This window comes from Macaca thibetana, chromosome 7, assembly GCF_024542745.1.
Source record: "Macaca thibetana thibetana isolate TM-01 chromosome 7, ASM2454274v1, whole genome shotgun sequence".
NCBI classification, from domain to species: Eukaryota; Metazoa; Chordata; class Mammalia; order Primates; family Cercopithecidae; genus Macaca; species Macaca thibetana.
The window spans coordinates 130,010,895-130,155,073 of record NC_065584.1 but is presented as its reverse complement, the minus strand read 5'-3'; the positions used below and the strand labels follow the sequence as shown (position 1 = coordinate 130,155,073).

The 144,179-nt window shown below is 43.7% G+C and overlaps 1 protein-coding gene and 1 long non-coding RNA gene across 6 annotated transcripts; one reads left to right on the top strand and one right to left on the bottom strand.

Moving 5' to 3' along the window:
* Nucleotides 1-80,984: 80,984 nt before the first annotated feature.
* SQOR (sulfide quinone oxidoreductase) lies at nucleotides 80,985-140,284 on the bottom strand. 4 transcript variants are annotated; one of them, XM_050797869.1, is made up of 10 exons: nucleotides 139,859-140,284; nucleotides 114,338-114,588; nucleotides 111,381-111,551; nucleotides 103,798-103,851; nucleotides 99,639-99,833; nucleotides 97,165-97,374; nucleotides 89,161-89,344; nucleotides 83,468-83,535; nucleotides 82,993-83,171; nucleotides 80,985-81,290 (listed from the first exon to the last, which is right to left on the bottom strand). In XM_050797869.1, exons 2-10 carry the CDS (start codon nucleotides 114,569-114,571, stop codon nucleotides 81,233-81,235), a joined length of 1,353 nt encoding a protein of 450 aa, XP_050653826.1. In that variant the 5' UTR covers nucleotides 114,572-114,588; nucleotides 139,859-140,284; the 3' UTR covers nucleotides 80,985-81,232. The 4 variants fall into 4 exon arrangements, with proteins under 4 accessions (XP_050653826.1, XP_050653827.1, XP_050653825.1 ...); XM_050797870.1 differs by having other exon boundaries at nucleotides 139,863-140,014; XM_050797868.1 differs by lacking the exon at nucleotides 139,859-140,284 and adding an exon at nucleotides 136,725-137,080.
* LOC126959019 (uncharacterized) lies at nucleotides 114,548-117,921 on the top strand. 2 transcript variants are annotated; one of them, XR_007727433.1, is made up of 3 exons: nucleotides 114,548-114,622; nucleotides 115,924-115,971; nucleotides 117,778-117,921. It is a non-coding gene; the product is annotated as an uncharacterized LOC126959019 (long non-coding RNA). The 2 variants fall into 2 exon arrangements; XR_007727434.1 differs by lacking the exon at nucleotides 114,548-114,622 and adding an exon at nucleotides 114,672-114,767.
* Nucleotides 140,285-144,179: the final 3,895 nt, after the last annotated feature.

The following is a 144,179-nucleotide window of genomic DNA, read 5'->3' as shown; positions in this document are numbered from 1 at the left end:
TTCTAAGCCTTGACTTGAATTCCCTGTAATTATTCTGCAGTCAGCTAAGACTCCAGCAAAGAGATGAATGAGGCCCCTTGAGATTACTGCACCTTGAATAATCAGAGGCAGTCCACGAGGTCAATTACTGTTTCAGTTTGTTCCATAGCTGCTGCATGTAAATCCGTTTACCAGGAGCTTAGAGAAAGACTTGATGGCATTTGTTTCATTGGCTTTATCTCCACAACTGCAGCCATTCTGCCATGCAAGACCCTGAGGGCTCAAATGGACCATCTCCATGGGAAGTGAGGAAGCTGCAAAAGGGCTGTGTTTTTGAAAAGGAGACAAAAGAAAACTTTCTGTTATTCACAGGATGGAAGAGAGGCAGAATTGTCAGTTAGTAAAAAGGGCTTAGGACTGAGAGTCCAGAGATGTGAGTTTTCTAATCCCCTTTGGCTGAGATAACCACCCAGCCAATCACACCAAGACAAGTTTCTTTTGGGATAGTGTGGCAAAATGCAAGTCTATACAGCAAGAAATACAATGTAGGGTACCAAACAAGAAGTGCTAAGGGCAAAAAGCAAGAGAAGGAAATCCTATCATGAAAGTAAAAACAAACAGATGAACAGGTAACCCATGAAACTCTAGTCAGTGTAGAAACTAACACACCAATATCTTCATATGAGCTGACTAAACGTGCACAATATTTATGGTTTAACTTTGTGATAGCCTTTTAATACTTACTGGATGTTATTGAGGATATAAAGATAAATAAGAATAGTAACACCTCTCAATCTTACAGGCTCAAAGAAGAAAAAGATACACACACACAAAAATTGTTAGTTAGCAAATGATGTGGATAAAATATTATTCATTCAAATAGGTTTCAATAATCTTGCAGAATTCAGGAAGTAAACTTGAGAACTCAAAGATTTCCAAGCCTAGCTGTGCAATGGAATTATAGTGTTTATATAGCATTTTTGAAAATACAGATGCTTAGTTCTCAATACAAACTTCAGAGGTTTGACCCCTGGAATCTATATTTTTAACCAGTCTCCTCATTTTTATTTAGTCACCTGGTATCATAGCTTTCCCATTTCTGGAGAAAAAATTAGTCACGCCTGCATTAATCTTCCAAGACAGGGAAATGAGAAAACTTCCTTAGTCAATGCAGAATGTAGACTAACTTAATCCCAATTCACTTTATCCCATTCCTCTGCTTTTTGTAGTTTTTCTTTAAACTGAAGCACCTTTTCTTTGATATAGCCAGGGAAATAAAGGAAGGAGAGGAGGTGTCAGATTCTAAATTTTAATGCATATTTCTGTGAGTGTGAGGAATGCTCAGCTGGCAGCACTGTAGAAATGCATTTAGAGTGTACCTAAAGACAGTTGAAACATTTGGAAAGTAAAAGCAGCTAATATGACTTTTAAAGGCTGCCAAAATTGTTTTACTATAAATTAGGGGATAAATGAGGACATCAACACAATGATCATACTGCCTACTTGAACATAATGACAGAACTAGAATCCTGATCCCTGAATTCCTAGTAAGCTGTTTCCATAAGATCTTCCCCCCTCCCTTATTGGCTGTTGGCTGGAAGTAATGGAAATGAGGTACACACAGTCTAGGTATAGGTCCTACTTTATGCCAGGGCACTTATTTATACAGGAAATTGATGACTATGCAAATACAGCATTGCCACTGTATAGTTAAGATTTATTGTCTTTAGGCTGTTCAGTTACTTATTCAGCAACCAGAAAGGTAAAAGTTCACATTTTGTGATTCCATTTTCCCCTGAAAATTGTTTTTATGGCCAATTAATAGATGCTGAAATAGTCAGTTGCCACCTCTGGCCTCTGAATTTATTTAAGGTTGGAGGAGACCAAGCCTAACATTCTGGGCTGCTGGTGGCCATGAGGCAGGATTGTTCAGTACCCTACAGTGGGGCCAGTATGGAAGGTATAAACCAAAAGAAGTTCTTGGCCCTGGAAAGATAAGTGGGGGCAAATAAATATTAATACATACTACATACCCCAGGTCTGTGCAGCTGAGAGAGTGATAGCCAAGATGAAGGGGATCTCCAGTGCTAACAGAGTAAGTCAGTTATGGGGTATTAAGTTGCTGTGCCTTTATTCCCATGTGGGAAATTTGGGGTGACTGTGAAGCCAGGATTCTATATAAAAGCCCAGTTCTCCCAGCTGGAAAAAGATCTGTTCACATCTCAGGAAAGTCACAGCAAAGAGTGAAAGTTATCTCACAACATCTCCCAAATAAAACTGCATATGGCCTGCTGGGACAATTGAATATCCATATGCAAATGAATGAAACTGGGTTCCTACCTCACACCATACACAAAAACTAACTCAAAATAGATCAACAATCTAAATACAAGAGTTAAAACTATAAAATTCTTAGAAAAAAAAAGGAGTAACTGTTCATGGCATTGGATTTGGCAGTAAGTTATTAGATATAGCACCAAAAGCACAATAAATAAAAGGAAAAATAGACAAATGGGACTTAATCAAAATTTACAAATTTGTGCATCCAAGAAGATTATTTTAAAAGTGAAAAGCCAACCTACAGAGAGATAATATTTGTAAATCGTATATCCAGAATATACAAAGAACTCTTACCACTCAACAAGCAAAATGCAAATAACCCAATTTTAAAATGGGCAAAAGACAAAAGACATTTCTCCAAAAAGATATACAGCTGGCCAACAAGTACATGAAAACATGTTCAACATCATTAGTTATTACAGATATGCAAATGAAAACCACAATGAGATACCACTTTATACCCATTAGAATTGCTATGATTATTTTAAGTTTAATAAAAAAAAATGTGGCCCCTTCTGCTACATGAAGATGCAGCAAGAAGACGCCATCTATGAAGCAGAGAGTGGGCCCTTGTTAGACACTAAATGGTCCTTGATCTTGACTTCCCAGCCTGCAAAACTGGGCAGAGGTCAGCCCAGTGTATCTGTCCTTGGAATCTACAATTACCTTTGAAAGAAATCTATTTCTGGGACCTCCAGCAAACTCCAAGAGACCTGCAGCTGAGGGGCCTGATTGTTAGAAGGAAAACTAACAAACAGAAAGGAATAGCATGAACATCAACAAAAAGGACATTCACACCAAAGCCCCATCTGTAGGTCACCAACATCAAAGACCTAAGGTAGATAAAACCACAAAGATGGGGAGCAGAAAATCTGAAAATTCTAAAAACCAGAGCGCCTCTTCTACTGCAAAGTACTGCAGCTCCTCGCCAGCAAGGGAACAAAGCTGGATGGAGAATGAGTTTGACAAGTTGACAGAAGCAGGATTCAGAAGATCGGTAATAATGAACTTCTCTGAGCTAAAGGAGCATGTTCTAACCCATCGCAAGGAAGCTAAAAACCTTGAAAAAGGGTTAGACGAATGGCTAACTAGAATAAACAGTGTAGAGAAGAACTTAAATGACCTGATGGAGCTGAAAACCCAGCACAAGAACTTTGTGAGCATGCACAAGCTTCAATAGCCGATTTGGTCAAGTGGAAGGAAGGGTATCAGTGATTGAAGATCAATTAATGAAATAAAGCAAGAAGACAAGGTTAGAGAAAAAAGAGTGAAAAGAAATGAACAAAGCCTCCAAGAAATATGGGACTATGTGAAAAGACCAAATCTACATCTGATTGGTGTACCTGAAAGTGACAGGGAGAATGGAACCAAGTTAGAAAACACTCTTCAGGATATTATCCAGGAGAATTTCCCCAACCTAGCAAGGCAGGCCAACATTCAAATTCAGGAAATACAGAGAACGCCACAAAGATACTCCTTGAGAAGAGCAACCCCAAAACACATAACTGTCAGATTCACCAAGGTTGAAATGAAGGAAAATATGTTAAGAGGAGCCAGAGAGAAAGGTCGGGTTACCCACAAAGGGAAGCCCATCAGACTAACAGCAGAACTCTCTGGAGAAACTCTACAAGCCAGGAGAGAGTGGGGGCCAATATTCAACATTCTTAAAGAATTTTCAACCCAGAATTTCATATCCAGTCAAACCCAGAATTTCATATCCAGTGAAGGAGAAATAAAATCCTTTACAGACAAGCAAATGCCAAGAGATTTTATCACCACCAGGGATGCCTTACAAGAGCTCCCAAAGGAAGCACTAAACATGGAAATGAACAACCAGTACCAGTCACTGCGAAAACATGACAAATTGTAAAGACCATTGGCTCTACGAAAAAACTGCATCAATTAATGGGCAAAATAACCAGCTAACATCATAATGACAGGATCAAATTCAAATGTAACAATGTTAACCTTAAATGTAAATGAGCTAAATGCCCCAATTAAAAGACACAGACTGGCAAATTGGAGAAAGAATTAAGATCCATCGGTGTGCTGTATTCAGGAGACCCACCTCATGTGCAGAGACACACATAGACTCAAAATAAAGGGATGGAGGAAGATCTACCAAGCAAATGGAAAGCAAAAAAAAAGGTAGGGGTTGCAATCCTAGTCTCTGATAAAACAGACTTTAAACCAACAAAGATCAAAAGAGACAAAGAAGGCCATTACATAATGGTAAAGGGATCAATTCAACAAGAAGAGCTAACTATCCTAAAAATATATACACCCAATACAGGAGTACCCAGATTCATAAAGCAAGTTCTTAGAGACCTACAAAGAGACTTAGACTCCCACACAATAAAGGTGGGAGACTTTAACACTCCGCCATCATGATTAGACAGATCAATGAGATAGAAGGTTAACAAGGATATCGAGGACTTGAACTCAACTCTGCACCAAGCAGAACTAATAGACATCTGCAGAACTCTCCACCCCAAATCAACAGAATATACATTCTTCTCAGCACCACATCACACTTATTCCAAAATAGTTAGAAGTAAAACACTCTTCAGCAAATGTGAAAGAACAGAAATCACAACAAACTGTCTCTCAGACCACAGTGCAATCAAATTAGAACTCAGGATTAAGAAACTCACTCAAAGCCGCAGAACTACATGGAAACTGAACAGTCTGCTCCTGAATGACTACTGGGTAAATAACGAAATGAAGGCAGAAATAAAGATGCTCTTTGAAAACAATGGGAACAAAGATACAATGCACCAGAATCTCAGGAAGATATTGAAAGCAGTTTGTAGAGGGAAATTTATAGCACTAAGTGTCCACAAGAGAAAGCAGGACAGATCTAAAATCAACACCCTAACATCACAATTAAAAGAATTAGAGAACCAAGAGGAAAAAATTCAAAAGTTAGCAGAAGGCAAGAAATAACTAAGAGCAGAACTGAAGGAGATAGAGACACAAAAAACCCTTCAAAAAATCAATGAATCCAGAAACTGGTTTTTTGAAAAGATCAACAAAACTGATAGACCAGTAGCAAGATTGATAAAGAAGAAAAGAGAGAAGAATCAAAGAGATGCAATAAAAAATGATAAAGGGGATATCACCACCACTCCCGCAGAAATACAAACTACCATCAGAGAATACTATAAACACCTCTACGCAAATAAACTAGAAAATCTAGAAGAAATGGATAAATTCCTGGACACATACACCCTCCCAAGACTAAACCAGGAAGAAGTTGAATCTCTGCATATACCAATAACAGGTTCTGAAATGAGGCAATAATTAATAGCTTACCAACCACAAAAAAAGTCCAGTACCGGAAGGATTAACAGCCGAATTCTACCAGAGGTACAAAGAGAAGCTAGTACCATTCCTTCTGAAACTATTCCAATCAATAGAAAAAGAAGGAATCTTCCCTAACTCATTTTATGAGGCTAGCATCATCCTGATACCAAAGCCTGGCAGAGACACAACAAAAAAAGAGAATTTTAGATCAATATCCCTGTTGAACATCGATGCAAAAATCCTCAATAAAATACTGGCAAACCAAATCCAGTAGTACATCAAAAAGCTTATCCACCATGATCAAGTTGGCTTCATCCCTGGGATGCAAGACTGGTTCAACATATGCAAATCAATAAACATAATCCATCATATAAACAGAACCAATGACAAAAATCACATGATTATCTCAATAGATGCAGAAAAGGCCTTCAACAAAAGTCAACAGCCCGTCATGCTAACAACTCTCAATAAACTAGGTATTGATGGAATGTATCTCAAAATAATAAGAGGTATTTATGACAAACCCACAGCCAATATCATACTGAATGGGCAAAAACTGGAAGCATTCCCTTTGAAAACCAGCACAAGACAAGGATGCCCTCTCTCACCACTCCTATTCAACATGGTGTTGGAATTCTGGCCAGGGCAATCAGACAAGAGAAAGAAATAAAGGGTATTCAAATAGGAAAAGAGGAAGTCAAATTGTCCCTGTTTGCAAATAACATAATTGTATATTTAGAAAAACCCATCGTCTCAACCCAAAATCACCTTAAGCTGATAAGCAACTTCAGCAAAGTCTGAGGATACAAAATCAATGTGCAAAAATCACAAACATTCCTATATACCAATAACAGACTAACAGAGAGCCAAATCATGAGTAAACTCCCATTCACAATTACTACAAAGAGAATCAAATACCTATGAATCCAACTTACAAGGGATGTGAAGGACCTTTTCAAGGAGAACTACACACCAGTGCTCAACAAAATAAAAGAGGACACAAACAAATGGAAGAACATTCCATGCTCATGGATAGGAAGAATCAATATCGTGAAAATGGACATACTGCCCAAGGTAATCTATAGATTCAATGCCATGCCCATCAAGCTACCAATGACTTTCTTCACAGAATTGGAAAAAACTACTTTAAAGTTTATATGGAACCAACAAAGAGCCCACAGAGCCAAGACAATCCTAAGCAAAAAGAGCAAAGTTAGAGGCATCACTCTACCTGACTTCAAACTATACTATAAGACTACAGTAACAAAAACAGTATGGTACTGGTACCAAAACAGAGATATAAACCAAAGAAACAGAACAGAGGCCTCGGAAATAACACCACACATCTACAACCATCTGATCTTTGACAAACCTGACAAAAACAAGCAATGGGGAAAGGATTCCCTATTTAATAAATGGTGCTGGGAAAACTGGCTATCCATATGTAGAAAGCTGAAACTGGATCCCTTCCTTACACCTTATACAAAAGTTACTCAAGATGGATTAAAGACTTAAATGTAAGACCTAAAATCATAAAAACCCTAGAAGAAAACCTAGGCAATACCATTCAGAACATAGGCATAGACAAAGACTTCATGTCTAAAACACCAAAAGCAATGGCAACAAAAGCCAAAATAGACAAATGGGATCCAATTAAACTAAACAGCTTCTGCATAGCAAAAGAAACTATCATCAGAGTGAACAGGCAACCTACAGAATAGGAGGAAATTTTTGCAATCTACTCATCTGACAAAGGGCTAATATCCAGAATCTACAAAGAACTTAAACAAATTTACAAGAAAAAAACAAACAACCCCATCAAAAAGTGGGCAAAGGATATGAACAGACACTTCTCGAAAGAAGACATTTATGCAGCCAATAGACATATGGAAAAAATGTTCATCATCACTGGTCATCAGAGAAATGCACATCAAAACCACAGTGAGATACCATCTCATGCCAGTTAGAATGGTGATCATTAAAAAGTCAGGAAACAACAGGTGCTGTAAAGGATTTGGAGAAAGAGGAATGCTTTTACACTGTTGGTGGGAGTGTAAATTAGTTCAACCATTGTGAAAGACAGTGTGGTGATTCCTCAAGGATCTAGAGCTAGAAATACCATTTGACCCAGTGATCCCATTACTGAGTATATACCCAAAGGATTATAAATCATGCTACTATAAAGACACATGCACACGTATGTTTACTGCAGCACTCTTCACAATAGCAAAGTCTTGGAACCAACCCAAATGTCCATCAATGATAGACTGGATTAAGAAATTGTGGCACATATACACCATGAAATACTATGCAGTCATAAAAAAGGATGAATTCATGTCCTTTGCAGGGACATGGATGAAGCTGGAAACTGTCATTGTCAGCAAACTATCACAAGGGCAGAAAACCAAACACCGCATGTTCTCACTCATAGATGGGAACTGAACAATGAGAATACATGGACACAGGGTGGAGAACACCACACACCGGGGCCTGTTGTGGGGTGGGGGTCTGGGGGAGGGATAGCATCAGGAGAAATACCTAAATGATGAGTTGATGGGTACAGCAAACCAGCATGGCACATGACATGTATACCTATGTAACAAACCTGCACGTTCTGCACATGAACTCTAGAACTTAAAGTATAATAATTTTAAAAAATAATGTGTTGGTGGGGATGTGGAAAAAATAGTACACTCTTGCCTTGCAGGTGGGAATGGGACTGCCACTATAAAAAGAAAGTTGGCAATTCCTCAAAAAGTTAAACATAGACTTACCATACAGTCCAGCAACTTCTCTCCTAAGCATATACCCAAAAGAATTGAAAAGATACTCAAACAAATACTTAGCCACAGATGTTCATATCAGGACTATTCACTGTAGCCAAAAGGTGGAAGCAGCCCAGTTGTCCCTCAACAGATAAATGGATAAACAAAATGTGATATATACATACAATGGAATATGATTCAACCATAAAAAATGAAGTATTCATACATGCTATGATGTAACATGCTACAGCCTTGAAAACATGCCAGGTGAAAGAAGCTAGACACAAAAGATCACTTTTGTATGATTCCATTTATATGAAATATTCAGAATAGATATATCCATAGAGACAGAAAGCACATTGATGATTGCCAGGGGCTGGAAGGAGTGGGGATAGGGAGTGGCTGCTTAATGGGAATGGGGTTTTCTGTTGAGGTGATAAAAATGTTTTGGAATTGGATAGAGGTGGTGGTTGCTCCACAATGTGAATGTACTAAACGTCATTATATTTTACGTGTTAAAATGACTAATTTTAAGTTATGTAAATTTCGCTTCAGTAAAAACAAAAGTCCAAGAAAATAAAATCCGCATGACCTCAGAGGAGCCCAAGTCTGCAAGTATGCCAAGTATTTCAAGTTCCTGAGTATCAGGTGTGCTGAGAAGGTGCTGTGACCTGGAAATGAGAATCCAAGGGCCAGGGCCTCTGGATGAGGGTTGGGGTTGGGAAGCAGAGGTCAGAGGTAAGGACGTGGGGCCTCTCAAGGAGCTGTGTCTCTGAAACTGCAGGGAGGAGCTGAGACAGAACTAAAGGACCTCCCCTGGGTCCTTGCTCTGACCCGGAAATGGAAGGACAGTGTAGTTTGATGAAGCTGCAGATACGAGATTGAGATGGAATTGGGAAAGAGGAAACCTGGGGTCCCAAAAGATCTCAGAGGATGTTCCAGTGTGGGCTGGAGATGGATATGAATCAAGACTGGCCCCTTCTCAGCAGCTCTTCTCCTTCTCTCAAAGCCCCTCCTTCCTCAGAGCAAGCAGGAGCCCTGCATCTTTGACTTCTTCTCTTTCTGCTCTCTCCAGAAGCAAATCCGTCAGTAGTTCCTCGTCGTGCTTAACATTTGTAATCCCTCCCTCTCCACCTCCTCTGCTTCTTTTCCCTAAACATGGTCATCTCCCTCGTCTCCACGCAAGCCTTTCCTTTCGTGATGCTACTCACTCAAGCTACTCTCCTCACTCTATTTCCTTCACCAATAAATTTTTAAACAACCTGAACTTGCTGCCTCTGATTCCTCAGCACTACTCACTCTTCAGTTCCTTGTCACCTGCAACCTCCGCCATCACTACAGAACGTGTCTGCCCGAGGTCTCCTGGGTTGTGCTGTTTGACCTCAGTGCAACGTTGAATACTTTGCCCAGATCTAACTTTCTTGAAACTCTCTTTCCGTGGCTTCTACACTAACAGCGTCTCTGACTGCTCTACTCTGCCTAACTCTCTCTGCTGCAGGTGGTTCTCCCTCCCTTCCACTTGTCAAGCATAATATTGCCTCAAGTTTCTGCCTTCACAGCCTTCTTCCTCCCTAGATTTCCATGGCCATCCCATGTCATCTAATGAGGCTGTGCCACCTCGTCATCACTCAGCTCAGTGGTGGCCACCCGCTTATTCCACAGATGAGGTACCAGGATCCTTCACTGGCCTGGTGTTCTCTAGAGCTTTAAGAGGGACCACGCAGCCACAGCCTGTCTCCCAGTCTGCATCTCTCATTTCCACCTGTGTGTCAAAAGCATAGATGAACATCCTGCCAGCCCTTCCTATCCAAAACCAAATTCATTCTTTTCTCCAAATTCAATCTTCCTCAAAATGTCCCTGTTTCTGCTCATTGCAGTATATCCATCAGCATTCATGGTTTGAAATAACAGAAGCTATCTCTGGCTAACTTTAGCAGAAAGGGTTTATTGAAGGAATATTAGGTAATTCAGAGAATTAACAGGAAGCCTGAAGAAGTGGCCTGGAAATAGGCAGAGACAAAGAGGGTCCAGGAAAATTGAAGTGAAGAGGCATGTCCCCTTAAGAGGCAGCTGAGTGGTGGTCAGTCCCCTCACCTGACCACCAGACCCTCACTCTACCCCCCTGCTGTCCCTGTGCCCCCATGTCGCCCCTCCGGATTCAGTGTTCCAGCGGGAGGATGAATTGGTCAAAGCTGGGTCGTGTGCCTGCACCGGGGGGACAGGACAAATAAGAGGCCTGGCCCTTTTCAGCCTCCTCATTGGAAGAAACTGCTCCCAGTCAATTCCACACATTACAGGGAAAGCAAAGAGAAGAAAAAGCAAAATGGAAACTGCTCAGTATAGACACCCTCTTTTTCCAGTTACCAAGACTCAAAATCTCAGAGTCATCTTGGAACATGAGGAGGAAGAGTCACCCTGTATCTAAATCCTGTAGCCTCTTTGTTCACAATGCCCACCCCCAGGCCCCTTCTTGACATTCACAGGCCCTTGTGTAAAGGCCGTTTCAATCCTCATCTCCACTCTCTCCCCTTTCAGTCAGCCCTGTATTCCGCCATGGCCGGAAAAATGGGTCAAAGACACAGAACTCTGATCATATGAGCTCGATAACCTCTCTCCATTATCATAACCTCCGCCCTCAATAATCTTTGCCAATGAAATTACATATGTGCTCCCTTTTCGACATGAAGTTCCCGCATTATGGTCCACCCACCTACCTTCCCAGCTGCTTCTTTTCCACCGCTCCGCTGCAACGGCAGCCGCTGTGCCAGCTGAGCCACTAACTGTTCTCCAAAACCCAGAATGTCCCACTTCTGCAACTTTTCTCACACCAGACCTTCCACCCAGAAGCCTTTTCCATAATTTTTGGTTAAAACTCTACCCATCCCGTAAAGATCACCACAAACTGGCTGGGCGCAGTGGCTTACACCTGTAATCCTAGCACTTTAGGAGGCCAAGGTGGGCAGATCACCTGAGGTCAAAAGTTCTAGACCAGTGTGGCCAACATAGCGAAACTCCGTCTCTACCAAAAACACAAAAATTAGCTGGGTGTGGTAGTGCGTATCTGTAGTCCCAGCCACTCGAGAGACTGAGGCAGGAGAATTGTTTGAACCTGGGAGGCGGAGGTTACAGTGAGCTGAGATCACACCACTGTACTCCAGCCTGGGAAAAAGAGCAAGACTCTGACACACACACACACACACACACACACACACACAGAGAGAGAGATCACAAACATCTCTTCTCTTGTTGAGCCTTTCACGGTGGCCCCACAGAGTTTTCTGTCCTTTCTCAAAGTCATTCATTTGTCACAGTCCCCTTTCTTCAACGACATTTTGCATTCTGCTTTTATCATTATATCCTATGACCTGTTCCCAGCCCCAGGTCCTATGCCCTTTGGGATCAGGAATCATATTTTACTCATCTTTGGATCCTTTTCCTCATCTCCCTTGAGCCCTGTTCCCCTAGCATACAACACAATGCATCCCATCAATTAGTTGCTCAGTAGATGTTGGTTAAATGTAATTAAATTGTGTAGATTAGGCGGAGGAAAAAGGGCCTACCTATGATAAAGTGGACCAAAATGAAGTAGCAATCTTGGACTGGTATTTGCCTTCCCTCCTGCATATGGTTTGTACAAGGGTAGCTTTGATGTCACCCAAAGCTCTGCTCATAATTGTAGTTACTTGTTTAGTGTCCAGCCTCCTCACCAGGTTACAAGCACTAGGAGGGTAGGAATCCTGCTTTCTCTGATCCGTCTCCATATTTGCATATAGGAGGTGCTACAAAATCATTTGAAGAGGAATGAATTGCATTGAACTGAATCATATCTAATCTCACCTAACTGAATGGAATCTAGAGGGAGGAGGCTGGTAATGGGGTACAAACTTTTCACTATCTTTCACAGTCAGCTGACCTCTTTTGGAGGAGTGTCCAAAATAAAGTAAGGAGATATGGTCTTCACAGGAAAGATTTATTTCTAGAAAACGACCCAAGCAGCTGAAGCACTACCTTGGGGCCATAATGGAGTGGGAGAGGGAGGTGTAGAGAAGATATTTAAAAAATATTTTATTAAAGGAACCAGATGGGGACAAGTAGTATTTTATTGAAGGAGAGTCTACCTTAAGGTCTGTCTTTTCACTTGTGCTGCAAAAAGTTTTAAACAAAGGACTGTAGCCTAATCTTGCAATTCTGTAATAATTAATTAATGTTAAAAAGAGCTAATCTTTGGAGGAAACTTATTCGGCAAAATTTTAAGGTCAGTAAGAAGACTCCCTTTAAAAGGCTCAAAAACATGTATTCATATACTGATTATTATTCTTGTTTCCTACATATTAATTAGGTGACTTTGAGCAACTCATGCCACTTCTCTGGGCTGAACAACCAGGAGTCAGCCATTCCTACTTCACCATATTACAGATTAAGAATTCAGCCATCCAGGCAAAGTGCAGTGGCTCACGCCTATAATCCTAGCAGTTTGGGAGGTTCAAGCGGGAGGATCACTTGAGGTTAGGAGTTCGAGAACAGCCTGGCCGACACGATGAAACCCCATCTCTACTAAAAATACAAAAACTTAGCTGAGTGTGGTGGCAGGCACCTGTAATCCCAGCTACTTGGAAGGCTAAAGCAGGAGAATTGCTTGCACCCGGAAGGCAGAGGTTGCAGTGAGCCAAGATTGTGCCATAGCACTCCAGCCTGGGCGACAGAGCAAGACTCTGTCTCAAATTTTAAAAAAAAAAAAAAAAAAAAGATTTCAGCCACCCAGAACCCCTTTATAATTCTAACATTCTACCATTAGAGAGCCATTCCTTTGGCTTTGGAGGCATTTTGTCCTAAGGAAACCATATCAAAATGCAAATGTCCCTGAGAAGGACTGTGTTGTAATTATGTTTTTGTTTGTCTCTGCACAGTTTTCTGACATTCAGTTGAGAGAGCAGAATGTAGAAATAGCGTAGTTGGTAGATTACCAGAGACAAGAGAGCTGTCTGAAAAGATAAGAAATGGAGAAAGAAATATCAATAAAAAAGAGAATACAAATTGTCAATGACCAGCTTTGTTTCTGTAAGTTCATTTATAGTTGAGACAACAAGGAAACTCCTCGTAATCAGCCTGACTTTCTGTCAGGAAACAGCTTCAAGGAACCTATTACATTTTTTTTAAGTAGCAAATAAATAGCCCCCCTCCAGCATGTGACAAAAGGCTTTTTGAAAAATTAATATCCTTCAGAGACTAAAGCTTAGGCAAATAGATCAATGGAATTGAATAGAGAGCTCAAAAACAGATAGACTGATTTGTGGACTTTGATTTAAAATAAAGGTGGAACTGCAAAGCAATGGGCAAAAAACAAAATTGTTACTACAGGGTGCCCAGAAAATGAGATGAAAATATTAGGAAACAATGAAATTTGACTCCTACCTCATTCTATGCAAAACTCAATTCTAGGCCAACTGTAAACCCAAAAGTGAAAGGCAAAACAGAGAACAAGTTTCCAGAAGATGATATAAGAGATTGTTGTCCTCTGTTACGGACTAAATGCCTATAGCTCTCCCCCACCCCCGACCCCAAAATTGACATGTTAACATCCTAACCCTCAGTGTGCTGGTATTAGGAGGTGAAGCCTTTGGGAGGTAATTAGATAATTTGATGGGATTAGTGCTCTTATACAGTGCTTTCGAGCCCTATTTCCTCCATGTGAAGATAGAAGAAGCACCAGAGCCCAGCCAATCTGGCACCCTAATTTTGGACTTTCAGCCTCCAGAACTGTAAGAAATAAATTCTGCTATTTATAAGCCACCAGGTCTATGGCACTCTGTTATAGCAGCCAAAACTGACTAAGACATCCAAGTCAGGAAAAGTTGTCTTAAAACAGGACGCAAAAAACAAAAATAGTAATGGAGAGAGTAGGAAGAAAAGATACGTTTGACTCCTTAGGCATTTAAGAAGTTACGTTTATCTAAAGACACTATGAAGAGAGCATAAAAGCAAACTGAAGTGTAGGAAAATATATTTGCAACACATTTTTCAACAAAAGCCTTTATCCATAATATAAAAGAACTCTTACAAATAAATTGCTTAAAAAGTCAGATAACCAGTAGAAAAATAGGCAGAGATTTAAGCAAGCACATCTCAAGAAAGAATATCCAAGTGGCTCAAATACATGAAATGGTGTTCAACGTCATTGTTATTGGAGAAATACAAAGTAAAACTACAATGCACCCACTGGAATAGCTTCCTGTTTTTTTTTTTGTTTTGTTTTGTTTTGTTTTGTTTTGTTTTTTGAGGCGGAGTCTCGCTCTGTCGCCCAGGCTGGAGTGCAGTGGCGCGATCTTGGCTCACTGCAAGCTCCGCCTCTGCGGGTTCACGCCATTCTCCTGCCTCAGTCTCCCAAGTAGCTGGGACTACAGGCGCCCGCCACCAAGCCAGGCTAATTTTTTGTATTTTTAGTAGAGACGGGGTTTCACCGTGTTAGCCAGGATGGTCTCAATCTCCTGACCTCGTGATCCGCCTGCCTCAGCCTCCCAAAGTGCTGGGATTACAGGGGTGAGCCACGGCACCTGGCCTTGTTTTGTTTTTTTAATATCAAGTGTTAAAGAGAATGTGAAACTAACAGGAACTTAAATATACTGCTTGTGGAAGTGTTAATTAGAACAATCACCTTGGAGGAGTTTGGCACTATTTACTAAAAATGGACATACTCAGAATTTATGATCCTGCAATTGCACTCCTAGGAATATGCCCAACAGAAATGCACACACCTACACACCAAAAAAGCACATACACTCTTAAGAAAATAGCAACATTACACTTGAGTCCAAATGGTAATAACCCAAATTGTTCAACAACAGTAAATTATTTATTTATAGAATGAAATAATATACAACAACGAAAATGAACAATGTCCATGTGAAGCAATACAGTTGAATCTCACAAACACAAATAGAATGTTGATTGAAATAAACCGGAAACAAAAGAATACATATAACATGAACCCATTCATATGAAATTCAAAAACAAGCAAACCTAAACTATGGGATTAAAAGCCTGGATCATGGTTACCTTTGGGAAGTAGGCAAAGTTGGTCATGACAGGGGACACAGAGAGAGTTTCTAGGGGCTGGCACTGTTTTGTTTCTTGAGCTGTATGGTGATTACATGAGTGTTTCTTTACAACGATTGGCTGAGCTTTACACTTACATTTTGTGTACTTTGTGTACTTCTACTTATTTTTTAATAGTACAAACAGCTTTTATTGGTTACAACAGGAAGTAGAAGAAAGAAGAAGATACAACAGCTTCCATTCCTGGGACAGCATCCATAGACTCAGTAGCCACCCTTCAAAAGCTATTTTTTGTACTTTTCTAAATGTACAAAACATATCTATTTGACAATAAAAAGTTCTTTTGCAAAGTAACTGATCTTTAACCCAGCAATTTTACTTCCAGAAATTTAACCTAAAGACACAAGTTGACAAATGCATAAAGATATAAAAGATATTTATTGCAGTGCCATTAATATGGTAAAAAAAAAAATTAGAAATAACCTAAAGATACAATAATAGGATGTTGGTTTCAAAAATTAGAATATATCCACACAATAGATAGGATACATTTATTAAAATTATTGCTGTAGATCTATATTTGTTCATGTAGAAGAATGTCATTTTTTAATTTTTTTCCAGCTTTATTGAGGTATAATTGACAAACAAAATTGTGTAAATTTAAGGAGTACAACATGCTGATTTTATATACACATATATTGTGAAATGATTATCATAATCAAGTTAGCAATTTTATCACCTCACCTACTTAACATTTTTGTTTTGTGGTGAGAACATTTAAGATCAACTCTCTTAGCAAATTTCAAGTATACAGCACAGTATTATTACCTGTCATCACCATGCTGCTCATTTGACTTCTGGAATTTATGCATCTTATAATTGAAAGTTTGTACCCTTTAACCAAAATCTCCCCATTTTCCTCGCTCTCTAACCCCTGGCAACCATGATTCTACTCTTTTTCTGTGAGTTCAACTTATTTAGATTCCATATATGTGTGCATTATTTGTCTCTCTTTGTCTGACTTATTTCACTTAGCATAATGCCCTGAAGGTTCATCCATGTTGTCACAAATGGCCGAATTTCTTTCTTTTTATGGATGAATAATATTGCATTGTATATGTGTACACCACAGTCCAGAAAAGCTAAGGGAAAGCACCTTGACATTAGTCTTGGCAGTGATTTTTTTGGAAATGATACCAAAAGCACAAGTAACAAAAGCAAAAATAGACAAGTGGACTACATCAAACTTAAAAGCTTCTGCACAATAAAGGAAACAATCAACAAAATGAAAAGGCAATCTGCAGAACGGAAGAAAATATTTTTAAAACATTTACCAGATAAGGGGTTAATATTCAAAATATATGAGGAACTCATACAACTCAATCGGGAAAAAAAAAAGAAGTCGATTAAGAAAAGAGCAAAAGACCCAAATAGACATTTTCTAAAGAAGACATTAAAATGGTCAACAGACAGGTACATAAGAAGGTGCTCAACATCATTAATCATAAAGGACATGTAAATTAAAACCACAATGAGATAGGATGATGGGATGGCTATTATCAAAAAGACAAGTTTGGTAAGCATGTGAAGAAAAGGATACCTTTGTGTACTGTTGGTGGGAATGTAAACTGATTCCGCCATTACAGAGGTTCCTCAAAAAGCTAAAATCAGAACTACCACATGATCCAGCAATCCCATTTCTGGCTATATACCAGTGGCTAGAGGAGGTATCTGCATTCTCATGTTCATTGCAGCATTATTCACAACAGTGACTACATGGAAACAATTTCAGCGTCCATCAACAGATGAATGGATTTAAAAATTGTAATTATATTAAGTGAAGAAAACAATTTTTGAATAAGTAATCTAATCCTAATTTTGGAAATATATGCATATACAATTATAATCAATAATTAGTAATAATTGTCACTGTTTCTATATAGCATAATTCTGATAAGGGTTTTTCTCATTTTTCTACAAACATAGATTACTAAAGTTATAAACACTAACTGTGTAACAATCATTGAGAAAGATATAAAGCATATTTTTCTTTTTTTTTTTTTGAGACAGAGTCTCACTCTGTCACCTGGGCTGGAGTGCAGTGGTGCGATCTCGGCTCACTGCAACCTCCGCCTTCGAAGTTCAAGCAATTCTCCTGCCTCGGTCTCCTGAGTAGCTGGGTTTACAGGCGCGTGCCACCATGCCCGGCTAATTTTTGTATTTTTAGTAGAGATGGGGTTTCACCATGTTGGTCAGGCAGGTCTCAAACTCTTAATGTTGTGATCCGCCCACCTCGGCCTCCCAAAGTGCTGGGATTACAGGGGTGAGCCACCGTGCCCAGCCCATATTTTTCTTAATCTTCACAAAAAACCTAGCATGATAGAGCAAATTATCAGCATTTTGCAGCTAAAGAGACTGAGAAGAAGTAGATATACAAGGTCAAAGAAAAGAAAGTTTTCAAAGTCAATACTTAACCAGAGTCTGTCTGGATCCCTAGCAAACTCCTTTTTACCATATAACATAGTGAGGGTATATTAAGAGGAGATTTCACACCCAGGCTTTGAGCCCAAATCTCTTCATTCTGTTTTAAAGTAAGAATTTCTATAAGCTTATAAAGTAACACACAAAGAACAGTTAAAAAAGTTAAAACCATGATAGATGCTAGTTGTGATGTAAATAGGGAATAATAATGACAACCACTACAATTTATTAAATGACTTCTATGTGCTGAGTACTGACTATTATCTCATTTAAGTCTCATTATCCTACAGTAGATTGATTGTATAATGGCCCCAATTCTTCATCTCTCCTTTTATCCGCATTCTTTGCATGTAACTGTATTGCCTCCCTTTCTGACTTAAGGCTCAGCCATGTGATAGCTTTTGTCAATAGAGTATTAGCAACCATAAAGCAATCAGCAGCTTAAAAAGTGCTTCTGTGCTTCTGCTTGTTGCTCTTGCTCACTTCCACCACCACAAGACATCACCACAAGACTATGCCCAAGCTAGCCTGCTGGAGGATGAAAGACACATGGAGCACAGCCAGTCACGTGAGTCATCCCAGATGAAGCCATCCTAGATTAACCAATAACCAGTCAACACCCAGAAAAGTGGTCAAGCTGTGTCAAGATCAGCAGAGCTGCCTAGCCAAACCCGTGTGATTCCAGACACATGAGTAATAAATGCTTGTTCTATGCCACTGAGGTTTTGTGGTTATCCATTACACAGCTTTATTACACCAAAAGCTAACTAATAGAAACCCTATGAGGTAAATAGTACTATTATTACTCCTATTTTACACAGGAGGGAAACTGAGGCTCAGAAAAGTCACACAGCAAGTAAGTGGTGGAGTCAGGATTTGAACCCAGCCTTGTCTTAATCCAGGGGAATTGCTTTTAATTACCATACTATCTATCTACCTACCTACCCACCTATCTATATTGCCTCCACAAATGCGCTCCCAGCTGTAATTTTTAGTGGAGCTCCAGCAATGTATATATCCATATGTGCGTGTACATACATGTATGTGCATCTTTATCCACAGCTACTCACTGACTGAAGATTTAAAATCTGGAAGCAGTATTTTTGACTAACCCAAATATCTGAAGCTGCACTTGGCACTTTTAAAAAGCTGACTGGTCGGCCGGGCGCAGTGGCTCACGTCTGTAATCCCAGCACTTTGGGAGGCCGAGGTGGGCGGATCACAAGGTCAGGAGATCGAGACCAGCCTGGTTAACATGGTGAAACCCCATCTCTACTAAAAAAATACAAAAAAATTAGCCAGGCATGGTGGCGGGCACCTGTAGTCCCAGCTACTCGGGAGGCTGAGGCAGGAGAATGGTGTGAACCCGGGAGGCGGAGCTTGCAGTGAGCCAAGATCGCACCACTACACTCCAGTCTGGGCGACAGTGAGAGACTCTGTCTCAGAAAAAAAAAAAAAAAAAAAAAGCTGACTGGTCATAGTCCTTGTAGTTTAAACCAATAAACCAACAATTCTGTGCATACAGACTCTGGTATTTTTTTCTCTCTCCCTCACACTCTCTTATGTTGTCCAGAGGCATTTAAATTCTCACACATGCCTTCACTGCTGACATGGTATCCCAATATTAATTTGTGTGCTTCAAAGATTTATCCTAAAAATGCTGATGACACCAACAGAAAATGTAAAATTTGACCTTCACTTACACAATGATTGGGGTTGACTATAATTCCTTATGAGGTTTCAGATAATCAGCAAGCTGATGTGTGCAGCTAGAGTACATAATCAGTTGTCCTGTATCAAAACTCACCTTGCAGTTGGAGCAAGGAAACAAATTCTCATATTTAATGGTCAGGAGAATCAGTTATTAGATACACGGTAGTCAACTTTCAACAGTCCATGTTAAAGATGAGAAGGGATGGTAAGTAGATAAATGATCCATCTACTCAAAGTTTTGCTCTCTTACCATCTCCTTCTTGGAGTCCACTTTTGCTTTGGTACTTGATACTGAAAAATCTGGATGGAGAATGAAAACTTCACTCAGCTCATGGACGCTTTGCTCCACTTTTCCTCCGAGCAAACTCGCCTGACCTAGGGGCCGGTCCATATCCCTAAATTTGTGTTCAGCTGGCTTGCTTCACAGTGATGTTAACTGACAGGTAAGTTGTTAATTTTTAATAACATTTACTTATTCATTCAGCCTCATTTATTAGACACTCACTATGCGCCTGGAACTCTCCTAGGCAAAAGCGAACAAGGACAAGGTTTCTTTTCTCTTACAGCTTATTTTCTAGTGCCATATCTCATGAGATATACAAAATTTTAAAAGAAAATCTTATGGGGGGAAGCACTCATGTTGAATTGCAATACCCTTTACATACATGCATACACATAAAAGACTATTTAGTGTTCAAAAATAGAATTTCAGAACGCTAAACCAACCCCAAAGCCCTCATGCCCCACGCTACGCCGCACACACGGAAATTACAAATGAGGTAACAGATGACGTGACCTTGAACAAATCTCACAACCTCTCTGTTCCTTAACACATGGCAAAACCAACACTAGAATCCAGGCCTCATGAATCCCACCGTATTTCACCCCTGAAAGCCAATTTCTCTTGGAGTTTCCTGCTGTTGTTACCCTTGTGGCAGCTGAGAGGTCATCTTGGAAAAGCATTTCTCCTGAGGCTCTCACACCCGCTGTGTCCTCTGCCAGGACGACTCCCAATCCTCCTTCAAGGCCACCAGGGAGCTTCTTTCTGAACTTCCAGACCAGGCTGGGACCCTGTCTCGTGGGCCAGCAGCAATGTACCCTCCCTGCAGGCATTGCACATCACTCATAACTACTAGTTCCCGATGTATCTTTCCCCACTAGACTGTAAGGTGTGCAAGGCCCAGAACCTCTCTCTCCCCTGTGCCCAGCATGTGGCAGGCATTCTGGAAAGATCTGTGAATAAATGAAACTCTGATTTAATTTACAAAGGCAATCAGTGAGAAAACTGGGATGTGTTCACAGAATTTGACATGATAAAACACTCTAAGAATACAACAATCCTACATCTTCATTTTAAAAGTAATAACAGTAAATTTGATTATGTTTTTTGAATAAAAGAAAATAGAAGGCTACCCTCTTTGGTCTAAGTGAGGAAATATGTTCTCCTTCCAACCCTTTTCTTCTCATTTTCATATAGTGGCCCCACCTAACATCACTACCTTCTTTTTTGCTAATGGTAATAGACACAAAACAGTCCTTTTCCTTCCCTTCACCCACAACCATGCAGAAAAGGATGTCTTTATCTGTTTTTGTGTTGCTATAGCAGAATACCACAGACTGGGTCATTTATGATGAAAAGAAATGTCTTCCTTACAGTTCTGGAGGCTGGGCAGTCCAAGGTGCAGAGGTCCACATCTGGCATGGTGGAAAGCAGAAAGGCAGGAGATACAGCAAGAGGAGGGCCAACTCGCTTTTATAACAAATCTACTGGCAGGCGCAATGAATCACGCCTTTAATCCAAGCACTTTGGGAGGCCGAGGCAGGCGGATCACAAGGTCAGGAGATCGAGACCATCCTGGCTAATGCAGTGAAACCCCATCTCTACTAAAAAAATACAAAAAAGTTAGCCAGGCACGGTGGCGGGAGACTGTAGTCCCAGCTACGAGGGAGGCTGAGGCAGGAGAATGGCATGAACCCAGGAGGCGGAGCTTGCAGTGAGCCAAGATGGCACCACTGCACTCCAGCCTGGGTAACAGAGCAAGACTCCATCTCAAAAAAAAAAAAAAAAAAGTCTACTCTTGCAACAACGAATCCACTCCCCAGATAACGACACTAGTCCATTCATGATGGCAGAGCCCTCACATCCCAGTCACCTCTTATTAGGCCTCACCCCCCAACACTGTTACATTGGGGATTAATTTTCTAACACATAAACTTTGGGGGACACTTTCAAACCATAGCAAAGTATCTCCCAGCTTAGGAAAAAGCAATTTCCTCTTAGGTTCTAAATGAGAGGAGAATAGATGATACAAAACCGGAAAGTGTTTTCCCTCCAAGCCCGAGGATTGCACAGTCCTTGGGGTGGAAGAAAGACAACAGAGAAACACAGATGGCATGCTGGCAGTTGGGTGAATTAATGTGATTGCATCCCCAGTAATGTTTCACGTGAGATATTCATGTAATTTATGCAAATTCAGAAATAATTGAGGTTCATGTTTCCAGGATAAAGTCATGGCATTTTGCTTTTACCTGAACTACCCCAAAAAAGGGTCATTTTTATTATTCCGTATTCAATTATTCATAACCACATGCTCATGGATTTTAGAACCATAAAAGGTCAAGCCTCTTTGATTCTGCAATTGTTTTCTTCTGAAGTCAGGGAGCAGTCCATGAATATGCACACGCACACAATACTGACACTTCCCTCACTGTTCATTAACAGTGTGTTCACTGTATATTTCAAAGTCAAACAAATAATACCTGTCATGAACATGAATTTTTAATATCTCCTATATTTCATTTTAAATGAAATGTCAAAATGATGGAAAATATTTCCATGGAAGTTTGGAAAGGGCAGCGTCTCACCAACGCGGCACTGTGAAACCCCGCACTGGTACAAAAACACTGCGAAAGCAGTACCACCGCTGCTGAGATCAGATTGTTTTTTGGTATTTTACTGCCTTTGTCATCCTGTGGTAGCTGGGAAATGTCAATGTGAAATTTGTTTGCCAAGTCAACATGCTTTTTCAGGGCTGATGGGAGCCGCTGTCCTCTTTTCATCTGCAAATGGATGCCGTTTATTTACAGCCTGTTTCAATTCCCTGCTTTTTGGCTCGAACTGCATTTTATTTGCGTGCAATGATCCTCTTAGCATATGTGCCCTTTGTTCCTCTTCATTCTTTAAATGCCACTTCCCAATTTTAACGGCAAGGAAATGAAACAGCTCTGACCTCCCTTTTCTCTTCGACCCGCAATCAGAATTCCTTAATTTCAAGCTCCCATCTACTCTCCCAGAAATAGGCTATTTCCTTCCTCAGAAGTTGATCCCCAGAGACTGGGATAGATTTAGGTCAGAACAATGCAGAGACTGGGAAAGGAGGCAGGGAATGAGAGCTTGTGGTGGCCAGAGACGACCAGGAGGGTCCACAGCAGGATTTCTCAACCTCACCACTGTTGGTACTGGGGACCAGACCATTCTCTGTTGTGGGGCTGTCCTGTGCACTGCAGGATGTTTAGCAGCACCCTCACCTCTACCCACAAGATGCCAGCAGCACTCCCCACCAACTAAGTTGTGACAACCAAAAATATCCCTGGGAGTGGGATTAGGGGTAGGGAGGCAACCTCCCCACACTCCTTGTAAACCACTGATCTACCAGTACAACTGGAAAGGATTGTTTGCCTGAAGTGTTTTCTCCTCTCAGCACTAAAGAAGTCAGGAGCCCCAGGAGCACCTGCAAACTGCAATGTGAAGCCTCCCTAGCACCCTAAGAAGCAGAGGTTTCCCATTCTTCACCACCTGGAGAGTCTATGATTCGGCCGGGTAGACGTGGCCTGAGACTATGGCCACGACCATCTACCATTCCCATCCTTTGAGCCAAAAGCAGTTTTCTGGTCTCCAACCTAATAACATCTACCTCATCATGTTTAATGTCTTTGTGCATCCCTATCCTTCCATTGTCCCACCCCTCTAAAGAAGATTCTAACTTGTCCATCATCAGGCTCCTCTGCCTGAGTGCTGGGAAATGACAGGGGCAAGGGGTGCAAGAGCAAGGAAATTGTGGATGATGATTTATGTCTTCTCCATGGTGCTCAAGACATACAGTGAAAAGTCCTGAGCTGTTCTCTCTTAGATATGCAGCCACGTTTTTTCACCCTGATGCTGTTTTGGGACTGAACAACATGGATGATGGATTTTATAATTATTATATTTTATTTGGATAGAATTTAATTTATACAAAAAAATTGTAAATGTTATCTCAAGTGGGGCAGAAGAAAGAGATATTACAATCTTCATTTTACTAATGAGGAAATTGAGGCCCAAAGAAGTCAAGAAATACCCTAAAAGCAAGCATTGGTACCTGCTGTATTCGTTTGTTAGGGCTGTCATAACAAAATACCACAGACTGGATGACTTAATGAAGAGAAATTTATTTTCTCACAGTGCTGGAGGCTGGAAGTCCAAGATCGGGGTGTCGGCAGTGTTCGTTTCTTCTGAGACCTCTCTCCTTGACCTCCCCCTTGCTGCCTCTTCATGTGGTCTCTGGGCACAGGCTTCCCTCGTGTCTCGTGTGTGTCCAAATTTCCTCTTCTTATAAGGACATCAGTCAGATTGGATTAGAACCTAGCTAATGACCTCATTTTAACTTCATTACTCTTTAAAAGTCCTGGTTTTTTTTTTCTTTTTTCCTCAACTTTTAAGTTCAGGGGTACATGTGCAGGATGTGCAGCTTTGTTACACAGGTAAACATGTGCCATGGTGGTTTGCTACACAGATCATCCCATCACCTCGGTATTAAGTCCAGCATCCATTAGCGATTCTTCCTGATGCTCTCCCTTCCCACACTGCCCACGGGCCCCAGTGTGTATTGTTTCCCTGCCTATGTGTTTCCCTGTCTATGTGTTCTTATCATTCAGCTCCCACTTGTAAGAAAATATAGTATTTCGTTTTCTGTTCCTGAGTTAGTTTGCTGGGGATAATGGCTTCCAACTCCATCTATGTTCCTGCAAAGGACATGACCTCGTTCCTTTTTATGGCTGCATAGTATTCCATGGCATATATGTACCACATTTTCTTTATCCAGTCTATCATTGATGGGCATTTAGGTTGATTCCATGTCTTTGCTATTGTGAATAGTGCTGCAATGAACATACACGTGCATGTCTCTTTATAACAGAATGATTTATATGTCTTTGGGTATATATCCAGTAATGGAATTGCCGGATCAAATGGTATTTCTGCATCTAGGTCTTTGAGGAACCACCACACCGTCTTCCACAGTGGTTGAATATTTTATGCTCCCACCAACAGTGTAAAAGCATTCTAAATGTCCTTTGTTCAAATACAGTCACACTCTTAGGCACTGAGGGTCAGGGTTTCAACATTTGAATTTGGTCACAGGGACACAATTGGGCCCATAACACTTGCATTTCCCATTTCCAAGTCTACTCTTTCTACTTCAAAACATTGCTTTGGAGCCTAAAGTTTCTCAGGCACACAGTTAAGCATGTGATGTGTGTGTGTGTGTGTGTGTGTGTGCGCACATGCCCGCGTGTTTTAAATTGCCTGTTTATATTTTAGATTAGTATGTCTGATGTGTTGCAAAGTTTTCATTTTCATAAGAAGGCTCAACCTCAGCAGCCTTAATTTACCCACTGATATATTTCTCCACAAGGGACCGTATGTTAGCAAGCCTGCAGCCATTCCAATGGATACTCTGCAGAGCCTAGACTCTTGAGTTGAGGAAGGGGTTTGAAGGGTATGGTGGTGATGGTGCTAGAACTGCGTGTTAAGCCCAAGTCTTCTATGCAGTAGCACAGCTCCTGCATAGGAGTAGGCCTGGGGGGCAATGGGATGGTGGGAATGAATGTAGCCTCTTTGCAGTGAGGTGAGAGTCAGGGAGAGAAGAGAAGTTTCTACAGTTGCTTTTTGTCAAAGCTTCAGTGAGTTCACCCCACAATAACTGAATGTGATTGTTGGACACAAAATTACAAGAAATGCAAAGCCTCCCTTCCCCCAACACACATCCCAAAAGGGAAGAGAGACAAGCAAGAATATCATTTCTAAATTTTCCATTTATTCCACCGCAGTGCATTGCTTTCTGAAAAGCACAAATCCAGACTCTGCAACTTACCTTGATCGGATCACTTATACAGATTCTATAGATGAAACTTAGAAAAGGTAATGCCTGCCCAGTTGTCTCACAGGGAGGGGCTCAAATTAGATATTAGATGCAAAAGCACTTGCAGATGGTAAGGTATTTTATAAGCCATGATGATATTGCCAAGTGGATGAGGGACTGACTTTCAGAGGAGAGTCATGCTAGATTGACCACTGTAGTGGGTTGAATAGTGTCTCCCAAAAATTCATGTCCATCCAGAGCCTCAAAATGTGATCTTACTTGAAAATAGGTCTTTTGCAGATATAACTAAGGATCAAGATGAGATTATACTGGAGCAGGGCGGGGCCTAAATCCAGTGAGAGTGTCCCAATAAGAAACAAGAAAGGACACACAAAAACACAGAGATGAAGGGGATAAGGCTGGAGTTGTGCATCTGTAAGTCAAAGAATGCCAAGGGTTGCTACCAACCACCAGAAGCCAGGGGACAGTCATGGGACGGTTTCTCCCTCAGAGCCTCCAGGAGGAACCAACCCTGCCAACAACTCGATTTCTAACTTCCAGCCTCCTCAACTGTGAACGAATAAATTTATGTTTTAAGTCACCCAGTTTGTGGTAATTTGTATGGCAGCCCTAAGGAACTAATACAACCAATTCATATCTAAGGGACTGCAACTTATGTTTTCCCTCCAATTTGGAGCAACTGAAGCATCTTGTGCCAGACTGTCCTTAGTCTCATAGTGCAGGTTGTGGATTGCCACTAGGAAACCCCAAGTCCTCTACAAAGAATCAGGCACAAATCGAAGAAAGCTTGATCTTTCATGCAAGGGAGAATCACAAACAACCATCACAGTAGTCTGAATATGCTAAAGGTTTCAGTGTATGCCCAGGTTTGGAGGAAGGTGTTCTCCCTTTCCACTTTCTAATTTCTGGATCTCCAGACTAGAGTAGGAGTGCTTCCCTAAATGCTTCAGACCAAGGTGTCCAGAGGGAAATTGCAAAGCCCCAATGTGACGTTTAAACTGCTAGCAGAATCCCAACTGTCCTTTGTACCCTGCCACTCCCCTGTGGCCAGACACCTTTAGAGATGCTTAGGGCAGGGCTGCAAGGGCTTATGTGCATAGTCTCCCTCACCCAACACCTACCACAGTGGAAGACTGGGAAGTTATGAGATTTTCTGTGTCCTAATAACACAATCTCACATGGAAAGGGTAAAATCAGATTTATTCTGCATAATAAGCCACTGTGGAAGGTAGAAAAAGATAAACATTTATTTGGCAACTAGTCTTTTCAAGAACTTTGTACATGAGCCAGCCCAGCATCTGGCACAGAGTAGAAGCTCCATAGTAACAGAACCAGGGTAAAGGAGAGATATTGATGGACCAGGGATGAAGGAGAAGATTGGGAAGCAGTGTGTCAGAAGCAGGAGCCATGAAAATGTGTGTGGAGCTGGAGAAGCAAAGCACCCACAATTAGATGGCAGAAGGAAGAAGCAGGTGGCAAATGAAAATGACAGAGAAAAAAGGTAAGAGACCCAAAGAGTCCTGTGTCAACAAAGCTACAGGAGGACTAGTCCAAGTTCATTTAATGAGAACTTGAAGTATTAAATGTTCCTCAACAAGGAAAACTTAAATCTTCCCCTCTTCTGAAATCAAAGGTCTCCTTCTTCTTTTAATGATTTAAAGAAGAGCTCCATAGGGAGATAGGTGGCTGCCACCCATCTGCACAGCCCACAAGGACAGATATCATTTAGCCAAGAGAGGAGACACAAAAAATGGCCAGCTATCTGGTTTCAAGCAATGTGGAAGGCAGAGTTGTGTACACAGGGGTTCCCAGCCTTTTCCTGAAAATTTCTTTTATAAATCTCCTCTACCCAAATGAGCACCATACTTTGCCATATTTTTCACCACCAAACAATCTACATTTGTTGGGCCATTGATTATTTGTTTACTCCATTTTTCTATTAATCACTGATACACCTTGGAACCACACACAGCATCTGATCGGTGCTGATAATCACAGTTTCCACACACTCAAGCAATAGAATCCCTGGCAAAAAGTAAAGAAATGTGTGTGTTTTTCTTTACATACACAGCCATTGCAAAAAGAAATGTATGATTTCCATCTGAGTTTTAGAGATTCATAAAATTGCTCATGGAGTCCCAGCACGATATACATTGACCTCTAGGGTCAAAGAATTCAAGGCTAGAAACCACAGATCCACTGTGATTTTCTCTGGAAGGTAGATGACCGGGAGGTAAACCTGTAGAGTAGCTTTCCCTCCATTGCCAGTCTCTATGGCTTTTTCTCTTCCTGTCATCTGCCCCCTTCAACCCTCCTTTAGATGTCTAATATCTTCCCACCATGTAAAAACATTGATCAATTTTGTTCTTTTCCCTTTTTGATAACATTGTTACATAGATCAGATAATACTGCAGAATAATACAAAAGACACTCAAATTCTTTTTTTTTTTTTTTTTTTTTTTTTTTTTTGAGACGGAGTCTCGCTCTGTCACCCAGGCTGAAGTGCAGTGGCCGGACCTCAGCTCACTGCAAGCTCCGCCTCCCGGGTTTACGCCATTCTCCTGCCTCAGCCTCCCGAGTAGCTGGGACTACAAGCGCCCGCCACCTCGCCCGGCTAGTTTTTTGTATTTTTTAGTAGAGACGGGGTTTCACCGTGTTAGCCAGGATGGTCTCAATCTCCTGACCTCGTGATCTGCCCGTCTCGGCCTCCCAAAGTGCTGGGATTACAGGCTTGAGCCACCGCGCCCGGCCTCAAATTCTTAAAAGTTAGATTTTATCGTTTTTGACGTCATCGTTCTTTTTTTTTTTTTCAGTTGTAATAATTATAGTAGTGCCTCAGTCTTAAGATACAAAGAAAGTCGCATTTGTTTTTCTCAAGATTGATCCAACTACAGCATCACCTCCTAAGAGGTCCCAATTTTCCTGTGGATGATTCAAAGTCTCCAGGAACACAGTCCAGAAAGAAAGGCCCTTAGACTTCTCTCTCAGCAGGATGAAGTCTGGTGTCTTTTTCAACTACCTTCCCAGCCGGCCCTTGCTTTCTCCACCTCAGAGAAGTGCTATCAAGCCTTCTTCAGACCCTGATGGTCTGCGAAGCTTTGATTAAGCAGATCCCAGCTCCACTCCCTCCATAATAAGTTCTCTGGGCTCTAAATGCCACCACAATTAATTACCAACCAGTTCAGAGCCCCATGTGGTCAATCTCTAAGATCCTGCTGCCTCAGAGGCATTTTGCCAGCATAAATCCAAGCATCCACCCACCCATCTATCCATCCGTCCACTCACCTATCTGCCCACACATCCAACTATCTACCCACCCATCCAACTATCCACCCACCCATCCAACTACCCACCAATCTATCCACCCACCCATCTATCCATCCATCCACTCACCTATCTGCCCACCCATCCAACTATCCACCCACCCATCCAACTATCCACCCACCATCCAACTACCCACCAATCTATCTACCCACCAATCTATCCATCCATCCACTCACCTATCTGCCCACCCATCCAACTATCCACCCACCCATCCAACTATCCACTCACCATCCAACTACCCACCAATCTATCTACCCACCCATCTATCCATCCATCCACTCACCTATCTGCCCACCCATCCAACTATCCACCCACCCATCCAACTATCCACCCACCCATCCAACTACCCACCAATCTATCCACCCACCAATCTATCCACTCACCCATCTATCCATCTATCCACTCACCTATCTGCCCACCCATCCAACTATCCACCCACCCATCCAACTATCCACCCACCCATCCAACTATCCATCAATCTATCCACCCACCCATCCTTGTGGAACTTGCAACTGCACCTCCTCTCCCAGCGGTGCCTTTTATGTCCCTGAAATCAAAATATTCCACCATGCCCTTAATAAGATTGTAGACACACAGAAGCCTGTTTACTCCTGTGAGGCTCAAGGGGTGAAGAGAAAAAGAGGAGGTTGGTGGGCAAGGAGGGAATTCCTCCACCTCTTCCTAAGGAGGTACCCACAGACGGGAGAACTTATTGCTACAGCAGGAAAAAGCAAAATCAAAATTAAGTTTTCAGCAGGTCACCCATACGCACACCAGATATGGACATCCTACTGTCCTGACTTTATAAAACTTCATATGAAATTATTAATACATTTTCCAATATATGTTAAAATATATATTCACTGTAGACATTTAAAAAGTAGAGACAATTAAAATTGCCTTACGTAACTCTACATAAGGTAAGGAGGCATGGATTAGTATAAAGAAGCTCAGAATGGGATTTGCCACTGAAGCCACGCTGAAGAGATCACCACTGGACAGCAGCTGAACTGTGATTCGTGTGTAGGATTATAATCTCTCATTCATAATCCTGATATCCAAAAATCTCTGAAAACCAGAATCTTTCCTGTAATTTTCTGTAATTCATTTGACATCAAAACCTGACCTGAACTGACATGTGACTATTCATAAATATCTTTATTTAACCTACTTAGTATGAATATTCATATTTTGCTACAGAAATAGGGGTGTATTTGATCATAAGGTGTTTCCCTAAGCTCTACTGCATGGAAATATATGTGTTACATTTCCAAAATTCAAATGATTTGGAATTCCAAAACCTACCTGCCCGAAGTTTTAAAATAAGAGATTATGAGCCGTTAATATCCCTGTCTTTAAGGGACAACCTCTGCCAGGAGGAAGGAGGGCTAAAAACACTCATTACTTCAAGATCATAAGCAGGTTATTTTGTTTTAACACTGGGACATTTCTCACGGCCTAAAACTTAAATCATTAAAATGCAAGGCTTTTCATCACTGAGATTTGTGCTCTTACCTCATCTTTGAACTCTTCTTACCTCGGAGCCTTGGGGAGAGGGTGAGATTCAACAATAGTAGGACGATGAGGGTTGAAAGTCAGGGATAGAGTGAGGGTTAAGGATACCACTTGACTTTTTTTTTAAGTTCAGTAATTATTTCTTATGGTCACCAAATAGATATGAATATCACTACAGCAGCTAAATGGCCATATCAAAATGTCATAAGCCCCATGAGAGATGGAAGAAAAACCTTCATAGCTACTAAAGGAAAAATTATAACTGCTCCCAGGAGGTCTAAGACCCCTAAGAGATAAACGGCACCCAGGAGTTCTGGCCAATGAAACACCTTCAGCTCACAAGTCAGAACTGAAAACCCACAGGCCTGCTTTGTTTGGATAGCACAGCACTGATAATCACAGGTTTGGTTTTGTTTCGTGTGAATGAAGAGCTTGCCACTTAAAACTTAGAAGTTTTCACATAAGTATCTTGGTATCTGGGCCAGGCATGGTGGCTCACGCCTGTAATCCTAGCACTTCGGGAGGCCGAGGCAGGTGGATCACCCAAGATCAGGTGTTCAAGACCATCCTGGCCAACATGGTGAAACCCCGTCTCCAATAAAAATACAAAAATTAGCCAGGCATGGTGGTGCACACCTATAATCCCAGCTACTCAGGCTGAGGCAGGAGAATCATTTGAACCCGGGAGGCGGAGGTTGCAGTGAGCTGAGATTACGCCACTGCATTCTAGCCTGGGTGACAGAGTAAGGTTCCATCTCAAAAAAAAAAAACAAAAAAAACAAAAACGGTGGGCACAGTGGCTCATGCCTGTAATCCCAGCACTTTCGGAGGCTGAGGTGGGCAGATCACCTGAAGTCAGGAGTTTGAGACCACCCTGGCAAACATGGTGAAACCCCACCTCTACTAAAAATACAAAAATTAGCCAGGTTTGGTGGCACGCACCTGTAATTCCAGCTACTTGGGAGCCTGAGGCAGGACAGTCGCTTGAAACTGGGAGACAGAGGTTGCAGTAAGCCAAGACTGTGCCATTGCACTCCAGCCTGGGTGACAGGGCGAGACTCCGTCAAAAGAAAAAAAAAAAAAAAGTATCTTGGTTTTTGGATTCTCTTGAGAAAGCTAAAGACCTGGTGACACTGGGCCTGTGCTCATGCATGGTAACGATCTAGAGCTGGGAATGAGTGGCTGCACCGTCAGCAACAGCCATGGTCTCTCCTCTTCACTGCAATCTCCACAAGCCCCTAGATTCTCCCGGGACCTTCACACAGTCCCTGCTGCCATTTGACCACCCTGGGGCCTCTGGGGTATATGCTGCTGGTTCTGGGATGTGCCAGTGACCCACGGGAGTTACATACGACGGTGTAACTCCATGACACTTGACAACCTGGGAACAGTGGCTTTCTCAACAGAGGGGACTGACAGCCTTATGTCAAAGCACATGTCTGAGCAGTCATGACTAGTGAAATGGCCCAGAGAAATCACGAAGGGAAGCACTGAGCAGTACTGGGAAGTCAATGAAGATTTCTGCAGGAGCCAAATAACAGGGTTGGCGAGCAGTGGAGGCAAGGACTTAGGGAACAATTAATATAATTATTTCCATTAATGAACAATATCGCTTTTTTCCCAGTCAGATATGGACACCCTTAATATTCATAATATACCTGTTAACTACAGGCATTTTACCTATGTTGCCTCATTTACTCTTTAGAACATCCTTGGGAGGCAGGTATGATTATGCCCATTTTAGAAATAAAGAAACTGAGCCCTAGAGATTTTAAGTAACTTACTCAAGGACACTAGCTTATAACTGTTTTAACCAGGATTCTAACCTAGGTGTTTATGACCCTCAAAATTAATTCGCTTTTCATTACACCACTAGACCCAAAAGCAAATGTTTATCTTTGCCCACCAAGAAAGTCATTACTCAAAAGCATCTTAACTGTATCCTCTCTCCTCTTAAAATAACTACTCTTAGAATCTGACACTGGCCAATTATACCTTAGTGTAAATTTAAGTCATTTTGGAGGCTTAACAAGAGACCTGAAAGAGGTAACTATTCTGGGGAAGGAGGGCATTTTCTGGCATCACTAAAATCACAATGGCATCTTTAACCATACTTAGCCAAACTTGCCAATATGATCTGGGAGCCACGCTCAGGTGCCATGTGTCGGTTTTCTCTATTAAACCCTGATCAGTGTAGTCACAGCCTCCTGGGGATGATCTGGAGAAGGACAAGGCATGGACTTTTCAGGCAATGCAAAAATCTCTGGCATCCAAGAACCCACCTCATGATCTGCAAAAACTCAATTATTAATGTGAGTATATGAACATCATTTTGTTGTGATTAGATTTCACTTTAATTTAAATTTTGTTAAAGCCATGAGGGAGCAAAGAAGCAGTCTCGTGAAATAAACGAGTCAGTCTCGGTTTTATTTTTCATGTTTGCAAGCAGGATTATCGGCAAATCTTATCAGTCAGGCGGCAAATTACCAAGAACTACATTAAAAATGTGTGTAGTCATTTTCATTTTTGAAAGATTCAAGACTATAAATAATTAAATGCATTAGACATCTGTTATTTATGAGCTGAAGTGACAGTTTTAATTTAGTTCTTCATTTAGCTGAGCCTGACGTATTGTGACTCTAAAGGAAAACACAGGAAATATCTAAAAATGACATCTTTCGGAGCCTGCAGTGACCATAGGTGCAAATCAAAGCCTGGTTATTTTCACTTCCCTTCAAAGCCTGTCAAGAAACAATCTTCATTCCAATCTTCATTCGTGACCTTGTGTTGTCTGTCCTCGAGAATTCTCATTGGCTGACAGACCAGCCCCGCATCTGCTAGCTTCACTATGTAAATCAGGCAGCTTAGTAGGAGCTGTGAACATGCTGCCAATTAATTATACATGCAGAACTAAGTCACTAGATCAGATCTACGGACCACTTTAGGGAAATGCCAAAGAATTCAAACTGCCTGCCCTTTCCTTTTGCCATATCAGAGAAGGGCTGTTGTTTGGGTTTCCCAAAGATGTATAAAACCTCATGGATTGTGGAAAAGAAGAAGCAAGAAATGGATACAGAAGTTGTGACTGGCAGGCCAAGGCACGATATGTTAATAATTAAGATGCACAGCACTCACTAACTAAAGTCATCCTTGGAAATGCAGGCTCCCCAGTCACACAGTCCCACGAACCCACACACATCAGCCGTGTGCCTGGTAATGAGATGCCTTTGGGTTCCTGGCTCTGAAGAACTGCAATTTTCTGCAGGTTGGAGCATTCTGGAACTGCGGTGAATCCTGAAGTGACCCGAGCCTCAGGTGACGGGAAATCACATCACCTTGGCCTCCGTCAGAGTGGCTGGAAGGGTGACAGGTCCCATGACCTGTGCTCAGCCTGCTGAGAGTCATGCCATTTGATTGAGCAAGGGCTATAGTTTGGAAACAGCTGCAATATTTAATGTTTGCCAACTGATTTTAATATGTAGGTTTGTTTATTTATTTGTCGCTGATTGATTTTAAACAATTTGCCTTATGAATTTTTGTTTGCACCTCCTAGGAAAAAGGAACAGTGCAGAATTAGGTGAATTCTGAGCCCCTAGAATTGGTTAACAGGCTATTAACATATGTCCAACATATATGTCCATAACATATATGGACATATATTATATGACATGACATAACATATAATATATGTCCAAATATAACAGATTTATATTTGGACATCATTTGCAACCACATTCTACTTGGGGAAAGGAAGGCCAATATTTTGGGGTTTTCCCATATACGAAATATAAATCAGGGAGCAAATCAATGCATTCCAGCAGAAGTGGTGTGCATAAAGTAAAATCTCCTCTGGCTCCCTGCTCCTGTGTCTTTCCAAATCACCATCTCGGGCCCCTTTGCCCACCCTCAGGCCCTTGGGCTGATCCTGCAGTCAGAGAAAAAAAAAGGACCACTGGTGCCCAGGAACTCACATCCGTTGAATCAGGGGGCGCTCTTACCCGGTCCTTGGATCCCAGATCCAGTGCTGGGACTCCTACTTGCCTTATTTCTTACAGCAAAGAAAAACTTGCCTGGTCTACCAGCGTCCATGTTGTTCCTACAGCTCTCTAATTCTTTCCTTCAACTCCTTCAGTTCCTCTGGAAGCTGGAATCAGGCTTGCCTGACTTTCTATGCTTAGTTTCCCAGAAGCTGATGTCCTATCCTTTAAACCTACTGCCAATAATAAAGTCACACTCTGTGATTCTGCCAGCCTGGATGTCTGCCAGGATCGTCCTGAGGCTCCCCAGGCAACACCCTCAGTCCACCAGCCAGGACAGCTACCAAGTGCCTTTGCTGACGCTCCCAGGGTCTTTCCTCTGCTCTGCCCCTGTCTGTCTATCCCCTTTCCTCCCAGCCTCTGGGGCTGGCCCATTCTCAAAATGGCATACCAGATCTGATTTCTAAGCACTTGGCTCTTCCCTCAGCTCCATCCAGCCTGATTGGCAGCTCTTCAGGGATTCCTGACTTCCCCAGCTGTTAATCCTGCTCCTCACCCAGCTCTGTATTCCCCTGCTCAAATTAATCTAGGCAGGAGCTGATTCGGCTTGTAATGCGAGGTTAATTACAGAAGTGATAACATTTCTAAATAAAATAAGCTCCTCAATTTTAAAAATCTAAATTAAAATAAAACCAGAAGGAAATCATTCTTGGATATAAAGCACAACCCTAGCTCCCGACTCTTCTCTTTTCATCAGGACTAGCTTCATGGATGTACAGCCTGCAGAGTCACCTAGGGCCCTGCACTTGATTTAATGCTCTGCTCTTCCTACCTGGAAATTCTTAATTTTATCTTTGAACTTGCGTTTTGTGAGTGAAATCCAAGGGGACAATGGAGCCTGCACCAGGGCAGAGACAATGTTCTCCACATGCATGCTCCCCCAAGTTCCTTGCTGCCCCATTAGCACACAGCCGTCTCAATGCCCAATGGGTACAGATTTGCAGTGGACACACAAAGCATCAGCAAGACTCAAAGTGGGAAGCAGAGGAGCGTGCTAGGTCTACCACTCAGTATGCAGTGTGCTGACAGCTCCAAGAGGCCACACTTCCCTTCAAACCAGAGTTCGCTTTGAACACAGAAGAGAGGCAACGATGTTATAGGAAACATAAATGACCAAGGAACTCTCTCGTATTCTTGTGTCACTTACTTGTGTTACTGTCCGAGACCAGCCTGGCCAACATGGTGAAACCCCGTCTCTACTAAAAATACAAAAATTAGCCAGGCATGATGGCGCACACCTGTAATCCCAGCTACTCGGAGGCTGAGGCAGGAGAATTCCTTGAACCCGGGAGGCAGAGGTTGCAGTGAACGGAGATTGCGCCACTGCACTCCAGCCTGGGTGACAGAGCGAGACTCCATCTCAAGAAAAAAAAAAAAAGATGACATAAAAGAAAAGGAAGAGAGCAGGCAATCCATATTTCCTTTCCTTTCCATCCTTTTTTACTCCTCAGGAAAGCAAAGGTAGAGAGAGTCAGTGAAATGTGCACATATCACAAAGTGAAATAAAAAGTTGAGTTAGTTGTGTGCAGCATGTCTACTGTTCTGGTAAGAACAAAACATACATGTATTCATGAGCTACGAAATACAAATTGTGTAATTTCAGTGATTCTGCATATGACTTGAGTGCTTCTTATATTTGCATTTAAAACTAGCATTGCACAATACTAAGTTGCACAGTATAATTCAAGCTAATAATTTAAAATCTCAATTTTTCTTTACTTAGAAACACATTAAATAGCAAATAAAAATGACCATGACAAGTTGTGGGAGAGACCATGGAAGAAAGGAAAAAGCTTTACAGTTTAGTACTTTGCACATCACTTTTTTGGGTTTGGTTTTGTTTTGTTTTTTGTTTTTGTTTTGTTTTGTTTTTGAGCAACAGGCCCAGAATTTTCATTTCACACTAGGACCCACAAATTACGTGCTTGGGATCCGGCTAGTTGGGCAAGCTGAGAATAACCTCCTCAGGCAGCCCAGACTTCAGGAGGGCCGTCTGCGGCAGCCTGCTTCTCCAAGCCTGTGTGCTCATCTCCACATCTGCATCTTCCTTCTGGGCCCCCAATGCTGTGGTTCCTCTGCCTCTGGGTTCCCAACTCTGGTCTGATAGGCTGACCTTGAGTCCTTACATGGCTGACTGGTTTGGCACAATTTTAACCTGAATCCTAACCTCCAGGCCACTAATGCCTGAGACCAAGCCCACACCCCTTCTCCACCACTGCTCACCCACTCATCACCCTGTTCTTCTACATCCTCCACCCTGCCGACTTTACTCTGTAGCTTTGCCTCCCCCAAACAACCCTGCCCTCTCAGAGGGCCCTCATCCAAGCATTAGAACAAGTTCCTGGCCACATGACACTCTCTATTGGTTCAATTCCTCTCTTGGGTCTCCTGTCACCAGGGATATGCCACTTGGCACTACCTGGCCCTCTGTCAAACTGCTGACCTCTGCGGATGATCAGATGTTGGAGGACACGGGGCCAATGCCAGCTGGGGCCAGCTACCACAGCAAAGGGATGGCGGCTCAGCCCCATGGGAGCAGCGTTATTGTCCCTCAGACATTACCAGGTTGTCTTTGATAGGAACAAAGTCCAATTGCTCAAGGCAGGTTACATCAGCGGCTCTCCTCATTAGAAACACCTGAGGAGCTTTTATAATAATAAAAAACTGGCCGGGTTTGGTGGCTCATGCCTGTATTCCCAGCAATTTGGGAGGCCGAGGCGGGTGGATCATGAGGTCAGGAGATCGAGACCATCCTGGCTAACATGATGAAACCCTGTCTCTACTAAAAATACAAAAAATTAGCCGGGTGAGGTGGCGGGCGCCTGTAGTCCCAGCTAATTGGGAGGCTGAGGCAGGAGAACGGCGTGAACCTGGGAGGCAGAGCTTGCAGTGAGCCGAGATCGCGCCACTGCACTCCAGCCTGGGCGATAGAGTGAGACCTCATCTCAAAAAAGAAAGAAAGAAAGAAAAAGAAAAAGAAAAAAAATAAAATAAAAAACCGATGCTGGGGTCCCATCCCCAGAGTTCTGGTTGAATTGATCTGGGGTGGGGCCTGACACTGGTATTTTTGTACATCCCGCTCAAAGAACTCCAGTGCACACCGAAGGCTGAGAACTAATCATAACATAAAGAGCTGAGCCGGGGCTGAGGAGCAGGGCTCAGCATGGAAGATGGGACCGATATGGCTCCCTCAGATCACTGCCTGCTTCTACCTCTTGTGTGGCAATGAACCTGTAACACAGAAATAATGTTTGATCCTGCCATCCACACCGTAAAACAGGATTACAGCAAGACATGCCTCACATTTGCCTAGTAACTGTAGTGTGCCCCAGGATTGCCCACTCTTTTCCTGTCCTGACCAAGAAATACAGCGTACCATCAATGCTCTGTTACCTGGGCAGCTGCATTTTTTCCCTGTAGGCTTGAACCCAGGCTAGAGCCCTGAACATTCCCAGGCACTCAAAAAGGCATTTAGTTGCTGCCCAAAATGTGAAAGAAACTAGCCTCAGCCCTGAGCCAAATTCCTTAAACCCTCATGTGAGCTCCATACCCCACTCCCCGGCTGGAACATACCTCAGTGGAGCAGCCCTTTCTCACTGTCTGTGGCGAGGGCTGCTGCAGTACTCCACTAGTCCCCCTGATAAATGCTTTCGACTGATCACCCTGCCACTGAGGGCCTCTTTGTTTGGAATCCTAACCGACTCCACTTGGGCACAGATTGGGGCACTCCCTTGTGGGAACTCCCCTGACGCCACTTTTGGGGTGACTGCAGCCATGGGTTCGGTGGAATGAAATAGTAACAAATATTTTTATAAATGAGTATGTTACTAAGACACAAACCCAAATTTGTCTGCAATTATTTGTTTCCTATTTTATTTATATATTCACTTATTTGTTCATAGAGAGTTGCTTCTATCAAAGTATAATCATCCCTTAACTGAGCAAACTGCCCGATCCTGTTCTTTAATTTGAAACATTCTTGTCCAAAACTTTAAGGAGACTGATTGGGAAAGTGTACATCTTCTATCTTGTCACCAGGTTCTCGCTTTTTCTCTTTTTTCTTTCCTCCTCCTCCCTCCCCTCCCTTTCTCCTGCTTCGGCTTCCTTTCATTTTCTCTGAGTGACTCACATTACAGGAGGCTTGTCTCAAGGTATCTATCCAATTCCTGGGCTGATTCCGCTATTAAGTGACTCTGCTGAAAGTGATGAGTTGGCCATCTCCTGGGGCAATCCTATCGCTCAGCCTGCTCACGAGTCCTGGGGAGCCTCAGACTATCCAACACAACATTTTCCCTGCAGCACCTATTATTTTGGCTTCTCTTTCTTCCTTGAAAATAATTAGGTTCCAGCCTACTTATAATATCCCATTTGATATCTACAGAAAGTTTTCCAATTTCCTCTCATCCCATTCTTACTGACTAAACCTTACTTCTTTGCAAAGTAGGCAGTTTTCTTCAAGACCCTTACATGCTGTTTGTGTGTAGCATGTAGAGGCAGGTGGTTAGCCTAAGGATTGAAGTCAAGGGCAGAGAGCCTCAGGGCAGGCTTGGGCCTGCACAGGCAGTTAATGGGGTCAGAAGAACCCTTTTCTCTCAGAGGCAGCGCATCCCCAGTCAGCCCAGATTGCCCTTAGGGCAAGGAGCAAAGAGCGACTCCTTCCCTTTCAAGACTGCAGTTGAAAATGCAAAAGGTTGTTAGCAGAAAAGGCCACAAGAAGGGTATTTGTTTTTCTTACTATAGCTTTTTCCTAATTCACAAGCAGACAGGCACATGCATATGTTCCAGATTCACACACTCTATATTTATCTCTTTAAAATTGTACTCTCTCAATTTGCTCTATGGCTTTTCCTTCCCATCTCCCACCTTCCTTTAGAAACAATCACTGATTTTAGCAGAAATGGAGTGTATACACTCTTTATTTTTAAAGTAATAGTTGAAACATTTTGAGATCATTAATTTGTGATCACTGAGGAAAATAAAAACACCCCTGTCAGGATCCACCCTCGTTTTGTTGTGGTGGTTGTTTTTTAGACAGAGTCCTGCTCTGCGGCATGGCCTGGAGTGCAGTGGCGCAATCCTGGCTCACTGCAACCTCCACCTCCCAGGGTCAAGCGATTCTCGTGCCTCAGCCTCCTGAGTACCTGGGATTACAGGCATGTGCCACTACACCCCGCTAATTTTTGTATTCTTATTAGAGATGGGGTTCAAATGATCTGCCCGCCTCGGCCTCCCAAAGTGCTGGGAATTATGGCATGAGCCACTGCACCTGGCCCCACTCTCTTTTTTTTAAACAGACTTTATTTATTAGGAGCAGTTTTAGGTTCACAGCAAAATTGAGCAACAGGTCCAGAGATTTTTCCAGCACTCCCTGCCCCTACATATGCACAGCAACATCTCTCCACCAAAGCAGTACATTAGCACTTATAGGAACTAGTTGGGTATGTGGATGGGGCACATACCCTTTGCAACATCTCTCTACCAAAGCAGTACATTTCTTATGACTGATGAGCCTTCACGGACACATCACAACCACCCAGAGTTCACAGTTGACATTAGGGTTCACTCTCGGTGCTATACACTCCAGGGGTGTGGACAAATATACAATGACACGTATCCACCATTACAGTATCACACAGTAGCTTCACTGGTCTAAATTCTCCATGCTCCATCTATTCATTCCTCCCTCTCCCCTATCCCTGGCAAGCACTGACCTTTTCACTGTCTCCATAGTTTTGCCTTTTCCAGAGTATCATATATTTGGAATCACACAATGTGCAGCCTTTTCAGATTGGCTTCTTTCACTTACTAATAGGCATTTGAGGGTCCTCTGTGTCTTTCATGGCCACAGGTTTACCTGTGATGGGAGGTGTGTACTGCCTGGGCACTGAGAGCTCTAAACGTTTGACTGGTCCTGGGAGACACTGTATGAGTGAAGAATATAGACTCTGGATCACAGACAACCATGTTGTGTGACCTTAGACAAGCCTCAGTTTTCTCATCTGTAAAACAGGGGAGGAAGAGTAGAGGGTAACACAAAAATAAACTTCTTCAATTCATGGACAGGGTACTGACACTGGAAAACTTTGATGTTTGCTGTATGCTTGAAAACAAAATACATACTGTTTTTAATGTGAAAAAATAAAACAAAATAAACTTCTTCACAGTTTGTTAAATGAAGTGAAGTATATAAAGTATCAAATATCTCCTGGGACTTAATAAGTTCTCAGCAAATGTCTGGGAAGCAGCTCCCTAAAATAACTCTTTAATCACAAAGGAGAAAATAGTAACTTGTAGAAAAACCTGATAGATGCCACCGTAACCAAGTTAATACCACAACCAATAATGAGACAATCTGACATCAAGTGACTCCTGATGTGATGTACTTCTATTATATTCCTGCCAAAAATGCATGAAAATCTAATTGTGAAGAAACATCAAACAAACCCAGATTGAGGGACACTCTACAAAATAACTGCCTTGTACTCTTCAAAAATGTCAGTGTCATAAAAGACAAAGAAAGACTGAGGGGCTGTCCCAAGCTAAAGGATTAAGAAGACACGATAACTAAGTGTGATGCATGATCCTGGGTTAAATCCTGGACCGCAGAAAATAATAACTATAAATGACATCATTGGAACAATTGGTGAAATTTGAATATGGAAAGTGTATTAGATAATAGCATTATTGCAATGTCAAATTTTCTGCATTTGGTCTTTGTACTGTGGTTATGTAAAGAACATCCTTAGGAAGGATGTTCTTAGGAAGTCCATGTTGAAGCATTTGTAGGTAAAGGAGCAGCAGGTCTGCAGCTTACTATCAAATGGTTCAGAAAAAATAATAGCTTCATATAAACAGGGAGATTGAAAGAGAGCAAAAGCCAAGGTGGCAAAACACTAACTGGTGAGTCTGGATGTACTCAGAAGCTCTTCGTGTGATGGTTGCAACTTTTGCTTGAAAATATTTAATTATTTCAATAATTACATATTATCTTTAAATTTCAATTTATCCATCATATCTCCAACCTGGAACCTTGTCAAGTCATCCTAACTGGTCTCCTATCTGCAGTCTTTTCCCTTCTTCAATTTATCCTTTATACCATCTCCAGAGTATCAATAACATAAAAATGTGATCACATCATTCACTTGCTTAAAAACCTTTAATGTTCCCCAAATGCTGAGGAAGTCCCTTTTCTTTACTTTTCTCCAACAATCTCCAACACAAGGCAGCTGTGTGTGGAGTACTTCTCCTGCAACCTTATTAAACAAACCATAACAATCCTTCAAATTAGATATTATTATCTCCATTTTATAGATGATGAAACTGAGCCTCAGAAAAATAAGTGATACACTCCAGGTGATGTCCTAGTAAGTGATTATGCTCAGATTCATCTAACTCCCAAGTTTTTGTTACTTCTACTATCCCCTCCCATGACACCTCATGCTTGTTTAGCATATAGACTCAAAGGAGGTAAAATCTTCAAGGTTTCTTTGGTTACATAATCCTCAGATCCTGCAAGCGATTAACAAGTTCTGCTTGCAGCTTGTATATTCCTTAGAACGAAAATCAGAAACAATCCTTGGATGCAGACACTATTATTGATAACCCTAACCAAGACCGAGTGTCCCAGTGCATCATTCCTGCCTAACCCCGCTCTTCACATGACTGGGCAGAGGAAAGAGTCTGAGACAGATTGCTTCTGAATGTTTGAGTGGATAGTTCTCAAATAGAAGGGATGATGGGTGTCCTAAAAATGTGCAGAACCATGTGGAAATTCATGAGATATCATGTGAAACTCGGTATCTCCAAGTTATCATGTGCTCCAAGTCTAAACTGTGAGTTACAAAATTAGTAGGCTACCGCTGATTGTCCAGGTAATCTGTTAATGTTGGTAGCTTTGGATAAAATTCATTATTCTCAATGTGCTTCCGATGCTTGTCTGGAAACACTTTGTCACCTCAGCACGCAAGGGACACACGGCCATGACTGATGCTGTGAAGGTTGTTGGCTATCAGAGTCTCATGAGCACTAAACGTAAAATAGTAAAGCTGTCCAAAGATTAATTCACACCTGTGAATATCCTTGCACTTGACAGTAGCTTATATCACTAACGAGGGGAGGCAGGATAAAACATGCCACCCTACTAAGGCCTTGCAATAACTACTCTTCAATGAAGGTAAACAAGTGTATCTGCATTAGTTATCTATCATCTATTGCTGCATAACAAACTGTTCCAAAATTTGACAGCTTAAAATAGCACATATTTGGCTGGGCGCGCTGGCTCACGCCTGTAATCCCAGCACTTTGCGAGGCTAAGGCAGGTGGATCATGAGCTCAAGAGATCGAGACCATCCTGGCCAACATGGTGAAACCCCATCTCTACTAAAAATACAAAAATTAGCCGGGCGGGGTGGCATGCACCTGTAATCCCAGCTACTCAGGAGGCTGTGGCAGGAGAATTGCTTGAACCCGGGAGGCAGAGGTTGCAGTGAGCCAAGATCACGCCAGTGCACTCCAGCCTGATGACAGAGTGAGACTGTCTCAAAAAAAAAAAAAAAAAAGAAAGAAAGAAAGAAAGAAAAGCACATATTTTGCCTAGTTTCTGTGGATCAGAAATCCAGGAGCAGCTTAAGTGAAGACCCTAGCTCAGGGTCTGTCACAAGGGTGCAGTCATCTCAGAGCTCAACCGGGGCAAGATCCACTTCCAAGCTCAGTCACATGGCTGTCACCAGGATTCAGTTCCTTGAGGGCTGTTGGACTAAGGGCCTCAGCTCCTCTCTGGCTGCTGGTCCAAAGCCTCCCTTGGTTATACACTGTGTGGGCCTCTCCACAGAGAAGCTCCCAACACGGCAGCTGGCTTCCCTCAAAGGAAAAAAGCAAGAGAACAAGAAAGAGCAAGGAAGACAGGAAGCCAGTCTTTTTGTAAACTAACCTCAGAAGTGACATCTCCTCAGTTTTGCCACATTCTATTCATTAGAAGCAAGTCACTAGGTCCAGCCACACTCAAGGGGAAGGGATTGCACGAAGACATGAATATGGGCATTAGGGCTGACAGAAAACCAACTTAGAAGCTGCTACCATGGTGACACTGGACTTCATGCAACAGAAGGATTCAGGTCAGCACCGCAGGCCTCAGTGCTCACCCCTGCCCACTCTCTCCATCAACAGCAGCTGCTCAGTCCTGGATGACGCATTGGTACACTACCAGGACCTGCTCCAGACGAGGTGGGCTTTTGTTTCTGTGGGGTTGATTCCACTTGGCAATATTCCCTGAGATCTCAGTTCATCCTAATAGAGCAACACTACAGAAAAACACACACACACATTTGGGGTGAGCAGATAGGACAAAATGACAACATCGTTTTCATCCTTTTGAATGCAAATACATACCTAGGTATGTAACATCTCAAAGAATGAACTCCACAAAAGTGGTGAAAACAAAAAGACACTTTAAATATCAGATGAAAGTCTTGAGTGCTAGCATTGCCTAAAACAGAAACTAATTGTACAAACTTTGGCACATTATTTAACCTTTCCTCACCCACTAAAAGAAGCAGCAGAAAAAGACTTATCTAGTCCAACTTCCTCAAAGACTCCCTCCAGCTCCTTCTCAAGGAGAAAAGGTTCTCTCAACCCCTCAGGGAACCAATGTCAAAAGAGGTCATTTTCCCTCTTCCCACATACTCCCAGGGCATCCTGGAACCCTGGTTAACAAATGCATTTAAATTCCCACCGTAGCCAAAGGCTTTTTTGTTGGAGCCAGGTTATTCTGGATCAATACATGTACCAGGACATGTTTAAGCCATTTAATTGGTATTCAAATTGATGGCCCAGATTCCTTATCCTTCACAGAAATAGATGCTGGATGGTACACAGGATGCTGAGATATTCCTGTGGAGGGTATGCTTTGAAAAAGCTCTTGCAGTCTCATCCCTCCCAGCAGTCTCACATATAAAATGTTTGATAGCTGACAATTTAACACATCCAACCAGAAACAAATCATCATTGTTATGCATCACTGATAGGCCATCCACTAAGCAGATGTATGAGAATTTGTGTTGTAATTACCTACAGAAGAGTTGCCAGCAGCTATTGCCCCCGAAAATTTTTTCAGGCACACAGGCGTATTTTATATCTATTGTCTAATATGCTGGGAATCAAAGGTACTTTGGCAGCAGTATTAGCAAGCCAACTATCGGTAGTAACCTATTTGGTGTCCTGAGTCTCAAACCAGTACTCTTCCTAATTACTCTTAACTCCTTAATTTTCACTGTTTGTCTTAGTCTATTTTCTGTTGCTATAACAGAATACCTGAGACTGGGCAATTCATAAGGAAAAGAGGTTTAATTGGCTCACAATTCTGGAGCCTGGAAAGTCCAATATCTGGTGGCCACATCTGGTGAGGACCTCATGCTGTTTCAACTCATGGTGGAAAACAAAGGGAAAGTGGTAGTGCATAAAGAGACCAAACACGAGAAGCAGCCTCCCTTTACAACAACCCACTCTCGAAGTAACGAATCTAGTCCCACAAAAGCAAAACCCACTCACTCCTGTGAGATAGCATTAATCCCTTCAGGAGGGCAGACTCCTCATGACCTACATAGCTCTTACAGGTCTCACCACCTCTCATCACCCTTACGCTGGGGACCAAGACAACATGACTTCTGCTAGGGTCAAACAATATTCAAACCAAAGACTGTTTAATCTTAGGTTGCAACTATATTTGTGTGTGTGGTTTTGATTTTTTGTTTGTTTGTTTTTTGTGTTTTGTGTTTTTTTGAGACAGAGTTTGGCTCTTGTTGCCCAGGCTGGAATGCAATGGCATGATCTCGGCTCACTGCAACCTCTGCCTCCCGGGTTCAAGCGATTCTCCTGCCTCAGCCTCCCAGGTAGCTGGGATTACAGGTATGCGCCACCACACCCCACTAATTTTGTATTTTTAGTAGAGACGGGGTTTCTCCATGTTGGTCAGGCTGGTCTCGAACTCCCAACCTCAGGTGATCCACCCGCCTCAGCCTCCCAGAGTGCTGGAATTACAGGCGCCCAGCCACAACTCTATTTGTAAACCACCATAACTTGGAAGCAGTTATTAAATGGCCCACCTCCTGGCCTCTACCAGTAGCACCCATGCCTTCACCCCCACAAAAAAAAAAAAAAAAAAAAATAGAAACCCCTGCCTTTGGATTACTAGTATATGCAGTGCACATAGAATCCTTAGTGTTTATATCAAAACTTGGAATGTGATAAGCTACACTAAACTGTCCAATGGTAAATAAACTCCTCTCAACACTCCCAACACTTCTATCCCTCCCCACCACACTATCAACACCTATCTCTTTGCCCCAGTGACCCACAATTGCTTTCGTAGATTCAAATAACTCTGCACATTCTCTTTTTAGACTCCTTTTGTCTCTAATCCACTCTACTCTCTCCCTCCCCAGGCTCAATCAAGTCTTCTCTTTTCTTCAGCCATGCTCATATCAGAAGAAAGATTGTTTGAGTCCATCTGCCTCTCAGATCCTACCTCCTCTCCCCTTCCACTTCGTCTCCTAAACCGCAACCTACTTTTCCCCTTTCCCATGCCATCCAAGGAAGACCGCTGCTTCTCCTACTCACTCCAGTTCAATAAACCAGAAGGAAAAATCCACATATTTCTCCCTCCTTAGTCTACTTCACCACCTCCTCTTGTATCCTCTTGAATCAATTATTCCACCTGACCTCTCACCTACATTCTTCAGAACTTCCCAACCTTTGCTCCCATCATCGTTGCCAATATACCCTTCCTTCATCCTCAGAGATGTGAATATCATTCATGGTCCTGAAACACCCCAGTGGTCTCCCTTGCCTGCAAACACCCTCATGTATTGTGTGAGCATGGGCCTGTTTTATCTCCAAAACATCAAAGTGTAAGCTCTTGCTCTGAAACTCCTATCCAACTGCTACCTCTCCCTAGGGCCACAATCCCCTCTCTTACTGAGACTGTTTTGAAGCAGGTATTCAGCCCCTTTCTCCACTCAACCAGTCCCCCTCTGGCCTGGCTAGTCCCCAAGATCAACCACGTCTGATCAACCGCCACTTAATTCTGCTTTTACTAATAACCCAGGATTCGAATTGCTCCTGGCTTTCCACCCACTAGGACCGTACTTTGCAAGAGAACCAGCATTGAAGGGTGATTTTGCCTGGCAACATTAGACAAAGTCAGGCTGTCCAGTCACAGCTGGGTCCCAACTAGGGGTGAAGGATTGGGTTACAAGGCATTTCCCCACCCCTCAGTTGCACCCAATCATTTTCATTCTACTCATCCTCGGTCTCACCCTCTCACCCTCAGAAAATGACCTCAACTCCCGTTTCACTGAGAAGAGCTACCTGTTATTCCTCCCTCGGTCTACTCTGATCTCTCTCCATCTCCACCTTCACCAACTCTCAACCCCAAACCTATCCCCCATCTCCCTGCCAACTTTTCCTTCCTTCTCTGAAGAACATATTACTTTCCCGTGTGGTTTTTGCCCAAGATGTTTGCATAGTTTGGGCTGGCAACTGCTTGTGCCAGAACCTCCAACCCCAGCTGGTTGAGTTACAGAGGAACCATCCTTTCACCACTGCAAAAGAAAGTAGTGGAAGCAGAGACTGCAAGCTTCTAGGCAAAAAGTAAGGGCATCTCATAGCATGCCTGGCCTCTTTCGTCTTGCCATAAATGCCATTGCTACTACAACAGGGGACTCTCCTGTGCGGGGATCAAGGCCCAGGCTGGGGATTTGCAACAAATAGATGCTGGTTTTGAAGGTGTTGGGTATTTGCTTACCAGGGAAACATTCTGGGTTTTCTACTTGTTTTTGGGGGGTTTTTTTTTTTAGCTTTTTTTCTTTGTGATTATTGCTGAGAATTTTATCTTGGTTTGTGCTCATTTAAAATTTCCTTTCCTTTACCTGGGTTGATTTTTATCTATTTTTCTAAATTCAAGCTTCTTTTATTTTCTTTTTAAAATATTTCTCTCTTAATCCTCTTTGTTAAAGTATTAACACCAGAAAGAGCATTCTTAATTCCTTAATCTTGTACTTAAGCTTCAAAACCATCTACTTTTATGTTTTTATCAGTTTTCCCCATGGGGTTTAGTCCGTTATCCTCTTAATCTTTTATCTCTTTCACTTTGATGTATTTAACCTTTTACCTTGTTGGTTTATATTATTTCATCTTTTATCTTAAATCTGATTTATTTATTATCTTGTCATAACTTTTTAGTTCTTAGTTTTTATTTTGCTTTTTAACTTTTATTCACAGTTTCTTAATTTTTTAACTTGGATTTAATTTTAGCCTTATTTTTTCACTCCTCTCATTTTCTTTTAGTAATGTCACTCTTCTGTATTCTTATCTTAAAACGTATTTATTTTATCTCTCACTGTGGCTTTATGTCTTAACCTTTTATCTGCACTGGGCTTTTATTCTGTGATTGTAATATTTATCCTGCTCCTTTTCCTTCACCTTTCTCTTACCAAGTATCAATGCTTTATTTTTAATATTCTCTTAAACTTCTACCCTTCCCTTGTTATTTTGCTTAAGTTTTCTCTCCTTCCTTTTTTCTCTTACGTTTGTATTTATTTTATGACTTGGTTTAAAAATCACTAGCAAGAGTAAGGTGAGAAAAATCTCATTTCCCTCATGCAGAAATTGGAAAGCTTCTCTCTCAGGGTGTTTGTTCTCCCTTACTGCTGCCCCTGTGGCCCCACACATCATGCACTGGTAGATTCCACAGCCCTTTTAAGGAGACTTGAGATACCCTCATCTCCAAGGTCAACATTCTTAGTGAATGGGGTAGGGCAGTGGACGCGACGTGTTTACTCAAGGACAGTGCTTCCTGACATCTTACACTATCCCATATATGTTTTAAATTTAGGTTTGTGGACATATTTTTTGGATTGGGGGGCTGCCCCAAGCCTCAGCCTACACTAAAGCATATTAAAAGAAATAGCCCTAGAAAAACCAAACAGTGAGGGTTGTTGAGGACGAGCCTTGTTACATTTTTGAGGGCCCATGATAGGAACATTATCCTGAACTTGGCATCAGGAATAGGAATAGTGACATGGGTTCCTCTCTCTTGCATTAACTGCTCATGTTTCTCTTGTTGTATTGGCTACTAAACATCTTAAAGGTTGGGCACGGTGGCTCACGCTGGTAATCCCAGCACTTTGGAAGGCTGAAGTGGGTGGATCACTAGATGTCAGGAGTTCAAGACTAGCCTGGCCAACGTGGTGAAACCTTGTCTCTACTAAAAATGCAAAAAATTAGATGGGTGTGGTGGCATGCACCTGTAGTCCCAGCTACTAAGGAGGCTGAGGCAGGAGAATTGCTTGAGCCCAGGAGGTGGAAATTGTAGTGAGCCAAGATCACACCACTGCATTCTAGCCTGGGCAAGACAGCAAGACTCTATCTCAAAAAATAATATAATATAAGATAAGATAAGTATAATATCAACATCTTAAAGCCGAATGTATGCCCAAGCCCCAGGCAAGTTCCCTCGGACAAGGCAGGCAATGCGCGGCTAACTTCCCATCCCACTTCATCCCACCTTTCTCTCAGCTGCAGATTTCTTGTTTGTTTGTTTGTTTGTTTGCTTTTTGAGACAGGGTCTCACTTTGTTGCCCAGGCCAGAGTGCAGTGGCACAACCATGGCTCACTGCAACCTCATCCTCCCCAGGTTTAGGTGACTGTCCCACCTCAGCCTCCAAAGTAGCTGGGACTACAGACGTGTACCACTGCACCTGGCTTTTTTGTAGAGATGGGGTTTTGTCATGTTGCCCAGGCTGGTCTCAAACTCCTGGGCTCAAGCAATCCTCCCACTTTGGCCTCCCAAAGTGCTGGGACTACAGGCATGAGCTGCCACACCTGGCCTTCAGCTACAATTTTCTGACCTACTTGTATTTTACTTTACTTCATAGTGTTATGTGTATTTTTAAGCAACATAAATCCTTTTCAAGACAAAGCTGGTTTGACTTACTACTTGCGTGACCTTATGCAAGATCACTGTTCTCTCCCTACTTCATCTTCCTCATCTGTGAGGTGGAGATGATGATTATATTCACGGGCAATTGTGAGGATTAAATAAGATTACACATGTCAAACACTTAGCATGATGCCTGGCACACACCAAGTGCATTATAAATTATAGCTGGAGTCCAGAAGTTGGAGACCAGCCTGGGCAACATGGCAAAACCCCATCTCTACAAAAAAATTAAAAATTAGCCAGGCCTGGTGGCACATGCCTGTGGTCCCAGCTATTTGGGAGGCTGATGTGGGATAATCGCTTGAGCCTGAGAGGTAGAGGTTGCAGTGAGCCGAGATCTCACCACTGAACTCCAGCCTGAGCAACAGAGCAAGACCCTGTCTCAAAACAAACAAACAAAAATGGTAGCTAAAATCAAGAGAGAGGTCTTGAGAAAGAACTGGAGCCACCTAAAAAGCTAAACAAAACCAGGGTCCTGATTGATACATTCTCATTTCAAACATTCAGCCTCACTAGGATCTTTAGATAGAATACATCCCTAATTTAAGTTTTAAAAATAAGGTCATCGTGTGCATTATGGGCTTCAAGAAGTACTGATCACTCAGTGACCAACTTAACCACAGCTCTATAACCCAGCTTTCAAGACATACATGAGCAAACCCCAAATCATTAATTATGCATAAAGATGATAAATGGGGTCTCATTTCATGTGTTAACATGAATTAGTGGGAAGGGGCTACATAGAACAGAGTACTGAGAAGAATTGTAGGGCTATATCTGGGCTCTGCAGAAATAAATTCTGTGATCAACTAGACATGCCTGCACAGAATGAGGAGTAGCAGCATTTGAAACACATGTGTCTTTTCAGGATATGGTTTTACTATTACTGCTGTATCACCAAATGCCACTGGTGCCTTCCATAAATACCTTTTTCAAACATTAACACATGAAGACCTACAATGACTCTTGCACTTTGTGCAAATCTATTTCCTTGAGTCAGAGAGTTTTTCAGATCAACTAGAAAATCAAGGAACTGAGCTGACCTGAGGCTTATGATCTTGAAGCCATCAATACAGAGCTCTGGCTGAATCAAACTAAACTTCAAGCTCCAAGAACTTCATACACTCATAAAATCTGTATTTCTTTTTCTATGGAACCACCAGAGTGATTTTAAAATTTTCTTTAGCAACAGAACTCTTCATTTAAATTAAATCTCACACAAAACCATACACAGATAAAAGTAGATTTGTTCTGATTAAAGAGAGAAAAACCAGCAGCCCATCTTGCCTTTGACCTCCACCTCAAGCATCTCATCAGGTCTCTGAGATCTGGAGGGCTGTTTGAACACTAAGAGGAAACCTCTTAAGTTGCTTGGAGCCCTATGTAATTGTACTACTATAATATTGCGATCAGTTAACCAACTCTTTCACCTTGATATCCTCAGTTATGTTGTACGAGTCAACCCCATTCATGCATCCAAACAGGAGGCATCCAATGCCTAAAGGAGGATTCATCCCATGGAACTGCAGAGCCAAATGGTCACATGATTAGCTTTTGTTTTCAAAGGCAAGGTCCAGATTGAGTTGGTCTGCCTGATGAATGCCGGGCTATACTACAGCAAAACTGAACCAGAAATATCAGGGGATTGGCACAAGAAAAGTTATTTGGGTTGGGCCTCCCCATTCTAGCTTTTAGCAACATCATCTGGAATACAGATGCCCTGAAGGTCAATAAGAGAGGAAGAGAGAATGGAGAACTCACACCCACTGTTAAATTCCTCGGCCTGTACATCAGTCAGTTAGGGCTGCCATCATAAAATGCTCTAGACTGGGTGGCTCAAACAACAGAAATTTATTTCTCACAGCTCTGGAGGCTGGAAGTCCAAGATCAAGGTGTTAGAGATTTGATTTCTCCTAAGGCTTCTCTCCATGGCTTGCCGATGGCCACCTACTCTCTGTGTGTTCACACGAAGTGTGCAGACCCCTACTGTTTCTTCCTCTTCTTATAAGGACACCAGTCAATTGGATTAGGGCCTCACCATTATAACCTTAATTACTTGTTTAAAGACTCTGTCTCCAAATACAGTCATATTGGAAGTTAGGGCTTCAACATATAAATTGGGGTTGAGGGGATGGGGTGAGACAATTCAGTCCCTAACAGCCTGGAAATATGAAATACTATTCCCATTCAAATTGTATTGGCTAGAACAGGTCACATGGCTCCACTAATTACAAGATGGGCTGGAAAGCTTCATCTTCACTTGTGCCAGGGAGGAAAGGAGAACCAGGTATGAGTGAGCACTAGCAGTTTTTACCTCACAAGAATATGGTGAAATGATTTAAGAATATGTGTGATTGGTCACAGTTTTCCCACTCCTAGAATGAGAGCAGTGAAAGAAAAGTGAAGAGGGGAATTGACAAAGGGCCTTATTTGGAGAGACCATGTGGACAGAAGCACAAACAGACAGCATCCAGAGACATACCCCCATAACCTACCTCATCTAAGCAGCAACCCCCAGCACCAGGGAGACAAACAGAACCTGAGTCAGTGCTACAGACAGTCAGATACTCCAGACTCCATTAGTGCTCTACGTGGCCAGAGCTGAGGAGTCACACTAGTCATCCTTCCCTCCAGCATCTGGGCAGGACCTTTGATCAACAGCAGCCAGCACACTGCCCGGTGACCATCCACATGACTGATGCCCACAGGAGCCCCCAGACTTAGTCATTATCTGACGACTCCAGTGGACAATCCCCCTCCACACACATTCACATCTTCTTAGAGATCCAGAGGCAGACAGTAGGGATGGTGTAGGAGGGTGGTACCCAGTTCATGGTACTCTGTTAGAGCAACAGAAAATAGATGAAGACAGGTCAGTACTCTAAATCTTTCTAGGTGGAGGGAAAGAACCTTCATCAGCCATCCTCCTCTCCTGTGGGATTGAAAAAAATAGCTCAAGATTTCCCCTTAGGCCAGGGCAAAACTGAACTAACCTTCTACTTTGAGAGGCACCAAACTAACTCCTGTTAACTCAAGGAAAGCCATACAGCCATCTACTGGTCACAAGTAAAAGGAGGAAGTCATCTAGACACAACAGAAAAAAGTAAAAATATTCATATTCATCTCTAATAACTTCACTAGAGAAATGTGATAGGAAGCATCCTCGTTCCCTTCAATATAAATACATGAGAATATTTTCTTAAATATAAGAAAATACAAGAGACACCTGAAGTCAGACATGCCTTTAGTAAATGTGTTTAGGGAATTAGCATCGTAATATACTAGGAGGTCATCTAGTCCAGAATTCTTAGGTGCTCTTCAGTTCTCTCAATTCTACATGTTCAAATTCTGTAAAAATGAGACATGAAGACATAAATTCATTTTTTTAAACCTGAAACCTGCAAGTTTAATTAAGGAATTCGAGATCCTCCAGTTTGGCTGACAAATGATCCACTCAGCACCCAATATTCTCCTATTAGGTGATCTGCAGTGCACAATCACAGAGCCTCTATGCCAGTGTAAGGCCAATTTTCCTGAGTAGTCATAAAGGTTTTTAACAAAGAAAGAGCTCCAAAAACTCGGGAATGGGATCGGGGCAATAAAGACTTCATTCAACCAGGGGCCCACTTTAAAGGGCAATATTGGATTGAAAAATTGAGCTACATCCGTGAAAGCACCAAACGGCCTTGCTGCTTAAAGATAGCTGATGAGTCATGTTCAACTCAACCTCCCCCCAGCCTCCAGAGACCTAGCATGTGACCCTAATGTAATTTGTGCTTCCAAATACAAAATCCAGAAACGACGCCCCGGCAAAGGCTCGGAAGAAACACCTTAGGGTCATTTTCACAGCCTATGAGCATCATTCCAACGCCCAGCCCAGGACATCATGCAGGGTACGGTGAATGCTACATTCGAGCACAGAACGGCTGACCTTCCATTTAGGGTCAGAAATTGGCTAATCTGTTTCTCAGACTTGCTCCACAGAAACCAAACCGATAGATCACGTTTAACTAAAATGATGCCAGACGCCATCCGTTCTCCAAAGAAATCTTCGAGACACACTGGCCACATGCATCAAGTACACAGCGCCACCTACAGCATTATTGGTGCAATTCACCATCGCCCTCTTCACCGGTCGCGCTGGAATCGCAGATACAACCTGAGAGAAAAGCTACATCAGGCAGAAAGTATCTGACCTAGACTTTAAACATCACAGGTATTATGCTTATTTGGGGATTAAAAAAAAAAAAAGAAAAGAAAAGAACGCGCGATAGCAGGGAGGAGGCTGCGCTGATTGGTTATATGCCTGTCTGCTTTCTTGCTTGTTTCAGGCTAACATCATTGAATTCTAACACGGCAGTTCTTTTTTTCCAAGATCTGCTGCAGGGCAAATCATCATGGCACATGTTTACCTATGCAACAAACCTGTACAGCCTGCACATGTACCCTAGGAACTTAAAATATAAAATAAAAAATAAACTTCATAAAAGACTGCTGCAGGAATTCACCAGGGTGTAAAATCAATCAGAAATAACCATCAAGAGCAGTTGACATGAAAATATTATGTGAAACTGGCATTCAGTCATCTGCCATCTATGAAATTAGAAAATAAAACCCTAGCTCTAAATCCTCAAACGCAGAAGATGGCAGTTGGGTGAGATCATAGCCGAAGATTCTAGAAAAAGTTGTCACAGGCCGGGCGCAGGGGCTCAAGCCTGTAATCCCAGCACTTTGGGAGGCCAAGGCAAGCAGATCACGAGGTCAGGAAATCGAGACCATCCTGGCTAACACGGTGAAACTCCGTCTCTACTAAAAAAATACAAAAAATTAGCCAGGCGAGGTGGCGGACGTCTGTAGCCCCAGCTACTAGGGAGGCTGAAGCAGGAGAATGGCGTAAACCTGGGAGGCGGAGTTTGCAGTGAGCGGAGATCGCGTCACTGCACTCCAGCCTGGGCAACAGACCGAGACTCCGTCTCAAAAAAAAAAAAAGAAAGAAAAAGAAAAAGTTGTTTCAATCATCTTTTCACTAACTTCTAAAAGTCTGCCATCTTTCCCATCTCTCATCTTCGCAGGTCCTTCTATTTATATATTATTTATATAAAATTATAATGCTTGGCAGTATAACTTTATCACTTCAATATAACGTGCTCTAATATACAGACCCATGTTTTCTACTTGCTCTTTGCTGCTGTTGTTCAGAGAAGGATCACTGGGTCTGGGGCAATCAGAGGAGACCTCATGAGGATTGGAAAATCGTATTTCTTCAAGTTTAAGCTCAAGTGTCAACAAGGAACAGCATGCCAAATAGAAGGAATGATATGAGCAAAGGTGGTGTGGAGGTAGGGAAGTTCTAGATGTGCTCTATGTAAAATATCACTTGTGCATCCACACACACAAGTAGAGAGACAGACACGCCCACAATCACGAAACATTCACTCTATCCCCTCACTCTGCTTTATTCTTTCTCACAACATTTATATTACCTGATTCATATGTATTTGTGTGATTACTGTCTCTTTCCAGGGCAAGCTCCATGACAGCAAGAACTTCATTTCATTCACTGCTGTGTCCTTAGTGCCTGGTTTGGTGCCTGGCACATTGCAGCTTCTAGATAAGCATGGATGGATGGATGGATGGACGGATGGATGGATGGATGGATGGATGGAAGGAAAGAAGGAAGGAAGGAAGGAAGGAAGGAAGGAAGGAAAAGGAAGGAAGGGGAAGGAAGGAGAAGGAAGGAAGGGGAAGGAAGGAAGGAAAGAAGGAAGAGAAAGGAAGGAGAAGGAAGGAAGGGGAAGGAAGGAAGGAAAGGAAAAGAAAGGAAAGGAAAAGAAAGGAGGATGAGAGGATGAGGAGGTGCTCAGAACATCCATGGAGAAACACATCAGGGAGTCTTGAGAAATTGAAGGTCAAGGCCGATGGGGACAAAGTGTGGAGCATCTGGAATGCTGGATGAGAAGCTTGGGTTTTTTCCTGCTTCTTCAAAGATGCCAGAATGGTCAAAAAATAAGGACAGTAGCTATGCTTTTAGAAGATTAATCTGGTGCAAATATTGGATGAATTTTAGGGAAAAGAGACTACAGGTAAAATTAGCAGTTACTTTAAAATAGATAATGATAGTGATGGGTTACAGCCATTGAATAAAATGGGAATCAATGAGACCTTAGCACATAAATAATTAAATAAATAAGTACAAAGTATAAGGTGGATTTGGAATATCTTGTTTCAGAAAGTAAAGAAGTGTTCGAAGATTGATAAGGACGTGTCAAAAGGACTTAGGAGCCAGCTTGAAGGGAGTTTCACTAGCCAAATTTGGAAAATTTGAACTTTGAAATAAATAATGATAGTGATGATTTATAATCCATTGGATAAAATGAGAATCTATGAGGCCTTAAATATATAAATAAACAAGTGGGTGAGAAGGCAAAGCCCTTCCTTACAGTGAATGCCAACTAATAAAGGTAGATAGGATGATAGAAATGGGAGATTATAGATCTTCTTCTATGATGTGGCAACCATGATAGAGGAAGGTGTCAATAATTGCTAAGGATGATGGGTAAAGGTTCAATGAGGAACAGGATATTGGTACAATGCCAGAATATCTCCCTACAAAATACTCATTAATCACAATGGAATAAAGACAGTGGCTTTTTGGAGGAGAAATATGGCAGAAACCAACTTGGCAAAGTGGTCAAGGTAACACCAGGGGAAGAATGTAGCATCCTGCGCCTCCCTATGTGATGCACCAAGAAGAGCACAGCATCGTTTTCTGGAATTCTTCCGGGAATGCATGGCTTGAGTCTGGCCACGAGGACACATTGGACAGACCCAGCTCAGCCTTCAAACTCAAAGGTCATGCTGTGGTTTGAATGTGTCCCCAGAAGTTTATGTGTTGAAAATAGAATCCCCAGTGGGATTATATCTAGACATAGGTTTTTAGGCGGTAACTAAAGTTAAATGAGATCATAAGGATGAGGCCCTAATTCAGTAGGTCTGGTGGCTCTATAAGAAGAGCAAGAGAGACCTGAGATGATATCTACTGGCCCTCTCACCATGTAAATGCCTTCTACCTACATCAAATGGGGGCCCTAGACCTCGAACTTCTCAAGACAATGAACCCAAGACATTTCACTATGATTTGTCAGGAGTGAAGATTAAAGAAAAAAGCAGGGGCCGGGCGCGGGAGCTCATGCCTGTAATCTCAGCACTCTGGGAAGCCGAGGTAGGTGGATCACTTGAGGTCAGGAGTTCGAGACCAGCCTGACCAACACGGAGAAACCCCATCTCTACTAAAAATACAAAATTAGCTGGGCATAGTGGTGCATGCCTGTAATCCCAGACACTCGGGAGGCTGAGGCAGGAGAATTGCTTGAACCCGGGAGGCGGAGGTTGCAGTGAGCTGAGATCTCACCATTGCACTCCAGCCTGGGCAACAAGAGCAAAACTCTGTCTCAAAAAAAGAAAAAGAAAAGGAAAGAAAAGAAAAGAGAAGGGCCAGGAAGTTAGTAACATTTGCAGATAATCAGTGTTTATCATTGGCTTCACTGATTTGTTTACAGCCCACCTCCCTCAAACTAAAACTTGAGGACTTCTCAGGCAAAGCACTGCTCTCATGGAGACAGCATAGGGCATTTAGACAAAACCTTGGATTCTAGCCTCAGCGCCAATGCTTGCCATGTGGCATTACTGTAGTTGCCCCCAAGCCTCAGTTTCCTTATTTGTAAAATGGATATTTTACAAATAGTTGCAACTTCAGAGATAAAATATGCATAAACCAGTCCCATCTATTTTATAATTAGTGAGTGCCATTGTTCAGAAATCAAACATTTTAGCACTGAAACGTGCAGCTGGCTGTAATCGTGGGATGACATTGCTCTGCCTGGTTTTACTGGCTTGAACTTCTGACAGTGCTTCCAGCTGCCTAGTTTTCCATTCGTCCAGTCGTATTGTTTACATGGAATGACACCCAAGATTTCCTGAAGCTTATGGCTTTATTTGCACTTCTGGCTTTGCTGACTCCCTCTCCGGTGCTGTCAGGAAAGTGAGCCAGAGCAGCCCTGGGCTCATCAGCCACCAGCACTCTTGCCTTACTAGGAATGGTGGCCCTGCACAACAGCACCCATGGCGGCTGAGAACGCACAACCTGCTTGCAAGGGAACACCAGACAGATGTAACATGAGGAACGTCCTATTAAAACAATAGGGGGAAGGGAATTAAAACAACATTATTAACCTTCAATAATGTCAAGGTTATAAAAGACAAAGAAAGGCTGTGGAAATGTTCCAGATGAAGGAAAGCTGAAGAAACAGGGCAACAAAATGCAGCCTGACCCTACATGGGATTCTGTGCCAGAGGGAAAAATGCTGGAAAAAACATCATTAGACCAACAGATAAAATTGATATATGAACAGTAGATCAAATAACATATCGTATCAGTGTAAATGTGTGAGGCTGACAACTGTGCTGTGGTTATAGAAGAGATCATCCTTTGTGTAGTATTTAGTACTTCTGGTATTATAGTTTAGTATTTGGTATGATGTAGTATTGAGGATTAAAAGCCATGATGTCACTCACCTTTAATTCCAAAAAAAAAAATGGGAATGCATATATAATATGTGATAGTATAAATAAATATTTATATATGGATATACATCTATATCTGTATATATAAATATGTTTGTATATATATTCCACAAATTTAGAGAGATAGGAAGAAAGATAAAGAACATGAACAATAGGGCCAGGCATGGTGTCTCACGCCTGTAATCCCAGCACTTTGGGAGGCCGAGGTGGGTGGATCACGAGGTCAAGAGATTGAGACCAACCTGGCCAACATGGTGAAAGCCCATCTCTACTAGAAATACAAAAAATTAGCCAGGCGTGGTGGCAAGCGCCTGTAATCCCAGCTACTTGGGAGGCTAAGGCAGAAGAATCACTAGAACCTGGGAGGCAGAGGTTGCAGCAAGCTGAGATTGCACCATTGCACTCCAGCCTGGGCAAAAAGAGCGAAACTCCATCTCAAAAGAAAAAAAAAAGAAAAGAACATGAACAATAAAGCAAACGGGAGTAAAATGTTCCAATGTGTGAATCTGAGTAAAAGGTATATAAATGCTCCTTGCACTATTTTATGCTTGCAATTTTTGTAAGTTTGAAATTATTTCCAAATAAAAAGTGGAGAGGAAAAAGGAAAGCAAGAAATGGTCATCCTGCTGCCTGTTGCTGGGTTCTCAAGGAGCCAATGGACAGGAAGAATGAGGCGTTTTTGGCCCTCATCAGTGACTCCTCTGTATCTCAACCTCTGTTAACAGTAACAATTACTAGCAAAAAGCAGCCAATCCTTTTATAGTGCCCTTGTGCAACTGAGGCACTGTTTTACACACCTTATGCATATTAACTCATTTAACAATGGTTCACACACGGCAATCCTAGCTGATATGTTGATCACAGTTCTAATGAGAAGAGTATAAATGAGTAAGTCAGTAACTGTGATCCTCACCTCAGCCTGTGACAAAGGGAGGTCACAGCAGATGCCCCAGGGATAGGAGACCAACTGGTCATTGTAGGCACATTGCCAGCTTCATCCCAAACTCCTCTAGTACAAATCGCCAGGGAAGGTCCCAGAAAGCCCCTGATTGGGAGATGTGTCCACCTTGGGCAAGTGATGGCTCATGCCTGTAATCTCAGCACTTTGGGAGGCCAAGCGGGGGCGGATCACAAGGTCAGGAGTTCAAGACCAGCCTGGCCAATATAGTGAAACCCCATCTCTACTAAAAATACAAAAAAGTTACCCGGGCATGGTGGCGCGCACCTGTAGTCCCAGCTACTCGGGAGACTGAGGCAGAAGAATCACTTGAACCCAGGAGGCAGAGGTTGTAGTGAGCCAAGATCGCGCCACTGCACTCCAGCCTGGGCGACAGAGCAAGATTCTGTCTGAAAAGAAAAGAAAAGAAAAGAAAAGAAAAGATTAGCCCCACTTGGTGGTGCGCACCTGTAATCCCAGCTACTCGGGAGGCTGAGGCAGGAGAACCACTTGGGAGGCCAAGCGGGGGCGGATCACAAGGTCAGGAGTTCAAGACCAGCCTGGCCAATATAGTGAAACCCCATCTCTACTAAAAATACAAAAAAGTTACCCGGGCATGGTGGCGCGCACCTGTAGTCCCAGCTACTCGGGAGACTGAGGCAGAACCCACTCCAGCCTGGGCGACAGAGCAAGATTCTGTCTGAAAAGAAAAAGAAAAGAAAAGAAAAGAAAAGGGCCCCACTTGGTGGTGCGCACCTGTAATCCCAGCTACTCGGGAGGCTGAGGCGGGAGAACCACTTGAACCCGGGAGACGGAGATTGCAGTGAGCCGAGATTGCACCCCTGCACTCCAGCCTGGGCAGCACAGCAAGACTCTGTCTCAAAAAAAAATAAAAAATAAAAAAGAGGTAGAATTTAGTTAAACATGCGGAGAGACTGCAGAAATTAACACCAGTGACAGGAAAAGCATGAGCAAATACACAGAGGTGAAGGAGACTTCAATCCTAAGTGTAATCAGGGAAAGGGAGAACCCAGGAGTAACCTGGAGGAAGCCCCAGGGAAGCTCGCAAGTGCATGTGTTCATACACACCCCTCGTGGCTTCCCAGCCACAACTCACCACGGCCGCTCATAGCTTTACAGTTTCCTCCCATGTGATACTGATGACCAACATCTAGATTTTACAAGACCCCACATTCAAAAATGTTGCTTCCCGTTAGACCAGATGTAGCATAATTTTCAGTTCCAGAAATGTTCTCTTCCTACCTACAGCCCATATTCCCAAGGTTGCCCATCCCCTGATATAGATAAATAAACAGAAAACAAGGAGGAAGAGAAAGATAAAAAAAACAAGTAAGGAAAGCGAGAGAGAAACTGAGAGGAGAGAGACAGACTGAGAGGAGAGAGAGAGAGACTGGGGAGGAGGAGGAAGAGAGAGAAACAAGGTGTTTATGTGGGGTTTTTACATTTGTGGAAGGCTCCCCTGAGGAAAAAATGGAAACTATAGACAACAGAGAACAGAAAGGGAAAGAGCGCCCTCTTGTGGCTCTGACCTGACCTTGTCGCTTCCTAGCCACGAGACCTGGGCAAGTTACTGCTCCTTAAGCGTCAGTCGCGGTAAAACACGGGTCAAAAGCACCCCCTTAAGGTGGTCGTGAGGATTAAATTAGAAATTGGAGGCAAAATGCCTAACCCGATGTCCGCCTCAAAGAGCTCGATCAATGGTAGTTATTAATTTTTATTACGATTGTGATTATGGCAATGGCGAGCAAACTCACCTCAGCAGGAAATGGTATTGCCCTCCTCCCAAAACCCGTTGAATTTAACCAAAAAGCCCATATTTAACTTCGAATTACTTTTGTTTCCTGCTCTTACCCTTATGTACATTAAATCTCACCTACCGAAAACATAATAACCCCACGTCTCATTAATGGCTTGTCTCCCAAAAGTCATGTCTCACACTAGAAATTAGAAATCAACGTTCATCAGCTTTGCTCACAAATGCTTTATAATTAAATATGGGGCTGAAGTAAAACAATATCATCTTCCTTTCTGTACATTTGTATAATGGTAAGCACTTTATGTTATCTCACGCACTCCTTTAAGAGATTTTTATTGAGCACCTCAATAGATTCACTTGCCTTTGTTTAAGAGACGTTTATTGAGCACCTCAGCCGGAAAAGCAAAGCCCCTGCTCTCCCAGGCTCGGCGAGGAGGGGACCGAGAGCCTTCGGGGGACTGGGTGCCGTAGCGGGGGGCAGGGAGGGACTGGGAGCCGTGGCGGAGGCGGGGGACCGGGTGGCCGTGAGGGGACTGGGTGCCATGGCGGAGCGGGGGGACTGATGCTGGGGGGGGCGGGGCGGTGCTGGGTGCGAGGGACTGGGTGCTGTTGGGGCGGAGGTGAGGGCGGGGAACTGGGTGCCGTAGAGGACCGGGGTACTGGGTGCGTGGAGGGGCCGGGTGCAGTGAAGAGGGAGCCCAGTGCAGTGGGGAGACTCAGTGCGGTGGAGGGGACTGGGCGCGAGGCTGCAGCACAGCAGAGTGAGCTGCACTTTAAGGACTGTTGTTCCCTGAGGGCGCAGAAGAAGAAATCTTTCAGGTCTGTAGTTAGCTCTGGGAAGGAGTCTAGAAGGATGAATAGGAGTTCGCCGAGCAGAAGGGGTGGAGCACTCCGGCAGAGGGAACGCGCCTGGAAAGAGAGCGCGCGGCGCCTCTGGAAGCTGTGGTCCTTGTGCGTTGTGGGCTGGTGGGAAGGTAGCTGGAGAGAGGAGCAGGGGCTCCTGGAACCGGGGGTTCGGGCCCCCTTACCCAGCGCTGACAGTGCGCAGGTAGTAAACATTCACAGCCTGGCGTTACTTCTAACTGGTCAAGCCAAGCGTTTCTAAGCATGGCCTAGAAAAGGCCAGGAAGTGAGGAAAGAGAGAGACCCTCTCATATTGTTTTATATTGTTTTACACTCAGTACCTGCTTTAAGAAAAAAACAAGGAAGTAAAACCAAAGACAGGCAGCCCCGCGCCAGGCCCAAAACCAGGCCTGGGCCTGCCTGGCCTAAACCCACTAGTTAAAAATCAACTCGTGACTTAGAAACCGATGTTATTCATAGATTCCCGACATTGTATAGAAGAACATTGTGAAAGTCCCTGCTCTGTTCTGTTTCTCGCTGACCACCGGTGCATGCAGCCCCTGTCACGTACCCCCTGCTTGCTCAAATCAGTCACGACCCTTTCATATGAAATCTTTAGTGTTGTGAGCCCTTAAAAGGGACAGAAATTGTGCACTCGGGGAGCTCGGATTTTGAGACGGTAGCTTGCGGCTGCTCCCTGTTGAATAAAGCCCTTCCTTCTACAATTAGGTGTCTGAGAGGTGTGTCTGCGGCTCCTCCTGCTATGGGAGGACCGGGACCCCTCAGGTTTCCGGGCACGCAGTGGGCGGCCGCAGCCCGGGCTCCAGGAAGGAGCCAGGTGCATTCGCGCGCCCTCCCCGCGTGCCATTATTGGCACGGTTCTGTCACAGAACCCACCGACAGGCCCTGCGACGTTGAAAGGGCTGTGGTAAGCAGGTGCTGGCAGGAACCATGGTGTCCTCTGGCAAAACAAACAAACAAACAAACAAAACCTATCGACCCCGGAGGAGCAGCAGTTCCCTTCCTGGCCAGCAGGATGCCGCGCCAGTGTCCCAGGGGACCCTCTCTGGGAACTCTGGCTGCCTTAGACTGGAAGCTCCTCCAAGGCTGGAGCCCGTCTTACTCACCTGAGGAACCCCGGCAGACGGCCAGGCCCCATGCGGTTGCTGATTGTAGAATGAATGAATACATTAACACTGTGAATGGAAAAGGGAGGATGTGTCCACCTTCCTATCCTTGTAGTAAATGCGGGTTTTTAAACCCCACACCTACACTCATTCTCGGTCCGTGTGGCTCACACACGGCTGACCTAATCCTCTCCTTCAAGGGTGAGCACCTGGTTGGTTCTGGGAAGCTCACAAACCCAGCTTGAATCCTCAAAGTTCTCACCAGATTTTTACTGTTAACAGAAAAGAGGCATTGTCTCTGGGCCTGTGGGCTCTAGACCAGGAAAGTCCAACCCCGCCCAGGCCCACTTGGTCAACATGTGAAGTGAGTCTACCTGAGAAAGAACCCAACACAAAGAAAGTAAGAGCTGAAAAATCAAGAAATTAAGAAATTAAGCTTCTTGATCCACCCATGCTTGATCTCCTTCCCAGACTTCCTAGATACTTAAACCAATGAATGTTTTATTTTTATTTATTTCTACTTGGCAAATGAAAGAATTTAGACAAATGCATCTCTCCCCTTTCCTTTACTTCCTAAGCAGAAATAGGACAGTGCTGGACAGGAAAAGAACTCCAAAGTAATCCTGACATCGACAAGATCCCCCGAGACACTGGGAGGACAGACTGAGGTTCATATCTCGGTTCTAATTCTCTGTCGCCTCGTCATCTCGCACATGTGTCAGGCCTTTTGACAATGAACATGTTGTTGCTAATCACAAATGACAGCCCTTTTCTAAATTTGTAAATTGAATTCCAGAAAAGTTTCATCTTAACCACAACCATGCAAATACTTTTTTAATCAGCTTGAGCTACTATAACAAAATACCACAGACTGGGGTGGATTAAAGAACAGAAGTTTATTTTCTTGCAGTTCTGGAGGTTGAAAGTCCAAGATCAGGTGCCAGCATGATTGAATTCTGGTGAGGGCCCTCTTCTTAGTTTGTAGACAGCAACCTTCTTACTGTATTCTTACATGGCAGAGAGAGTGCGCTCTGTGGTTCCTCTCATTATTAGGACGCTATTCCTTTTGGATCAGGGCCCTACCCTTGTGGACTCATTTAACCTTAATTACTTCTGTAAATGCTCTATCTGCAACTACAGCCACATTGGGGTTGAGGGCTTCAACATATGAATTTGGGAGAAATACAAATATTCAGGCTATAGCAATTACCATATTGTTTGTACCATTATTGATATTTAAGCACCTGCAGTATTGTATTTGCACATAAAAGTGATTGGAAGGCATTCCTTGTTTAGAAGACAATCGCTAACTAGTAGGATATAACATGGATTAGGGATTAGTAGGCTGTAAGGATGGATTTGTGAGCTGGATTACTACCAAATTGGGGGAAGTAAAGCTAATAAAACCAACTTTGCTGAAGTGAAAAGTCACACACCTGAGGTCCTTGAGTCTCTGCCCAGAGAAAGATATAGGATGGGGACGAGTTTTCTGCCAAATCTTGCTAAATTTCACAGCACAGTCCCCAGTCAACAGCAGGGAGCCTGCTCTGGAGGAAGCTGAAGCTCTGACTGACAATAAGCCAGGTGGAGGCAGAGGCCTGGGCTGGTCAGCACCTGCGGTCCCAGCACCCTTTCCCCACATCCTCCATTGCTCCTCCCTCCACGGGCATTAGGTGACCTCTCACCTCAGTAATGAGGCTCCTCCCCAGGGCTTCCTTGCTCTCCTCTCCACCCCTTTACCTCTCACCTCCTCTCCCTCCAGTCTACTCTCCTCACTTGGTGACTTTGCTTCAGGCCTCTCTGGCATTCACAAGACCATGCATGCCAACAGGGCCCCAGGCCAAACAAATTGCCAACGCTTTCCAATTCCTGGAAGGTCTCCTTGAAACCTACCAAAGGAAGATTTATAACTGTGTTAGCTTGTGAGCTAGATATCCATCAGCCATGGCAAAACCTGTTCATCCTGGGCTCAGAATACCAATGTTTTATGTCAAAAGTACTTTATGGTTTTACTCCATGAATCAATCTAAGTACAGCCCCACTGGGGCAGGTGGCTGTGACTCTACTCCACAGTTGGCAGGGGTTTGGGAACCTAACCTCCCAATAGAGCCTCCCCTCCTGTCTAGAATCTTCTTCTTTTCTTCTTCTCTTCCTCTCTGTGGGTATCACAATTCATCACTGTCACCAAAGCCTGGGAGTCCTCCCAGTCTCCGAATTCCTACCCTCTCTAGTCATCCAAAGCCCCGGGCTTCCCTATCCCTGCCCCTTCTACGCTCACCACTGTATCAAGAGGAAAAGCTTGACAAGTACATCAGGTTTACTTCGTGCCAGCCAATGAGGGGCACTCGTGACAGATGGGAAGGCAGAAGAGAAGAGCCCTTCCTCCTGTGGTGTTGGTGGGCGTCTCCATCTACAGACATGAGGCCAGCATAGGCTTCCAGGTGGTCTCCTGCAATCACCTACTTTGATGTGGCTGATCCACAGCCAAGATCACTGGGACCAGTATTCCCGCAGTTTATTCAGCCCCCTGATCTGAAAACCAACAGTAGTTTTCCACGATTCTTGCTTGTTCCCCTAGAGGTCTGTAAACATTGCCGTCCCAGTATTCCAGGAGTCAGCAAGCCCTTTCTGTAAAGGGCCAGAGAGTAAATATTTTAGCCTTTGCAGATTATATATATGGTCTCTGTCACAACTGCTCAACTCTGCCTTTGTAGCGGAAAAGCACCCCAAACATCACATAAATAAATAAGCATGATCATGTTCCAATAAAACTTTATTTATAAAAACAGGCCACTGGTTGCATCCGGCTCAAAAGTCATAGTTTGCCACACTCTACAATATTTAATTCCTTTCTCCTTAAGCTTAATGGGACCCAAATCGTAGAGCTTAATGGGACCCAAATCTAAACAGGTTTCTGTTTTCCTGACAGGATATCTTCAATATCTATATATTTTTTCCTGCCCTTAGTACCACTGCCTTAGTTCAAGCCCTCAGCATTTTAAAGTAAGTTGGCCCTGGCATTGGTCACTCTGTCTGGTGTCTCCTCCCTAGTCCATACCTCACTCATGTGGCTACAATCTCCTGTCATTCCTCCATAAACTCTCTCAGTAGCTCTGCGTCATTTTTAGGTTGCCTTGTGTCCATTGGGGTCCCAACAGGAAGCAGATGGCACAGTCAAATTAAGATAATTCAACATGGGCTTGTTTACAAACGAGGGGCCCAGGTGTAGGGGAACGACAGGCACAGAGTAGGCGCTCGGGTTGACAGCAGTGAAGCTCTTTCCCCTCCAAGCCCACCAGGATAAGGGCAGGGAGCAATTTCCAGAACCCAAAAGAGTGATGGAGAGTCAGGCTTCTCTAATGATCTGTGCTGAAGGACCGGGTTTGGGTTTCTGTCCTCATCGTGTTTGATTCTTTTTTAATCCTATTAAAAAAGACTAGTGCTTTGGTAACTTACAATTAAAAATTATTAGGAGACAATGAGATGAGAAAACCCACAGAGAGTACCAGCCCAAATGTTTTTCATTACAAATTAAGTATCCCTTACCTGAAATGCTTGGGACCAGAAGTGTTTTGGATTTCAGATTTTTTTCAGACTTTGGAATATTTGCATCTACTGTGCATAATGAGATAGCCTGGGGATGGGATCCGAATCTAACATGAAATTCATTGTATTAGGTATACCATTACCCATAGCCTGAAGATAATTTTGTACCATATTTTAAATAATTTTGCTCATGAAATAAAATTTTGACTACAACCTATCACATGAGGTCAGGTATGGAGTTTTCCATTTGTGGCATCATGTCAACCCTCAAAAAGTTTCAGGTTTTGGGGCATTTAGGATTTCAGATTTTCAGATTAGGGATCCTCAACCCATATTAGATTCAAAAGATAAAATTCTCTATCAAATTGCTATAATAATTTTTAAATGTATATTCTTTTTTTCTTTTTCTTTCTTTTTTTTTTTTTTTTTTTTTTGAAACGGAGTCTTGCTTTGTCGTTCAGGCTGGAGCGTAGTGGTGCAATCTTGGCTCATGGCAACCTCTACCTCCTGGGTTCAAGTGATTCTCCTGCCTCAGCCTCCCAAGTAGCTGGGATTACAGGCACCCATCACCACATCCAGCTAATTTTTTGTATTTTTAGTAGAGACGGGGTTTTGCTATGCTGGCCAGACTGTTCTTGAACTCCTGACTTCAAGAGATCCACCCGCCTCAACCTCCCAAAGTGCTGGGATTACAGGAGTGAGCCGCTGCGCCCGGCCGTAAATGTATAGTCTTAATTTCCGTTCTGCCCTCATCATGGGGCCAAGACAGCCCTGCAGGGAGGGAGCCAGAGTAATAAAAAAGCCAGTCTCACTCTCCTCCCTCTCTCCCGTCTCCTACAAACACCCTCCACTGGCCAAACCCAACCCGAAACCAGATAATCAGGAGAGGACATTGATACCATGCCTGTTAGCCTCCTGGGGCACAGGGCAATGTGCACAAAGTGGAGGGTGGAGCTGAAGGAACAAAAGCAACAGAAAAAAAAGCAGCCCAAGGGACTTCAAAAGACCACTTCCCAGCCTGTCTTCAAGTGGTCCAGTAGGCCACCCCTACCAAACTAACTCTAGGTCCTACATCCCCTCACCTCTACCCCTTTACAGATACTGTTCCCTGTGCCTGGGAACTTTCCACTCCTGTTTGGCCAAGTCTTGCTCTTGGTTCAGGACCATAGAGATAATAATGGTCTGGCACTGCTCAGAACATTTTTCTTCCAATGTCCTTCTCTGGGTAGCAAACCACTCCCCTAGATATGAAGTGGGCAATGACCAAAATTTAGCTAATTTGTTCAGTTATTCAACAAATATTTACTGAGTACTTAATGTGTGCCATATTTACTATTCTAGGTCCTACTAATACAGCACTGAACAAAAGATGACAAATTCCTGTACTCATTCTGATAAGGAAAACACATTTATTTATCAGGTGATAATGATAATCCTCACCTAAAATTGATCTATGAACACTTAGAAAGCAAAGTTTGTTGCTTTCCTCCAAAGAGACAAATCTGGGAGGCCATGAACATAGCCCTCTCCCCTGGCCACACTAAGAAAATGTGTCTATAGTAGAAGAGTGACTCAGAGATGGCCAGGGGTGGTGGCTCACACCTGTAATCCCAACACTTTGGGAGCCTAGAGGTGGGTGGATCACTTGAAGTCAGGAGTTCAAGACCAGCCTGACCAACATGGTGAAACACCATCTCTACTAAAAATACAAACATTAGCCGGGCTTGGTGATACATGCCTGTAATGCCAGCTACTCCAGAGGCTGAGGCATGAGAATCACTTGAACCTGGGAGGCGGTTGCAATGAGTCGAGATGACACCACCACCTTCAGCCTGGGTGACAGAGTGAGACTCTGTCTCAAAAAAAAAAAAAAAAAAAGTGCTTTAGAGGGAAAAATAATTGGGAGATGAAAAGAGAGAGCACTGTAACTATATTATTTGACTCCTGGATCCAGCCACACCTGAAGTCTACCCTTAGATTTCCCAGTTACACAAGCCAATAAATTCCCTCTTTTGCACAGGCTTATTTGGATTGGATTTCTGTCACTTACAATCAAATGAGCTCTGACTAGTATAGGAATTCAGCTCAAACTTCCTCTTCTTTTCCCTGAATGTCTGATATAAGCCAGTGGGATATTCTAAAATATGCTATCAGAACATATACCTGGGACGTCTATCTTGGCAATTCACATGATAGACACATAAGTAATTAAACAGATCTCATTGAGGGCAAAGGCTTTCATCTATGAATCCCCAGAGCCCTACATATATTAGATGCACTAGAAGTGAAATGTTTATGGGAGTGACTAGTAAGAAATTTTTTCTTCATTGGTCCTCTATAGCAAATAGCATTTCTAATAGTATGTCTCTATGGTATGTATGTTTTCTGAGGGTTTTTTTTGAGACAGTCTCACTCTGTCACCCAGGGTGGAGTGCAGTGGCATGATCTCGGCTCACTGCAACCTCCGCCTCCCAGGTTCAAGTGATTCTCCTGCCTCAGCCTCCCAAGTAGCTGGGACTACAGGCTCGCACCAGGACGCCAGCTCTTTTTTTGCATTTTTAGTAGAGACGGGGTTTTGCCATGTTGGCCAGGTTGGTCTCAAACTCCTGACCTCAACTGATCTGCCCTCCTCAGTGTCCCAAAGTGCTGGGATTACAGGCATGAAGCCCCTGCACCCGGCCTCTATGGTATGTATTTATATACCCTGTAGAGAGGAATTGATTTGAGATAAAGATAGGTTGAATACGAAGAGCCTTCCATAAGCTAAACCTGTCAGAATCCACACACCTTGGGTCAGACGGATTTCACTCCAGGAAAGGAGCCATCTGTTTCTATGGGATATCTCATTACAAGTCACGAGGAAGCAGCCAGTCAATTTTCATTGACTTGAGGCAATTAATAATAGCTTATAACTAGAACGGTACTTGGTATTTGATTAGCATCATGTAAGAAGTATTTGACATATTTAATCTCCATAACAACTCAGCAAGGTAGATGCTATTTTAGTCCCCAATTTATAGATAAGAAAACTGTCATGCCTGTAATCCCAGCACTTTTTGAGACCAAGGTGGGGGAATTGCTTGAGCCCAGGAGTTTGAGACCAGCCTGGGCAACAGAGACCTTGTCTCTACAAAAAGTAAAATTATCCAGGCATGGTGGTGTGCACTTGTGTTCCCAGCTACACGGGAGACTGAGCCTGGAGGATCACTTGAGCCCCAGGAGGCGGAGGTTGCAGTGAGTCAAAATCACACTACTGCACTTCAGTCTAGGCAACAGTGAGACCCTGTCTTGAAAAAGGAAGAAAGAAGAAAAACAAAGTAAGAAAGGAGAAGAAAGGGAGGAAGGGAAGGAAGGGAAGAAAGGAGGAAGTGAAGGAAGAAAGGAAACGAAAAAGAAAGAAAGAAAGGAAAGGAGAAAGAAAGAGAGGAAGGAAGGAAGGAAGGAAGGAAGGAAGGAAGGAAGGAAGGAAGGAAGGAAGGAAGGAAGGAAGGAAGGAAGGAAAAGGGAAGGGAAGAAAGAAAGAAAGAGGGAAGGAAGGAAGGGAGGGAGGGAGGGAGGGAGGGGAGGAGGAGGAGGAGAAGAAGAGGAGGAGGAGGGAAGGAAGGAAGGGAGGGAAGAAATGAAGGAAAAAGAGAAAGAAGGGAAGGAGACAAAGAGAGTGAGAAAGAAAGAAAAAGAGTGAGAAAGGAACTGGATCACTTGAGGTGAGGAGTTCAAGACCAGCCTGGCCAACATGAGGAAACCTCATCTCTACTAAAAATACAAACATTAGCCAGGCATGGCGGTGGCCTGTAGTTCCAGCTACTCTGGAGGCTGAGGCGGAAGGATCGCTTGAATCTCAGAGGCAGAGGTTGCAGGAAGCCAAGATCTCTCCATTACACTCCAACCCGGGCTACAGAGCAAGACCCTGACTCAAAAAAAAAAAAAAAAAAAAAGAGTGGAAGGGAGGAAGGCAGGAAGAAAGGCAGGAAAGCAAGAAGGCAGGGAGGCAGGAAGGCAAGAAGGCAGGCAGGAACGAACGGAGGGAGGGAGGCAGGCAGGCCGGCAGGGAGGCAAAAAAAAATTAGGTAGGTGTAGTGGTCCCCCCTGTAGTCCCAGCTACCGGTAAGGCTGAGGCAGGAGGATCAGTTGAACCTGGAGGGCGGAGGTTGCAGTGACCCGAAATGGTGCCCCTGCACTCCAGCTTTGGCAACAGAGTGAGACCCTGTCTCCAAAAAAAAAAAAAAAAAGAAAGAGAGAAAACTGGGGCCCAGAGAGTTGAAATGACTTCCCCTAGACCGTACACTCAATGAGAAGCAGATCTAGGATTCAAACCCAGAGGCGGGATCCACACCTGCACTTTTACCCACTACCCGACATTGGCAAATCTGTAACACTGGGAATTTCCCAATGCTGAAAGTCTGAAATGAGGCAGAGAGATGTAAGGGGGGCAAGTAACAGAATCTGCACTCTCTTTGACTAGTGCAAGGATGCTGGAAACCCCTGTCATGATCCCATTTCTGCAGGACTGATAGAAATTTCTAGTTTCAGGGGGGAGTTATACTTCTGAATGCTTTGTTGGACTCCTAGAGTTAACAACAGTAGCTACTGTCTAGGTGCCAAACTGCTCAGAGCTTTCCCTTGATTTACTTAATCCTCATATGAACTCTGTGGAAATGGTATTATTACCCATCCTGCAGGTGAGGAAATGCTGACTAATATGCTCGAGCTGGACACTCTCAGGCAGGAGTCGGTGGGAGAGCCAGGATCCAAATCCAGGTCTGGGGCTCCTAGTCCTCTGTTCTATCGGCTGCTCTTCAAGAAAACCCGACCCAGCTGGTCCCTAGTATACACCAGAGGATCTGCCCTTCCGCAGCCTCTGTTCTGCTGTAGGCCTCGGAGTGGCCCCAAATTGTCCCTGAGAGATGCAATCACAGGAGTTTTACTTCATGCAAATATGGAAAGTTATGACCTCATTTAGGATTGTTCATAGCATGCTATACTCCAGGGAAATTACTTTTAAAAAATCAATACTGAGGGAGAAAACTGCCTAGTATTTCACCATCCGTCTTCTTCTCAATTGCTTCTTGTGACCTTTCCACCTATCTATTGCCAAATGTTAACCTTGACTTCTTCCAGCATATAGACAAGCAATTTTCTTAGGTATTTGACAGTTAACCTAACTGGAGAAATATAGTTTGCCTTAATCCACTCAAAAGGCTTCATCTTATCCAAAGCATTTCTTCCCTCCCTGAGATGATCACAGGGGGGCCATCCTGAATGAAAACTCTGTGGTCTTAGGATGCGAAGGGGGAACTTTGTTTTAATGTCGAAACAGTTAACCACTACATTTAAACCCAAAAAATCCGGAGGAGCTACTTTTATACGTTGCATTGCAAAAGCCACCTTTCTCAAAAGGAATAATATTCCATGTCTTTGATAATTTCTCCTGCAAGGTTGTTGTAAGAATTACATGAGAAAAAGACCAGGCGTGGTGGCTCACGCCTGTAATCCCAGCACTTTGGGAGGCTGAGGCGAGTGGATCATTTGAGGTCAGGAGTTTGAGACCAGCCTGGCCAACACGGTGAAACCCTGTCTCTACTAAAAATAAAAAAATAAAAATAAATAAAAATTAGCTGGGTGTGGCAGCACAGACCTGTAATCCCAGCTACTCGGGAGGCTGAGCCTGTGAGGCAGAGGTTGCAGCAAGCAGAGATCATGCCACTGCACTCCAGTCTGGGCAACAGAGTAAGACTCTGTCTTAAAATAAAAAAAAAAAAAGAATTACATGAGAAAAATACCTAATGCTGACTATGTACCAATACCCTACTTAGCACATGACATATATATGTTACATTAATTGGTTAATGAGCAGTTTTCTCAGCAGGCACAAATGCCTTCTCTCCTTGAGAGATTGCCCACTGATTACCTCCTCTCCACAACCAACCACTGGGTCTTCAATGTCTATTAAGCATAAAATGCAGGCCACAGAACACTACTTACAATATCATCCTGTTTTAGTTTTCAGAAACTTGATATGTAATCATATTAGGTCACTTGAGAGACACCAACATGTTACTAGTTATTATAACTGGGTGGCAAATGTGGAAGTGATTTTTATTCCTTTTGTTTACACCTGTTCTCTAAATTTTCTGTAAAATTTATACAAAAAAAGCTTTTAAAATGTTAATATCGATTTTCCATTCCAAGATGGCTGAATAGGAACAGCTCTGGTCTGCAACTCCGAGCATGATCGACACAGATGACGGGTGATTTCTGCATTTCCGACTGAGGTACCTGGTTCATCTCACTGGGACTGGTTGGACAGTGGGTGCAGCCCACTGAGGGCAAGCCAAAGCAGGTGGGACATTGCCTCACCTGGGAAGCACAAGGAGTCGGGGGATTTCCCTTTCCTAGCCAAAGGAAGCCGAGACAGATGATGGTACCTGGAAAAACAAGACACTCCCACCCAAATACTGTGCTTTTCCAATGGTCTTAGCAAATGGCACACCAGGAGATTATATCCTGTGCCCAGCTCAGCAGGTCCCACGCCCATGGAGCTTTGCTCACTGTTAGCACAACAGTCTGAGATCAACCTGTAAGACAGCAGCCTGGCAGGAGGAGGGGCGTCTGCCATTGCTGAGGCTTGAGTAGGTAAACAAAGCAGCTCGGGAAGCTCAAACTGGGTGAAGCCCTCTGCAGCTCAGCAAGGCCTGTTGCCTCTGTAGACTCCACCTCTGGGGGCATGGCATAGGTAAACAAAAGGCAGCAGACACTTCTACAGACTTAAATGTCTCTGTCTGACAGCTCTGAAGAGAGCAGTGGTTCTCCCAGCATGATGTTAGAGCTCAGAGAATGGAGAGACTGCCTCCTCAAGTGGGTCCCTGACCCCCGTGTAGCCAAACTGGGAGACACCTCCCAGTAGGGGCTGACTGACACCTCATATAGGTGGGTGCCCCTCTGGGACAAAGCGTCCAGAGGAAGGATCAGGCAGCAATATTTGCTGTTCTACAATATTTGCTGTTCTGCAGCCTCTGCTGGTGATATCCAGGAAAACAGGTTCTGGAGTGGACCTCCAGTGACCTCCAACAAACCTGCAGCTCAGTGTCCTGACTGTTAGCAGGGAAACTAACTAACAGAAAGGAATAGCATCAACATTAACAAAAAGGACATCCACACCAAAACCCCAACTGTAGGTCAACAACATCAAAGACCAAAGGTAGATTAAACCACAAAGATGGGGAGAAACCAGAGCAGAAAAGCTGAAAACCAGAGTGCCTCTTCTCCTCCAAAGGATCGCAGCTCCTCACCAGCAATGGAACAAAGATGGTCAGAGAATGACTTTGATGAGCTGACAGAAGTAGTCTTCAGAAGGTCAGTAATAACAAACTTCTCCAAGCTAAAGGAGGATGTTCAATCCATCACAAGGAAGCTAAAAACCTTTTTAAAAAAAAGTTTAGATGAATGGCTAACTAGAATAAACAGTGTAGAGAAGAACTTAAATGACCTGATGGAGCTGAAAACCATGGCACGAGAACGTGACACATGCACAGGCTTCAATAGCCAATTCGATCAAGTGGAAGAAAGGATATCAGTGATTGAAGATCAAATTAATGAAATAAAGCAAGAAGGCAAGATTAAAAGGAAAAGAAATGAACAAAGCCTCCAAGAAATATGGGACTGTGTGAAAAGACCAAATCTACATTTGATTGGTATACCTGAAAGTGACAGGGAGAATGGAACCAAGTTAGAAAACACTCTTCAGGATATTATCCAGGAGAACTTTCACAACCTAGCAAGGCAGGCCAACATTCAAATTCAGGAAATACAGAGAACACCACAAAGATACTCCTCGAGAAGAGCAACCCCAAGACACATACTTGTCAGATTCACCAAGGTTGAAATGAAGGAAAAAATGTTAAGGGCAGCCAGGGAGAAAGGTCAGGTACACCCACAAAGGGAAGCCCATCAGACTAACAGCAGATCTCTTGGCAGAAACTTTACAAGCCAGAAGAGAGCAGGGGCCAATATTCAACATTCTTAAAGAATTTTCAATCCAGAATTTCATATCAAGCCAAACTAAGCTTCATAAGTGAAGGAGAAATAAAATCCTTTACAGATAAGCAAATGCTGAAAGATTTTGTCACCACCAGGCCTGCCTTACAAGAGCTCCTAAAGGAAGCACTAAACATGGAAAGGAACAACGGGTACCAGTCATTGCAAAACATGACAAATTGTAAAGACCATTGCTGCTAGGAAGAAACTGCATCAACTAATGGGCAAAATAACCAGCTAACATCATAACGACAGGATCAAATTCACACATAAGAATATTAACCTTAAATGTAAATGGGCTAAATGCCCCAATTAAAAGACACAGACTGGCAAATCGGATAAACAGCCAAGACCCATCAGTGTACTGTATTCAGGTGACCCATCTCATGTGCAGAGACACACATAGGCTCAAAATACAGGGATGCAGGAAGACCTAACAAGAAAATGGAGCACTCAAAACCACACAACTACATGGAAACTGAACAACCTGCTCCTGAATGACTACTGGGTAAATAACAAAATGAAGGCAGAAATAAAGATGTTCTTTGAAAACAATGGGAACAAAGACACAACGCACTAGAATCTCAGGAACATATTGAAAGCAGTTTGTAGAGGGAAATTTATAGCACTAAATGTCCACAAGAGAAAGCAGGAAAGATCTAAAATTGACGCACTAACATCACAATTAAAAGAACTAGAGAAGCAAGAGCAAACACATTCAAAAGCTAGCAGAAGGCAAGAAATAACTAAGATCAGAGCAGAACTGAAGGAGATAAAGACAGAAAAAAAATGCTTCAAAACATCAATGAATCCAGGAGCTGGTTTTTTGAAAAGATCAACAAAATTGATAGACCAATAGCAAGATTAATAAAGAAGAAAAGACAGAAGAATCAAATAGATGCAATAAAAAATGATAAAGGGTATATCACCACCAATCCCACAGAAATACAAACTACCATCAGAGAACACTATAAACACCTCTACGCAAATAAAAAAAAAAGTCCAGGACCAGAAGAATTCATAGCCAAATTCTACCAGAGGTACAAACAGGAGCTGGTACCATTCCTTCTGAAACTATTCCAATCAATAGAAAAAGAGGGAATCCTCCCTAACTCATTTTATGAGGCCAGCATCATCCTGATACCAAAGCCTGGCAGAGACAATACTGGCAAACCGAAAAAAAAAAAAAAAGAGAGAATTTTAGGCCAATATAAACATAATCCATCATGTAAAACAGAACCATTGAAAACCACATAATTATCTCAATAGATGCAAAAAGGCCTTGGCAAAAACCAAAGCCCATCATGCTAAAAACATCAAAAAGGTATTGATGGGGTATTCAATTAGGAAAAGAGGAAGTCAAATAGTCCCTGTTTGCAGATAACATGAGTGTATATTTAGAAAACCCCACTGTCTCAGCCCAAAATCTCCTTAAGCTGATAAGCAACTTCAGCGAAGTCTCAGGATACAAAATCAATGTGCAAAAATCACAAACATTCCAAAACACCAATAACAGACAAACAGAGAGCCAAATCATGAGTGAACTCCCATTCACAATTGCTACAAAGAGAATAAAATAGGAATCCAACTTACATGGGATGTGAAGGATCTCTTCAAGGAGAACTACAAACCACTGCTCAATGAAATAAAGGAGGACACAAACAAATGGAAGAACATTCCATGCTCATGGATATGAAGAATCAATATTGTGAAAATGTCCATGCTGCCCAAAGTAATTTATAGATTCAATACCATCCCCATCAAGCTACCAATGACTTTCTTCACAGAATTGGAAAAAACTAAAGTTCATATGAAACCAAAAAGAGCCTGTATTGCCAAGATAATCCTAAGCAAAAAGAACAAAGCTGGAGGCATCACTCTACCTGACTTCAAACTATACTACAAGGCTACAGTAACTAACACAGCATGGTACTGGTACCAAAACAGATATATTGACCAACGGAACAGAACAGAGGCCTCTGAAATAACACCACACATCTACAACCATCTGATCTTTGACAAACCTGACAAAAACAAGAAATGGGGAAAGGATTCCCTATTTAATAAAGGGTACTGGGAAACCTGGCCAGCCACATGTAGAAAGCTGAAACTGGATCCCTTCCTAACACCTTATACAAAAATTAACTCAAGATCGATTAAAGACTTAAATGTTAGACCTAAAACCATAAAAACACTAGAAGAAAATCTAGGCAATACCATTCAGGACACAGGCATGGGCAAGGACTTCATGAATACAACACCAAAAGCAATGGCAACAAAAGCCAAAATAGACAAGTGGGATCTAATTAAACTAAAGAGCTTCTGCACAGCAAAAGAAACTGCCATCAGAGTGAACAGGCAACCTACAGAATGGGAGAAAATTTTTGCAATCTACTCATCTGACAAAGGGCCAATATCCAGAATCTACAAAGAACTTAAACAAATTTACAAGAAAAAAACAACCCCATCAAAAAGTGGGCAAAGGATATGAACAGACACTTCTCAGAAGAAGACATTTATGCAGGCAACAGACATATGAAAAAATGCTCACCATCACTGGTCATCAGAGAAATGCAAATCAAAACCACAATGAGATACCATCTCACACCAGTTAGAATGGCAATCATTAAAAAGTCAGGAAACAACAGGTGCTGGAGAGGGTGTGGAGAAGTAGAAACACTTTTACACTGTTGGTGGGAGTGTAAGTTAGATCAACCATTGAGAAAGACAGTGTGGCGATTCCTCAAGGATCTAGAACTAGAAATACCATTTGATCCAGCCATCCCATTACTGGGGATATACCCAAAGGATTATAAATCATGCTACTATAAAGACACATGCACACGTATGTTTATTGTGGCACTATTCACAATAGCAAACACTTGGAACTAACCCAAATGTCCATCAATGATAGATCATATTAAGAAAATGTGGCACATAAACACCATGGAATACTATGCAGTCATAAAAAACGATGAGTTCATGTCCTTTGCAGGGACATGGATGAAGCTGGAAACCATCATTCTGAGCAAGCTATCACAAGGACAGAAAAACCAAACACTGCATGTTCTCAATCATAGGTGGGAATTGAACAATGAGAACACTTGGACACAGGGCAGGGAACATCACACCCCAGAGCCTGTCGTGGAGTGGGGGGATGGGGGAGGGATAGCATTAGGAGAAATACCTAATGTAAATGACAAGTTAATGGGTGGAGCAAACCAACATGGTACATGTATACCTATGTAACAAACCTGCACATTGTACATATGTACCCTAAAACTTAAAGTATACTAATAAAAACGAACTGTTACTATCAGCCAGGCATGGTGGCTCACACCTGTAGTCCCAGCACTTTGGGAAGCCAAGGTGGGCCAATCACCTGAGGTCAAGAGTTCAAGACCAGCCTGGCCAACATGGAAAAACCCCATCTTTACTAAAAATACAAAAACTAGCCAGGCATGGTGGCATGAACCTGTAGTCCCAGGTACTTGGGAGGGTGAGGCAGGGACATCACTTGAACCTGGAAGGCAGAAGTTCCAGTGAGCCAAGATCGAGCTACTGCACTCCAGCTTGGATGACAGAGCAAGACTCCCTCTCAAAAAAAAAAAAAAAAAAAAAAAATTAATACCAAAAAAATTATATTAAATCTCAAATGCTATGATCCCCAAGTCAATTGAAGCCTAGCCTACCTTCCTGTACCCCAGTGGTCCCTAAATTACAACCTCAGCTCTGTTATTACACCCACAGCTCACCCAGGGCTGACACCAAAGCAGGAATTGAGAAGGAAGAAGCTCTAGAGGAAAGGGGTGGAGGGTTTCAAGAGATTCCCCAAGTTGGCAGTCTCAGCACCATGTCAGTTATGGACTCTGAAGGCCTGAGTTTGGAACCTTCTGCAGGGTGGGACCTACAACCTCCTCCCCACCCCAAGGTAACACCCTTGGAGAAATCACTACCGTTATCCCTACCCTGGTCTTACCTCCTCTTCCTGCTGCCCACTCCTAAATATGGAGGCAGTGCCAAGGGAAGCCCTCTCCCTTGGCACCCCACATTTGTGGATAAGCTTTCAAAGGCTCAGCTTTTCTAGAATTCAGCACGTTTTGTCTTTCCCAGCCAGGGGAAGGAAAACTGTCCAGTCATGGTCACTGCTGTCTCCAGCCTTGGCAATACATCCTACCCAGCATAATGTGAACCCGGAATCAATTCCCTGATGCTTGAAGGTTTCATTCAGAATGCATCATCTAAAACAGACCCAGGAGGCTCGAGGTAACTCTGCAAGGGATTTCAAAGTTACTCCACCTGGAGTCTCAACCATTCCCAGGAATCACAGCCCCATTCTCTGAAAATGCAGAAACCTGCTTTGCCAGCACTTTTGTCTACATCCAGGGAGAGAGTCCTAACTGGATTATCCCCAAGCCTTCCTAGATCCTGCAGGGGAGAACCATTAGAGGCGAACAGCTCCCAGCCCTCCCTGACTTCCATGCCTGAGAGAGCGAGCAGCCCACCGGGAGCCAGGCAGCAGCAATCTTGGGCAGGAACTTCATAAAGGGATGGAGTTTCTTTGCCAGGACTCAGAGAACAAGGCGGACTAATCCTACTCCTGCTTGTCTCATGAGCACCATGGGAAGGCCAATGAGGTGACAAGTCCTGTCTTAGCACCATTCATAGCACTGCTCTCCCATTCTGGGACTGGGGGGTCGGGGGTGATCCCCAGAGTGCTCGTAAATCTATTGTCTAAATTGCGACATCTTGGAGAGCTAAAGGGGACACTATTTAGTTATGCCAGGACAATAGGTGTTAAACAGGACTATCCCAGGCAAACTAGGATGTGTGGACACCCTAGAGAACATCTTCCAGCCCTGTCACCAGGGTAGGGGCCTGCTGCTAGAGCAGTTAGTTCCCTGCCCTGCCCCAGAATGTATGCCCCTGAAGAAGGTCTACTTCCCTAATCAAGCCAGGACCTCACTCAACAGCTCCCTTGGCATCCCAAGAAAAGAAAAGGAAACTCTCACAGGCACCACAAAAATGTGGACAAGGCCTTATTTGTCTGTTCAACACAGGATGCCCTGGGCCAAGAATAGTACTTGTAGTACTAGCAGGTAGCATCTGCTCAATAAATGTTTGTTGAATGAGTGAGTGAATGCCCAAAGCCTCTAACATCATCGAGAGAACTCTAGGAAAAAGGACTTGGCCGTCTAGTAACACATAAAAGGGTTTGAACTCTAAACTTATAAAAATTTAAGGCACTGTGGTGGGCCGCGGTGGCTCACGCCTGTAATCCCAGCATTTTGGGAGGCTGAGGCGGGCAGAGCACAAGGTCAGGAGATCGAGACCATCCTGGCTAACATGGTGAAACCCCGTCTCTACTAAAAATACAAAAAATTAGCCGGGCGTGGTGGCGGGCACCTGCAGTCCCAGTTACTCGGGAGACTGAGGCAAGAGAATGGCATGAACCTGGGAAGCAGAGCTTTCAGTGAGCCAAGATCGTGCCACTGCACTCCAGCCTGGGTGACAGGGCAAGACTCCGTCTCAAAAATAAAAAAAAGAAAAAAGAAAAAAGAAATCTAAGGCATTGTATAGACTGCCATGCCTTTCCCTTTGGGGGAGTTTATAAATATGAAATGTACACAGCTTTAAAATGCCAGATTGAACTGAAACTATGAACTTCTACAATAAACTAATAGAAAACAAATTATTTTTAAGCCACTGCTGAACTTCAAATAAACTGGAACTATTTCCTGCAATATCTCTAGTACAAACTCATTCAAAACTTTGTTGGCAAAATTGGGACTGCATCTAGCAAGTGCTTGCTCTACACATCAGGATTCCTCTAACCCCAGTCTCACTGTGTGTAGGTTCCCTGAGAAACAGGTGCCTGGGGAGAGCTAGATTTGCAGGAGACTTAGTGGGGGAAATGGCTGGGAAGAATAAAGGAGAAGGAACAGGAGAAGGCAAGGCGGGCCTTCACACCACAGTGCAAGATGGACACCTATGAAAACAGAGGGGAAAGGAAGGAGGACTGGATAGAAGAACCTCAGACACAGCGCAGTTCTAAGGAAGTTTCAGACAGGTTGATGGGGGGTCCTGGAGCTAAAGTTGTCCAGTAGAGAAGTCCCACATTCCAAAGAATGGGCCAGCACTGGTGCCCCACCATGTTCAGTCACTGGCTGGAAGAAAGTATGGCCTCAGCACAAACAGGGTGGTGGAACCAGAGGGGTGGCAGCTGGGCTCTTACTCCACTGTGCTCCCGCGGCAGGAGTTCTAAGCAGCACGTGTTCAGGGCTACTGCACACTATGTTTGAAACAATATTGTCCCTGGAATGACCCTTTTCAGTGAATCCAAATAGGCTCTTTGAAATCATGCCATCTGTCAGCTGAATACTCACAGTAGATAACACATAAGCTAGCTCACCACCACCATGGTTTTCTCCCAAGTGCTGGAACTTTTCATCCCTACCAGCCAAGATAAAATTTTCTCATAGAACACAATCAGTGACATTGTTATTCAGAAAATAAAAGCATTATTTTGTTTTATTATTCCCAAAGAATCAAGCCCGTCATGAGCAGCCCACATGGTTGCTGTTCAAAGGTACTGAAAAGGGAGGCATTTAGTCACCATTATCCATCAAGAAACTCTTTACAAGGATAGGTTCCAAGTCGTTCGTGCTGCTCTTGGTCATTCAGTGACTGCAGTTTTGGCCCAGAAGCCATCCAAATGAGCAAGTGCTGAGCCATCCTCAACTCATACCCAGATGAAACAACTTGCGCAGAATTGCTGGTCCGCCCCAGTAACCCCTGTAAGAAATAACACAAAAAAATGTACTTGCAGCAAGAGAGATGGGGCGACTTCAGTCAGGAGGATGCTGAAAGGGAAGCCGGGCTGCACACAGAGCACGTTTATCAGCACATGAAGCAAGATTGTCTAGTGAGTTGGAAAGATCCCATGACTAGTAGGGGACAACCTACTTTCAGTCCTAGCTTTGACACTGACTTGCTGTGTGAGCCTGGACGTGCTGACTCAATTTGGCAAACGTGTCTAAAGCCTCTACTACATGCAAGCTGCTACTCTTTCTGCTTTCCAACAGCTCATAATTAACTGTAGGTCAGCATTTCACAATCTCCGCCCTATTGACATTTTGGACCAGATAATTCTCTGCTGTTGGGGGCTGACGGGGCATTATAGGATGTTTAGCAGTATCCCTGGCCTCTGCTCACTAGAAGCACCCCTCCAGTTGTAACAACCAAAAAACGTCTCCGGAAATTATCAAATGTCCCCAGGGCAGCAAGGGATAGGAAGATCACTCTTGGTTCAGGACCACTGGTGTAGACACCTTGATTTCTCTCTCATATGAGTTTGGAAAAGTAAAATGAGGTCATCAGCTTTTAGAATGAAGAGTGGCTGGGTGCACGGGGAGGCTGAGGCAGGTGGATCATTTGAGGCCAGGAGTTTGAGACCAGCCTGGCCAACATGGCAAAACGCTTTCTCTACTAAAAATACAAAAATTAGCTGGGCGTGGTGGCGCATTCCTGTAATCCCAGCTACTTGAGAGGCTGAGGCAGGAGAATCATTTGAACCCAGGAGGTAGAGGTTGCAGTGAGCTGAGATCGCACCACTGCACTCCAGCCTGGGTGACAGGGCAACACCTTGCCTTAAAAAAAAAAAAAATGAAGAAGAGGAATTTTTATTCCTCTGTTTACTTATTGAATCCCTACTATGTACCTGCCTCTTTATGTGTTATCTCATTAACCTCCATCTTGTGAGGTAGGCAATGTTACTTTCATTTTGCAGATGAGAAATGTAAACAAAGAGAGTGTTTAAATTAAATTAAAGAGAACTTTCCCTGGGACAACAGCTATGTATGTCCTGCTAACAGCATGACACTGCTGATGACTTCTGTCATGCTAATGACAGAAGTATGAATCAAATACAGGTCTAACTCCAAAGTCTGTGCTCTTACTGTTTGGTTTTTCCTATAACATAATAAAAACAAAGGTAAGGGACCGGGCGTGGTGGCTCACGCCTGTAATCCCAACACTTTGGGAGGCCAAGGTGGGTGGATCACTTGAGATCAGGAGTTTGAGACCAGCCTGGCCAACATGGTGAAACCCCGTCTCTACTAAAAATACAAAAATTAGCCAGGCATGGTGGCAGGCACCTGTAATCCCAGCTACTCAGGAGGCTGAGGCAGGAAAATTGCATGAACCCCAGAAGTGGAGGTGACAGTGAGCCAAGATCGTGCCACTGCACTCCAACCTGAGCAACAGAGCAAGACTCCATCTCAAAAAAAAAAAAAAAAGTAAGGTAGCAGATGACAGAGTACTTGATATGTGAAAGTGATTTACTATTATTATTTATCCTGCAGCAAAAGAGGGCCTAGAGTATGGAAGACAGAACACTTGGTCACTGCTAACAATGAAGAAAAGAGGCTACATCCCGTGCGGGTGGAGATGTGCTATAAATCCCTTTCCTCATCCAGGAACCAGAGAGCACACTTACCTTAGCATCATATTCCAATACAGGAAGGGCATCAGGTCAGCTTTCATGACATACATGGAAAGGCGCTCTTTGCTTTGATCAAAGGGGAAGGTTTCTAGCGGCTCTGCTTTGTAGTCAAACTCGGCAAGAATCACACGGTTGTAGCCGGTCACCAGTGGACATGATGTGTAGCCATCATACTAAAATTGTAAATCAGACTGAGTTGGAAAGTAGATTTTTTTTCATGGTCCTATATGAACACTTTAGAATTTATTATTTGCTGTGAGTGATTATGTATTTTTTTCTTTTCTGTATATTCTTTTTGTACTATGAAAAATGCAAATTATATTACAAAAAAAAATAGTACTAATGGCAAAAACAGTAGTACCCACACTGGAGACACTAATCAAGAAAGTGCAAAACTGTGGGAAAACATGACTTTCACACAGAATGGAAGATGCTCATTGAGACAGTGATTCTTATAAGGCATACAAACCTTCTTTGTTGGTGTTTGATTCTTCATAATCAGAGAAATTGTTCTATCAAGTATTCCTGACTGGGCAGCTATAAGAGAAATGGGAAAGTCGGAAAAATGTAAGCATCTAGGTTTTCCATGAAAACTAATTTGCAAATAACTTTAATGTAAACAAGTTAAGAAGATTCCATTTCCCATCCCTCGAAACGGTGACTAGAACATGAGCTTCTTACTAATTGAAATTGACTACCAGAGGGGATTCTTTAATTCGTGAAAGGCCTGCACATGTGTTTCCATGGGTTTGAAACTAAAGAGCCGACTCTCTCCAGTGTGGCTATAAGGATGGACCTACCCCAAAACCACTGCCTCTCCTCCTGGGGTTGAGGCTGTCAATTTAGTCTGTGTGTCAACTTAGTCAGTGTTCTTGGCCATGCGGGTTATCCCTGTGTCCCCGTTCACAGGCAGTCTGGATTGGTAGCCCCCAGGCATTTCCAGTAAGACAAAGCATGACTTCCTCTCTCCTGCACTGTCCTGGCTGAGGCAGGACCGGGTGGATATAGATATACCTATAGAGATATACCTGTATTTCCATCTCTCTGTCTCTTTCCTAGATAACCAGATGGACACAGACAGATACATACATACATCAGGATTTTTTTGTTTTGTTTTTCTTTGGCAAGAGTGGGGAGACTGCCATTTTTATTAGGAAAAAGTTCAAATTCCATCATTTTGTTTAATCCATCTCATCACACATGCTATTTTTTTTCCTGCTGTATTTTTAGAGCAGATATCACATCAATTCACTCATAAATCTTCCTGTCTGTATCTCTCTGATGGGGAATTTTCTTCACACAAACCCACAGTATTTTCACACCCCAAATATTAGTAATAGTTTCTTCATATAATCTAAACCCAGTTTGTGTTCAATTTTGAATAATTAAGACTGCCCAGATGGGCACTGTGGCTCATGCCTGTAATCCCAACACTTTGGGAGGCCGAGGAAAGTGGATCATTTGAGGTCAGGAGTTCAAGACCAACCTGGCCAATATAATGAAACCCCATCTCTACTAAAAATACAAAAATTAGTCAGGTATGATGGTACATGCCTGTAATCCCAGCTACTCAGGAGGCTGAGGCAGGAGAATTGTGTGAACCCAGGAGGTGGAGGTTGCAGGGAGCTGAGATCGTACCACTGCACTCCACCCTTGGCGATAAAGTGAGACATCCTCTCAGAAAAAAAATAAAAAGACTGACCTTTTAAGGAGACAGCAGTTTGTGGCCGAGCATGGTGGCTTACGCCTGTAATCTCAGCAGTTTGGGGGACCAAGGTGTGCAGATCACTTGAGGCCAGGACTTTGAGACCAGCCTGGCCAACATGGTGAAACCTGTCTCTACTAAAAATACACAAAATTAGCCAGGCATGGTGCTGCTCCTGCAATTCCAGCTACTCAGGAGGCTGAGGCACAATAATTGCTTGAATTCAGAGGCAGAGGTTGCAATGAACTGAGATCGCACCACTGCACTCCAGCCTGCATGAGGGAGTGAGACTCTGTCTCAAAAATAAAATAAAGATACAGCAGTTTGTGTCTCTAGAAGTAGAACATGGGATTCACTTTTGAGGAAAGATGGGTTACCTTTGTATTATAAAATGCTTATTGGAGTGGTTATTTTGTAATCTCCCAAATCAGGGGTTAGCAAACTTTTTCTGTAAAGAAAAATTGCAGGCCTTGTGGGCCAATGGCAAATCAAAGATACTATGTAATGACAAAAAACAAAATTTCCACTATACAAAAACAGGCAGTGGACTGCACTGGCCCATAAACTATAGTTTGCTGATGCCCAAATCGAAGAAGCAATGATATTTTTTCTGGAATGGGTGGGGGTCAAAAAAATGAAGAGTAAACAACTCTGCTTAAAAATATTAAATAAGGCTGGGCGTGGTGGCTCACACCTGTAATCCCAGCACTTTGGGAGGCTGAGGTGGGTGGATCACTTGAGTTCAGGAGTTCAAGAACAGCCTGACCAATGTGGTAAAACCACATCTCTACAAAAAATAGAAAAATTAGCCAGGTCTGGTGGCAGGTGCCTGTAATCCCAGCTGCTCAGGAGGCTAAGGCAAGAGAATTGCTTGAACCCAGGAGGCAGAGGTTGCAGTGACCCAAGATCATGACACTGCACTCCAGCCTGGGCAACAAAGCAAGACTCCATCTAAAAATATATATATATTAAATGAGGCCAAGCGTGGTGGTTAATGCCTATAATCCCAACATTTTGAGAGGCCAAGGCAGAAGGATTGCTTGAGCCCAGGAGTTTGAGACCAGCCTGGGCAATATAGGGAGACCCTATCTCTACAGATATTTTAAAAATTAGCTGGGTATGGTGACACATGCCTACAGTTCCAGCTACTTGGGGGTGTTGAAGTGGAAGGATCACTTGAGCGCAAGAGGTCAAGGCTGCAGTGAGCCATGATTGCTCCACTACACTCCACCCTGAGCAAAAGAGCGAGACCCTGTCTCTAAAAAAAGAAAAAAAATGAAATGGCTATATTCACTGTGGGCAAAGCAACATCTCTAAAGATCATATTTCCCTTTTGGAAAACTGTGTTCCTCTTTGAGGGCCATAAAGAGTTTGGAATCTGAACTGAGAACACCTGAGGAGGCCACAGCAGCAGGACATCAAGGCCAACAGAAAAGGAGCAGAGACATCCACTGGGTGCCACTGCAGACAGGTGAGGCCTGTGAAGCCAGGCAGCAGACACTCAACATCTAGGCTTAAAGCGTGCATGGGTGCAGGTGTGCGGGAGTTGGGTTTTGCCCTGTATTACAATCCCCTTCTATCATGCCCAGGCCTTCAGTTAACTTTGGTTAAATGCCACATCCTGATCTCAGCTGTGTTGAGAGTGATTAAAGGAGCATCCTGGGGCAGAGAGAAGCAGAGAAGGGGACATGAGCTCAGGAAAGCCAGATTCAACATGGCAAGATGGGTCTTGCTCACAACAGCGTAGGGGTCTGGACGGAGGCTTGGTGGCAAGTAAACCCAAGGACAGATTTGTGGAAAAAGTGTGGCATTGCCTTGGGATACTCAGAGGATTTGGGGAAGGGAATCTAAGAAGAAATGAAGATCTGCTTGGGAAAAGCTAGTACTATTGTAATTTGGGCATTGAAGAGAAGAGTAAACAGACTTTTACACAGGTGAACTATTAGGTTGGTGCAAAAGTAATTGCGGTTAATGGCATTACGCTTAATGGCAAAAACTGCAATTACTTTTGCACCAACCTAAATAACAGGTAATGAGCACTCATTATGGTACTGTTTGAATAAAAATGGGTTGGACACAATCCAGATATAATTAAGAGTGGACTCATTATATAAGCTCTAGAGCAACCATAGAATAGGTTGCAGATTGTAAGACACAAATGTAAAAACAATGGGGACAAGCCCTCTGTGGTTGGGGGACCGTGGAAGCCACGCAGATGCACTGCAGGACTGGGAGCAAAAGACTTTCCACTTAGAATATTTTTGTTCAGTCATATTCAGTCTTATCTATCTGGAACATCGAGTTAAATATTTGTTTGAAGAAGGCTAAAAGCTGGGTAATCTGGGCCTCATATCACAGGTAGTTTCACCACATAAATTCAGCAGGCTTACATTAAATGAATGTCATTTCAAAGTATCACCCCACAGACTACCTATAAATTACAAAGAGAAAGAGTACTTTTACAATGAAAGAGAGAGAGAGAGAAAGAGAGAGAGAACACTCCTTAACCCAGTGAGGAAGTCAAGCTTCACCAAAGACAAGACAAACTAACATGACAGGCTCCTGAGGTGCTGCAGAGGGAGGTACACAGCCTCAGGCACGGAGATTTTTGCCAAAACATATAACCCGAATCGAACCATAAGAAAGCAACTAGACAATTCTAAATTGTGGGGTATTCTACAAGGTAACTGGCCTGGAATCTTCAAAAATGTCAATGTCATGAAAGTAAAGAAACAAATGTCAGAAGGCCTGCTGTATATGAACGGGGACCAAAGAGGCATTTCGCCCAATGTAGTGTGTGATCCTTGACTGGCTGGTGGATTTAAGGAGGGGCTGGGACGACAAAGGACATCTTTAGGAAAATATACATAAATACAGGCTGGGTGCCGTGGCTCACACCTATAATCCTAGCACTTTGGGAGGCCAAGGGGGACAGATCACCTGACTCCAGGAGTTTGAGACCAGCCTGGCCAAGTTGGTGAAACCCCATCTCTACTAAAAATACAAAAACTAGCCAGGTGTGGTGGTGGGTGCCTGTAATCTCAGCTACTTGGGAGGCTGAGGAAGGAGAATAGCTTGAACCTGGGAGGCAGAGGTTGCAGTGAGCTAAGACTGTGCCACTGCACTCCAGCCCAGGCAACAAGAGTGAAATTCTGTCCCCCCACCAAAAAAATATATATATATATACACACACACATTATATATATATACATAATATAAATAATATACATATATACATAAATATGATGAAGCAAATGTCACAAAATATTAATAATTGGTTAATACCTGAAAGGTATATGAGTATTATAATTTATTTCAAATTTGTATAGGTTTGAGATTTTTTTAAATAAAAGTTGGGAGGAAGTTAACATGAATAATGAAAAAGACATTCAGTGAGTTTCCTAGATAGTCTACCTTGAGGTTGAAATAGTCAGCAAAAGCACCACAATCTGTTCCACAGGTGTCTCATTCACAGAAAACACTACTGTACTGGAGGTCTTGTGTTTTATAGCATCCAGAAAAGACAGTCCTGTCAGTAGAGGACAGAATCTAAAAGGCAATTCTCCCCATCACTGCTGGTGCAGAACATCGAGGTGAAGAATTTAGTTTTCCAGGCTGAGGCCTTAATCATGTACTACTCAGGACATGCTCCACTGTATTTGTCTTAACAGGACAATTTTCTGGTCTGCAAGTTTCATTGACTTGCATGTGTTTTCTGGGAAAACAAATGCTTCCCGAGCTTTATGGTGTTTCAGGCAGAAGAAAAATAGCCAACCTGCCGGGTGGCAGAGGCAAAGAATACCAGGGATGCCAGTATGGCAGTATGAGAAGTAACAGAATTCAAGAGAGCTGGAAAAGTGATGCACTCCCTCTAAGTCCCCTTCTTCTGACAACAACCCCTCTGACCTAGAAAAGGTAGATAAGATCATGCTATTCTGGGGCAAAACACTCAAAAGGCACTTTTTGCTTTCTATGACACTGGGTTCATTGACAACTTGCTTCTGTCTTAGGAAGGTCAAAGTCATTTTTAGGACACAGAACTTTCTTCATTATTTAGAATGCTGTTGGTGCCAAGTCTTTTTTTTTTTTTGAGATGAAGCCTTGCTCTGTCATCCAGGCTGGAATGCAGTGGTGCGATCTTGGTTCACTGCAACCTCCACCTCCCAGATTCAAGCAATCTTCTGCCTCAGCCTCCTGAGTAGCTGGGATTGCAGGCGCCTGCCACATGCCTGACTAATTTTTGTATTTTTAGTAGAGATGGGGTTGCACCATGTTGGCCAGGCTGGTCTTAAACTCCTGGCCTCAAACGACCTGCCTGCCTGAGCATCCCAAAGTGCTGGGATTACAGGCAGGAACCACCACCATCTCTGGTCGATGCCAAGTTTTTGTTTTTGTTACAGTAGTGCCTCAAGGTGACATCTTTTTGAGAAAGAGAGAAATAGAGCTGGTTATTTTACCTACTGCAGCAGCGGTCTTTGACGTAGGAAGGTTGGTGCAGTCCCCAATCCCAAACACATTTGGGTACCTCTTGTGTTGCAGAGTTTCTTTATCCACATCCACCCAACCAGCAGCATCAGCCACAGGACTGGTCTTGAGGACATCTGGTGGGCCCATTGGTGGTGTGACATGAAGCATTTCATACTACACACAAGGAGAGAATTCACATTTTCATTTATTCAATATTTCCACAGCTCCACAAGCTCTCCCCTGACCTTCCTTACTCCATACACTGCGCTATGGCTGCACGAAGCATTATACAATCAGCACTTGTATCAGTCCACACCCTCTCCAAGATCTTATGTGTTCTCCTGGGGGATGGTGATAAGCTAAATAACCATTCTCTCAGTTGACATGATCTCCCCTTACAGAGACCAAGAGATCCCTGTGGCCACACACATAGGGGTACATGAGATATTGGAGTAAAGCTTACTAATAACTCTGAAAGAATCCACTGATGTTTTTATTAATACTAAAATAAAGGGGTGGTATATTTCAGTTGCAGTCTCTCTGACCCTCAGCTGTCAACTTGTAAAGTTTAGCACCTCAGTGTTATTCTGTAAGGTGATGCTCAGCGTCCATTAAACTTGTAAAGGACGTGTTAGGAGCTGGTAAGAAAGCATCATTCCCAAATATGTGTCAACTTCAAAACACATAAAGGAAACTGTCAGAACACCAATTTAAGATGAAAAGGGGTGGTAAAAATATTAGCTAGCTCTTTGGAAAAGGAGCCAGGGGTCTGATTCAGTACTGGATTTACTTTTCAGTGCAGAAGGCAGAGGTGAATTTTTTTCCAAAACACCGTTATCAAAGCTACCCTTGGTAGTGGTGCACTGACCCATCCTAATCACTTTTCAGGGTTCATTTAATTTTTTTGTTTATGTAATATTCTTTCACATTTTGTAGTTGGTTCTTATTATGCTTTTTATTTATTTTTAACAAACTCCATCCAGCAACTTCATCAATTTGCTAGTGGGTGCAGTTAAGGACACACTGATTGAAATGTTCACGACATGTCATTAGGGTAAAAATGTAAGCGTTTCAAGACAATTCCAACCTTGTGAGATAGTCAATAGCCCTCCATTTCCATAAGGAGTCCAATGGTCCCATGCCCTCAGAAAGGCTCAGCAGTCACTGATGGCAATGGGAATTAGGAAGATGACTTGTACTTATTACAACTCTCAGACAAATATAAGCTTAATTAACCTCAGGGAAGGAGCACTGCAAATGGCTGCTGCTCGTCTGCAGGATAATCTTGGGTGGAGGGTGGCTCTTGGGGACATGGGTCCCTGAGGCCGGGTCTGTTAATGAACATTAAAACTGAATGCATGTTTGCAGGATAATGGATGAAATGTCGACAACTATCATCCACCAAATTATTAATGCCCTGTCTGCATTTCTGCAGTCAACTAGAACTACTTTTGAGACAGTGTTTCATTCTGTTGCCAGACTGGAGGGGAGTGGCTTGATCATAGCTCACCATAACCTCTAACTACTGGGCTCAAGCAATCCTCCTGCCTCAGCCTCCTAAATACCTGGGACTACAGGCATGTACCACCACATCCAGCTAGTTTGTTGTTGTTGTTGTTGTTGTTTTTCTTTTAGTAGAGACTGAGTCTTGCTGTGTTGCCCAGGCTGGTCTCGAACTCCTGGGCTCAAGCAACCCACCTGTCTCAGCCTCTCAAAGTGCTGGGATTACAGATGCAAGCTACCATACCTGACCTAGAACTACATTTCTGAACTGAGGTCTAAACCTTACTAGCGTCATCTTGGTGGAGTTAATGTGTTTGAATTTCACAAGTACACATAAATTCCACACCTCTTTTCTAAAAGAAAAGCTAAATACTTTCACATAATCATCATAAAGGTATGGAGTTTGACCTAACACTCTACAAAAGAAGAAATACTAGGGTCTACTTTATGGATTTATTAGAAATTAATGGCCAGGTGCAGTGGCTCATGCCTGTAATCCCAACACTTTGGAGGCCAAGGTGGCCAGATGGCTTGAGCTCAGGAGTTCGAGACCAGCCTAGGTAATGTAGTGAAACCCCTCTCTACCAAAAATACAAAAAGTTAGCTGGGTGTGGTAGTACATGCCTGTTGTCCCAGCTCCTCAGGAGGTTGAGATAGGAGGATGGCTTGCTTGAGGCCGGGAGGTGGGGATCGTAGTGAGCCAAGATCATACCACTACACTCCAGCCTGGGTGACAGAGCAAGATCCTGCCTCCAAAAGAAAAAAAAGAAAGAAAAAGAAATTAACACTGGGTCGGGTGTGGTGACTCACACCTGTAATTCCAACACTTTGGGAGGCCAAGGCAGGCAGATCACTTGAGCCCAGGAGTTTGAGACCAGCCTTGGCAACATAGTAAAACCCAGTCTTTACAAAAAATACAAAAATTACCCGTGCATGGTGGTGCATGCCTATAGACCCAGCTACTCAGGAGGCTGAGGTAGGAGGATTGCCTGAGCCTGGGAAGTAGAGGCTGCAGTGAGCCATGAGCCATGGTTGTCCACTGCACTCCAACCTGGGTGACAGAGTGAGACCCTGTCTCAAAAAGAGAGAGAGAGAGAGAGAGAGAGAGAGAGAGACAGAAAGAAAGAAACAAAGAAAGAAAGAAAGAAAGAAAGAAAGAAAGAAAGAAAGAAAGAAAAAAAGAAAAAAGAAAGAAAGAAAGGAAGAAAAAGAAAGAAAGAAAGAAAGAAAGAAAGAAAGAAAGAAAGAAAGAAAGAAAGAAAGAAAGAAAGAAAGAAAGAAAGAAAGAAAGAAAGAAAGAAAGAAAGAAAGAAAGAAAGAAAGAAAGAAAGAGAAAGAAAGAAAGAAAGAAGAAAGAAAGAAAGAAAGAAAAAAAAGAAAGAAAAAGAAAGAAAGAAAAAGAAAGAAAGAAAGAAAGAAAGAAAGAAAGAAAGAAAAAGAAAAGAAGGAAGAAGGAAGGAAGGAAGGAAGGAAGGAAGGAAGGAAGGAAGGAAGGAAGGAAAGAAAGAAAGAAGGGAGGGAGGGAGGGAAACAAACATTGGCACTTAGTTGTAACTTGTTCATTATCCATCATTTATTTCTGTAACTATATAGGATAAATAACTTGGTTCTCCTTTGTTAACATACATAGTCCATTCAGTGTGGTGGTTTTCAAACTTTAATGTTTATTAGCAGCATTTGGGAGACTTGTGGAAAATACAGGTTCCCAGGCTGTACCATGCCGAGATCCCAATCTAGTAGATCTGGGTAAAGCACAGGAATCTATACTTTAACAAAATCTGCTAGTGATTCTGACATGTAAAATCTGTGGATCACATTCCTACAATCTCGAAGGAACAGGTTCGTTTACAAAGAAAAATAGAATGCTATTACTTGGACAAGTCACTTCACCTCTTTGGTCTTTAATTTGCTTATCCATAAAGAAATGTACTAGACTAGACAATCTCCAAAGTCTCTTCTAGTTCTTGGACTCTGTGGTGTAAAACAAGTTTAGATTTTTTTAAACTTAGGGGACTGGGATCAATTCACAAGTTCTCTAATAAAGATTCAAAATTATAAACTTTGGGTTACATTTACTTTTTTTTTTTTTTTTTTTTTTTTTTTTTTGAGACTGAGCTTCCATCTGTCACCCAGGCTGGAGTGCAGTTGCACAATCTCAGCTCACTGCAACCTCCGCCTCCCGGCTTCAAGCAATTCTCTGCCTCAGCCTCCCGAGTAGCTGGGATTACAGGCTCCCGCCACCACACCCGGCTAATTTTTGTATTTTCAGTAGAGACAGGGTTTCACCATCTTGGCCAGGCTGGTCTTAAAACTCCTGACCTTGTGATCCACCTGCCTGGGCCTCCCAAAGTGCTGGGATTACAGACGTGAGCCACCACACCTGGCACAATTCTTTCCATCAGTTGTTCTCAATCCTGGTTGAACATGAGAGTCATTAGGGGAATTTTTGAAATTTCCCATCCTCAATCTGTACCCCAAACCAATTAACTAAAACCTCTGGTAGGGAGACCAGGCATCAGCACATTTTAAAAGCTCCCTAATGTGTAGCCAGGGTTAAGAGCCACAGCTTTAAATCCTTCTGGTGGATTTTTTGAAATTCAGATTTTAAGAGTGGAACTAACTGTCTGACCTGAAATCCTATAATTCAAAAGGGACACAAATATCTTCTTTCATTACAAACTCTTTAGAAGAATAATAACCATTCATTTATCCACACCCCTACCTATAACCTCAGCTATCCAGAGGACAGTTGAGAACCAAAGTACTGACAAAATTAAGTTCATGCACTCAAGTTCATACACTTTGCTCATAAAAACTTGCTTCGGGCTCTCACTCATAGCCCATTTTAGTGAAAGCCCAACTTGGGCTCACTCAAATGGGCTCCTTTGTGAAGTAAAACTGAGCTCACTCATATGAGCTCTCACTCACAGCCCATTTGAGTGAGCCCATTTGAGGAGCAGCAATTTAAAAGAGCTAAAGCTGGAGGGACTGTCCAAAGTCACTTACAACTGCCTGACAGCCAGGAAAAAGGAAAACTACACAAAGGACACACATAAAAACAAAGAGCAGTAATTTGAGACCCTTCCATAAAGTGATAACTAGCTCCAAACATTCCGGTAGCCTCTTTGTGCATAACTACACGGGAGCTATTCAAAACGATGACCCTGAGCTGCCGCAGAGAGATGCTGGATGAGCCTGGGACAACCTGTGACACCAGAAAGTAAAGGAAGTGCCCAAACACATGATGGGGCACAAGAGCCAGCTGGAAGGGGCACCTACTGACCAAATCCAGAACAATTTGAGCACCAGAATAATCAAAAACAATAATGAATGATACACCATCGGAAAAAAAATAGGAACCCATGAGTTCATAGCAATAGTAAATTAACTAAGAGAGAAGCAAAGACTCTTGCTGCAAGAATGCCAACAGCTTGCTGGCAAATGTGCAGGAAATATTACGCTTAGAAAATCATCATTTTGCAACCACCCATAGTAAAGATTTGATTCGGCAAGGATCATCAATGGATGCTAACTCTAGTGGGGAGACTTGAACGAGTAGATTATTTGCATGGTTTTAAAGTGTCTTCCCACAGACTTCTTATTAGTAGCGAGGGAGAAAACAAATTGCAATTATTCAATGGAAAAACTGGACCACATCTTGTCTGCTGATCAAAATTAACATGACCAATGAAGGGCAGATGAACATTGTATGCTTGCAAATGTGATACCTTAGAAGGGCACAATGCTTTCGCGAATGTTCCAGTCTAAAAAACAGAGCCTGAGGCCGGACGCAATGGCTCATGCCTGTAATCCCAGCATCAGGAGGCCGAGCAGGCGGATGGCTTGCAATCAGGAGTTTGAGACCAGCCTGGCCAACATGGTGAAACCCTGTCACTACTAAAAATAAAAATAAAAAAATTAGCCAGGCATGGTGGTGCACACCTGTAGTCCCAGCCACTCCTGAGGCTGAGGCAGGAGAATCACTTGAACCTGGGAAGCAGAGGCTGCAGTGAGCTGAGATTGTGCCACTGCACTCCAGCCTGGGTAACACAGCAAGACTTTGTCTCAAAAATAAATAAATAAATAGCAGAGCCTGAAACTAATCACAAGAAAACATAGACAAACCCAAAATGAGGAACATTCTACTGAAAGAAAAGCGGTGGCAAGAGGGCTGTATTATTTCAAAATATCAACATCATAGAAGACAAAGAAAAGCTATAGAAATGTCCCAGATTAAAGGAGGCTAAATAGACCTCACAATTGAATGCAGTACCTGACTGTAGCCTGAGTCCTGCACTGGAGGAAAAAATGCTATAAACACAGTTGGACCACTCAACTAAACTGGAATACAAATAGTAAGTTAAAAACTTGTATCTGTGCTAAATTTACTGAGTTGATAATTGTACTGTGGTTATGTAAGAGAACACTCCTATTTTAGAAAATTAACACTAAAGTATTTGGGGCTAAAGAGACCTGATGCATGATATATGTAAATTTCCTTTGGAAAAACTAGATATGGATGGATGGATGGATGGATGGATGGATGGATGGATAGATGGATGGATGACAGAAAGATATAGATAGACAAAGACAGAAGAAAGAAAGAAAGAAAGAAAGAAAGAAAGAAAGAAAGAAAGAAAGAAAGAAAGAAAGAAAGAGAGAAAGAAAGAGAAAGAAAGAAAGAAAGAAAGAAAGAGAGAAAGAAAGAAAAGAGAGAGAGAGAAGGAAGGAAGGAAGGAAGGAAGGAAGGAAATCAAATGATAAAGCTAAAGCAAATGGGGTAAAATTCTATAAGTGAATCTAGGTAAAAGCTACATACAATTTTCTTTGTACTATTTTTATTTTGCAACTTCTCTAAGTGAGATTCTTTCTTTTTTTTTTTTTTTTTTTTTTTTTTTTTTTGAGATGGAGTCTCACTCTGTCACCCAGGCTGGAGTGCGGTGGCACAATCTCGGCTCACTGCAGCCTCTGCCTCCTGGGTTCCAGCGATTCTCCTGCCTCAGCCTCCCAGGTAGCTGAGATTACAGGGACGTGCCACCACACCCAGCTAATTTTTGTATTTTTAGTAGAGATGGGGCTTCACCATGTTGGCCAGGCTGGTCTCGAACCCCTGACCACAAGTGATCCGCCTGCCTCAGCCTCCCAAAGTGCTAGAATTATAAGCAAGAGCCACAGTGCCTGGCCTGAGATTATTTCCAACCAAAAGTTTTTTAAATTATGACCCTGAATCATCAGTAACATTTCAAGTGATATTTAGTACACTATTTTAAAAAGGAAAGATGTATCAATAAGTTTTAGGAAGAGCAGAGCTAAAAAGCTTAAAATTTGAAGTTTTGAAGTTTCAAAGAAGTCTAGTCTTTGGTTCACTTCAAAATTCCTTTTTATGGAACCCTTCATTTCTTGAAAACTTCTGAATGAATAAAATGTGACTCTGTAACATTTTCTCATCGCCAACAGCTTTTGCCAAAATGATGTAAACAAATATTCTTCCATGCATGCTTCTCCAGATGCTTTTACATCTTGTTCTTAACCTCATAACACCTCCAGAAAGTACTATTCCCGCTTCACAGAAGAAGAAACTCAGACACCAAGACCAACCCCATGCAACAAAGGCCAAATCTTTCCAAGAAGCATGGTAGCTCTGGCCAGATCCTTCAAGGGGAAATATTTTTATATTTTTAAAGATAGCCTCTTCCACAGGTGAAAGACATCCCTGTTGTTCTTTTTTCTTTTTTTTTTTTTTTTTTTTTTTTTTTTTTTTGAAATGCAGTGTCGCTCTGTTGCCCAAGCTGGAGTGCAATAGCATGATCTCGGCTCACTGCAACCTCCACTTCCTGGCTTCAAGCGATTCTCCTGCCTCAACCTCCCCAGTAGCTGGGACTACAGGCACCCACCATCACGCCCAGCTAATTTTCGTATTTTTAGTAGAAACAGGGTTTCACCATGTTGGCCAGCCTGGTCTCGAACTCCTGACTTCAAGTGATCCACCTGCCTTGGCCTTCCAAAGTGCTGGAATCACAGGCGTGGGCCACCATGCCCAGCCAATCCCTGTTTTCTTGAACTACCCACAGGGTTACTTCCTGCTCACAAGCAGGACTGTTTCTCACATGCTGCCAATTGAGACAATCACCAGGTCTTGCATGCGAGGAAGCCCTCCCTTACCTCTAAGCAGTAACCGAAGTTGTGGAATATTTTTGGCTACCTCAAGTCACTCGATGCCAGGAAAAGTTGAGTCAAAGGAATAGGACAAAAATTCCCTTGGCACCAGTTAAAAACACCTTCTCACCTCCCACTGACACAGCCTCTTACATCTTTCTCTTCCCCACCCATTTTGGCCTACTTTCTTGCCCTATCACTTCCCTAAGATGCTCATTTCACCTGGTCTTCCCCAGCACACAATGATGGCAGACAGGGTGGTGCGAGCCCCCATGTGTCTATGGCACGTTTCAGGAGACAACGCTGCAGACTGACAGCTTAGCCTCACCACTCACTGAAATCACTTGGGTCTCTCCAGGTTTGTCCAGGTTCTCAAATACAGCCTCTTGTTTATCGGCTCGGACTTCAATGAGGTTTTGCTTGTAGTTAACAGTGAGGTTCCGCTCCCGGATGATCTCCTGCAGGGCATCTGCATACTTCTTAACCCCAAAAATGGCTCCAAGAGAAGTATTGAAAATGATATTGGCCTTGGATCGCTTCCCTGTCTGAGAAAAAAAAAAAAAAAAAAACCATTAACACCAAAGCATGACTCCAGCTGCCTTCTTTTAAAAAAAAAAATCTAGACAAGAATTAAAACCCTCAGCAGAGACTTGGCTAGTTTTTGCCACCATTATGTCCTGGCAGGGCAACGGGTAGACCAATCCACTGCCTCCTCCCTACGTTCTGCCCATGACATACAACTAAGTATACACTTGAGTTGGGGGCTGAGGTGGGCACTGTTCAGCTGAAGGCCAGAGGTGAAGGTTAGGTCCAGGTCAAGATAGAATAGAGCAGAATGGAATGTTTATTCATATGTTCATCTATTCATTCACTCAATAAATATTTAACAAAGTTCTAGAGTTGGCCAGATACTATCCTAGGTGCTGAGGGAACAGCAGTGAGCAAAACTGAGTTCCAGCCAGGCGCAGTGCCTCACACCTGTAATCCTAGCATTTTGGGAGGCCGAGGTGGGCAGACCACCTGAGGTCAGGAGTTCCAGACCAAACTGGCCAACATGGTTCAAGATCAGCCTGTCTCTACTAAAAATACAAAAATTAGCTGGGCGTGGTGGCAGGTGCCTGTAATCTCAGCTACTCAGGAGGCTGAGGCAGGAGAATCGCTTGAACCCCAGAAGCAGAGTTTGCAGTGAGCTGAGATCGCACCATTGCACTCCAGCCTGGCTGACAGAGCAAAACTCTGTCTCAAAAAATAAAACTAAACTAAAAAGCAACAACAACAAAACCTTGATTTCCTACCTTCTTGATATTGTTCAGAGAGGCCAATATTCTCCCAAATGCCGAAGATCTTATGGTACACAAAAGAGAACTTTCCTCTTAGGTCATCCAAGACTTGGGAGAAAAGAATTACACAAAGGAAGTTTCCAGGATAGAAGAAACAGCTAGTTTCTTATTCTTTCCTTTGCTTGGCTCCTTTCAGGACTTGCTCACCCGGATCTCACCATTTGAAGAAGTTAGGTGAGTAAGTGCCTCAAAAGGTTATGCCAACCCCTTAGGACCCAGGATGAACTTTCTTGGAGTCAGAAATGATTACTGGAACTGTCTTTAATTCCCTACCTCACAGGGCTGTTGCAGTTTAAAGAATTCAGGGGATGGTCTTGCCCAGTCCCAGCCTCCACGCACACATTCAACCACTCCCCAGCCCATTCTTCCCCACCCTTCTTCCTGTGTGTTCCCGTACATGACTATGGGCTGCTTGGAACCCTGCCACGGTCTCAAGCCAAACCACACTTTGATAAACTAAATGTCACACCCCAGGCAAGAGCAGGGAGGGCAAGAGCAGCTTCCCTCACAAGATTAAGCCAGGTGTACTGGAGCTGCAGACACCTGCTCTTACACAGAGAGCATTTGGAGAATGCTGAGAAAGTCTCTTCCTGCCCAAATATCTCTTTCCATGAAGGTTTAAAGTTACATGAGAACATTTTTTTGCTTTCAAAGTTGGCATTTTGCCTATCCTTTTTTTAAATGTATACCCAAAGGGCAGAAAATATTCATCAGCTTAAGCTTGAGTGGAAGTAGTTGATAGCATTATGGATAAAAATGAACAATCTGCAACTCATTGTCTAACTATATGGAAATATTTAAACAATCTCTCCAGCAGACTTTTTTTTTTGAAGACGGAGTTTCGCTTTTGTTGCCCAGGCTGGAGTGTGATGGCCCGATCTGGGCTCACCACAACCTCCACCTCCCAGGTTCGAGCAATTCTCCTGCCTCAGCCTCCCAAGTAGCTGGAATTACAGGCATGTACCACCACGCTCAGCTAATTTTTTTTGTATTTTTAGTAGAGATGGGATTTCTCCATGTTGGTCAGGCTGGTCTTGAACTCCCGACCTCAGGTGATCCACCCACCTCGGCATCCCAAAGTGCTGGGATTACAAGTGTGAGCCACCACACCCAGCATCCAGTAGACTTGTACACACATATTTTAAAAGTATGTAACAAAGACTATTTAATATTACATAATACATCTAAATTTTTCATGTACACTATGACCGTAACCCTATTTAAGTATACAGAAAAGAAGCTAGAAAGCCATGTCAAATTGAAAACTGTAGCTTTATTAAAGCAATTGGGTCATGAGTGATTTTCTCCTCTTTTCTATTTTATAAACTTCCAGTTATCTAAATTTGTACATATGTAACAAAAATGTAGAGATAAAAAAGGGATTACGATAGAGATAAAATGGAATTCCTGCAATGAGTGAATGAGCACCGTCTTCCCTGCTCATCTCTGTCCCCGGAAAGGAAGCACACCTTCCTGAAGTAGGCTTCTGATAAATACATGATCTTCTGGGGGGCTCCAGCACACTTCACTGGAGTATTTGGGAAGGTGAAGATGGCATTGCCCTCCTTGAAGTCCTGCAGAGCTTTCCATGTCTTCTCTACAGTCTTAACTGAATAATTCGACCCTATTTTGGGATGAGCAAAACCTTCAGGTAGGCCTTTAATCTGCAACAAAGTACACAAAAATCATTTTAAACAAAAGCGCCAATGTCCTTAGAGTCCTTGTTCTTTGCCATTTCTACAGCCTTTCAAATATTTCAGTACTATGATTATCCACCAGTACCCACATGCCTACAGCAGGCAGGTGGGTGAGGGTTCCAAGACCAGAGCTGTGGCACCTGCAGTCACCTGTCAAACTGCAGCATGGGCTCAGCTCAGAGGAACCCTCCAACTCCCTGGCCTTGAGAACATAATTTGAATACAACTTTTCCCACCATCAGAGTGAGGACAAGACGCCAGCCAGCCATCCTTTTAGGAGAACCAGTTGACTTACTGGAAAGAACAATTGGCAGGACCAAGAGCCATTTATATCGTCAAGAATTTAAATCACTCTTTATCAGGTTGTACCAGACCAAACTCTAGGTAAAGGCATAAAGCCAGGTACCTACAAACATGGACTTTAGGATCCCACATGCCAGTCTGAGTCCCGGCTCTTCCACTTACCAGCATTGTGACCCTGCATAAATTACGTAATACTTCTAAGCCAGTAGGTCTCCGAGTGTGGTGCTCAGACCAGCAACACAAGCACCACCTGGGAACTTGCTAGAAATGCGGATTATCAGGCCCCACCCTAGACCTACTGAATCAGAAACTCTGGGAGCAGGCCCAGCAATCTGTGTTCGAACAGGCCCTCCAGGTGATTCAGATGCACACTCAGGTTTGAGAATCTTAACGTTCACCATCTGTGAAATAGGGATAAGGTATCTGCTTCAGAGGGTTGTGGGCAGAAGCAAACGAGGCCATGCATGTAAAGGACACATGCACATGGCAAATATCCTGTAAATGTTAGCTGATTATTGCCAGTAAGATCAACTGGATACCTATTATAAATGTTAGAAGGCTCATAGAGTGCAATGAAGATGTCACCGACTCAATTAGAGACTTAAGCCCCAGTTCTTAGCAAGAACAGGTTCAACTTCAATCATCAAGAAACAGTCATCCAGCCAGGCGCCGTGGCTCATGCCTGTAATCCCAGCACTTTGGGAGGCCGAGGCAGGCAGATCACGAAGTCAGGAGATTGACACCATCCTGGCTGACACAGTGAAACCCCATCTCTACTAAAAATACAAAAAATTAGCTGGACGTAGTGGCGGGCACCTGTAGTCCCAGCTACTTGGGAGGGTGAGGCAGGAGAATGGCGCGAACTCGGGAGGCGGAGCTTGCAGTGAGCCAAGACGGTGCCACTGCACTCTAGCCTGGGCAACAGAGCGAGACTCCATCTCAAAAAAAAGAAAAAAGAAAAAAAGAAACAGTCATCAAGATGAGCCGGTCCTTCAGAGCCTCCCCAGGCCATTCTCTGGGACACCTCCAAAATTACGCCAGACACCCATCCCTGAGGTCTCAAGGAAACAAAGTCCTCTCATCTCCTCAGTGGCCTGGGTTCATTACTTATCCACACTCAATGTTAAAAGCAACTATTTCTTTGTTACTGTTCACCCCGTTCCAGTTAGATAGTAGTGACATTGGCAATCTCAATAATAATAACTCTATCATAAAATCACCTTGCATGTTAATGTTTTCAAAGTTTCAATCAATGCCAACACTGGATAGTCACTATGTACCTCTGAGGGAGGCAGGGGAATATTATTAGCCCATAGAATGGATGGAGCCCTGCCCAGAATCTTAAAGAACCAGACACCAAGGCCTCTGCCCACCTGCCTGGGGGTCTTCCCACAGGACCGCCATACCTTCTAGTTCCCAAAGCAAATCTCATTATCCAAGAGATAAACAAGCAGTTGATGTCTTATCACCTTCATTATTTTTCCCTAGTTTTAAGAAAGTGTCGTTGATAGAAAAGGTGCCATAAAGTGGTGACCAAGCTCCTTTCAGGAAAACCTGTGTCAAAAACGGTGGTTTTGACCCCTCATCCAGTCAGAGTTGCTTCCCTGGGAATTCTGAAGCAGAGAGAGCTAGAGAGGAGGGGAGAGAGGAAAAGGGAGAATCGGGGAGAGAGGAAAAGAGAGAATCAGGGAGAGATGAGATGTGACTTCTCCTTTGGCTTCCAGCAACAGGCTATGCACTGGGGAGCTGTGGACTATCCTATCACAGAGAGTAGACCGGCAGGCAAGACGGCCTGCTGCAGAGACCCTGTGAAGCTGGCCTGAGAAAGAGGCCCAGAGAGATGGACAAAGAGACACTGCCTGAGTCCAACAGAACTCACAGTGGCGATCCAGTCCTGCCAGAGGCCCACCTACATTCCTGCCCTAGTGTTCCAGAAACATCTCAGTATTTTCATCAATGATCTCCAGTTTTTATTTACACCAACCTGAGTAGTTTCCTCAAATTTGCCATCAAAGAGTCCCAAGTAGCACAGCGACTATGGTTAAGTTACTACATTTCCTTAGCCTCAGTTTCCTATCTATTAAGTGAAGATAAAAATGCCTCCCTCAAAGTAGTTGTAAAGAATCAATTTTTGATTCCTGGCTGGGTGCAGTGGCTCATGCCTGTAATCCCTGCACTTTGAGAGGCTGAGGCAGGTAGATCACTTGAGGCCAGGAGTTTGAGACCAGCCTGACCAACACAGTGAAACCCCGTCTCTACTAAAAAAAAAAAAAAAATACAAAAATTAGCCAGGCGTGGTGGTGGGCACCTGTAATCCCAGCTACTCTGGAGGCTGAGGCAGGAGAATTGCTTTAACCTGGGAAATGGAAGTTGCAAGTGAACTGAGATCATGCCACTGCACTCCAGCCTAGGTGACAAAACTCCATCTCAAAATAAAAAAGAAACAACACTTGATTCCTAGCATGGTTCCTGGTATGTAATAGAGATTCCATAATAATAGCTACTTTTAAATTCTCTGTGACTTGGTTTGCTACGAGAGGCTGCTATGAACTCTGAGCACTGGCCTCTGCAGTCCTTCTCACATGACACTGGGACTTTGGAAAGACAGCACCATGGAGATGCATTGCCTTTGCTAGGTCAACACTGTGGGGGCTTTTTTTGGAAGGTATGCCCCTCTTGAAAGTAGTTGTAATAGGCACCTTTCTCCATATCGTCTACTTCATAGCTTGCCTGTCATTCTAACAGACTCATGGCCCATTGCACCATGACTCAAAGCCATCTTACAACATACACAACAACTTGTAGCTTCTCTGAACTTTCCCACAACACATCCCAAGACATTCTCACTACCCTTCCTCTGGACATGTCACAGTTCAGGTTTCTTTACACAGAAGCACACTTCAAAGATGCTTACTGGGCCAACTCGGATGAAGCCCTTCACATTCCTGAAGCTTGTTACCCAGTTAGCACAGATGTTTCCTGTACTCCAACTATTTACCCGTGGTCCCCAACAAGCTTCTGGAAATGATAGTATTTACCGATTTACTCTGCTATGTTTTAGAAAAATAAGCTTGAATCTCACAACTTTCAGATAGCATCTGGCTCCCAGCTCACTGAGAAGGGAGCTCTGAGGAACTTCTGGGTGGCATTTCCATTGCAGCGGTTACTTCACACTAAAACCCTGGCATCTACACAACAAAACCCAGATGGCCCTCCAGCAACTGAGGAGCTAACTGCTGGTGTTCCACCCCTTAAAGTCTGTTTTAAAATTTATAATCTAAACCCTCCTTCCAAAGTGGAATTTAATCTTCAATACAGCCAATTCAGTCCCACATAGAAAGACAGGTTTCTTACAAATGTAAAAGAAAACTGCTGTTTTGCAGGAATTATCATTAAGGCATGAGCATGCTGAACTCTAATTAAAGCTTAAAGCTAGAACATATTATTATTGACAGAAACTTAGAGAAGACTTCCTTCAAACTATAAAAGGACTGCCAAGAAATAAAACCAGAAGAGATTTTCTTAGAACCCCTTTCTTGTCAAAATGAATACAATAAAGCAACTAAACGCAGCATTTGCTCTTGGCATAGATAAGCCAGCATAACGCAGAAACAGTTTCACACAGTACCTTCTCATAGTGCAGCTGGATTCCGAGAGCAATAATAAGATATCGGTAGGAGATCTGTAACACAAAAAGACATTATTTTAGACCAGGACCCAAGAAGCAGCAGCTCAAGCACTGACTCAGGCCCCAGATGTGGTTCCGTGTGGTCTGCGGGAGGCAGGGAAATATTACTAGCCCACAGAACAGATGAGAAAACCAAAGCAGAACAAGGTTGGGAGTCCTGCCCAGGTTCCCATTTTTTAATCTGAATGTCCTGGGGCTGGGGGAGGTGGGCCGACAGGCCGGGAGGGATGCACGTCCACTCCCATCATGCCCTCTGCCATCTATGCCTCATACCTCACTGCTTCACAAGTATTCTGTAAGCTGCCTACATCCAGAAAGCTTGAGACAGCTATGTGTCTACACAGTGAGAGGCCACAATTATTTGTACAGTGCTTGTATTAACACTTTTTCATATTGAGAGGTAAGAAAGGGCTTCCTAATCTTAAAAGACAATCCACTGTCTAAAATCTATGGGGCAGGCCAGGCACAGTGGCTCACACCTGTAATCCCAGCACCTTGGGAGGCTGAGGCAGGTGGATCACTTGAGCTCAGGAGTTGGAGACCAGCCTGGGCAACATGGCAAAACCCTGTTCTCTGCAAAAAATACAAAGATTACCCAGATGTGGTGGCATGCACCTGTAGTCTACAGGGGGGTTGAGGTGGGAGAATCGCTTGAGCCTGGGAGGTGGAGGTTGCAGTGAGAAGAGATCACACCACTGCACTCTAGCCTCGGTGATAGAGTGAGACCCTGTCTCAAATATACATATAAATACATTATATGTTAAAAAACTAAAATCTATTGGGTAATATGTGAATCCCAAGCAAGTCTGACCTGTCATGTGGATTGGACCAATATCGTAATCGGGAGATTGCTCTTTTGAAGGTCATTGAAAGGCTATGACATAGTTCACCTGATCTTATTTAATGATCTGTATGGGGTGAAAAATGTCCCTTCTTCAAATGTGGGTATTGTATCCATAAGTAGCATGATGGAAATCTGGGTTTAGGACAAAGAGGAAGACAAGCTTAGGCCAAAAAGTGTAAGCAAAGTAGCCTTAAAGTACAAGAACTTGCCTGGAAAACTGGAGTTGAAGAATGATTGCAACGAGACTCAGGAGCCCAGAAAGAAGAAACAGGTGGTGATTACTACGATCCTGTACTAAATGGCAGAGAAGAGCAAGCAACCTGAGAGAATCGTAGTTGGAGAGAGAGGACTCCAAGACCTGAGAGTGCTTGGCTCTGGCTGAGGAGCCAAGGGAAGCAACGTGCAGAATAGGTCCTGCCCTGGCATCCGGGAGCTTCAGCCCCAGGGGCACCTCCGCAGCAGGCTTTCCCATTATGACACGATCACCCTCACCACTGGCCCCTCCCAGGAGTTCCCCAGCACAGTGTGCATGAGGCTTCCTAGCACGTGTTCTCCCCACCACGATGACCACTCCTAGAGGATAAAAGTTACGTCTTATTCCTTATATTCCTAGAATCTAGCACAGTCACTAAAGTGAGGAACTCTGTAATGTTTGTTGGGTGAATGGATAGATGAATGATTTCAGTTGCTTGTGAAAAATACAATTTCCCTAAGTGGATACATAATATAAGCATTTTCATCTGTATGTTTTCCCTATCCATAGAAAGATGATGTCTCGGCCAGGCACAGTGGCTCATGCTTGTAATCCCAGCACTTTGGGAGGCCGAGGTGGGTGGATCACGAGGTCAGGAGTTCGAGACCAACCTGACCAACACAGTGAAACCCCGTCTCTACTAAAAGTACAAAAAATTAGCTGGGCATGGTGGCGGGCGCCTGTAATCCCAGTTACTCGGGAGGCTGAGGCAGACGTTTGCTTGAATCCAGGAGGTGGAGGTCACAGTGAGCCAAGATCGCGCCACTGTACTCCAGCATGGGCGACAGTGCGAGACTCTATCTCAAAAAAAAAAAAGAAAAGAAAAAAGAAAGAAAGATGATGTCTTGAAATTCCATCTTCTGCAGGAAAGGGCACTGGGCCCGTTAAGTGGCTGGCCAAACCGTGTTGAGCAATCCGGGCACGTTAGGTGAGAGCTAGCACGGCGTCTGGCAGTGATGATCTACAGGTGAAACACATGACCACTGCCAACAGAGGAGCTTTTGGTTTGTGCAGGCCACCACCAAGCATAATGCAACATAATATTGATTATGCTCTGTTTTATTCGAGCATAATATTCGTTATTTCTAAGGACTAAAACCACGCCAGCTTAAGATTATGGGGAAAAAAATCATTAAGAGAGAATAAACCCTCCATAGCAACAGAGCAAGAAAAAAACCTCAAGCCTTTTAAATGAGTTCAAGTTTTCAGGTTAGATGACCTGAACCCTCAGGAACAGCAAAAGATTATAGATAAGACTTTAGAGCAGTTATGCACAACAGTATAGACCTTGCCAGAAGGCTGAGTATCTGCAAGTATTCTCATATTACACAGGGGTCAGACGACGTAAATTCTGACATGAACGCCTTAGTAAATAGGCTATTAATCCTTTGCAAAAGTCTAGGCTCAACTACTAAATAGACACTTCATAGTACTTTTTTAAAAGATTAGCTGGGCATGGTAGTGTGTGCCTGTAAGTCCCAGCTTCTCGGGAGGCTGAGGCAGATCGTTTGAGCCCAAGAGTTCAAGTAACTTGAGCTGTGATCTCACCACTGCACTCCAGCCTGAGCAAAAGAGCAAGGCTGAAGGGAGGGGAGGGGAGGGGAGGGGAGGGGAGGGGAGGGGAGGGGAGGGGAGGGGAGGGGAGGGGAGGGGAGGGGAGGGGAGGGGAGGGGAGGGAAGGGGAGGGGAGGGGAGGGAAGGGAGAAAGAGGGAGGAAGGAGACAAAGAGAGGAAGGAAGGGAAGGAGAAAGAAAGGAAGGAAGGAAGAAGGAAGGAAGGAAAGGAGGGAGGGAGGGAGGAGAAGGAAGAAAGAGGGGGAGGGGAGGAGAGGGGAGAGGAGAGGAGAGGAGGAGAGGAGGAGAGGAGAGGAAAACGAGCACCAACATAGGTTCACAGATGATAAGCCAGCTGCTTTCAATCAGCAATCCAGAACTGCTGGCATATAGTAGATACTCAGCAAATAAATCCTTTTCATGTATTCTTTTAAAAATAACAGCAACATTTATCGAGCATTTGCTCTGTGCAAGGTGCTGTTCTAAGTGCTTCATATGGTTTCATTCATGTAACACTCACAACAACTTCATAAGGTATCTAAGTACTATTATTATTATTATTTTACAAATGAAGAAACAGACACAATTTCCTCACAAATATTTACTAAGCACTTTCTATGTTCCAGATATTGTGCTAGGTCCTGGGCATAAAACAATGGACAAGAAAAATACACTTCCTGCCCCTCAGGAACTCCATCTAGTGCGTGAGATGGGCATTACCAGATAATGACACAAATAATTACTAAATCACAGAATGCTGTGATAGCACATCAAGGGGTAACCTGACCTAGTCTGGGAAGTCAAGGAAGCCTTGCCTGAAGGAGTCATATCGAAGCGAAAGATGAGTAGGAGATAGCTAGGGATAGAGGTGGAAATAGCATGTGCAAATGTCCTGGGGTAAGAAAAAGGCTGAGGCATTTGAGGAAATAAGAGGCCAGTGTGGCAGGAGTAGGAACAAGGGGAGAATAGAACTGGGTTAAGCCTGGAGAAGGAGCAACGGCCAGTCTACATGGGGCCTTGAGATGTGTTTCAGACAAACACACCCTTGGAACAGGGAAGAGTCAGAGACACACTGAGTCTGGGTTTCAGCAGTGCCTCCAGCTCAGTCTTTCACCAATAAGCTGGGAAAGTATAAACTAAGAATAGAATGGGCCGGGCACAGTGGCTCATGCCTGTAATCCCAACACTTTGGGAGGCCGACGTGGGCAGATCATCTGAGGTCAGGAGTTCGAGACCAGCCTGCCCAACATGGCGAAACCCTGTCTCTACTAAAAACACCAAAATTAGCTGGGCGTGGTGGCACACGCCTGTAATCCCAGCTACTCAGGAGGCTGGGGCAGGAGAATCACTTGAACCCTGGAGGCAGAGGTTGCAGTGAGCCAAGATCGCAGCACTGCACTCCAGCCTGGGCAACAGAGTGAGCCTCCATCTCAAAAAAAAAAAAAAAAAAAAAAAAAAAACAGAATGGAATGATTTGGTCAATTGAATAATATTTGCTAAAGAATATTGACTAATTTTATGCAATCTAAAAAAGCTCTCTAGCGACATGTTTGTTACAGAATTAAAACCTTGAACTTATATGAAACCACCTGTGAATAACAGGAAAAACTGCTAATGGAGTGAGAGTCATAAATCCAAAAGACCCAGATGGGTTGGGAGGATGAACTAAAACCAGCAGGATGATTTCTCACATGAGATGTCGAGTGTATTTCTGATTTCTGGATATGAAGTAGTTTTGCTTCATAAAATATTGGAAGAAAGTCCCACTACAGTGCACCAACTTCTCTAGCCCTAAAACAAGACACTACAGCTTTCCTAAGTGTCTAACCTTAGGAGTAATAGGTAGGACTCAGCAGTGAGAACACCTACGAGTGCCTGTCATTCCCAAGAGATGAGTAAAGTACCTGCTCCTTGAGATGAGCATGAACCCAACCACAGAGGGCTCCGAACTGCAGCTTGAAGGGGTCCAAACAATGAGGCAGGCCCTGCCGTAACAAAGAGATGCTGTGTGTGATATGAGAGAGGTCTCCTGGCCCTGTATGCAGAAGACTGGCAAGGTAAAAGAGCCACCAAGCTCAACCTTGTGAATTGAGAACAATCTTGACTGTAATTCAGTCCGGTCTTCTGGAGACATTGAGAAAAATTAAAGTTCTGAACTATTAACAGGGCAAAAGCCATATATAAAATTTTTAATTAAAATAAATATATATGCATATAGGTATTTGCTTATATATATTCATTCCTGCCTTTAGGTAAAATCAGTAACAACTGTACTTTTTCTGGATGGGGAAAGCCTGACTCGATTGTGGGTCGTATGAAAAGGGCCCAGAAATTTGCACCGACCTCAAGCCCAGCATGAATCAGCACCATGGTAACTGTCACAAAAAAGGTAAATGCTAACTTAGGCAGCATGAGCTCCTGGGAGAGAATGGCTCCACTCTATTCCGGGCTGTTCTAGAAAGTTGCCTTCTCTTCCAGGCACCTCTTTCATGGGGCACTAACAAGCCAGATAGTGTTTAAAGCAGAATAAAGAGGGGGCTGGGGGGACCGGAAACCATGAAATGTGAGGAAGAATTGAGGGACATGAGGACAGGGGGGACACATCTACCTAAACAGAAAATTTATATAAAACGTAAGAGCCATCTTCAAATAGCTGAAGGGTTTCTCCACAGAAAAGAGAGAAGACATTCTTCTCTCATACACAACAGGACAAAACAAGGAATAAAAGTATTAAGAAAGGTATTAAGTGTATTAAAAGCAATAACATCCTGGGTGTCCAAGAAAGAATACAAAAAAGGTTACAGGAAGGTGGATTCTGGCTCAGTAAAGACAGAACTTTCATATAACCCACCTGTCTGAAAAAATGAAGTTAACTTATCAGAGAACTCCTTGGCCATGGACTATGTAAATACCAACCTATTTTAAATTCAATCCCCCACCTCCATGTGCCCCAATACCAGTTAGCTCCAAATCAGCTCTATTTTTTCCATTAATAACCATCATATTCTAACATAGTATATAAGTCTATTGTTGATTGTATGTTCTCACTGACTAGAATATAATATCCAGTTCAGTAAGAATTTTTGTCTGTTTTTGTTCACTCATGTATCCTTAATACCTAAAACTGCACCTGGCTTATAGTAGATGCTTAATAAATATTTGTAGAATGAATGAATGAATGGAGGCCAGAAAGCCAAGGATCATAAATGCTATATGGCAGGTACTCTTTTTTTTTGTTTTTGTGTTTGTTTGTTTCTTTTTTTGGAGACAGCTCTGTCACTCAAGATGGAGTGCGGTGGTGCACTCACGGCTCACCACAGCCTTGAACTCCTGGGCTCACGTGATCCTCCCACCTTAGCCTCACAAGTAGCCGGAAACACAGGCACACACACTACACCTAGCTAATTTATTAAATTTTTTTTTTGTAGTGACAGGGTCTCACTATGTTGCCCAGGCTGGCCTCGACCTCGTGGGCTCAAGTGATCTTCCTACCTCAGCCTACCAAAGTGTTGGGGTTACAGGTGTGAACCACCATGCTCGGCCAAAGTAGGTTCTCTTGATCAGGGTCCAGGGAAAAGCTACAGAAAGTCTCTGAACTCCCTAAAAGCAAATGCAAAATCTGGTACATAGGTGCATTTTTCTAGAGAGGGCTTTCGTCTGGTACCCAGAAAGATCCATGACCTAAAAAAGCCTTAAGAATGCCTCAACAGGCTGGGCGCGATAGCTCACCCCTATAATCCCAACACTTTGGGAGACTGAGGCAGATGTATCACTTGAGGTCAGGAGTTCAAGCCAGCCTGGCCAACATGGTAAAACCCCATCTCTACCAAAAAGTACAAAAATTATCTGGGCATGGTGACACAAGCCTGTAATCCCAGCTACAGGGGTGGAGGTTGCAATGAGCCAAGATTGTGCCACTGCACACCAGCCTGGGCGACAAAGTGAGACCCTGTCTCAAAAAAAAAAAAAAAAAATGCCTCAGCAGATGAATCTCTGTTGGAGGGAAGGGTTGGACTTGAAAACATTTTAGGATCCTCACCAACTCTGATTCTACAATTCCGTGAAAATGCTGGAGTCTCCAGTTGAAGGGGGAAGAGGCAGAGGATTAAGACCAATAACACTCTGGGAGCCCCAAAACCACAGGAACCTGGAACAGGTCAGAGCACGGTGGCTGCACTGCCTGCCCCTGTCCTGGGCTCAGCAGCAGGTGGGGGAAAGAAAGCTGCAGATGGCTTCTGAGCAGCCCTTCCACCACCCTGCTCTTATCACCTCAGTTAAACATGGGGCAGCCACTGCTGAAAAGCTTTGACCCCTGAGTGGTGAGAGTGGGTGACTTCTAAAAGGTGCTGAGCAGTTACGAGCCTCAAGCTGCAGCAACAATTCTCCTTAGCGCTGGCATGAACCTCAGAGTCACAGGATTCCCCTACAGTTCTGGCAGAGTGCCCCCTAGGGTGGCTGGATGGATACTTTCCAGTATCCTATTGCTCTGGGAGGCTAGGCATCAGGTAGAAAATCTGATTGCTTCAGAAAAAGAGAAAGAGGAAGGTGCTTGCTATTTTAACATGTAGCAACATATAAACAAATGGTTTGATAAACATTCAGGTGCCAGATACTATACTAAGCAATAGGGTGCATGGTGGGTGTTCAACAAATACTTACCTTAGTTGTTTATTAACTCAATATCACTCGGTCCTTCCATCTATCCTCCACTTACCACATACCCTGCCATCTTGTGCAGTATTCAACACACATACGTTCATGCACACTCATGCATATATACTGCTCTTTCAACACAAAGCTATCCAGTTTAAGATGGTTGCGTATTAATACAAGCCATCAGATTAACAAAAAATCCAAAGGCCCCAGTGGTTACCTGCTCGTCGTTGTCTGTGTGAATGCAGTTCTTGTCTGGGTTCAGCTCAGTCACTCTAGCTTTGATCCATTCCACACCAGACGGAATCACACTCGCCATGGGACGACCCGATGAGGACAATTGTTTGGCACCAGCACCCACCAGTGTCCAGATTGGCTGGTAGAAATGTCTCTGAGAAACAAAGTATTTGAAGATTTATTACAATTTGACACTGATCAAAAGGGTGTCATAGCTAATAGTATGAGCTAGATTCCCTCAGTTACTCCCTCCTGACTCTTAGAGCATTGTATGGAAAGGTCTCCACAAAGTTAGCTCCCTCTATTAGGCGTCTCCTATTATGGTAAGTTCTGAAGGACAGTCATTCAACACAAGAATCTTCCAAGATCATCAAAAAAGCTATAAACTATCTTTAGTGACCACTGCATTATTTATTGCTGAAAGTTGATTTGGTGTTTAATATGTACATGTTATATACACATGCATATCTACACATATATTATGGATACTTCATGTGAACAAATATTTTAAAAATTAAGCCCAGCAGCCTAAATATGGTCCCTCAGGAGCATGTAGAGACAGTGGTAAGCCTGGAAAGTTTACAGCCACTTCCAGGGGTCCTCTAAACTTCATTCACTTCCAACTGTGTTTCCCAAGCCCAGTGAGGGCTGTGTTTCCTGATCAGCCTTTCTTCTACTTTCTCAGACCCTCAGAGACTTTACACCCAAAGACAGTAAGTACTAGATCCTACTCCACAATGCAATGCATGCCCAAACTTTCACTATCTTCTGGAGTTTTCTTGCTTCAGATGGTCCATTCCTTTTTTTTTTTTTTTTTTTAGACAATCTCACCCAGTCACCCAGGCTGGAGTGCAGTGGCATGATCTCAGCTCACTGCAACCTCCACCTCCTGGGTTCAGGTGATGCTTCTGCCTCAGCCTTCCGAGTAGCTGGGACTACAGGCATGTGCCACCACACCTGGCTAATTTTTGCATTTTTAGCAGAGAGGGGTTTCACCAGGTTGCCTAGGCTGGTCTTGAACTCCTGACCTCAGGTGATCTGCCTGCCTCAGCCTCCCAAAGTGCTGGGATTACAGGATGAACCACTGTGCCTGGCAACAGATAGTCCATTCTTGATCTAAGTTAGTTGTGAAAGTTCTGGACATGGGGCAAAGGGCAGATTTGTATAATGGCCTCTAAGAATTCCAATCCACTTAGAGTAGACCGTGGACCAAGAACTCTCAATATTGCCAAAATGCCTCAAAGTGGCGGGCCAGCACTGCCAAAACCCACAGAGAGGTGAAGAGGACACCAGGAATGACTCTGCAGTCTCCCTACAACCAATAATGTGATCCAAGAGGAGGAAGACAGTGGTCTCCATTTAAGAGAGCTCATCAATGGCCAGTGCATCTTGAACAGTAAGAGGAGCAAAAATACAAGCTCAGATTTTATTTTTAGACTATGAACATCAGCTCCAGCTATCACTAAACCAGACTCAGCAGGCAAAGTACCAAGCCTGGGGCTCTGGCAGCTCCTTCCAGAAATTCCTGCCCTGTACTTCCTCACAGGGCAAGACAAACTGGATTCTGGCCACCTGAATTGTGCCCAGGTCCCAGAAGAGCCAGTCTCCTTACAAAGAGAAGCCCGACTGGGAGACCCACCCATGCATTAGCTAAAATACAACATATACCAGAAAGAGTGGCCACCTGACACAGCTCTCAGACCACTGTCATTTAAAGTAAGGTTCCTGAATTGAAGAGATGCCACTTTACAAAGGCAATTGATAGAGACTGCCCCCTAGTTTCCTGTCAAATCATGGCCCTAGGTAACATCATTCCCTTGAATGGGACAAATCTTGAAAAGGAGTATGTCTTCCTTGTCCTGTCCTCCCCCTGAAACAGGCACCTGATCCATTTTGCTTTTTTCTCCCAAGGATGCAGCTCCCAACTGGTACATGCCTAGTTCCGCAGGAAACATTAGGCAAGCCACCAAAAATCTTGAATATTTTTCTGAAGCTTTTGGACAATCTTAATATGTTTTTTGCGAGACAGTGCCTTACTCAGTCTTCCCTCCTAGTGTCAGCTACCTTTTCTCCCTTATAATCTGCCCTTGCATTTAAGTTTGTAAGCCCACTGACAGCTTTCCAGAGGCTCCCTGTGCCCCAATGCATCATCCCTTCTCCAGACAGGAATGGATAAGAAGGTGCAGTGGCCATTGATTTTCCTCTGGGCAGGAGGTTGGCATCGGGAGAGTGTCGTGGGTTGAATTGTGTCTCTCTCAAAGAAGGATGTTGACATTCTAACCCCAGTACCTGGGAATGTGACCTTATTTGGAAATAGGGTCTTTGCAAATGTAATCAAATTAAGATGAGGTCATTCTTGAAGAGTGTGCCATAAGTCCAACGACTTTGGATTTCTAGGAGGGTCATGTAAAGACACAGGGACACAGAGACACACAGAGGACATTCTGTGAAGATGGAAGCAGAGAAGGGAGTGGCACAACCGCAAGCCAGGGAGTGGCAAGGATTTCAGGGTAACCACCAGAAGCTGGGAGAGAGGCCTGAGACAAAGCCGCCTCCCATCCCTCTCACCCAGGCTGCAGGGGGAGCATGGCCTTGCCCATAGCTTGGTTTCAGGCTTCTAGCCTCCAGAACTGTGAGGGAATAGACGTTTGTTGTTTTAAGCTACCCAATTTGTAGTAATTAGTTATGGCAGCCCTAAGAAACTAATACAGAGGAGAACAGTAAAAGCCAAGAGATCTGTCCTCCCTCTCTTTCCGTCCACTTCCTCCCAGTCCTTTTGGATAGGCTGCTTTCTGTGCCCAGGAGAAGCCCTAGCCTGGACACATGAAGACCCATTGCTTGATAGTCATACCCAACCCCAGAACACACACACACTCTCACACACACACACATATACACACACGTACACACACACCCAGGCCCTCAAAAGGGGAGGCTTACCTCACTGGGCTCAACAACGGCCACATTCTCTGCACCCACTTTCCTCTTCATGCGGGCGGCCATGGTGATCCCACCACTGCCCCCACCCAGCACCAGCACCTCATAATGGTTCCTGGCTGCATGGTTGGCCCCGGTGTGCAGCTGAAGGGGGCCGGCCTGCTGAGTGCCCAGCCTGAGCAGGCAGGCAAAGAGCTGGGCACGGGGCCCCGATACCACAGCCACCAGTGGCACCATCTTCAGGCAGGATCAGTCTGGAAGGGAAGAGACAGGGCTATGAGTGCCAAGGTAGAAACCATCATGGGACTGAAGCGTTTTCTTCCCAGGAGGAACGGAGGCCAGCATCTGGCCCACTCCCACTGGTCCCCATCATCTCTCAGGACCACTTTCCCCACTGGCTATGGTCCCAAGGCCTCCTGAGAGCACCCAATTGGTAGCTATCAACTGACTATACTTTCCATTTCTCCCCTTCCTCCTACACTCAGGCTATCGAGGACTTTGAACCAAATTCCCCAATTCTTTAATTCTTTCCTAATAACCTGTCTGTACCCATCCTTGTCCATCCGTAAGATCCAGGGCACCATCTGGTTGCATCCAGCTGTTGGCCCATTCTCCACTGAGGTACACTCCCCAATGCTTTCTTTGGGTTTTCAGTCCACGAAAACTGATATACGAGTCCACAATCAGAGACCTACAACATTCCTTGCAGTAAAAAGCACCTGAGACCTTGCTGAAACAGAAACCAACTAGAAGAAACCCACCTTCTGCAACTCAGAGTACCCACCAAGGCCATCAAGGCCGCAGCCCCCCTCCAGAGGCCTCCTGGCTCTGCTTGCCCAGGGAAATACAATGTAATTAAATCACCGGCCACAGACACACAAGTGTAGGCCCTCCACACCTCTAGCAATTTCAACCAGATGATTTCAGAAAGCCATAAAAGGAGCCCTACCTGGTATCATAAAGTTTTATTTTACTGAAGGAATCTGCACATGCTGCTGACCAGTCTTTTATTACATCCAATTCAGTAAACATTTCTCCTTAACAGTTCCTCCGAGAGACTCACTTTACCTTTAAGAAAACCTGTTTCTGCTCTGAGCAGTGAGTGCTTTGGCAGAGAGGAAAGTAAGGCTTCTCAGAGACTGACCTTTGCTTCACCCCACGCACAAAGCTGGCCCGACATCCAGGACCCCATCCACCTGTAAACCTTGAGTGACCCCGACTCATATCTCCCTCCCTGGGTATGACAGTGCCCCAAATCCTACCGTCAAGTCCAGTGCTTAGGGTTCAACACTGCTCCAAGAACCCTTTATTAAAATGCAAGTGTCCAGCTGGGGATCAACACTTACAGCTGCTAAGGTTACTAACTTCTTAATGAAATGACTTCATTATATCATTTCCCCCCTCCCGACTGGAGAAGAGGAAGTCTGCACAAGGGGATTAGAGAAAGCTGAGAGGGCAAAGGGGTTATAAAAAGAAAGGCCTTGGAGAGGCGGAAAAATAATAGGGAATGGGAAGGAGGAGCCGAGGGGCTGTGAAGATTAACTCTATTCCAGAGTTTTGGTGCCCCAACAACTTCTCCAATATTTCAGATCTGAGAAGCAACCTAGAGCTGTACGAAGGGGACTTGGAGGCCCACGGTAAGTAGAACAGGCACATACAGTGTTTCCAGGAGTCTAGAGTCAATACGACCCTTCTGGAAACTTACACTTTGACCCTGCATTTCCATTTCTAGGAATCTAATCTAAGGAAATAACCTCTAATACTGAAGGAGAAAAACCACTACAAAGATTTTTTCACAAATGTATTCATAATCTGATCACCCCTCTGTTAATTGGCTTGTGGATTAGGGCTAATTATGTCCTGGGGACAGAAAAAAAAAACTGCAGGCTCCACACAGGCCGGGAAAGGCTCAGGTCACCACTTTAATATGGGGGCAGAGAGCAAACCAAATATCAAAACACTGGGGAAGGGTTAACTAAAACATGGAACCCAAGGTGATTTCTGTAGTCTTTTAAAATTATGTTCATAAAAAATACATAGGCCAGGTGTGGTGGTTCACACCTGTAATCCCAGCACTTTGGGAGGCCAAGGCAGGTGGATCACCTGAGGTCAGCAGTTCAAGACCACCCTGGCCAACATGGCGAAACCCTGTCTCTAGTAAAAATACAAAAATTTTTAGCCAGGCGTGGTGGTGTGCACCTGTAATCCCAGCTACTAGGGAGGCTGAGCCATGAGAATTGCTTGAACCCAGGAGGCAGAGGTTGCAATGAGCTGAGATCATGCCACTGCACTCCAACCTGGGTGACAGAGTGAGACTCTGTCTCAAAATATATATATATAAAATATATATAATATATAATATATATTATATATTATATATATTATATATATAATATATGTGTAAAATGTATATAATATATAAAATATATATTATATGTAAAATATATATATATTTTATATATATATAATATTTACATCATGATCAGGAAACAAATTAGAAATGCAATATTCTCTCAACTATGTAAGAGAAAATGTATTAGAAAAAACAAAGCCAAAATCTTAACACTGGTAAGTGGTTTTCTCTGGGTTTTAGAATAATGAGTGATTTTTATTTCTTCGGCTTTTACATATTTTATAAAATTCTCTACTATACACATACATTAATATTAGCTGGGCATGGTGGTTCACACCTGTAACCCCAGCACTTTAGGAGGCCGAGAGTGGGGGATCACCCAGAAGTTTGAGACCAGCATGGAAAACATAGGGAAACCCCATCTCTATTAAAAAAAAAAAAAAAAAATTAGCCAGGCATGTTGGTGCATCCAGCTACTAGAGAGGCTGAAGTGGAAGGATCACTCAAGCCCAGGAGGTCAAGGCCACAGTGATCTGTGATTTCTCCACTGTACTCGAGCCTGGGGACAGAGGGAGACCTTGTCTCAAAATAAATAAATAAAATTAATATTAATAAAATATTCCTTTAGATGATAATTAACATTTACTAAGTCCTTTACATAAGCATTTAACTTGTGAGTTGGCTACCACTATCATTCCCATTTAACAGATGGTACAACTAAGGCAGATAGCAGTTAAGTGACTGTCAAGGTTATACAGCCCATGGGTGGACTGTGATTTGTACCCAGGTATTTTGGTATCAGAGCCTCTACTTTAAACTACTACACCATACTATCTCTATGACCTTTAGAACAATATGTCTCAACAGCAACAAAACAATGCTTGTGTGATAACGTTAAATGGGAAAAAAAAAAAAGGTATACTTTCTACAACTTCCCAGAAAAGGGAAACCATTTTTCAAGGTACTGATACCTAAATATTAGCAATGGTTTTAATATGATTATAATTATTTTTCCTCTTCTTTGTGTGTACTTTTCTCAAATTTTCTTTAATACATTATACATTTAAAATTTCTTAAATTACTCAAACAGATTTTTTTTAGATTGAAGAGAAGAAGAAATCATCAAGTAAGATATGGATGTTTCATACAGAAGGAAGAAGATATTTCATGGTGCATACCCAGTCATCGCATCCTGCCTTTCTTTCTTAATGTCCACAGAATGATAGAATCACAGCGCAAAAATTCTCACTTTCCAGAAAATAAAAATCATGTTTTCATGGTCCTGACACTATATCTATCCCCATGGAAAAAGCCCCATAGAAAGAATCCCATGGGGCAGGAGCAGGAGGAGGCCTGGCTAAGTTTCTGATTTCCAGCCACCCCATCTGAGGTTGTTTGGCCTCCTAGTGATACAAGAGTTAAGAAAAAATTATTTAGGCAGATAGTGAGGGTATGGAAGTCCTCGGTAAGGTTTTCATTTTAATGAAAAGCAGCCCCAAGTCATTTTCCTGTCTAACAAAGAGCAGCCTGTAAAATCGAGCTGCAGACATAGATGCTGGCAGTTGTGCCAATCATGTTCAAGATGGAGGCTCCATTTTCCCTCTGTCAGCCATGTGTACAGTAAGGAGCAGACAAGATGGCCCCAACTAAGGGGAACGTTCATTTGCATAATAAGATTAGGGTGGGGAGGCCAGCCTTCCTGACGCACTATGTAAATATCATACCTGATCAAACCAATCTGTGAGCCCTATGTAAATCAGACACGGCCTCCACCAACCTGACTATAAAATCTGACACATCCACCACCGGCCGGGTCTTTCCACTCAGAAGACCCCTCTCTCTCAATAGAGTTGTTTTTCTTTCTCTTTCTTCTGCCTATTAAACCTCCACTCCTAAACTCCTTGTGTGTGTCTGTGTCCTAAATTTTCCTGGCGCAAGACAATAAACCATGGGTATACACCCCAGTCAATGTAGCCACTTCACTAGCTCCCTTCCAGGCTAACACCTCATGGTTCCTGTCTTGAAAATGTACACAAATATTTCTCTCACTCAGCCAAGAAGGCTACTTCTGCTTTATTTCATTAATTATCCATAGCCTATTCCTGGATTCAGTATTTATAAACAAAAAGTCCTCTGAACCAGTTTTATTGACATCATTGACAGTCACATAGCAGAATGTCCTGACCTTTGCAGTCAAATTTCACTTTCGAACTATAAGCAACAACTTCAAAAACACAACAGAATATGTTAGAGGGAATGTCCAAGTTTCAAAATGCTGAAAAATCTCAATTACTCTCTAATTCTAACAATGTAACTTCACCCAAACTTCCAAATCAGAAAACCCAGAACCATGATCCAGCCCTGCCTGTGGAGAAGGTGGAGCATGATGCAATGTCAAAGAAACAAACCAGGGCAGGAATCATAATTTTTTAATGCCACTTCTTTTTTTTTTTTTTTTTTTCTTTTTTGAGTCTGGCTCTGTCACCCAGGCTGGAGGGCAGTGAGGAGATCTCAGCTCACTACAACCTCCACTTCCCGAGTTCAAGCGATTTTCCTGTCTCAGCCTCCTGAGTAGCTGGGATTACAGGCACGCACCCCCATGCCCAGCTAATTTGTTGTATTTTTAGTAGACACGGGGTTTCACCATTTTAGCCAGGCTGGCCTCATGTAATCTGCCCACCTCGCCGTCCCAAAGTGCTGGATTACAGGCATAAACCACCCCACCCAGCCTAAATGCCACTTTTAAACCATGGTGTAATATAAAACATATTCTGTCTTTGTTCCTGGTTCCTAGCTCAAAGTTCCTAAAACCTTTGGGATTACCTGAGTGATGGAAGTGTCATTTGTTTTTCATAATGAGTCCCTGAGTTTATGCTAGTAAGGTGACTCAAGGTGGGATCCCTAGATGGCTTCAGGATGGGGCTAGTCACCAGAAAAACCAAACATGTGACTGTGATTAGAGGGCTGGAACTCTCAGCCCCGCCTCCAACCTTGGGAAGGGGAGTGAGGCTGGAAATTGAGCTCTATAAAAACTCTTCAACAATAAGACAAGAGCTTCCGGGTTGGTGAACTCACTGATGTGCTGGATGGTGGTGTGACCGGAGAGGGCCTGGAAGCTCTGCACCACCCTGCTACCTTGCCCTGTATGTCTCTTCCATATGGCAATTCCTGAGCTGTATCCCTTATACTAAACCAGTAAACTCAGGTAGAGTGTTCCCCTGAGTTCTTTGAGTAGTTCTAGCTGATTATCAAACCTGAGGAGGATGGATCATGGGAGCCTTGGAATTTGTAGTTGGCCAGACACAGGTGTGGGTCCCCTTGGGGCCAGCAGCAGATGCCCTGCCTGGCTGGCATCTGAAGTGAGGGCAGTCTTGCAGGACTGAGCTTTAAACTACGGGGCCTCCACTAACTCCGGAAGCTAATGCCACAATTGAATTGAATTACTGGGCAGCTAGTTGGTATTGATTGGTATTGAAAAAGATAACAGGCCGGGCGCGGTGGCTCAAGCCTGTAATCCCAGCACTTTGGGAGGCCGAGACGGCGGATCACAAGGTCAGGAGATCGAGACCATCCTGGCTAACACGGTGAAACCCCGTCTCTACTAAAAAAATACAAAAAACTAGCCGGGCGTGGTGGTGGACGCCTGTAGTCCCAGCTACTCGGGAGGCTGAGGCAGGAGAATGGCGTAAACCCGGGAGGCGGAGCTTGCAGTGAGCTGAGATCCGGCCACTGCACTCCAGCCTGGGCGATAGAGCGAGACTCCGTCTCAAAAAAAAAAAAAAAAAAGAAAAGAAAAAGATAACATATATTTGATATTAGAATATTAGAAGTGGCATCAGAAAACATCACTTAGGAACCAACAGGAATTACTGACATTGACCTAAACTAAGTCTATAGCAACAAGCAGAGAAAGATACAGTTGAAGGAAGCAACAGCCACACAATCTTTCTTTCTTTCTTTTTTTTTTTTGTTTTTTTCTTTTTTGAGGCGGAATCTTGCTCTGTCGCCCAGGCTGGATCTCGGCTCACTGCAACCTCCACCTCCCAGGTTCAAGCGATTCTCCTGCCTCGGCACCCACGAGTAGCTGGGATTACAGGTGCCTGCCACCGCACCCAGCTAAGTTTGTATTATTAGTAGAGATGGGGTTTCACCATGTTGGCAAGGCTGGTCTCGAACTCCTGACCTCAAGTAATCTACCTGCCTCGGCCTCCCAAAATGCTGGGATTACAGGTGTGAGCCACCCTGCCCGGCCAGCCACACAATCTTAACCAGAAGGCACAAAAAAAAAAAAAAAAAAGGAGGCTTATGCCTGTAATCCCAACACTTTAGGGAGGCTGAAGTGGGTGGGTCACTTAAGATCAGGACTTTCAGAACAGCCTGGCAATGTGGTGAAACCTGGTCTCTTCAAAAATTAGAAAAAATTAGCTGGACCTGGGGGGCATGGTTGCCGGCGCCTGTAATCCCAGCTACTCTGAAAGCTGAGGTACAAGAATTGCTAGAACCCGGAAGGCAGAGGTGACTGTGAGCTGAGATCACACCACTGCACTCCAGCCTGGGCAACAGAGTGGGACTCTGTCTCAAAAAAAAAAAAAAAAAAAAAAAAGAAGACGACCAAACTGGACCCTAAAGTCAGCAGAGCAGAAATAGAAAACTGAAAACTTCTGTCAGCAAGGAGCATAAATCTGATATGATTTCCTAGTCTCCTCAGAAGATAGCCTGAAACACTTAACTTTTTTAAGAAATAAGAATTAACTATTAGCCAGACGTGGTGGCTCATGCCTGTAATCCCAGCACTTCAGGAGGCCAAGGTGGGCAGATCACTTGAGGTCAAGAATTTAAGACTAGCCTCGCCAACATACCGCAACCCCCTCTCTACTAAAAGTACAAAAATTAGCCAGGCGTGGTGGCACACACTTGTAATCCCAGCTGCTTGAGAGGCTGAGGCACAAGAATTGCTTAAACCCAGGAGGCAGGGGTTGCAGTGAGCCGAGATCATGCCACTGCACTCCAGCCTGGGCAACAGAATGAGACTCTGAAAAAAAAAAAAAAGAAAGAAAGAAAGAAAAAGAAAAAAATCAATAAAGTAAATTTAACTTTCACGTACCAAATGGCACATGCAATACATATTTTATAATCAAATAGTATTATGCTTTTAAGTTAGACTAATATTCCTCTATTCTAAATTGATTGCATCCCTCCTTCAAAGAATCGGAATGAATGCTTTGATATGACCGCAGTCTAACTGGAAAAGTAAAGTCCCTGTTGATTGAAAGATAAGATAGCTGACTGGGCACCCCCTACTTCCATCACTGGCCCCTGGGTCCAGACCTGGTCTGGACAAGTCTTTGGGACTTCATACCTTTCCACTACAGCCCTTCCTGGACAAGCAATACGGACTGCCTGTGTCAAAAGTTTCCTAATCTTACGTCACACGACATGGTTTGTGAGCAGCCAGGGCACCTGGCAGAGTTCAAACAGAGCTGCTGGCTAAGCAAGAATTACTCAGAGCATTCTTAATGAAAGATCCACCAAGCCAAGGACTGTCATCAACTCTTCAGCTATTTTTGCTTTTGAGGACACAGTGGGTCTTTGACTTACAATTGTCTCCTCTCAAGCCTAGGCCAGGCTGGGCCCACTCTGCTTTGGGTTTCAATAACCACAGGGTCAACCTTTAACAGATCACTTTGCAGAACACTTCCAAAATCAAAGAGGAAAACAGACAACAAACAGGCTCCAGCTCTTGTCGCCTACCCTGTTCCTCCCGCCAGACCCGAGCCAAGCTTACTGTGAGCTGTCAGTCTGGATCTCTGTAGCTTCCTGTCTCAGGGCACCAGTGAGCACTGTGTACACAGCACGGATCAGGCTTACACCTGGTGCCCAGGTGGAGTGACTGCTGGAAAACTCCTCCTCCTCCTCAACTAAATCCTCCCACCTGGGCTTTCTGGGCCTATTTAATTAATTAAGTCAGCCCTAATGCTATTATCCGTTATTTACACCTCTTAACCAAATGTTTTCTTATTTCACATCCAGAAGACAGGATTTGGTAGGAAAATAACCTATTTTGGCCGGGTGTGGTGGCTCATGCCTGTAATCTCAGCACTTTGGGAGGCCAAGGCAGGTGGATCATGAGGTCAGGAGATCGAGACCATCCTGGCCAACATGGTGAATCCCTGTCTCTCCTAAAAATACGAAAATTATCTGGATGTGGTGGCGCATGCCTGTTATCCCAGCTACTGGGAAGGCTGAAGCATGAGAATCGCTTGAACCCAGAAGGCAGAGGTTGCAGTGAGCCAAGATCGCGCCACTGCACTCCAGTCTGGCAACAGCGCAAGATTCCATCTCAAAGAAAAAAAACTATCGTCGAAATAATAACTAACATTTCTTGTTTACCAGTTGTGCTTGTGCTGTCTCAAAGACTCCTCATAACCTTATAAATAGAATTCCCATTTTACAGATGATAAAATTGAGGGTTTGAGTAGAGATAGAGAACTTGCCTAAGGTCACATGACTAAGCAACAGAACTTAATTCAAACTAATAATTCAGGAAAAATGCCTATTGGCTGAAATTATTTTATTTTGTTTTTGAGACAGTCTCGCTCTGTTGCCCAGGCTGGAGTGCAGCAGCATGATCTCCACTCACTGCAGCCTCCGCCTCCTAGGCTTAAGCGATTCTCATGCCTCAAGTCTCTGGAGTAGCTGGGATTACAGGCACCCACAACAATGCCCAGCTAATTTTTCTACTTTTAGTCCAGCTAATTTTTCTACTTTTAGTAGAGACAGGATTTCGCCACGTTGGCCAGGCTGGTCTCAAACTCCTGGCCTCAAGAGATCCACCCGCCTCGGCCTCCCAAAGTACTGCGATTGACAGGCCTGAGCCACCAGGCCTGGCCCAAGCTACTTTAAATTTGAGTGAAAATAAAATAATCCCAGCACTTTGGGAGGCCGAGGCGGGTGCATTGCTTGAGCTCAGGAGTTTGAGACCAGCCTGGGCAACAGGGAAAAACCCTGTCTCTACTAAAAATACAAAAATTAGCCAGGTGTGGTGGTGTGCTCCTATAATCCCAGCTACTAGGGAGGCTGAGGCAGGAGAATCACTTGAATCCAGGAAGAGGAGGTTGCAGTGAGTGGAGATTGCCTCACTGCACTCAAGCCTGGGCCACAGACCAAGACTCTATCTCAAAAAAAAAAAAAAAAGTTAAAGTAGCTTGGTTGAATCCCATGGAGTGAGGTGGGAGATGAGAGTGAATATATGTTTTATTTTGTTTTTTTCTAACAGAGTTTCACTCTGTTGTCCAGGCTGGAGTGCAGTGGCATGATCTCGGCTCACTGCAACCTCCTCCTTCCAGATTCAAGCGATTCTCCTATCTCAGCCTCCTGAGTAGCTGGGATTACAGGCGCCCACCACAACACCCAGCTGATTTTTATATTTTTAATAGAGACAGAGTTTCACCACGTTGGCCAGGCTGGTGTCGAACTCCCGACCTCAGGTGATTCACCTGCGTCAGCCTCCCTGTTATTAAATTTTAGCTTACTAAATAAACTGAAAAGAAGGAAATTAAGTTTTTTGGCAGAGAAGGGCAAGGTACAATAATAGTACTGATTTAATTTTTTAAGAGTCTTTATCTTTGAGAAATATACACTAAGATTCTTATAGCTGAAATGACTCAGAATGTGCTTGAAAATATTTTAGGAGGTATAAGTGGGTAGGGGTGTAGATGAAACAAAATGGGCCATGAGTTGGCAATAATTTGAAATCAGTGGATGGATATATATGGGCGTTCCTTGTGGCAGTCTATTTTTGTACATGTTTGATGAAAGTTTATACAATAAAAATTTAAAATGAGTGAATGAATGGAAAATAAAAAAAACAGTATGTCAGAGTGAACACTGGTTTTGCTCTTTAGTCACTGAAATGTTAAGGTTTGGACATATTTCAATAATAGCAAGATATTAGCAATACAAGTAATAGCAACACAACTTATAATCATACATCCTCCCATGTGCATAGAGCTTTACAATTCAGAGGGCCCAAACCAGAGCCCACACTGGAAGTATTGATATCACTTTACAAATGGGGAAACTGAGGTTCTAAGAGGCGAGGTCACTCAAGGGTTTCACACACTGCATCAGCAGCAGGGCCAGAGCTAGCATGAATTCTTTTTCAGACGAGGAACTTTTTCTGAATATCCTTTGCAGCAGCAATGCAGGCATTAGCAGGAGCTAGCAATTCAGAGAGGGAGCAATTCCCAGTCTGCACCTTCCAGCTCCAGGGATGGCCCCTCTGCTGCGATGGGGCAGAACAGAAGAGTCCGGCATCCCTGGGTGGCCCCACATGCTGTCTCCTAGAGGGGCAGGCTTCTAAGAAGGGGCAGATCTGGGTTTTATGGGCATTGAAGCCTATATAATTTGGGGCTTCAAATTTGGGGTTTCATAACCCAAAATTACAAATACAAAATTAGATACCATATCTAATATGTATTTTGAATAAGAAAGTAAATCACAACAAATACCTGGATCCTTGGTGAGTCAGGACCCTTTGTTCTGAGATCTCTTTTAGAAAATTTATCAGAAATACAAACATAGCAATGCTTGCTAGTTACAGCCTGGCTACCTCCTGGAACGTGGGAAAGCTCCCTGCGCCCACAGCCAATGAAGGGTCAAAACAAGATTTAACTAGAGGAGGTGAAAGGAACAAGGGAGGCAACCAAAACAAACATCATCATTTCCCTATTACATGAAGGACATTCCTGGAAACTGACTCACAAGATTATGGAAGCTAAGTCCCAGATCTGTAGTCAGCAAGCTGAAGACCCGGGAGAGCCTATGGTACAGTTTCAGTCTCAACACCAGCTCAAGACACAGGACAAGCCGTGTTTCAGTTGAGTCTCCAGGCAGGAGAACATCCAATGTCCCAGCTCCAAGATACCCAGGCAGGGAGGGCTGATTGTCTCTCATTCATGGGAATGTTAGCCTTTTTGTTCTATTCAGGCTTTCAGCTGATTGCATAAGGCCAACCCACATTGGGGAAGACAATCTGCTTTGCTCAATCTACCCATTCAAATGTTACTCTCATCCAGAAACACCCTCACAGGCACACCCAGAATACGGTTTCACCAAATTTCTCGGCACCCCATAGCCTACTCAAACTGGAACATAAAATTAACCATCACACCCTCTGACTTAAACTCTAAGAAGGCAGGTCTAAATCTGGAAATATCTCAGAAAGGAAATTGTTACTGTCACCTGATTAGCACAACTTCAGGCACCAAGAAAATGCTGAACAGCCCATAAATGAGATTCTTAGCGTGATCTCATCTTAATCTGAAATACATGCAAGTAATGGGTCCAGTAATATTTACAGCACATATCAATGGCACTGCATTAGATACTTCATGAAACCTGGAAGGCAACTGACTGTTTCCCCTTGCTGTAAATATTCTGAGTCCTGCTGTATTAATTCTGTTTTTCATTGTCTGTATTTTTTTTATGGTTTGACATTTGGGGGCCTCGCTAATCCCAGAGAGACTGCCCCTCCCACAACTAACTCATTCTGAGAGATGGTAAAAGGCTTGCCTGACTTGCCTATGACCACACCTTTGATGTGTAAACCAACCAATCCAGAGCCATATTCTGAACCAGCTCCTCTATCTGGCTTTTACACTCCAGGAGGCAATTTTCCTCTGCCCTGATTATTCCAGGGCCAGGCATCAGACAAATACGACTACAGGCAGCTCATGCACCCTGGAGCACTCTAAAATTATTCAAACTAGCCCATCTCAAACCTGGTCAGCCCTTTCCCCGGCCTCCCAATACCATCTTTCGCCTGTTCTTTCCCGTCACTTTTTCTGCCCCCTGACCTACACAGGTGCTTTCCCCTATGGCCCCATGTGGGGTGTTATGCCTCCTGATTCTAGGGAACTGTGAGTAAGAGCTTCTTCCTTCATGGCAGTCACCTCCTGATCTGTTGGCCTCACCATACTTGATTAAAACAAATCCCAGGTACATTTTAATATATCTAGATTAAAATGCATGTGCTAACTATTCAGTCAGATAGAAGCTTTTACATGTTTAACAAGTTTTTGCTCAGCTCCTTCTCCTCACATATGCACTAAACTGTCAGGTGGCATTTAAAATGCAATTTAAGCCAGGCGCGGTGGCTTATGCAGGTAAAAATTCTCCTAATAAAAATTCTCCTAATCCCAGCACTTTGGGAGGCCAAGGCAGGTGGATCACTTGAGGTCAGGAGTTCAAGACCGGCCTGGCCAACATGGTGAAACCTTCTCTCTAAAAAATACAAAAACTAGCCAGGCATGATGGTAGGTGCCTGTAACCCCAGCTACTCAGGAGGCTGAGTCAGGAGACACACTTGAACCCGGGAGGCGGAGCTTGCAGTGAGCCAAGATCCTGCCACTGCACTCCAGCCTGGGCAACAGAGCAAGACTCTGTCTTAAAAAGGAAAAAAAAAAAAAAAAGACGCCACCTCTAAAATGCAATTTAATTACATATTACCGAAGAATGTTACAATTATGTGGGTGATTGAGCTAAATTTTTGCAACTAAATAACATAGTTACAGTTTGAGTTTTTAATGCAGTAACCGCTCTAGAAGCAGCAGCACGTGGCCTTCCTTTCCTTTGTCATATACTATCCTCCATTCTATTGAAACTTAAGATATCTTCTCTACCAAGAAAAATCTTCACATCTGTTTTATCCATTTAACCTTGATAAAGGAGGGCATCCGCCAGAAGTGCTGGGAGAGGAAGGTAAGAAACAGGTTTTCTGCAGCATATAAGTCTGTGCAAATTCAGGTTTATACCTACACTGAATTTGTCTTAATCGCACAGTGGCTAAATTTGCAGAAGTGAAAATCAGGAAACATAATCTAAGCTGAATTTTTCTTAGGAGAATTTTTACCTGCACAAATGATATAGGATTAAATTACTTACATTTAGCTATGCTAAATATGTAAGTGCATCTTTACGAAACAGACTTACATGAAATCCGCATAGTCACAATTCTGCTGCTATTTAAGAATGTTTCCAGCCTGGGCGCGGTGGCTCACACCTGTAATCCCAACACTTTGGGAGGCTGAGGCAGGTGGATCATGAGGTCAGGAGATTGAGACCATCCTGGCTAACACAGTGAAACTCCGTCTCTACTAAAAATACAAAAAATTAGCCGGGCGTGGTGGCACGCACTTGTAGTCCCAGCTACTCGGGAGGCTGAGGCAGAAGAATTGCCTGAACCTGGGAGGCAGAGGTTGCAGTGAGCCGAGATCGCACCACAGCACTCCAGCCTGGGCGACAGAGTGAGACTCTGTCTCAAAAAAAAAAGAATGTTTCCACAAGTATTCATTTAGCGCCTACTATATATAAGGATGCATGCTGAGAGACAGCAATTTCTCCAGGCCTGGCCCCCTCCCACTCTTTTAGCTGGGGCATTGAGGCTTTACGCCGGAAAACAAAGTTCTGGAAAGTGATCGCACAAAGGAGCAGCTTTGAGTAGGAGAAACTTCTGGTGTTGGAACAAATTAACCCTGCTGTTGGAGGAGAAACAAAACCAGTTTGACACAGGCTGATTTTCACAAACAGTTAGGAGACTATTGGAGTGGTCCAGGTGTGAGCATTAGAAATGCAAATAAACATTCAGATAAGATAGAGGCTGGGAAGAGAGAAAAATTTCAGCAGATGTGGGAAAGGTTTCTGGAAGAAAAAAAAAAGCCAAAGCTGACATCTAGGCAGCTGAAGAAAAAGGAATTATATGAGCAGAAAAAGGGAAGTTATGGCAGGGACCTGTTTGGGCTACTTTTGGACAGTTGGGTTCAAGATTTTGAAAGTAGAATCACTTGCAATGAGAATCTCCTAACTGTGGATATAAAGGAGGGCAGTCGAGCGCACTGGGAAGAGGGAGAAAGAAGATTGGCTAGGCATGTGTTACTAAAGTTTACGTCTGAGAGCTTAATCCCAGACAATGGCAATTTGATCTAGGGGTCACAAAGCAGCAACCTGCAAGCCAAGTGCAGGCCGGAGCCGTGTTTTGCTTGGCTCACAGTGCTTTTCTTGAATTTTTAATTCAGCATCAACATTAAAAAATTTGGAAATCTCGCCAAAAATATTCCAGATTCTTGGCCTCTAACACTAAGCCCACATTCTCACATGGAAACTCTTGGCTGGAGCTGAGCAGTCATTGGTCTTCTCCACCCTGCACAAGGTTTCAGTTCACTCCAGCCCCACTCAGCCTATGTTGTTCATTTGTTACCTACTCAGCCCTGGTGTGCATTTAAGCCTGTGGTTACCGCTAATGGCAGTGAGAGCCCTTGGAAGGTTTTAATAAAGCTGGGTTTAGGCCGGGCGCAGTGGCTCAAGCCTGTAATCCCAGCACTTTGGGAGGCCGAGACGGGCGGATCACGAGGTCAGAAGATCGAGACCATCCTGGCCAATACGGTGAAACCCCGTCTCTACTAAAAAATGCAAAAAACTAGCCGGGCGAGGTGGCGGGCGCCTGTAGTCCCAGCTACTCGGGAGGCTGAGGCAGGAGAATGGCGTGAACCCGGGAGGCGGAGCTTGCAGTGAGCTCAGATCCGGCCACTGCACTCCAGCCTGGGCGACAGAGCGAGACTCCGTCTCAAAAATAAATAAATAAATAAATAAATAAATAAAGCTGGGTTTTGAAAGACTTAGAAAGAGTCCCCAGGAGAAGTTGAGAGGATGAATTGGAGCAATTCAGTTGAGTTCAGCATTTTTGAGTGTTTACTAGATGCCAGGCATTGTGCTAGGCACTGCAGAGTCAATGACGGGTAAGAAGAGTCTATCTGTTATAAAAGGAAAGACCAGGAATATGAAGATCCATTAAGTGGCTGTTTCAGAAATTCAGGCACCAGTGAGGGCGGGGTCTGGGCAAAGGGAACAGAGATGAAGGGTGTGAATGTGAGACACACATTGACATTTTTGCGACAATCAGCTCTAGGGGATAAAGAAGGAAGAATGTGAACTATGACATTATATCCACTTGTTCAGGTGAATATAATGAAGACAGGACGTAAGTAGCCATACTAGAATTATTCAAAGTGGAGTAAAGGTCCAAGGCACTGTGAGAGAGAAGAAAAGCACACCCCTTGAAAACTGAATGAGTGCTGTTCCGAGAAAGGATAGCAGCTGTGCTCTTCCTCTTGGCACACCTCCTCTTGAGTAATGACAGTGTTATTATTCTTGCCTGTGTGTTCAGGAACTGTATTAGTATATTGTTAACAAATAAAGAAAATGGAGCAATCTTCACTTAGCCCTGCAGGGCCATGTTGAAACTCTCCCTCTGTAGCTGTTATAAATCCAAACATTTGTTTAAATATTAAGCTGTGAAGCAAGTACACCAGTAGTGGGCCAGGACTGAGTCATCGGGAAACAGGAACAATCTATATAGCTCTCTGATGATTCAAGAACTGGAGCCGCACTGGGGTTCTTTAGTTCCCTCACTCTTCAGGGCAAAACTGTAGGAATTTTCTTTACAGAGTTACTGATTAAGAGTTGCTAATGAGGACTTTACAATGAAACAGTGGCTCCCTTTGCTCCTGAGAAATGTCCTACACATTTCCCTGGCCTATGCTTCTTTTACAATCAGAGAATGCATTATAACAAGAGAACTGACAATTTCACCAAACCAATACAATTGCTAAGCAGAAAACAAGAATTATATTTACACAAGGAAAATGCTTGCATTCAGATTCCAGGAAAGAAAACACATGTCAGTCAATTGGATTATTGCAACTGAAAGTTAAGAGTTTTGACTGAATTATATAGAAAAAAAAAAAGAACACCTTGTTTTTCTGCTTGCTGTAGCCAGTGGGAGCCTGACTTCTCACGTTCTAGTACATAAATAAGCACAACTTAGCTCTACTTCAACCCCACCACTCATAGTTGGCCTCTGGTCAGGTAATTTTCAGGTTTCCTTCCCTAGTCTGTATATGCCTGTGTGTGCCCATCTGCAGACTGTAGGACACGACTCACTGGAAAAAGAAGTCTGATGTGGAATCAATGTACTCCCAGTCACACAACAGGGATCAACTTGTTTTCCTGAGTTTGTTAAATCACCACATTAAAACTACTCATCAGCCTCAGGAGCATTGGGATTTCCACTCAGAATCTGACATGCAAGAAGTTCACTGTAAACCGGACTGGCCATTTCATTCAGGCATATCATTCCTTGGAATCCAGTGTGTGTGGTCTTACCATAATGAGAAAACACTCTTTAATTACAAGGTATACATCTGCTATTTGAACATAGTTGGAGAGACTCTAAACTCAATCCTTTAATAGTTGGGATAGAATGAGGTGTAGACAGCTCACATGTCTCCTGTGGCCAGCTAGATGACACTGACCCATTCCCAGTGAAGCTTTGTCTGAGGGCATATCAAAAGTCAAAAGACCGAGGACCACAGCCCAGGGAGTGCTAGGTACAGCTCATCCTGACCCATTTTGGGCCATGTTTTCTTCATCAATGGAATAAAGGAGCAGGCTGGGTGGCATCAAACTTTGCTATCCTCTAAAACTTTGCTATCTTCTAAACGACAAAAGGAAAATAGAAGTTCACAAGCAGGCTTTCAAATGGGGACACTTGTTCTAATAACTCCTTAGATTGACCCGAGATGTGAATTTTTGTGACAAAGAATAACAAGGCTTTAATAAGCAGGCCTGGAACATAATTAGAACGGAAACCATTCCTCCCAATCTCTCCCCCCAAGTCCCCAAATCATTTGTGGAAGTCTTGATATGTGACAGGCATTGTGCTATGCACTTTACATAATTACTCACAAAAACCAGAGAGCTGGGAATTACTATTCCCATTTTATATAAGTGAGGAAATGGAGATTGTGAGACCATGAGATAGTCATTTAGCCATTTTGAGTCCATTCCCTGAGTATAAAATAAGTGGAGGTGTCTAGTTGCCATTAAAGACCTTTCTTATTCAATGATTCAAAACAAGCTTGGATTTCATCACCTAGACCTTGAAAGGCTCATGACTTTCCTCCAAACTCAGATGCCCCTCATCCATCTCAAGCATCATTTATGTGCTCACAAAAACACGAAACCACATTTACTAGACCAGCACTGTCTTGAAAAGCTCTCACAATCTATACTGCAAACACGGTGGTTGTTAAAACGCATCATTTTCCTATAAAGACATCATGGGCTACCTTAGAACAAATAGCCAAAGATATAAAAAAGTTATCATAGAGTGAAATCACCACAATCCCCACTTCCAGAAGCAGCCCTCCCTCCCAGAAGTCAGAAATTGGTCCCAGGATAAAGACAAGCCATTTTCTCTCCATTCACGTAGCTAGGGTCAGAGCTGCTGGTTCCCAGCTGGGCAGAATGAAAATTCCCTGAGGACTGGGCTAGAGCCAAAACATGGAGATTCATTATGATCAGAAGGGAGTCACCCCATGGTATTCAAGGATGATCATCAACATCATCACCCATCACCCACCATGCATTTATAAAGTACTTACTATGTACATGGCACAACAACTAACCTGCATCACTTACTGAAGAGGCCAAGTTTCTCTCTTCCTAACAATCAAAATCATGAAGGTGAATATGACTTTAACAACCTCAGGCAGGATCCTAGGGACTACACAGGGTGTCTGTAGAAGGAAAGTACATGGGAGACTCTTCTGCGTAGGTGGGGTAAGGGATCCTAAGAGCAAGTGATGGACATGTCGGGATCATGACTTAAAAGAGATGTGCCCAGTTGTAGCCATTTTTTTAAACCAATTGTCCATTTGGTAGAACCAGTTGTATTAATTTGCTAGGGCTGCCATAACAAAACACTATAGACTAGATGAAGTCTAGAACAGAAATTTATTTTCTCAAAGTTCTGGAGATTGAAAGTCCAAGACCTCGGTGCTGACGAGACTGGTTTCTCCTGGGACCTCTCTCCCCAGTCTGCAGAGGGCCACCTTCTCACCGTGCCTTTGCATGGCCTTTTCTCTATGCACATGTGCTCCTGACGAGTCTTCTTCTTATAAGGATACTATTCATATTTGATTAGGACCCCACTCTAATGATCTAAATTTAATTACTCTTTTTTTTTTTTTTTTTTTTTTTTGAGACAGAGTCTTGCTCTGTTGCCCAGGCTAGAATGCAGTGGTGTGATGATCTTGGCTCAATGCAACCTCCTCCTCTCGGGTTCAAGCGATTCTCATGCCTCAACCCCCTGAGTAGTTGGAATCACAGATGCACACTACCCCCGCCACCAGCTAATTTTTTGAATTTTTAGTAGAGGTGGGGTTCCCCTATGTTGGCTAGGCTAGTCTCAAACTCCCAGCCTCAAGTGATCTGCTCACCTCGGCCTCCCAAAGTGCTGGGATTACAGGCATGAGCCACCATGCCTGGCTAATTATTCTTTTATTGAGACAAGGTCTTGCTATGTTGCCCAGGCTAGCCTCAAACTTCTGAGCTCAAGCAGTTCTCCCACCTCAGCCTCCCAAGTAGCTGGGGCTACAGGTGCTCACCACCACTTCTGACTAAGGCACTATCTCCTAATACAGTCACATTCTAAGATACTGGGGATTAGGGTTTCAATATATGAATTTGGTGAGTCCATAACACCAGTATTTGCCCTTCCCAAAGTTATAGACATAGATAGTCCCAGTGTGCTCTAAATTTCCGGGGGTTTTTTTGTAGTGGTTGTTCTGTTTTGTTTTTTCCACAAAGTTCTCTACCTCCTGTCCCAATTTAGCACTTTCTCAATGTAAATCACAGGGATGATTGGCTAGATCTACTTTTCTTTATTATTATTACCATCCACATCTGGGGATTACAAAGATTTTTAAGGTTGGGATTAAGAAGCTACTGGTTGCCCAGCGCAGTGGCTCACGCCTGTAATCCCAGCACTTTGGGAGGCTGAGGTGGGTGGATCACGAGGTCAGGAGTTCGAGACCAGCCTGGCCAACATGGTGAAACCCCGTCTCTACTAAAAATACAAAAATTAGCCGAGTGTGGTGGTCCCAGCTACTCAGGAGGCTGAGGTAGGGGAATCACTTGAACCCAGGAGGTGGAGGTTGCAGTGAGCTGAGATCATGCCACTGCACTCCAGCCTGGGTAACGGAGTGAGACTCCATCTCAAAAAAAAAAAAAAAAAAAAACAAAACAAAAAAGCAACTGGTTGGCTTCAAGCCAGGTCTGGGCAGCTTTTCATAAACTACCCAAACTGCTCCTATTTACCAAGTCTTCAGAGTCAACGAGGAGTTATATAGTAGACAGTGGAGCAAGGAAAGGTGAAAGGAGAAGAAAAAAGTACATCTATGCCCAGAAATGCCTTGTCACGGATCTGTCTCCATTCTTTATAAGACATTTCCTGTGTTACAACACATCGGATTAACAAAGCTAGACACAGGCAACATGGGGGAGAAACTGTTCTGCAAAGGAATCCAGTTTCCTTTCAACATTCAATTTCATTTTCACTGGCAGAACACCAGCCACGCAGACACGCACACACAGACCCTGGGCCCTGACTGACATTTCAAGCACCCCCGTTCCAGATGTGTTTATATATTTGTCCAGCCAGAAAAAAAAAAAAAAAAAAAAAAAGCCCCAAATTTAAACAAAGTCATTTCCCAAACCACGAGCTGTCTCCTTAACAAATTTGGTTTTTTGGACTTAGTCACAAGCAACCCTTTCCAACCCAACTATTCATTCAATAAATATTGAGTACCTCCCCAGGCTTGGGGATATAAGGCCATAAGCTTGGGAAGGGATACAGATAAGTTCTGATAAATGGTACCTACTTCAGCCCTCTATACCAAGTGCAGTGCTGGGTGCCTTAAATTCTTGGGAAGGTGTTATTATCTCCACTGTACAATGAAGAAGCCGAGGCTCAAAGAAATTCAAAAGCCAAGGTTAGGTTGGTCGTGGTGGCTGCTTTGGGAAGCAGGGAAGGGCAGATCGCTTGAAGTCAGCAATTCAAGACCAGTCTCCCCAACATGGTAAAACCCTGTCTCTACCAAAAAATACAAAAATTAGCCAGGTGTGGTGGTGGGCAGCTGGTGTAATCCCAGCTACTAGGGATACTGAGGCAGGCGAATCACTGGAACCCACAAGGAGGCTGCAGTGAGCGGAGATTGCCTCACTGCACTCCAGTGTAGGTGATAGAGCAAAACAATCTCTAAAAAAAAAAAAAAAAAAAAAAAAAAAAGCCAAGCTTACAATGGACCTTGGAAATATCAATGGAAGTGTCAAGCCCAGAAGCCAAGTCATCTGGTCAGAGCCCTTTCTACTATCAGAGGATCCTAACCTGGACCCAAGAACGTAGAGGGAAAATTTTTTTACATCTTTATTTTTACGGATATTTAATATGTACATCTTTTATTTCTCTAGTATCTAACTGAAATTTAACATTTACTTCAATTATGTATGTAGCCAACAAACTACAGCAGTATTGGCAGTACTAAGACTTTGTCACCAATAGAAATCACAGATATTGGCCAGGCACAGTGGCTCATGCCTGTAATCCCAGCACTTTGGGAGGCCAAGGCGGGCATATCACGAGGTCAAGAGATCGAGAGACCATCCTGGCCAATATGGTGAAACCCCATCTCGACTAAAAATACAAAAATTAGCTGGGCATGGTGGCACGCGCTTGTAGTCCCATCTATTCTGGAGGCTGAGGCAGCAGAATCGCTTGAACCCGGGAGGCGGAGCTTGTGGCAAGCCAAGACCGCGCCACTGCACTCCAGCCTGGTTACAGAGAAAGACTCCGTCTCAAATAAATAAATAAATAACAGATATTTTCTTATATTACAAGTGTTACCTATATCTTGAAATATTGTTTATTTTCTTTACTACTTCAAAATTATGGTAACTGATCCACTGCTAGATCTTGTTATTTAATAACCTTGTTTTAAAGACATATATATTACTATAGCATAAATTCTTTTAACGTTTTGACAAGTGTTTTGCAATTGGTTTCCTTTATAATACTCCTCCTTTTGTTTTATATCTTTAAAAAAGCATTGTTCTGGTCCGGCCTAGTGGCTCACTCGTGTAATCCCAGCATTTTGGGAGGCCAAAGTGTGCGGATCACTTGAGGCCAGGAGTTCGAGACCAGCTGGACAACACGATGAAACCCGCCTCTACTAAAAATATCAAAATTAGCCAGGTTTGCTGGCCTGGGCCTGTAGTCCCAGCTACTCGGGAGGCTGAGGCAGGAGAATCGCTTGAACCAGGGAGATGGAGGTTGCAGTGAGCCAAGATCGCGCCACTGCACTCCAGCCTAGGGGACAGAGCAAGACTCTGTCTCAAAAAAAAAAGTATTATTCTGAGAAAGAGTCTTTAACCTTCCCAGAAATGCCAAAGGGGTACACAGCACAAAAATGGACCAGAGCCCTGCATTATAGCAACGGGCAGCCCAGGCAAAGCCAGGGGCTCTGCACAGTGTCTTTGAGCAAAAAGCCAGGTTAGAATTACCATAAATAAAAGAGACAGATGAAGAGGAAAGGAAATGAGCCCAGATTCCACCAGAAGACCCTTTCTCCCTTTCCGCCAATTCCTGTTCAGCAGGTGCCCTAAATCCTCTCCCCTTCAGGTTTCAGCTGCAGCCGACCCCTCGAGCGCCCCTCTGTCCCACGCGCAGTGTCGGTGGATGACTGTCAGTCCCTGGTCCCCGGATGCCGAGCACTCAGCCCCGCTCAGGGACGGTGCCGAGTGACAATCAACAGGTGGAAGGCGCCAGAAATGTCCACACACCAAGACCACGGATACTCCGGTTTTTAAGAACCCCTCTCGGCTTGGCCTCTCCGCGGCCCTGAGGCTCTGACACTCCGAGAAGGAAGCGAGTCCCAAGACCCGGGTTCTGGACAAGGGCAGCAAGAGCTGCGGGTGTCCGGAGTTGAGGAAGCAAAGTTTGGGGCGCGGCGCATCGGGTCTGCTGAGCCCCAGCTGCGGAAACCGAGTTAAGCCAACAAACAGCCTCAGTGGTAGGCACTGTCCCTGCCCAGTCTCCCTCCACTGGCCCAGGGCCAGAGATCGGCCGCCGATGCCTCTTACCCAGGCGTGAGCGGAGCCTTCCGTCACTGCGTTGGCGCAGCAAAAACCGCCGCTCCCTTCTGGGTCTCAAGGCCTGTACCCGGGCCCCGCCCGCCCGCCCTCCAGGCGGAGGCTGGAGGCGGGGAAAGAGAGGCTCCCCCCAGGAAAGGTCCCGAAAGGTCCCACCGTGCCCCGCCTGGCGCCGCAGCCCTGGCACCATGGTCAGTGCACACATCAGGGCTTTGAGCGCTCACGGGGCACAGAACCAGGAACAAGCGTCCATCTGGCCTGGGGCGCTGCTGGCTGTGCAGACTCGCCCCTTGCGCGCCCTGAAGGGCGGCCCTGCAGGCTCGGGCGCACAGGCGAGGACACCGAGGCCACCTGACGCTTCCGCCCCCTGGGTGCCAACAGCGTTTTGTAATCAGGGCAGGCAAAAGCGCAGGCGGGGCGCTGGGCAGAGAGGCCCTGGCTGTTCCCACTGGGTCCTCCGATGTGCCCTGGGCTTCTCACCAGGTTCCCACAGCTGCCCAGAAACACAGATATTCCCGCGCTCATTCCACAGAGAAGGTGACCGAGGTTCAGCTTTGGTATGCGCTGGAGCCCTTCCCTCAAAACGCGCAGGCAGGGGTAAGCTGGCGTCCAGCCACTGGCCTCCACAGTGTCCCGTCCCATATTCATGACTGGACATTTTCAATTGGTGGCTCTTTCCAGGTGGATGTAAAGTGTCAGTGAGTGGTTCTCCCCCATACCAGATTCAGTAACCCTTTTTACAATAAATACAGGGTGTCCCAAAAGTCTGGTAACCTAAGAAGTGCAAGTGCTAGAAGCGTTCAAAAAAACAACCCTTGAAAGTTTGAGTTTCTTTTAGGCTTACTTGGTTTTATGAATTTTGAATAATATATATATATATATTTTTTTTTTTTTTTTTTTTTTGAAACAGAGTCTCACTGTGTGGCCCAGGCTGGAGTGCAGTGAGCAGAGCAATCTCGGCTCACTGCAACCTCTGCCTCATGGGTTCAACCAACTCTCGTGCCTCAGCCTCCCGAGTAGCTGGGACTACAGGTGTGCGCCACCATGCCCGGCTAATTTTTGTATGTTTCAGTAGAGATGAGATTTCACCATCTTGGCCGAGCTGGTCTCAAACTCCTGGCCTCAAGCGATCTGCCCTCCTGGGCCTCCCAAAGTGCTGGGATTACAGGCGTGAACCACCATGCCTGGCTTGAATTATTTTTAAAAATGTTTTCAACTGATGCTTTCTATCTTTAATCAAAGGAACTGACTGTGTCTAGGCAAAATCATCATGAACAATATAATACAAACACAGACTGTAGACTTTTATTGGTAACTCAATTCCATCTGCAGCATTGCTTCTGTGACATGATTTCCTTTTTTTTTTTTTTTTTTTTTTTTTTTTTTTTGAGACGAAGTCTCACTCCCTTGTTCAGGCTGGAGTGCAGTGGCATGATCTCAGCTCACTGCAACCTCCGCCTCCCAGATTCAAGTGATTCTCCTGCCTCAGCCTCCCGAGTAGCTGGGACTACAGGCATCCACCACTACCCATGGCTAATTTTTGTATTTTTAATAGAGACAGGGTTTCATCATGTTGGCCAGGCTGGTCTTGAACTCCTGACCAAGTGATCCACCCACCTTGGTCTCCTAAAGTGCTGGGATCACAGGTGTGAGCCATCACACCCAGCCAACATGATTTTTTGAAATGGCAAATAACTCTGGTAAAGAAGCTCTGAACAAAACAAAGTATACTCTTTCCTTCCTTTATTCCAATGTAACCATTCCTGGAAATTTTAGTATATTAAAGCCATGCAAAATACCTAATGTTTATAATTATCTGAACTAGAACCTAAATAACTTTACCAAAAAAAATTGATTTTGCATACTTGAATGTTGGCACAAGGCATAGGATACCAGAAATTGTGCAGGACTCTGGACAGTTAACTGGGTTTTTGGTATTTTTGTTTTTTTGGGTTTTTTTTCATTGAGACAGGGTCTTACTCTGCTACCCAGATTTGAGTGCAATGGTGCAATAACAGCTTACTGCAGCCTTGACCTCTGGAGCTCAAACAGTCCTCCCACCTCAGCCTCCCAAGTAACTGAGACCACAGGCATGTGCCACCATGCCCAACTAATTTTTTTCTGAATTTATTTATATTTTGTAGAGATGGGGGCCTCACTATATTGCCCAGGCTGGTCTTGAACTCCTGGGCTCAAGCCATCCTCCTGCCTCAGCCTCTCAAGATGCTAGGATTAGAGGAGTGGGCCACCATGTCCGGCCAGGACAGTTCATTGTTACATGGCACTGTTCACATAGCACGGGAGGTTGGCTTCCTTGGTTCCCGCTCTCTAAATGCCAATAGACTCTGTCCCAAATTTATGACAAATAAAAAGTCCCCTCCCATATTTCCAAAATGCTTCACCCCACGTCCCAGTCCCATCACCCTCCACATCCAAGCCAAGAAGCCCTGGTTTAAATGGGAAGGATGCAGGCAGGAAGGAGTCACAGGGGATGTGCTGCCTGCTGGGTGGTTTGAGACTAATGGCTGCGGAATCAGATTCAGAGTTAAGAAACATGTCCTGGGCCGAGTGCGGTGGCTCATGCTTGTAATCCTAGCACTTTGGGAGGCTGTGGCAGGCGGATCACGAGGTCAGGAGCTCGAGACCAGCCTAGCCAGCATGGTGAAACTCTGTCTCTACTAAAAATACAAAAAAATTAGCTGGGCATTGTGGCACGTGCCTGTAGTCCCAGCTACTCAGGAGGCTGAGGCAGAAGAATTGCTTGAACCCAGCAGGCGAAGGTTGCAGTGAGCCAAGATCGTGCCACTGCACTCTAGCCTGGGTAACAGACTGAGATTCCATTAAAAAAGAAAGGAGGGAAGGGAGGGAGGGAGGGAGGGAGGGAGGGAGGGAGGGAGGGAGGGAAGGAGGGAGAGAGGGAGGGAGGGAAGGAGGGAGGGAAGGAAGGGGAGGAAGAGAGGGAGGGAGATGTCCTGACCATATCCCACATGCTGAGAGCCTCCAGTGTATTTGTTCTACTATCTCACTCAACAACCCTCCTTCCAGTGCAAAAGAGAACACTTCAAAGGAGAACAGAAGTTGTAACTTGCCCATCAGAAAAGGAAGGAGACTGAGAGTTGACTCACTCACTCTTGCAGTCATTCTTTCATCTGATGGATATTCTCTGAGTCCTCGCCTTCTGTGTCCAACTAGCCCTGTGCCTGCTGTCTAGGCATACACTGTTGAAAAAAATCAGACTTGATTCCTACCCATGTGAAGTTTGCAGAGGAATGAAAGTGCACTTGGGGATATGGGAAACTGAAAGAAGAATCATTAAAGGGTGGGAAGTGATAGGAGGAGCTAGCACTAAGAGGAACACACCCCAATTCAAGAACATCCGGGAGAAGGAACACAAATCCAAACCAGGGCTCTGGGAAGATCTGCAGGCACATGGGCAGAAAGGGCTGGCAACAGGAACGGGTGGAAATAGCGAACGGAACAGTGAAAGGGATCCTTATCACAAGAAAGGGAAGGCTCAGGAGGAAGATCAGAGCAAAGAGGCTGATCCTCCTGTACTGTCCTTCCTGCCTGATCAGCAAGCCCCACCCTCATCCCTTCCCTGCAGCAAACGCTTCCTGGGTGAGTAGCTAGAGAAACAGCTCATACCCTAGCCTCCCCAGCAAACCCTCCCTAGCTGGGACAGTAACCTAGCCAAGGCTTCACAGCTGCAATGAGACTTGTGGGAGAGCTGGGAATGAGTTCCTGCTATGCATCAGGGAGCAAGCATCACATGGTGTTTCATCCTGCCAAACCATAAGGCAGCCTCAGAACCAGATAGGCAGATGAACAGGGTGTGTTAGTTTGTTTTCACACTGCTGATAAAGACATACCCAAGACTGGGAAGAAAAAGAGGTTTAATTGGACTTACAGTTCCACGTGGCTGGGGAGGCCTCAGAATCATGGAGGGAGGCAAAAGGTACTTCTTACATGGTGGCAGCAAGAGAAAATGAGGAAGAAGCAAAAGCAGAAACCCCTGATAAACCCATCAGATCTCATGAGACTAACTCACTATCATGAGAATAGCATGGGAGAGACCAGAACCCATGATTCAATTATCTCACCCTGAGTCCCTCCCATAACACGTGGGAATTCTGGGAGCTACAATTCAAGTTAATATTTGGATGTGGACACAGCCAAACCATATTACAGCATAATACTTGTGTTTTATGCCTTGCTTTTAACAGACATCCCCAACACCTCCCAAACATGCTGTTTTCCTCACAGCTAATCTGCTTATCAAATAATAACCAAAACTGCCATGGAGTTTCCTCATCTGTGTCATTGAAGGTCAAGTTATTGTTGTTGTTGTTGTTGTTGTTGTTGTTGTTTTCAGACAAGAAGCACTAATGTACATGGAGGTTCTATCTCAATCAGCATTCTCGGTTGCAAGAAAGAAACCAGCTCTGGATGCTTTAAGTAGAAAAGGGACATTAGGCTGGGCACGGTGGCTCACGCCTGTAATCCCAGCACTTTGGGAGGCCGAGGCGGGTGGATCACGAGGTCAGGAGATCAAAACCAGCCTGGCCAAGATGGTGAAACTCTGTCTCCACTAAAAATACAAAAATTAGCCAGGCGTGGTAGCAGGTGCCTATAATCCCAGCTGCTCGGGAGGCTGAGGCAGAGAATTGCTTGCACCCTGAGGTGGAGTTTGCGGTGAGCCGAAATCACGCCACTGCACTCCAGACTGGGCGACAGAGCGAGACTCCGTCTCAAAAAAAAAGGAAAAATGGGGGGACATTAAAAGGCTCTCAAGGATTCACAGAACCATCAAAATGATGGGTAATGATGGGACGAGAAGTACACAGGAATGAGGACAGCTCTGGAGAATCAAAAAGCAGAAAGTACACCTTGTTTTAGCAGAAACAGCCCGGCTACCCACAGGATGCTCCCACGTCATCACAAATTACTCTAGAATGATTGACACAAATATAAAGAGAGTGAAAGTGAAAGTTCTCAGTGGGAGTTTCCAGTTGACCAACTGTATGTCAAAGGCCAGCATTGTAGCTGTCAGAGCAGGGAGAGAATGTACTTGGCCCTCTTACTTCTGCCAGAACTATTATGATGGGTATTCCTTCAAAAAATGGAAAGGGAGATTGAATACTGGCAGCAGCGGATTGGGGGAGAAAGCTGTCTACTATAGGCTCCACAAATATAAGATCTTCTTATCATATACTGTTTTCTACATATATAAACAAAGTGGTATAATAGTGAAAATTGGCCGGGCACAGTGGCTCATGCCTGTAATCCCAGCACTTTGGGAGGCCAAGGTAGGCAGATCACTTGAGGCCAGGAGTTCAAGACCAGCCTGAGCAACATGATGAAACCCCACTCTACTAAAAATACAAAAAAAGAAAAAGAAAGAAAGAAAAAATTGCCAGGTGTGCTGGCACATGCCTGTAATCCCAGCTACTCAGGAGGCTGAGACATGAGAATCGCTTGAGTCTGGGAGGCACAGGTTGCAGTAAGCCGAGATCATGCCACTGCACTCCAGCCTGGGCAACAGAGCTAGACCTTGTCTCAAGAATAATAATAATAATACTCAGTCCTAGTGCCACAAAAGGTTCTGCTAAATACATGTATTATTAGAGTACTGGAGAGCAGGGAGGGGTGTGGTTCAGGCAAGCTTAGACTCCACCCAGAAAGGTCTCCTAGGACATAAGAAAAGTACTGGATCTAAAATCAAGTCTTTCTCAGAAATCTAGTCTCAAATTGGGTTTGGGGCAATTCTTTACACCTAAATTTTGTCGTTGTTAAAATGGAGATAAGGCCATCATCATGGTTGCTCTTGTGCTACAACAGCTGAGCTGAGCGGTTGCCACAAAAAGCATATGACTTGCAAAGTCTGAAATATTTAGCCCTTTACCTGAACAGTTTGTTGACCCCGTCATAGATGCTAAAAGCATCCTTGTTGACTGTCTGCCTATTTTGCTTCTAAGTTCAAAAGAGACACTATGCTCCATTAACCATTTCCACAACCCCCTGCTGGTAAAGCCCAGTGATTGCCCCTCAAACCCTGCCTTTTGGTGGGTAAGGCAATTAAAGCCTCCTGGCTTCTGGCAGTTAAGTGCCACCTCCTGGCCCCATCATGCCCACAGATGCTGACAAGCTCAGATTGTAACCGCCACTCTTACCATCATCCCAGCCTGCAGAACTTCTTAGCGATGTTGGTGCCCTTCTCATCAGTGCATTTTGATGGCTGGGAGAATGGTGTATCTTGTGTGCCTTCTCATGGGACATATTCTCTGGTAGGTCTTTTGGCCTTATATATTTTTGAATTTTAAAATAAATATAATATCTTATTACAAAACTAGAGATGGGGATTCACTGTGTTGCCCAGGCTGGTCTCGAACTCCTGATGAGCTCAAGCAGTCCACCAGTCGCAGACTCTCAAAGTGCTGGGATTACATGTGTAAGCCGCTGTGCCTGGCCCGGCCTTATATAATATAGCCCTTCGAACACGTCCACTTCCTTCAGCCTCTTTATTCTTATCTGTACTATCTGCCTGAGTGAAGAAGAAAAGGAGGGTTGGGGAAAAGCGTTAAACTACCAAGCAGAGCTTCAGGAAAGCTAATACAGAGTCCTTCAACCAAAGTCAGAGAAGCCCCGTGTCTTCCAGGAATGGGCCTGTCTTAGTATCCCTGCCAGCCTTAACTATTTGCTCGGAGTGGCCTGTGTAGGAAGCATGCCTGGGTGCAAATGCAGGTAGGTCTCAGAGTACAGCACCGGAGCCCTTAGGCCATTTTGCTCCCTGTGGCTGGAGGTGTGTGAGGCACATTCTCCTGGCCACCATAGGAGCCCAGGATGGGTGTGACACAGCCTGATTTAAACACCAGTCTGCATCTTTAATAACAGGTCTGACTTGTAAAGTAGCACAAGCTGCTGCTCAGGATAGCACTGCTTTCAGGAGTGTCTTTTGAGTCAGTAGAATAAGAGCGCTCCCAGGCAGACTGCATGGAGACAAAGTGATCTGTGTGTGCCTCACCTCCTCTCTCCCTGCTATTATACTTGTAATCCAAACAGGAAAGAAGTACTTGCCCTGACTCAGAGGCAGTCTGTTCCCTGTTCCTCCATTCTGAGAGGGTGAATTTACAGATCTTAGGATTCCTCACTTGAGGCCTAGGCTGTGAGGTGGTTAAAGGCCAAAAACAACCCACCTGCAATGAGTGCATTGTGCCTGGAAGCTGCAACTGCAGCAAGAGCCATTGATGTCGCAGTACGTAACGCCAGTAAGAGTCTTAGGGATCACCTCCTGTCTGTACATTTATCTCTAAGGGAAACGAACTTTCTCCAGTGATAAAAATTTGGCTTCTAGTACTAGCTATGCTCTTTCTTCAAAGCGATAACGGTGCAAAATAGATGGAGCTGAGTGGTAGGTTACAGACCCAGAAATGCAGGCCCAGGAAGGCA

Coding starts and splice junctions, on each gene's coding strand:
- SQOR (XM_050797869.1), bottom strand. CDS start 114,571: ATGGTGCCACTGGTGGCTGTGGTATCGGGGCCCCGTGCCCAGCTCTTT. Junction 103,852..111,380: donor ACACAGACAACGACGAGCAG/GTAACCACTGGG, acceptor TTTGTGTTACAG/ATCTCCTACCGATATCTTAT. Junction 99,834..103,797: donor TCCAGCTGCACTATGAGAAG/GTACTGTGTGAA, acceptor ACTTTGTTGCAG/ATTAAAGGCCTACCTGAAGG.